Source organism: Crinia signifera, chromosome 2 (assembly GCF_055691185.1).
Source record: "Crinia signifera chromosome 2, ASM5569118v1, whole genome shotgun sequence".
Classification (NCBI taxonomy): Eukaryota; Metazoa; Chordata; class Amphibia; order Anura; family Myobatrachidae; genus Crinia; species Crinia signifera.
This window is the reverse complement of record NC_139218.1, coordinates 323,311,090-323,441,373: the sequence shown is the minus strand read 5'-3', so window position 1 is coordinate 323,441,373 and position 130,284 is coordinate 323,311,090. Positions and strand designations below refer to the sequence as shown.

Below are 130,284 nucleotides of genomic sequence, written 5' to 3'. Positions count from 1 at the left end.
TGAATAGCAGCTAGTTTCAGCTAAGGACTCTATTCTCAGTGTTAAAATCAAGGGGGAAAGCAGGAATCCCTGACAAATGACATTAGCTATTGAAATGCAGTGGCAAGAAGGCCATTTGCAAAAACTCTGAATAGCATGCCTAGAAAGACAAGCCTCCAGGGAGGATCCAGATAAGATTTCTGGGTAATGATAACCTAATGCAGGTCTCCGACATCTGCACCAGTAATGTTTCTGAAGCAGGGCTGGAGACTCTGCCTTGGTGTAGAGACTGTGGAAGTTAGGATAAACATCACAGCCCTGGCCCTCAAGACATCATAAATAACCACCAGAATCTCTGAAAAACCTAAAGAGCTTTTGGCAGACAAAACCCAAAACTGGAAGTGATGAAACCGATTAAAAAAATCTGAAAAGGCATTGGTGATTTTCCCAGATTGGAAGGAATATATAATTATCAACTATTCTATCTGCAGTGCAACTATTCCCTTTATTAATCTTATATAAAAGACATGACTACAGGCGGAAAGCCTGCTGTGTTACAATTGTAGTTGAGCACTTATCTCATGCCACTCGCTTTTACCTTTAGGCCGCCGATGATGCTTTAAGCTGGGCACACATATATACAATCCGTGTTTTCTTGCGACCGTTCGACCGACCGGACACCCGTCGGACCTTCCACAAACAACAGCCGATCACGCGCGTACACAGTTGTACAATTTTACTTGCGACGTCCGATGTACTCCCGTCCAAACAGTCGCAAGAAAAAGATTGTACCACCGTACACACTCTCCCGATTTTGGCTTTTGACACAATATATATAAACATAATTATCATAATGGGCTGGGTTAAGGGCATACCAAAACAAAGGGGCGTGATTACAGAACCTAAACAGAAGTGATTTTCTTTTTTACATCAGTGCTGGCTGTGCAGAGGACACGTACATACGTACGTTCATTCATTCCCTTGTTTTCTACCACTTTCATCATGAGCTTGAGGAAAAGAAAGGCTCGTGCTGGCATTCTTGCTGCTATGGCCACTTCATTGCTGTCTCTAACTAAAAAAAAAAAGAGGAGCAAGAATCGAAGCTGCTGGACAAGAGGCTGGCTACTGAGGTGAGACAAATTCTCTCATATGCTGTTGGTACAGGAGATACGGGAGAAAAACCCAGATGACTTCCGGAATTATCTACGTATGGATGATCCTACCTTCATGGAGCTGCTGGGACTGCTCACCCCTTTAATCGTAAAACAGGACACCTATTTTAGGCGGCCTATTTCAGCGGAGCAGAGACTGGTGGCAACGCTACATTTCCTGGCTACTGGGAGGACCCTTGCGGATCTGAGGTACAGCACCGCTATATCCTCTCAAGCTCTGGGACTAATAATACCTGAGACCTGTGATGCCATCATTCAAGTTCTAAAGGAGCAATACATGAAGGTAAATATATGCTCAGCAGCGGTACACCCGCCCTTGTCCCACTGCACTCCCCCTCCATCGTCGCTGGCACAGGTACTGTGTGGGCATTTATGTACCTGCACTGTGGGGGCATTTATGTATTTGGCACTGTGGGGGGTCAGGGGGGGAGGGGATTTTTGTATCTGATCCATTGTCACTCTGCCGGCTGACTAAAGTGTGGACGCTTACCACCCATATCTGGCCATAGTCACTCTGCCGGCTGACTAAAGTGTAGTCGCTTACCACCTGTACCTGGCCAGAGTCACTCTGCCGGCTGACTAAAGTGTTTGAAGGCGGAGTTCACAATCCTGGACCCCGCAAGGAAGAGATGCACTTTGTTGGAATAACATCTATTAGGGTGGGCCCTTGTTGGCACTTCTGGATTCACTGGATATACTCTTGTTACTCCACTGGATGAATGGCCCCATCTCAGTTCATGCCAATAAACACAAGACAACAGCCCTCCCACACTACCGCAATACACTTTTCCCTGGCTTGTGTGAACCAAAGCAACCTGGCTACTTATTCATATAGAGTCCTAGCTCATCTTACCTGCTAATCACTGCAAACACAATTCTTTTTCCGCAATTAGCATGCTGGTGGCTATGGTGTGCACTGCGAACGCATACATGTTACATACGATTGCATGGGTTTGTTTGCTCGTCACAAGTCACAATCAGGATGTCGCTGCACATGCAACCTATATGCAGGTGAGGACACGCATGAGCTAGGACAAATCTGTACATCAGGGTCCTTACTCTCGATAACCCTGTGAACAACAATAAACCTGGCTCAGTGTAGTGCACTTCCTTAACTCACTACAAGACTTCCCCAAAAATGCATCACCTAAACAATGCAGTGAGAGTTACAGAACAAATAACACACACTAGCAAGCAGGGGCGGATCCATAACAAAATGACAGGGGAGGCATCATGAAAGAAAAGAGTGGGTGTGGCCTCATAACAAGGGGTGTGGCCTCAAAGTGAATGCCATATCTGTATGATGAAGAGCGTGATGCCTTGCTGAGGCAGAGGGTGACAGGAGGGGAGATAAGGGGGGTGTAGGGGAGAGGCTGTTGGCTTCAGAGAAAGAGTAGGAAAAGGAGATGTAGTGGTTGATGTCAGGTAATGGGTCATGCCAGGCAACGGGTGATTTGGATGAAGTGTGTGATGCCAAGAGGAGGCAGTGGGTGACATAGAGGATGACTGGGGTGAGGGAGGTAGTGGTGAGCATGGAGGGGTGAGAAAGGTAGTGCGAAGAGGTAGTAGTGAGTACGTAGGGTCCAGGTAGGTAGGGCAGGGGGGTGGTAGTGAGTATGCAGAGGTCAGGTAGGTGGGTTGAGGAAGGTAGTGCCAAGAGATAGCAGTTTGTACACAGGGGCGAGATAGGTAGTATATAGTGGTAGTGGTAAGTAGGCAGCGGTCAGGGTAGCAGTAGGGGATGTAAGGGTTAAGCATGCAGGTGCATGGGAACTGGAAGACAGGCTGCTAATGGTGATAGCATCCATCATGATGACAGGAGGGGGATCTGATTGCGTAGACTGGGATGGGGCAGTGAAAGGCTTCACAGTGCAAAGATCACTCATTAATACATGTTCTCATCCAGGTGAGGTAAGACTCTCCCTTTCACAATCTTCACTGCAATGAAATAGAACACATATACATCATACTCTGCTCCTCCCTAGGTGTTGTCACATGAGGGGACAACAGTACATGGTAGGGTGCACTATGCTTTAAGGGCACCCTGCTAATTACTTTAGCCCATGTAGTGCTGAGGCACAGTGGTTCGATTTTGATGACCTCGCTGTGATGTCACCTTAATGCAGAGGGTTTGCCTGGACATACCACTGGTGCTTTTCAGCTTTTCTTACAGACTCCCTCCTTCTGCCTGTCTGATGTCCCCACTGGCGGAACCAGTGATAAGGCCCCTTGTTACTACAGTATGTGATGGTGGGGAGCTCAATCAGTGTGTCAGCCTCCCAGGGCTCCGGCTGGGCTGAGCAGGGCTCCCTATCGTCTACGCTGTTGCTGCTTGGCTCAGCTCCACTGCATTGCAGTGCCAATCAGGAATAATATAGGCAGGCTGCTGACAGGGGATGGTTGACAGCAGCTAAATAACAGCTGACAGCCTCCTGGGGGTATCAGGGAATCAGGCTGGCTGGTAGCCAGATATGGGGCCCCAGCACCACACCTAGAGGCCGGTAGGACCCCCCCCCCACCCCAGTAGGCCACACCATCAACTCTCCCCCGACCTCACTGACTGACTCCCCCCCCCCCCGACACCCACGCTGGCTCTCCCTACAGGATAATGGCCTGTTGAGCCTTTCAAGATGGCGCCGCAAATGACTGCCTAGGAACTGTGCACTCAGCCATATGTAACCCCACATCTCCTGTGTGATAACTGTACTGTTTCTGCTGTAACTGTGTTGTCTTTGCTCATACTGTTACCTACCTGGCTGCTGCAATGACCAGTGGCGCCGCTGATGGCTGCCTAGGCACTGTGCAGCTCGGCGGGTATATAATCCCTGTGTGATAACTCTACTGTCTACTGGTACCTGCCTGGCTGATGCAATTCTAGTGGCGCCGCTGATCGCTGCCTAAGCACTGTGCTGCTTGGCAGGTATGTGTTCCCTGCGTCTATATCCCCCAGGGTACTTCTAGCCTATACCTGTATGTGTTCACATATCTGTCACTGTTTAACTGTATCTAACTGGCTGTTGCACAGCAATCCAAGTCAAATTCCTAGTATGCGCAAGTATACATGGCCAATAAAGTTGATTCTGATTCTGATGTAGCCTGTGTGGCTGTAAAATCGAATAAAAAATTGTCAATGACAGGGTGTCCCCCCTCCCTTAATCCACCTACCTTTAAAGTTTAATGGGTACATAGGGGAAGGGGCCCTAAACTGCACACCCTGGACATATGAGGTGCTACCTGCTGAGACATGTAGTGCAGCAAGCAGGAGGAGGAGTTTGCAGGTGCACACTAAATATAAATGCTAGACCTTTTAACCCCTTCCTGACAGAGCCAGTTTTTGCGTTCCTGACAGAGCCCTTTTTTTCAAATCTGACATGTCTCACTTAAGTGGGGATAACTTTTTTTTGCTTTTACTTATCCCCGTGATTTTGAGATTGTTTTTTCGTGACACATTGTACTTCAAATTAGTGGTAAATTTGGGTCGATACAGTCTGTGTTTTTTTGTGAAAAATACCAAAATGTCGTAAAAAAATGGAAAATTTAGCAATTTGCAAAATGTTAAATTTTCTGCTTGTGAGACAAATAATCATACCACTCAAAATAGTTAATAACTAACATAGACCATATGTCTACTTTATGTTTCCATCATTATTTCAACTTCCTTTTAATTTTTTTGGACACTAGGAGGCTTACAATATGAATAGCAAATTCTCAAATTTTCAAGAAAATTTCAAACACTGATTTTTTTAGGGACCAGTTCAGTTCTGATGTGACTTTGAGGGACTTGTATGTGAGACACCCCCATAAATGATACCATTTCAAAAACTGCACCCCTCACAGTATTCAAAACAGCATTTTGGAAGTTTGTTAACCCTTTAGGTGTTTCACAGGAATTAAAACAAAGTGTAGGTGAAATTTCAAAATTTCATTTTTTTTGCAGATTTGCAATTTTAATACATTTTTCTAAGGAACACAGTACATTTTACTAGAGAAATGTGACTAAAAATTGATTCCCCCAATTCTTTTGTTTTCATAAATATCCTATATGTGGCCCTAGTGTGCACGTTGACCAAACCACAGGCTTCATAATAGAAGGAGCACCTACTTGATTTTGGAGCCTCCTTTTTATGAGATTATTTTTTAGGCACCATGTAGGTTTCTAGGCACCATAAGATGCTAAAATTTAGGAACCCCCCCACAAGTGACCCCATTTTGCAAACTACACCCCTCAGGGAATTCATCTAGGGGTATAGTGTACATTTCAAACCCCCAGGGGTTTCACCAATTGTGGTACAACTGGGCAGTGAAAATGAAAAATTAAATTTTTTTACACAAAAATGCAGTTCTGGCTCAAAATTTTTCATTTTCACAAGGAATGAAGGAGACAAAGCACCCCAAAATCTGTGCCCCAATTTCTCCCGAGTACGGCAATGCCTCACATGTGACCAAAAAATACCATTTGGGTGCATGGCAGGACTCAGAAGGGAAGGAGTGATTTTTGGATTTTGCAGCTCAGATTCTGGTGGAATTTTGGTGGGTGCTATGTCGCATTAGCAAGACCCCCCAAGCACCAATACAGTGGAACCCCCCCACAAGTGACCCCATTTTGCAAACTACATCCCTCAGGGAATTCATCTAGGGGTATAGTGTACATTTCAAACCCCCAGGGGTTTCACCAATTTTGATACAACTGGGCTGTGCAAATGCAAAATTACATTTTTTACACAAAAATGCAGTTCTGGCTCAAAATTTTTCATTTTCACAAGGAATGAAGGAGACAAAGCACCCCAAAATCTGTGCCCCAATTTCTCCCGAGTACGGCAATGCCTCACATGTGACCAAAAATACCATTTGGGTGCATGGCAGGACTCAGAAGGGAAGGAGTGATTTTGGGATTTTGCAGCTCAGATTCTGGTGGAATTTTGGTGGGTGCTATGTCGCATTAGCAAGACCCCCCAAGCACCAATACAGTGGAACCCCCCCACAAGTGACCCCATTTTGCAAACTACACCCCTCAGGGAATTCATCTAGGGGTATAGTGTACATTTCAAACCCCCAGGGGTTTCACCAATTTTGATACAACTGGGCTGTGCAAATGCAAATTTACATTTTTTACACAAAAATGCAGTTCTGGCTCAAAATTTTTCATTTTCACAAGGAATGAAGGAGACAAAGCACCCCAAAATCTGTGCCCCAATTTCTCCCGAGTACGGCAATGCCTCACATGTGACCAAAAAATACCATTTGGGTGCATGGCAGGACTCAGAAGGGAAGGAGTGATTTTTGGATTTTGCAGCTCAGATTCTGGTGGAATTTTGGTGGGTGCTATGTCGCATTAGCAAGACCCCCCAAGCACCAATACAGTGGAACCCCCCACAAGTGACCCCATTTTGCAAACTACACCCCTCAGGAAATTCATCTAGGGGTATAGTGTACATTTCAAACCCCCAGGGGTTTCACCAATTTTGATACAACTGGGCTGTGCAAATGCAAAATTACATTTTTTACACAAAAATGCAGTTCTGGCTCAAAATTTTTCATTTTCACAAGGAATGAAGGAGACAAAGCACCCCAAAATCTGTGCCCCAATTTCTCCCGAGTACGGCAATGCCTCACATGTGACCAAAAAATACCATTTGGGTGCATGGCAGGACTCAGAAGGGAAGGAGTGATTTTTGGATTTTGCAGCTCAGATTCTGGTGGAATTTTGGTGGGTGCTATGTCGCATTAGCAAGACCCCCCAAGCACCAATACAGTGGAACCCCCCCACAAGTGACCCCATTTTGCAAACTACACCCCTCAGGGAATTCATCTAGGGGTATAGTGTACATTTCTAACCCCCAGGGGTTTCACCAATTTTGATACAACTGGGCAGTGAAAATGAAAAATTACATTTTTTTACACAAAAATGCAGTTCTGGCTCAAAATTTTTAATTTTCAGAAGGTATGAAGGAGACAAAGCACCCCAAAATCTGTGCCCCAATTTCTCCCGAGTACGGCAATGCCTCACATGTGACCAAAAAATACCATTTGGGTGCATGGCAGGACTCAGAAGGGAAGGAGTGATTTTTGGATTTTGCAGCTCAGATTCTGGTGGAATTTTGGTGGGTGCTATGTCGCATTAGCAAGACCCCCCAAGCACCAATACAGTGGAACCCCCCCACAAGTGACCCCATTTTGCAAACTACACCCCTCAGGGAATTCATCTAGGGGTATAGTGTACATTTCAAACCCCCAGGGGTTTCACCAATTTTGATACAAGTGGGCAGTGAAACTGAAAAATTACATTTTTTTACACAAAAATGCAGTTCTGGCTCAAAATTTTTCATTTTCAGAAGGTATGAAGGAGAAAAAGCACCCCAAAATCTGTGCCCCAATTTCTCCCGAGTACGGCAATGCCTCACATGTGACCAAAAAATACCAGTTGGGTGCATGGCAGGACTCAGAAGGGAAGGAGTGATTTTTGGATTTTGCAGCACAGATTTTGGTGGAATGAATGGTGGGTGCTATGTTGCACCAATACAGTGGAACCCCCCCACAAGTCACCCCATTTTGCAAAGTACACCCCTCAGGGAATTCATCTAGGGGTATAGTGTACATTTCAAACCCCCAGGGGTTTCACCAATTTTGATACAAGTGGGCAGTGAAAATGAAAAATTACATTTTTTTACACAAAAATGCAGTTCTGGCTCAAAATTTTTCATTTTCAGAAGGAATGAAGGAGACAAAGTACCCCAAAATCTGTGCCCCAATTTCTCCCGAGTACGGCAATGCCTCATGTGTGACCAAAAAGTGGCAGGACTCAGAAGGGAAGGAGTGATATTTGGATTTTGCAGCACAAATTCTGGTGGAATGATGGTGGGTGCTATGTCGCATTAGCAAGACCCCCAAAGCACCAATACAGTGGAACCCCCCACAAGTGACCCCATTTTGCAAAGTACACCCCTCAGGAAATTCATCTAGGGGTATAGTGTACATTTCAAACCCCCAGGGGTTTCACCAATTTTGATACAACTGGGCTGTGCAAATGCAAAATTACATTTTTTACTCAAAAATGCAGTTCTGGCTCAAAATTTTTCATTTTCACAAGGAATGAAGGAGACAAAGCACCCCAAAATCTGTGCCCCAATTTCTCCCGAGTACGGCAATGCCTCACATGTGACCAAAAAATACCAGTTGGGTGCATGGCAGGACTCAGAAGGGAAGGAGTGATTTTTGGATTTTGCGGCTCAGATTCTGGTGGAATGAATGGTGGGTGCTATGTGGCATTAGCAAGACCCCCGAAGCACGGTGAAATTATGAACCTAATAATCCATAGATGTGTGGTATATTTTAAAACACTCCTTTATACATAGGCCGGGTTTGTCGGGGCAAGTGTCACACTGGAAAATAGTTTGCTTTCTTATTCCCTTTTTATAGCAAACTTTGCACCTTTTTTGTGTCCTGCCCTTTTTTCCAGTGGAGGGGATTTCATCAGGAAAATGCTGCCCTGGTACAATACGGGGGCCAGTACTAGAAGTACTGGGGCCCTCTGCCTGCTGGTTCCCAAATATTAGGCCCTTTATGACTTCCTCTTGAAAGTGCATAAATGTCCCCCTCTGGCCGGTAGAACGGAATAGCACGTAAGCGTTATACAGTGCCATCTGGATGATATACACGGCCAGCTTCTTGTACCAGATTTTTGTTTTCCGCAGGGCACTGTACGGCTTCAGTACCTGATCTGAAAGATCAACTCCGCCCATGTACCTATTGTAATCCAGGATACAATTAGGTTTTGAGGTGTGGGTACTGGTACCTCGTACAGGGACGGAGGTGGTACTGTCTCCGTGAATTGTTGTCAGTATAAGGACATCCCTCTTGTCCTTATATTTGACCAACAACATATTTTCGGTGCATATTCCCCTGCTTTCACCCCTTCTCATTACTTGGGCAATGTGCGTTTTTGGGAGGCCTCTTTGGTTCTTGCGCACAGTACCGCAAGCTGCTGTACCTCTTGAACCAAGGGCCTTAAACAGGGGGATGCTAGTGTAAAAGTTATCCACATAGAGGTGATAACCTTTATCCAGGAAGGGGTGCACTAAATCCCAGACAATTTTTCCACTAACACCTACGAGGGAGGGGGGGCATTCTGGCGGTTCAATTCTTGAATCCTTCCCTTCATATACCCTAAACCTGTGAGTGTACCCTGAGGTGCTTTCACACAGCTTATACATTTTTATGCCATACCTTGCCCTCTTACTGGGAAGGTACTGGCGGAATTTAACCCTTCCTTTAAAATGTATAAGGGACTCGTCTATGCAAATGAATTTATCTGGGATGTACATGTCTTCAAATTTGGCACTGAAATGATCAATGACCGGCCTGACTTTGAATAGCCGGTCAAAGGTGGGATCATCTCTGGGTGGGCACTGTGCATTATCGTTGTAATGCAAAAATTTAAGGATCGTCTCAAATCGAGCCCGGGGCATGGCCATACGGTAAAATGGGGTGCTGTACAGAACATCTGTACTCCAATATTGCCTAATTTCTGGCTTTTTTACTATGCCCATATGAAACACCAGACCCCAAAACGTCATCATCTCTACTGCATCTACAGGGGTCCACCTAGCAAATGATGACGTGGGGTTTTGAGCAATAAACTGCTGGGCATATAAATTAGTTTGGTCCACCATTAAATTTATAAAATCATCAGAGAAAAATAATTTGAAAAAGTCAATTTCTCTGAGACCTGTGGAATCAAATTGGATTCCTGGCATGGCCAAAAACTCAGGAACCTGGGGCTCAAAATTGTCTGGTGGTGGGGTCCATACGAGATCAATTATTGGGGGGGGGGGTCTCAGCTGCTCTACGGGGGCATCTTTGAGGGGGTCCCTCATCACCAGAGGAGGAAGAGGTGCTTAAGACGAATCCTTCAAATTCCCCGCTTGCCTCACTGGCTGTGTCAGAGTCAGAGGCAAGCATGGCATATGCCTCCTCCGCTGAATACATTCTTCTGGATGACTGGGATGACATTTGGGATGACATTTGGGATGCCATTTTTATTTTTGTGTTACTGGTAGTGAAATGTTTCAACACGTGTATAGTGTAGGGGGGGGTACAAACTTTATTTCAACCCGGGGGGTATGTAGTGTGTAGTGTGTATGTAGTGCAGAAAAAAAAAATACTTTATACAAAAAAAAAAAAAATTGAAGGGGTTAAAAAAAAAAAAATTGAAGGGGTTAAAAAAAAAAAAAAAAAAGGTCCTGCGCCAAAAATTGAGAACAGATGTTGGTCAGTAACGTCCGTCACTGAACAGCGCTCAAAGGCAACAGGAATTTGATCAAAAAAAAAAAAAAATAGATCAACCCTGTTCCGAAAAAGCTGATCAGTGATGTACGTCACTGATCAGCGCACAGTGGCCACAGGACACCCACAAAATCACAGTGTGTGTAAAAAAAAAATTAAAAAAAGACCCCACAGCACCCACAAAAAAAAAAAAGGTGATCAGTGATGCGACACTGATTACCAGTGAGGGGCAGCAGGTGCACAACCTTTGGTGCAACTGACAGTGCAACTGGCAGCAACTGACAGGTATATATATAAAAAAAAAAACCTCTGCACCCCCAAAAAGTTGCTGATCACCTCAGATATAGTGATCAGCACAAAAGGCAGGGGCAGCAGACACAAAATTTAGCACTCTCTATCACTCTCTGTCACTATCTCTCTCTATCTCTCTATCTCTCACTATCTATCACTCTATGACACTGCAGCAGCAGCAGTGACAGGTATATATATATATAAAAAAAAACCTGCGCCCCCAAAAAGTTGCTGATCAGTTAATTTATACTGATCAGCACAAAAGGGGGGGCAGCAGTCAGTTATATAAAAAATATATAGCACAATCTGTCACTATCTCTCTCTATCTCTCTCTATCTCTCTATCTATAACTATCACACTGCAGCAGCACAAAATATAGCACTCTCTGTCACTAGGCCTCTCTATCTCTCTCTATCTCTCTCTCTCTATCTCTCTCTCTCTCTCTCTCTATCTCTCTATCTATAACTATATCACACTGCAGCAGCACAAAATATAGCACTCTCTGACACTATCTCTCTCTATCTCTCTATCTCTCTCTCTCTCTCTCTATCTCTCTCTATCTAACGCTATTACACTGCAGCAGCACAAGTTCACAACACAGGAAGTCACAAGTAACAGGATCCAGGAAGCATCCAGCGCACTACAAGTGATGAAGCAGTGATCAGGCAAGGTATTTGCAAGGATCAGGTAAGTATTTGGCAAGGTTCAGGTCAGTATACTGCGGCAGCTAGGCACGGTGACCGCACTGCACGCAATTCCAGACCGGAATGGCGTCTGCAGTGCAGTCACCGTTAGTTTAAATCCCCCTCCTTGGCTGTGATTGGTCCGTCGGCCCGACGAACCAATCACAGCCTTTGGGGGCGGGCGGGGTGAGGTGGGGTGACACCAGTGTCACCCTTACACCCCGCGGTGATTGGTGCTGTACTTTACAGCACCAATCACCTCCGATCCCGTGTCACCGGCGAACATTATTCGCCGGTGACACAGGAAAACGCTGTGAATGGCTGTTCACACTGAACAGCCAATCACAGCGATCGCTGACGGGGGGGCGGCATCGCAGCCCCCCCTGGGCATGCACGGACATGTCTGCTGTCAGGGACAGCAGACATGTTGAAACTGTCACCGCGTCTATAGACGCGGTGACAGTTACAAGCCATGACGTACATTTACGCCATGTGTCGGGAAGTACTTCCCGACCATGACGTAAATGTACGTCAATTGTCGGGAAGGGTTAATATCATTGCTATATTGCATTTCTGAGGTTATTAGCATAATGATGGCCATTATTATCGGCTTGTCCACCACTTCCAGGTTACCTCAATAGGACAAGTCCCTAACACTACTCTGAGACAGGTCCAGGGCACAGGGCCCCCCGGCCAGCCCAGCAGAACCACCCCATGGCATCACATTAGTGTGAAATTGAATTGATAGTAAAAGGGATAGGGGAAATTATATGTGATAAGACTTACCTAGGTAAGAGGTAATAATAAATGTTGAGGGTGCTACATATATACTAAACAAACTAAAGGGGTGACGGAAAGTGTACGATATGATGCCATGGAGCAGCCCAGCAACTGCAGCCCAAAGAGCCCTGCGCCCCAAACACAGTCCCACAGACTAACACTCAGCATATATGTATAGTAGGACTTACCCTCATAGTGCCAAGCTGAAGTGTGCAGTCTTGAATGTTGGGCTATTGAGGTAACCTGGACGCGGTGGACAAGCCGATAATAATGGTCATCATTATGCTAATAACCTCAGAAATGCAATATAGCAATGATATTAAAAGGTCTAGCATTTATATTTAGTGTGCACCTGCAAACTCCTCCTCCTGCTTGCAAAGTTTAATGGGTGTCTGACTGCAGGGGATTACAATGAAAAGGTGGCAAGATGACCTAATAATGGGGTCCTTCCTAGCAATGCCCATCTAACCAATGGGCCGACAACAATGTTATGTAGGGACTAATGCCATCTCTCATCCCATGCTTAGTGCCTAACGCATGGGATAAAACCACTTTCAAACACTTTAGTCAGCCGGCAGAGTGACTCTGGCCAGACCTGATGCTCATCTGACCAATGGAGCCTCTTCCATAGACTACAATAGAGCATAGTGACTTCTGCCACCTATGCCTATTGCCACTTACCCAATAGTACTTTTGTACATGACTATTTAGGGCATAATGCACACAGCGCCTTGTCTTATTGATGTCTAACCTTGAGGTCTTTTTCTGCTACATTAAGCCTAACTCCCCTATATATCCTCTGGGTTTAGTGCCCACCTACTGAGCTAAAGACAATACCTACAGGCCTGATGTCCTAACCCAGGTGGTCTAGAGTGATATAAACAACTGACTTACCAGTCTCACATTTGGTATTTATTGGAAGTGTGAAATCTGCCACCACCTCCAGGATTTGAGTAGTCTTCACCTGAGGCAGGTCAAGTGTCACCACCTCAGGGCTTTCTTTAGCAGTGGCTGGTGTTAGCTCTTTTGTGTGGCACACTGCCTCCAAGCCATTATCTGTGACTACCACTGTTTCCAGGCATCACCTCTGCTCTGTTACCAAATGAATCTGCAATCCAGGACATCTATATGTAGTAACCTCCATTTCATATTCTGCTGGTCCTTATTAGAACCAGAACAGAGGTTAGTGTTGCCGCACAGTATTTGTCAAGATTATTTGCAATCTGATTGAGAGCTACGGTAATGGGAGAACCAACATAATACAGTTTTTCTGCTTTCGGCTAATATACATGTTAAGTGTGTTGGTAGTGCACCCAAGAGTCAAGTAGATAGGTACATTGTATCAAAAGAGAAAAGTAGACTCTCTGTGTTGGGGCTATCTACTTCCATGATGAGCATTTGATACCCACAACCCTACCCTATGGGATGGGCCCAATTCCGTCTGATTTTGGCAGCAAAAAATAATTGAGGCCCTGACTAGTACCTGAGTGTGTTACCCTCAGGAAATATAAAATCCATTGGTAACTCGATTGATGATCATCATCCATGTTGAATTCTTCTTTTTCCTAGGCTCTCATTGGCACTGTACCTCCTCCTCCTCCTGTCCCCCTGCTATGGTTAAAACTATTAAAAATAATTATAACTGTCTATTAGCCATTCCCCCATTTTCACCTCTCTCACAGGCACTTATTGTCGGGGTATGTTATATGCCATTACTCTTTGAGAGGGACCAAAACTTGTAGATACCGACAACAGCAGACCTGTACTTGTGGCTGTTCCCTTTACACCTGGGCACACTCAACCCACCGTTCACTGCTAAGCACCCGGTGGGATAGCAGATACCCAGGGGAAACCCGTGGTTACTTTTCTCACTATTATATCTGAGTATTTCCTATCACATATTTTGTATATCCTGTGAACCTATAAAAACCCTATTCAGACCATCAGTCCAGGGCGGTGCACATTTCCTATTTAGGGACTGCACCTAGACGACATAGTTCTTCCATAACCCCACACCTTATTTCAGGGTCCTACTATATTCCCCAAAAATTTGCTTTATGCTTATAGTAAACGGATCCTACTTTATGATCCCACCAGCTTGGAATCCAATACCATTTTATGATAAACCGTAACACAGACAGATGAATATTGTGGTTGGCAGGAGCACGTATTCAACTAAATTGTGAATCACACACATATCTGGCTGTTTCATAAAAAACTGTATATACACATATATGTACTTTGAGTTGTATATTTATTAATCTGCGAATAGACCAAAACTTTATTTTTAAACTATTGATTAAAAATTTGAACAAAAGTTTTTACAACAAAAAAAAACATGAGTGCCCCAACACAGAGAGTCTACTTTTCTCTTTTGATACAATGTACCTTATTAGTTCCAGGTTAGGTTATGTTAAAAAAAATTGTAAAAGCTGTTAATTTCCCTCCTACAGTATGTCCCTATAGATTGTAAGCTTGCAGCTGGGCCCGGTTACCTCCACGTATGTCTGTTGTTACCCAGTTTGTCTTATCTCTTTTTACAATTGTAAAGTGCAACGGAATCTCCTGCACTATATAAGAAACTGTAAATAATAATAATCACAAGAGAAAAAAATATTAGCATTGTACTACTGTACCTTTGTGATCTTACTTGTTGCACTACAGCAGCTGAATCTTTTATGCTCTTGAGCCCCACCTAGTGGCAATAGTTGTTTATATTAGTGAACTGTGAACTAAAATTTTTGGATGTAAAAGGTATTTGCAAAATATAGCATTATACATACATTTATATGCATGGAGATACCTATGTCAATTGCTATTTTTTTATTTATTTTTTGGAGCTGGAAAATGCTGACACCACAGAACACAGAAAGGGATCTGAGCTGAATGAAACCTCACACACAGCAAGTGCTTTTGTTCCCGAGGATGCTCGCACAGCGCTTTACAAACAATCCCAATTGCAGATGGGATAATCCCATAGGGGAGCTGTGGATTTAGGATGCCTCTCCCAGACTGACAGGAGCCAGAGAACTGTACACAACGGCAAAACTCAGCTGAGACACAAATTGCCGGTGCAACAAAATACCAGATATGAAGGGTGGGGGGTAGCTCACCCCAAGTTACAATGCATATCATTTCTACAGACACACGTGTATGCATGTGGCTGTAACACTTCAGACGCCCCACTAGCAGACAGCGTTTAAATAGCATCACAACAGTCAGATGACGCAACAACTATGCCTGAAAATTGATTTCTCAATTCTGATTGACAATAATAATACGTTTGTGAGAAGAGAACATAATAAATAATATTGTCTCACGTTGTAATAGTGGCAGCACATAACCCTAGTCCTATTATTTGTACAGGGCACATTTTACCTCCAGCATAATAAAGTCTTGTTCAGCATGTGTTACTGGGGAAAGTTTAAGGAAAACATTTCTTCTTTAGTGCAAATGGTCATTTTATAATGTAAGGAAATCACATACTGTAGAACAGCATGTAATCTATTGTCAGTGAGATAGCTTTTGAGCTGTACATTAAATCAATAGGAATATTCAGTTCTATACTCACATACACACTATCTCTACTTCATCGGAGGGATTACAGCTTACAGTAGAGTATATTACTTACACATGTCTATATTCCAATAAATATTCCCTGCCCCTACTTGATATGAGCTGAGGTCAATACACACATTTTGATGTGGCATGTCATGTTATAGCCTAGGCATTTGGTTAGACACCAGCTGTGAGCAGACATACTGTATCTGTGCAAAACACATTTTTGGACTTATAAATGTGTCACTATTGTACACTACTGAAGAGCAGCAAGTTTCATCTATTATCTGGCCACTACAGTGTTGTGTGTCCTTATATGATGTGCTACCCTGAGGGAGGAGACAGTATACAGGGAAGAGTTAAAGTTTTGTCACTACCCCTCCTGCTAGGGGGTGTGTGTGTATCTGTATAGGGGGATTAAACATGTCACAGCCTCTGCCCCTTATAAATCCCCCCGCCACTCTATAAACAGGTTGGGGGGGAAGTATCCACAGCAGTTGGGAGTTTGGAGCAGTTACTCTGTCCGTGGCTTTTTTCAGTTGTTGTTGTTGTTGTTTTTTTAACGTTTCGTTTTTCTTTGTAAGGTTACATTTTTTTGTTAACCTTTTTTGTTTTGTTTTAAATTTTGAAGTAATACTTTAAAATACAGTTGTCTCCAGTTTTGGGCAGTTTTCCATCAACATTTTGGGGCATCTCCCATTAACTGTGAAAATTTTCACCTGCCACCCGTTCTCTACCCCAAATTTTACACACAGCCCGCAATCATGTGGGAATTCCGCTCTTTCTCCTTCTGGAGAGCAGTTTTTGCGGAGTTCTTTGCTACCATGTTCTACGTTTTCTTTGGCTTGGGTGCATCTCTGAAGTGGGCAGCTGGTCCAGCAAATATATTGCAAATTGCATTAGCATTTGGTCTTGCCCTGGCCACTATGGTCCAATGTGTTGGCCATGTCAGCGGTGCTCATATTAACCCAGCTGTCACCTTTGCCTTCCTCATTGGTTCACAGATGTCCCTTTTTCGTGCCATTTTTTATATCGCAGCACAACTGCTGGGAGCGGTGGCTGGAGCAGCCGTTCTCTATGGTGTCACTCCTGCAGCAATCCGTGGCAACTTGGCTCTTAACACGGTAAATACTATTGTTAAAATTAAAAATTTGCAGTGTTCATTTTTCATAGTTTATCATAATCTGTGCGTTATTTTCTTCCTACATAGTTAAGAACTAGCTAGACGGCATAAAGTGAAAGCACAAGTAGAGGTAGATGTATCAAGTAGTGAAAAGAGTGGATAAGTAGACCAGTGGAGAAATTGGCATAGCAACAAATCAGTGCCTACCAATAATTTTAAAGAATGTAATCGATAAATGCTCCCTCAAAGCTAATTGGTTGACACTGGTCTTCTTCTCCACTCTATTCTCTGCTTGATACATCAACCTATATGAGTAAGATGACATTTCCATGTTTGAAAATGGCAGTTTATCTTCTAACAAATGTGCGCTAATTTGTCCATCGGTCAAACTTCCTTTACTAAGTAAGCAGCATTCCACCACTTGTTGAATATTAATCTTTCTAATGCCTTTACTGCATCCTAAATCTTTACATAACACTTAAGGCCCCCATGTATGACAGATGTATTATGTCAATGTCCCGATCGCCTGACAGCTGGGTCAGAAAATCAGGATTATTGAACATGCTGAAACCTCCTGATTCCCTGATCAGAGGAGTTTTCTGTGGGGATTGGGAAAATCAGGAATTTTTAACATGTTTAATTTACCCGATTCCCCGCTGGATCGCCATTCGGTAGTGGTGAGTTGGGAGATTTCACTGGCTGATGTATGGGAGGCCTTAGCCTGTTTTTCATAAGAGATGCTTTTTAAAAAAATATATAACCTACAAATAACATTCACATATACTATAACTGTTTCCATATATTGACTTAACCTAAGAAGTTTGACACTGTACTTATGTTCTATGCACAATTGACTTATATTTCCTGTCATTAGACACTGTATGCAAAAGGTGGCTGCATTATCCCTCAATTATTTTATTAATAAGATCTGATATGTTCCTGTAACCTGTAAATAAACTGCATATTTGTGAATGTTATAAATATTATACATATATATGGTAATTTATGAGCATTCCAAATGGATGTATTCATTATAGAAAATGTATAATGACAGTAGCTAAACTGTATCTGCTTTATACTGACATGTGCTATTAAAATATATGGTTCACTCATATACTGTATGTGTATAGATACTGCATGTTACTAATGCAACACACAAACAGGCAAAAGCTTACAGCCAGTGTTGTGAATGCCTGATGTGTCTGCATTTCACAATAGGCAGATCTGCATTTGTAGATGATGATGTAGCCTAAAGGTGTGTACACACAGGGCAATTGTAGCCCTATTTCTAGACCCATACACACTAGCCGATATTGTTAACAACATCGCTTTGAAAGGGGCTTCTGGTCGATATTGTTCACAATATCATCTAGTGTGGACACTCAGTATCGTTAATGATGCGCGCTTTTGCGCGTCGTTAACAATAATTGATGTCTTTCAAACATGCAGATCAATATAGCTAAGTGGCCTGCATGTTTAGTGGGCCGTTACTGAATGATACCAGCAGCCGATATCTTTCAATGTGTACGAACAATATCGGTCGCCCGTGGCCAGTATAGTTAACTATGGTTAACTCGGCTCCCATTGGCTAGTGTGCATAGGGTTTAAGTAATCTTAGTAGATTGTTAAGAAATTAAGCACAAATCGCTCTGTGTGTGTATACCCCCCAGAGATGGCAATGTGCGGTCCCGCACATTGCCATCGCCTGCTCAGATCTTGTGTGCATGCAGGCAAAATCTATTTAAATCGCCTGTATGCTGAAAAATGAAGTTGGCACAGATCACTCAGCCCAAACCTAGTCAAAGCCATCTTTCATTACCAGGTTTATGCGTTTGAGTTACCTTTTCATTAATTTTGGGTATACATGCTAGCAAAATAGATTATATAGATTAAACGGTACTCTTTACCTAGAACGGCGCCCGCGATTAGCATCGCGGGCGTCGGGGGTAAAAAATCGCGGGCATCGCGGTCATCGTATGCACATAAAAAATTGGGTGCGACGCGATGCCCGCGATTTTCCCATAGGGATCAATGTTAAAAGTCAGATTGGACGCGATTTTAGTGTTAAATGCCTCAATGGCCGCGATTTTTACATAGGAAACAATGTTAAATGGGCCACAGAGCCCTAATAGTCCCCCTGAAGTCTTAAATGGCCCCCACAATTTTTAACGCCACCCCACGATCAACGTGAACCCGAAGCGTGGCGAGCACAGCGAGCCCGCGAGGGGTGGCGGTATGCGTCCTCCGACCTTTTCATACCCCCACTATCCACGTCGGCGTGGAGTTGAGAATAGAATAGTGTGGCGAGCGCAGCGAGCCACCGAGCCCGAAGCGTGGCGAGCGCAGCGAGCCCCGCGAGGGGACGCGGATACCTGTGAAGCCCGCGAAGGGACGCGTTTACCTGTGAAGGTATCCGCGTCCCCTCGCGGGGCTCGCTGCGCTCGCCACGCTTCGGGTTGACGTTGATCGTGGGGTGGCGTTAACAATTGTGGGGGCCATTTCAGACTTTAGGGTGACTATTTGGGCTCTGTGGCCCATTTAACATTGTTTCCTATGGAAAAATCGCGGGCATTGAGGCATTGAACACTAAAATCGCGTCCAATCTGACTTTTAACATTGATCCCTATGGGAAATCGCGGCCATCGCGGGCATCGCATCGCACCCGTTTTTTAGTGCATACGATGGTCGCGATGGTCGCCGTTCTAGGTAAAGAGTACCAATTAAACATATTATAGAGTAAAATAACCAAAATGCATATCAGACAGCCTGTGTGCCAAGTTTAATATATATTGCCTTCTTTCATCCCTGTACATAGATTCATCCTGGTGTAAGCCTTGGCCAAGCAACAACTGTAGAGATTTTCCTCACCTTGCAGTTTGTGCTGTGTATCTTTGCCACCTATGATGAGAGGAGGAATGGGCGTCTTGGCTCTGTGTCTTTGGCTATTGGATTCTCCCTCACCTTGGGGCACCTCTTTGGGGTAAGTGATTGCAGACGACACAAAATTACTCTAAGCACTTGTCTAATGTAATCAGTATTACACTTTCTTTGTCCAGGAGGCTAACAGGAAAAGTATACAGTTAGTTTAAGACAGTGATTCACAAATTTTTTCAATAGCGGCACTCCTGGGTATCAACAATGTATTTACGGCGCCCCTCGGCCAAAAGTTTCATATTGAGAAAATCAGGAAAAAATATTAAATTAAGTAAATTGTGTTTATATCTCATCCTTAGGGTCAGTTATGTTGTAATGGGCAGGATTCAATTCTGTTTGTCCTCAATTTGCCTATTAAATTGGCCTTAAATAATTTTAATTGGTCATGGACTTCAATATAGGGCACCCCTGCAACTCCTCCAAGGTCCCCCAGGGTGCCACCGAACACAGTTTGGGAACCACTGGTTTAAGAGAAGAAAAACACATACAGATTTATAAAAAAAAAAAAAAATCTTTATATTTCATCTAACTGTTCAGGGAAATCAGTTACAGTATTTATATTGGTATCTATTCCTGCACACATTCTGCTTACATGTCCAATCTACATATAAATTAATCTACAATTCACATGCAGGGGCGAATTTAGGGGTCAGGCCGCCCCTAGGCACAACATTTTTGGTGCCGCCCTGAGGCCCGTGCCTCACGGGCCTAGGCACAAATTCCGGCCCTGTTCACATGGATATTTCATTTTTTTATTATTTAAAGAATATTTAAAGAAGTTTGGCCTCTATCGATTGATGCTAATTTTGTCTTGTAAATATTAATATAGTAACAGTGCACATTGGCCCTCATTCTGGTTGACTCGGTAAGTTGCGAAGCTCGCAGCTTACCGAGTCCCAGAGAGCCCGCCCGCCAGAGATTTCTGCCCAACACGCAAGCTGAGAATGGATGTTTATGCAAAACATCCATTTGCATGCGTGCGGATGCAATCTGCATGCGTGCGGATGCAATCTGCATGCGTGCGGATGCAATCTGCATGCATGCAGCCTGGGGATCTTTGTGCGGGCAGCAGGTGCCGTTTAAGTTTAAATTTGAGCGCTGAAATAGAAATATTAGATGATACAAAGTATAGAAAAGTGAGAAGTGAAGTACCTCTCCTGGAATAAAAATGTATAACAAAATATATAAAAATGGAAATGAAAATAAATGATGATAAATATAGAAATGAAAGAAAAAAAAAGTATATATATATATATATATATATATATATATATATATATATATATAACAAAAATAAAAATAACTTTATGTGACTTAATGTGATACCTGTGGAAGGATAAGTTTACAAATGTATACAGCTCCATGTAGGAGGAAAGCATAGGGTATTGCAGTCCCCAAATCCTCCTTCAAAGAGCTGTATACATTTGTAAACTTTTCTTTCCACAGGTGTCACAACTTAACACAACTAAGCAACTTTTTATTTATATTTTTATTTTCTTTTTATTTATTTTTATATATTTTTTTTTTTCCATCTTTCATTTCTATTTTTATCATCATTTTTTTTCCATTTTTATTTATATTGTGGTACTTGTTTCCTATCTGGGCGCCAGCTAAGTTAATTGCGCACCATGCTATTCTCCGTAGAGAAATCTGATCGCATCGCATCGTACACATACACGATATTGAACGATGCGATGCGATCCGATTCGATTTCCCATAGGAAACAATGTTAAATGGATCAATTTACCCAAATCAGCATAGGGAAGAATGGTAAATGGGCCAGAAACCCCAAAAAAACCCACAGAGCAGTGGAATGTCCCCCCAAAAGTAGTTGACGCCACCCCGCCATCAACGTGAACCCGAAGCGTGGCGAGCGCAGCAAGCCCGCGAGGGGCGGTGGTACGCGTCCTCCGACCTTTTCATGCCCTACTATCCACTAGGGCGTGGAGTGAGAATAGAATAGTGTGGCGAGCGCAGCGAGCCACCGAGCCCGAAGCGTGGCGAGGGGACGCGGATACCTTCACAGGTAAACGCATCCCTTTGCGGGCTTCCCAGGTGTCCGCGTCGCCATGGACACCTGGGAAGCCCGCGAGGGGACGCGTATAACTGTGAAGGTATCCGCGTCCCCTCGCAGGGCTCGCTGCGCTCGCCACGCTTCGGGCTCGGTGGCTCGCTGCGCTCGCCACACTATTCTATTCTCACTCCACGCCCTAGTGGATAGTAGGGCATGAAAAGGTCGGAGGACGCGTACTGCCGCCCCTCGCGGGCTCGCTGCGCTCGCCACGCTTCGGGTTCACGTTGATGGCGGGGTGGCGTCAACTACTTTTGGGGGGACATTTCAATGTTCAGGGGTGTTTTTGGCCCATTTACTATTGTTCCTATGATAATTTGGCTAAATTGAGCCATTTCACATTGTTTCCTATGGGAAATCGAATCGGATCGCATTGCATCGCATCGTTCAATATCGTGTATGTGTACGATGCGATGCGATCAGATTTCATTACGGTGCCGTACGTAGAAAACCTGGGCGCCCAGATAGGAAACAAGTACCTATATTGTTATACATTTTTACTCCTGTCCTGGAGAAAAAATGTATAACAATATATATAAAAATTCACTTCTCACTTTATATACTTCGTATCATCTTATATTTCTATTTCAGCGCTCAAATTTAAACTTAAAAATCAACAAATACAACCCAATAGAGCAGCTCTTTCCTGCCTTTTTTTCTTTCTTATACCCATCTTTTATTAGAGTTCAGCACCATGCTAAAATCCTCTACAGGTTGAGTATCCCTTATCTGAAATGTTCGTTACCACAAGCATTCCGAATAAGGGATTTTTAAGTTTTTTTGAAAAAAATTTTTTTACATACTTACCTGTCCCCTGGTGTGTCCCCGATGGTCCCTCAGCGTCCATGGAGTCCTCCGTCGAAAAAATTCTAACTATTTAAAAAAAAAAACATGGTTTTTGGAATAATTCGGATAACAGATATGCGGATATAGGATACTCAACCTGTATTACTAAGCATGTGGCATTTAGATGACCTGCAAAGCTGTGAATATCACAGCTTTGCAGGTCATTTAATATGAGGGCCACAAACACACACACACACACACACACACACATTTTTTAACTGTTGTTTGTAATAATTTAAAATAGTGTTTCACTGCTAATATAGCAATAGTGCACTCATACATGCTACTACTCTGTCCAATAAGAAATCTTCTTTTCTGTGGCCAATCAACGTCTCCTTATAAGCTGTAATTTGTAACAAGCGTAATGCATATGTTGTGTTTACATCTGAAATCTTTTTGTGTTTCTAGATATATTATACTGGAGCCAGTATGAACCCAGCAAGGTCATTTGCCCCAGCAGTGCTTACCAGAAACTTCACCAATCACTGGGTAAGAAAATGAATATCTGTATTAACAAGTATTATCAGTCTCAGAAAATAATCAGGGGCCACTTTATAAACATTATTTTTACTTTTTACATTACTTCAGATATCACCTAAATGCATTAAAGGGCTTTTGGAGCAGTTTTTTGTAAATAAAAAAACCTTTATGTGAAACATCTACGCTGTTGTAAATAATAGTAAAAGTGTTGGGAGTTTGTACATGCTCTCCATCTATAAAAGACTCACGAGACCTGCGCTTCCTACATAAAAATTGTATCAATGCACAGAATAAAATAAAAAAAACATTAAAAAGACTTCAAATAACAATGATCAAATTATACTATGTTTGTTAAATTTGCCACTCTTTCCCCTTTAACCCTTTAAGTGCCAAAATCTCTATGAGCGATGTGCAAAAATATCTGATAAAAATGCCAGCATCGCTCACATTTGTTATATAAATTCAAATAAAAAATGCTGTGTAAAAAAAGATTATATTTCCTAAGTAATGTAAACATTACAGGTCATTATGATGAGTACAAATGTTTGCTTGGCAATTTTCACACCTATGTTTTACAAATTCACTTGGCACTCAAAGGGTTAAATGATCAGATAATGCAAGATATACCTGATGTTGAAAATCTTGTCAATGGCACATGAGGCTTTGATATTTTTTCCAGCACTATGATGTAAAAGCAGTCAATAATTGAAGGAGTGAATCTGGTTGATACAGATATGCAGAAGATTAGAACAATGGGGGTTATCTAGTCCATTCTTTCTTACAAAATCCTTCTTAGATGGACAAAACCATGTGCACTGCGGGTGGGGCAGATGTAACTTGTACAGAGAGAATTAGATTTGGGTGGGGTTTTTCTTCAAACTGAGATCTATATTGAAGTGTAAAATCATGCAGTCAGTATTTTCCCTGCACAGAAACAAAATAACTCACCCAAATCTAATTCTCTCTGCACATGTTACATCTGCACCCCTGCAGTGCACATGGTTTTGTCCATCTAAGAAGGATTTTGTCAGAAAGAATGAACTAGAATAAACCCCAATGTCCTGCATACAGCTTTATGTGCACATGCAGGAAACTTTTCCAGCCCAGAGGCCGGCACCCCAGCTAACTGGTAAGCTGGATGTGTAAAACAAAAAGTATTAGGATGCTCGCAAATGAATGGATTGATGCTGGAGAATTTCAATGGTAAAAGCAACAAGCTCCTCTTAGTGCCAAATATATGCAGCCAGATAGCACACTGCAGGACGCTAGGTGAGGGATCCAAATACAGTCACATGTGCAGTACCCAGTGCCGCCACGGACGGTGGAACACAAAGAGTGTGGGTGGCTTGTATGGAATGGAGGTGGATCGTACACGTAGTGAATGACAAGGGCAAACGCAGGATTTTCAGAAGGGGGTTTCCAGAGGGGCGGAGCAAAGCACAGAGATGGACACTTAGGTGACCCAGTATATGCCGGGTCATTTAAAGTATTATAGATAGACCAAATGTATATAAATAATAATAAATATATATATATATATATATAAATATATATACATAACAGCAGTGTAGACCCCTGGGCATAGCAATGTATTGGGGCCCCTACCTATCCTCCAGCAGTAGGGGTGGGGGGTGCTATGAGCGGAAGCTTTGATGTCCCGCGGGTGGTAGGGGGTATTATATCAACCGCTCACCATGTAGGGCTCAGTAATTTCCACTAATTACCCCTTTACTGCACAGATGGTGGGAGATGAGGTGGGATAAGGGGGCATTGGGCTGAATGAAGGGGTCCCAATAAATAACTTCCAGGGTGGTAGAGGATGTTTAATACACAGAGGAGGGGTGTATAGTGGAGTGGGCTTATTATTCATAATTTTCTGGTGGGAGGACAGCTTGCTTCACTGCAGATATCTCCAGTTCCCAGAACTAGATTTCTTAGCTTTTAATGGAATTAAGAACTAGAGAATCCCACCTACCAAGTGGTACTGGGGACTAGGGGATCAGAGTTCAGGAGGCAGAGCAATCTGCCAACTAGTATATAAAACTACATACCAGGTGTGTGGAGCTGGAGCAGTAACCAGCTGCTTGAAGGCTGATATCTCTGATTCTGGGCACAGTAGAGACCAGTTTCTAGTGTCCCTCAAAGGTGGAGAGTCCCAGCTTTGGAATATACCCTCAGAAAAACTCTAAGTCAGACAGAAACTGAAATATCTGGCTGGGGAGAGCAATTAACAGGCTTAAATGGGGACCACTGCTTTGAAGTCAGATATCTCCGGTTACCCAGGGCCGATTTTTAAAATTCTTATACCCATGGAAAGAGGGGACCCTCAGCTTTCAGATTAGGGCCCTCAGATTTCAGGGGGGTTTCTGGGTACTCATAAACCCCTGCTGCGTGCGCTACTGAATGAGTCCACTGACAGCGTTGCTGCGTTGTCCCATGGACAGGTGCGTGCCAGAATGCTGCCATGGCATCTGGACTGCTGATGGTTTATAGTTTGTGATTTGAGCTTCAATAACGTCTGATAGCGGCAAAGTTCTGCGGGTCAGTAGGGAAAAGTGGCTGAGAAGTCAAAATGTTTTGTGACGTGTCTCACCAGGACTTTTTTCAAGACTTTCTTGGGAAAGTCCGATTGAGTGACGGAACTAAACTTGTATGTCCGATGGACCCACAAGCTGTTCACGGTGTAAAAAACAAAATCTCCTCCTCAGGGTCCACTGATTGGTGCTCCACTAATGGCTGCCAGTCATTGGGGTTCTGAACTGCTCCTGTGACCCCCTGTGTAGTAAAGTGATGCTGCAAAGCCGCAGTACACTTTACAGCACTAGAGGTCACACAGACAGGGAGCCCTGATGAGCGCTGCAGGTGCTCTGACAGGGGATTGGTAAGTATGATCATTGGAGGAATGGCTGTGGCAATGGTAGTGACGTGATGGCGGCGGCACATGTGCAGCACATTATAATAGTATTTTCTACAAAAAATACCTTGATAATGCTGCGGACACCATCGCAGAGACAGAGCTTTATCGTAAGCTCTGCTCTGCATGCGATAATTGATACATTTGTGTGATGTACTCAATTATCACATTGCAAATTATCACATGACATCTGCATATGAGGATGCGGTTGGTGATAAATTGGCCCCTTAAGCTTGTAATCTTTTATAAATTTTGCTCTATGCCAATCAGTAAATATACTTTGAAATGCACTATCATGTTACAATATAGAAACATAGGTTACTGGTGCATATATCACTGATATTAACAAATCAACATTCAAATCAAGAATGACAATCAAACAAGAATCAATACTCAGCTTATATCTAAAAGTTCTTGGATGTGTCTTTCATATATTCTGTTATCTGGGGAGGATCCATCCTCACTTCTCTGATGCACAGTCAGTCATCGTAGAAATTCTCTGGTGAGATCAAAAGCGATATGACTAGATTTTGACTGCATGCAGTCAAAATCTAGTCAGGTGATGGCAATGCATGGGATAGCACATCGCCGTTGCTGGCGATCCATGCTTAATTTCTAAGTGATCTAGTCAGATCACTTAGAATCAGCCCTGGAATCGCCTCATGTGTATGCCCTTTTAGACAAATCCCATAAAACAAAGGGAACACTCCCTACATCTCTTTTGCTTACAAAGCTATATTTTCTGTTATGGGCTATTCCTCCTGATCTTGGTGTAACTGGTATTTGGACCTAAAGATCAGTGTAACCACTGTGTCTTACAACACCATGACTAAAAGGGCATACACATATTCGCTATGGCTGATTTTGACTTGAATGCATGGAGCTAATGTGGATAGACAAATAGGGTGAGTTTTATTTCAGGTTGATATTTCTAAAATGAGATGTAACTTCACAAGTATACGCGCCCCCTCGCCACGCTTCGGGCTCACTTTATAAAATCAACTCCACGCCGACATGGATAGTGGGGGTATGAAAAGGTCGTAGAACGTGTACCGCTGCGCTCGCCACGCTTCATTTAACATTGTAAGCACCCATTAGGGTGCTTATACAATTTTTAATCGAATAGGGGGCTAAAATCGCATCGCATGCCATCGGGTGTATTGCATGCGATACAATGCGATAAAAACATTGCGCGATCAATATCGGGGGCGCCGTGATAATACACAAGTACCCAAAATTATTATAATTTTTTTCAGAATTAAGGACACTTCACTAGGTGATTCTGCTCAGGAGATCCCAACATATCTGCTATGGGTTTGGGTTTGCTAGGATCCCTTTTTAATATCTTATTATGAACACCTCAGGTCCCAGTGGGGTTGCTAGCATATTAATATATATATATATATCACTCCATTAGTGCAATAGATAGTAGACTTATAGCCAATAAAATAATCAAAGTAGTGGTAGGTCCAGGCTTGTAGATACATTATAGAGAACATCTGAAATACTGAATGATAATGTACAAATACAGAGGCCATTCTGTTGGACAAAGAGACATATATTTGTAAATAATGATGATTAATTTAACTTATTCAAATAATAACATCTTACCTGCAGGTCTACTGGGTTGGTCCTATCATCGGTGGAGCACTTGGAGGTCTGGTGTATGACTTCATCCTCTTTCCAAGGCTGAGAGGGCTGTCCGAGAGACTTTCAATCCTTAAAGGAGCTCGGCCTGTAGAACCTGAAGGCCAGCAAGAAGCAACGGGCGAGCCTATAGAGTTGAAAACACAATCCCTATAAATAAAACCTCAGCACATATTTAGCAACACAGAAGCGCTCACATACACAATTTGGGCCTAGTTAGCATAATATCCGTCATGGGAAGTGTGTTGGGGGTGGGTGGAGGGTTATATTTTGAAAGATGTTTCTTTTCATACCAGGCTGTAGGTATTGTGTTCAAGTAGAAACAGAAGGAACGGTTAATGTGCTTGACTTTCTCATCGAAGTGGAGGTGGAGGCAAAGGAAGTGGGACCATTTGAATGGGCCATACAAATCAGGAGCAGAAACATGCAGATCATATATTCCACAAAAGGATCTTTACTGCATAAATAAAGGGATTAATCCTCCCTGCCAGAGAAACCAACACAGGTGGAAACCAGATTGTAACGCAGCTCCTAAGTGCCTTGTTAATATGCCAGCTATGGGTATCTAAATGACAAACGGGAAGGTCCCCATCAAACTTCCTAGCCTCCCTCCTAACTGCACCTCTGATGCTGCTGTACATCTCAGACACATTATTTTCTTCATGCCGCATTTTACTTTTGCTGGTTTTAAGAAAATGTTTTCTTTTTTTTGTGTTTTTTTTTTTAAGAGGGTGGATCAAAAATATGGGCCAAAAACCCTTTTATTTTACAATGAGCTTCTTTCAAATATTCTGTAGAAATCTTGTAGCAGTGAAGGTGTTTCTCCAATAACTCATATCCCTCTGTGTGGAATTGTTTGCCCTGTACTCTGAGAACTTTAGTACTTTCCGGTCTTAGTGCTGCTCATGGCTTACCACCGTTTTTCCCCTCTTCCTTTATTTCAGGGGCAAATTTGTTTAAGAACATGGGATTTGGCAAAAAAGCAGTTGTATTGCTGGTATGGGCATTTCATGTGGCACAATTATTCACTATTGCTAGCAGTAATCTTTGTTTTATCAAATATCATAATGCAAATAATAAGATGGGAAATGTTTTGTTTATTGTCCCAGTTTCCACAGATCCCTCAGACCTCTCTTTACCAGATAAAGGATCAGATTTACTAATAAGCTTTGTCAAAGTCATCGATGATCGTGGCTTTGTCTGATTGATTTAAAGTAATTTAACATTTATTTCTGTTGTAGCTTAAAATCCATTGGTGAAAGTCACCGATCATCGATGGCTTTGACAAACCATGGGTTATTAATAATAGCCCAAAGTCTATACCAAAGCGTCTTTCCTATGCTGATAAAAAAAAAAAAAAATTACTCACAGCACAGAGAACTAAGCTTTACAGAGACTTTTGGGAGCTATAACTTTTTATCTACACTTGATTAATATGCTTCATTTTTGGTTTGAATATAAACACAATTAAATCTTGGGGTAAGTAGAAGGTGTGTCTTTTAAAACTGAATTTTGAGTTAGGTATATTTCTTTATTGTTAAGTTAGATTATGTTTAGGTCTGATCACTAAATTACCTTTTGTAGCCCAGAATTCTAGTCTGTTTATATATTTCTTCAGATTAAGCACACAAGTCACGTGCCTACATCTATGTACTGTAAGTGACATATATGTTTAGTGCATTTAAACAAACAAATGAAAAAGTGGTACTACAGTATTGTTTTAAAGGTATATGGGATTTGGCATAGTCCAAAAGGTGTTTAATTACATGTTAATGCTTCAGTTACAACATGGCAATAATAATAATAATAATAATAATAATAATAATAATAATAATATTATACAGGGCAATTTTCAGTCAGAACAATTGAAACTTTGTAATCACTGACACTCGCAATATTGACTTAACGCACAACATCAAAATAATAAAAAAATGTTATGCTATTATTCAGATACCTATAATTATGTGTATAATATATATATATATATATATATATATATATATACCCTTTTCATGCTTGAAAAATCTGCAGCTGTTTAATTTAAGCCCTTTTACAACAGGCCTATGTGTAGCCATAAACCGTATGAGATAAGTACAATACTTTAATGTAAAAGCGGCACCTGTGTAATTGCAGGTTTGTCAAGCATTAAATGGGTTTAAATTTATGTGCCACTTACGAATGAAAATCCCTCAAACAATACATAATAATGCAGAAATTTCTCAGGTACGAATGAAGTAAAGCAAGACTTAGGTGAACAAATCTGATAGCATTATCACAGTACAAATACTGTTTTTTTTTTGTTTTTTTGTTTTTTGTTTATGCAAATACATGTTGCATACTGCTGCATGAATAACATACTCGGATTTGGAAAACTGAAGGATAAAAGGCAGAATATTATTTAACAAAACTGTATTTCATTAAGTACGGGCAGAAATGATTATATATGTAATGCTAGCTGCGGTGCTCTCTTCAGTTCAAACATTCACCTGTTCACACTCAATTCAGAACTTAAAAACTGTGCATTGTGGCATATGATTACATCTATCCAATCAAATTGTAATAACGATGTTAGTCTGAGATTAGTGGATGCAGGCCTATTAAATAATAACTAAGAACTTTTACATTAAAACAACATGCCCAAAATAACAATTATGGGGGAAATAAATGGCAATCTAGCAATTACATTTCAACGACACTGATTGAGGCACAAGCCGATAATCGGTAACTTTGAAAATCCACTATATAGTATTGGTATGGTTGAAAGTAGAAACATTACCAGAGAATGGTTTCATCAAGAAAGGATAACTCATTTCGAGACAAGACTGCAAACTTTTATCAAAATATGGCTACACTGGACACCAAAATGCCCAGCAAGTTTTTGTGACACTGGAACTGATTTCAATCACATGGCAACAGATGTACAAGATCTGCAAATGATGAAAACAATTGCAAAGCAGACATTGCATTCTAAAGGTGCCCACACACGGTGCAATGTGCTCCATGCATTTTTTATACTGCATCCCTTCTAGTTCAAAATACATGCGATGCGCTACAACAGCGCGCAATTTGAACTAGATGTGATGCGATCTAGCACAAAAAGTATGTCCTGCACATACTTTTTGTACTTTGCAATGTGATGTCCCCGGGAGCACGCATGGCAAGGCCAAAAGGCACTGTGTGTGGGCACCTTTAATCACAACAACCCAGAATTTCTCTCACTGCTTTGCTGTGGAAAAACGTACTACAATTTATCATAATTTGTTCATGTTAGTTTGCACAATATTTATTTAAGATTTTGTCTGGTCGCTGTTTTTAAGGACGTTCCATATTTCAGTGGCAAAGGGATTAAAACAGAAAAAACATGACTAAAAACATATACATGTGTATTTATAATGAAATATTGATACGTTCAACACAGAAAAACATGCATGCAGTAACACTACCATAATTATCTACATAGCTAAATAATTATTCACCTAAATAGGTATCATTTAACTTCAAGATAAAATGCGATGTTTACAAATTTAAATATGTATATAAGTATAGTTAATTTATGCAATATTTCACTGTCAGTAGTGTGATCATTTGTTCCAAAAAATATGTATTTTCAATAACCTGTCGGTTCTCATTAGAATTCATTTCGACCACCTTATTTCAAGTGAAAGTACTTAAAGACTTAAGAGAAAATAAATTCCTACCTTATTGAAGATAAAAGGAATTCATACTGGATAATGGTCTCTATTGACCACAACAGCATTTACATGTTACTTAAAGCACAATTTGGAAGCAATAAAAGGTATTATATGTATCAGAAGTGATCAAATAAATATAATGACCTTTTGTTCCTTGTGAATACATTATATAAATATGTAAATATAAATACATATGTATATATGAGTGTGTATAACTATATATACATGCACATATATATGTGTATATATATATATATATATATATATATATGCATACATATAGACATATATGCATATTTTATCTGCAACTATGGTAATTAGCTCAGCACAGGACAGAGGGATTTGTCATTGTTCACTTAAAAGAACTGATAATTTCTTTGGAACCTCCATCAATAAACGTTTGAAAAACGACAAAAAAAATGTATCGGCTGTTTATGTTATGTATAATGCGTGTGTTGTTGAACATTAGTAACAGGTTGGAAGAATAGCAGTTGTGTATTATTTTTGAAAGCTCCCCAATTATCCTATATAAAGGACTCCTGGGGAGCTGCTGGCAGGGAGGAGATTCAAAACTGCCATCTAAACGAATGGAGGCCGCTGACTGGCTGAGAGAGTGCTTTCAGCCAATCAGTGGCCCCCATTCTTTTCAATGGCAGTTTTCAAATCTCCTGCCCTCCCACCACAGAACTACTGTACTACACACTACCACAGTGGCGGGGGACTACGAGGTACAAAGCGGGGAGAACGCTTTTACTCTCTGCAGGCTATAGGCGGTTGGCACACACCTACAATTCGGATGCGATACATCGCGGGTGCAAAAAAGCAATCGCAATGTGTCACTGATGCATCTGATCCGTGCTGCCCATATGATCTGTAGGCTCTGATGCAATGCGCACGGGATGAGATGTCAAACACATTCGATTTGGCCTATTTTCATCAGATATATTGGCCCGATTCAATGAAATCAGATGAAAACAGATCAAATTGGACCTGTGTATGGGGGCCTTTAACTTGGTGACACTCCATCTAGGTTAAAGATGCCATAAGACATCACTTAAAAGGGATTCCGGAGATGCTGGGGTGCACCCATAGACTTCCTGCTTCTCAAAAGAGTAGTTATTGCCACCATGAGTATAGTAAAAACCCTTGTTGCTGTCATAAGCTTGACAGGAACTGAGAATGTGGAGTCTGGACTGAACAGATAAATAGGGCACTGAGACACTAACATACTGGAACCTAATAGTAAGCATTCCTTATTTGCATTGACAACTAGAACTCATTCTTCTTCTTGCTATATAGCACTGATTTCAGAGATTCCATCTTGAACCTGTTGAGAAAACCATTGTTTCAAGTTCAAAATGGGATGGAATTTGTTTATGGTTTCTGAATTAAGAAACAATTTGAAGATAAAAATGTTTCCAACATTAAGTTTTATTGAGAACATAAAAGTAAAGCATGGGAATAGAGATAAAACAATGGAAGTAACAAAGAGAGAGCAATAACTCAAAGGAAATGGAGAAGTCAGGACAATTATAGACATCAAGCAAACAGTTAAATAAAAAGTCACATAAAGGGAATGCCACTGCTGCTACCATGGCCACATTGTTCATCCTGTCAACGCATAGAATGATGTGGCCAAATCCAGCATGACGGATCAATTATCTTCCCACGTGCTGATGGGATCAGCAGTTTCGATAAATGACCCACAGGCACATGCATTGGATCATCGTCATGCCCACATAGGTAATTTTTTAAATGATTGGTCATTCTGATCGGTCGTAAATGGCCATATTGTTTCAAAAATATTCTTACAGTGTATGAGGGCACCTAAAGTGTGTTAAAGATCTGACTCCCATTTAAGTTAAATGGAACAGTAAAATCTGGGTATGATAATGAACCATAACAAAAAGGTATAGCACCCTGGGAGGAGGATTTGGAAAGTCTACTTAGACTAAAAAAATTAGTCTGCTGGGGTCCAAAAAGAACAGCAGGATTAAGTGCCAGATGTATCAAGCTTCAAAAGGTGATAAAATGGAGAGGGATCATAGGCGTGCGCACATTGAGTGTTAGGGTTGCACAGGCACCCCCTAATGCTGTGCCCGCCCTTATGAACACCTCCCTGTGGCTAGCAATACCAGCAATACCTTTTACCAAAGATTTTTGCAGAAAGAACTGTATTCCATTAAAATTGCCCATCAATCAGTTATATGTGTTTTGCATTGTTCATTGTCATATCACTACATACCTGTGTCATCCATATATGTTTTTTACTTTATTTGCATGTACTGTTACACGGTGCACCCTCTAATAAAATGTGCTGCATCCAGCCAATCAGCTCCTACTTGTCATTTTTTTCAAAACCATCCTGTAATATGGAAGTTAGGAGCTGATTGGCTGGCTACTTGTCATTTTATCACTTTTTGAAGCTTGATACATCCAGCTCTAATACTCAATGTATCCACCTAGTGCTTAATCTGGAAATAATAAAACCAGGTAAAGGGACCTAAATTAAATTTAGTGCTAAGGAAAGAGGTTAAAAAATTATTTTGGGAAAATAAATCCACTATGTAATTAATACCCAAATGTACCCAATGGTGCAGAAGGGATATTGATAGGAACATCATCAGATTTAGAGGCATTCAATTTATATTATGCAGCAGCACTATAGTCCTGTACACATGGGGCAATTCTAGCCAGTATTGCTGGGGATATGGTCACTGACCGACAATATCTCTGTGCATATGGGGCTACTGTCGCCAGGAGCGTGCTCCTGCAAACAGCCCTGCAATGGTTGCTGGTCACAGGAGCATGTTGTCGGGGAAAATTTACAAAGAACACGACTAAGTTCCATTTGTATTTGCATTTTGGCCAAGGGTGTAACTAGCAGTTTGTGGGCCCCATAGCAAAATTTATAATGGGGCCCTCTGGAAATGTCAATTACACATTATGCAACTGTAATCACCCTTACAGAATATGCGACACACCACAAGGCCCCATACACATTATGCAACACACCGCAATGCCCCTTACACGTTATGCGACACACCGTAATACCCTTACACAATATGTGACACACTGCAAGACCCCATACACATTATGCGACACACCACAATGCCGCTTACACATTATGCGACACACCACAATGCCGCTTACACATTATGCGACACACCGCAATGCCGCTTACATATTATGTGACACACCGCAATGTCCCTTACACAATATGCAACACACCGTAATACTCTTAGACATATGCGACACACTGCAACACCCCATACACATTATTCAGCACACTGTGATGCACATTACAAACTATGCCAATAATCACAGCCTGATAAACACATTAAAAAAGTAAATAAAAACATATTATTATTTTAATATAATCATATTGCATAATGCTGCTGCAACATGTTTATATGCAGTAGCCCCTCTCACCAGCATCAGCAGTAGGGTTACCACCCGTCCGGGATTACTCCGGACAGTCCGGTAATTGACACCGGCGTCAGGAGTCCGGAAGGGTGGCTGTCCCGGACTATACATAGTCCGGGAATTGATCTCCACCCCCCCCCCCCGCCCGGCCGCTGCGCCGGCACCGCAGATTACATTACTGCGGTGCGGGCAGCCATCAGAGACAGTGAGTGACAGACATCGGAAGGGTCCCGAGCCGCGCCATCCCCGCACGCACAGCAGTACTGGGATTGTAGGAGGGGACGCGGTCACACGGCGGCCGCACCAACCAATGGTGGGGAAGTGGCTGCTGCGTGACCGCGTCCCCTCCCACACTCCCAGTAATGCTGTGGGGGGGATGGCGCGGTCATGCTTCAGCGGCGGGCACTGTCTCCTGTCCTGGCTCCCCTCTGGCAGGCTCCGAATCCACCACCAAAGAAGGCTACTCTATTACAAGTAATTTGTTGCTGCAGAGCTATGTACATTATATATATATACACAGGGGTGCCGAGAGGGGGGGGGAGCAGGTACAGTTTACCCGGGCCCAGGCCTGTCAGGGGGGCCCGGGTCTGGACACACATTTTTTTTTTTATTTGGTGGCGAGTGCGCTGGGTCTGAGTGCACCGTAGTCAACTTTTCAGTGGCAGAATTGGGAGTGCGGATGTGGGCCAGCATGGGGGCAGCAGTATCACAGTGGTCCTTCCACTCTCCGACTCCAGGGCCTGCTGAGAGCCCACCATATGATTTGGGAGTTTACACCTGGCAGAGCATATAACCCCTGGGAGAGCATGTAACCCCTGGCAGAGCAGATTAATCCCATGGCAAAGAGCATGTAACTCCGGGCAGAGCATGTAACCCCTGGCAGATAAGGTCAATCTCATGGCAAAGAGCATGTAACTCCGGGCAGAGCATGTAACCCCTGGCAGAGCAGGTTAATCCCATGGCAAAGAGCATGTAACTCCGGGCAGAGCATGTAACCCCTGGCAGAGCAGGTTAATCCCATGGCAAAGAGCATGTAACTCCTGGCAGAGCAGGTTAATCCCATGGCAAAGAGCATGTAACTCCGGGCAGAGCATCTAACTCCAGGCAGAACATGTAACCCCTTGCAGAGCAGGTTAATCCCATGGAAAAGAGCATGTTAACCCCTGACAGAGCATGTAACTCTGGGCAGAGCATGTAACTCCAGGCAGAACATGTAACCCCTTGCAGAGCAGGTTAATCCCATGGAAAAGAGCATATTAACCCCTGACAGAGCATGTAACCCCTGGCAGAGCATGTTAACCCCTGGCAGAGAATGTTAACCCCTGGTAGAGCATATAACTCTGGGCAGAGCATGTTAACCCCTGGAAGAGCATATAACTCCGAGCAGAGCATGTAACCCCTGGCAGAGCAGGTTAAACCCATGGCAAAGAGCATGTTAACCCCTGGCAGAGCATGTTAACCACTGGCAGAGCATGTTAACCCCTGGCAGAGCATGTAATTCCGGGCAGAGCATGTTAACCCCTGGCAGAGTATGTTAACCCCTGGCAGAGCATGTAACTCCGGGCAGAGCATGTTAATCCCTGGCAGAGCATGTTAACCCCTGGGAGAGCATGTAACTCTGGGCAGAGCATGTACAGTAACTCTGGGCAGAGCAGGTTAAACCCATGGCAAAGAGTATGTTAACCCCTGGTAGAGAATGTAAATCCATGGCAATGAGCATGTTAACCCCTGGTAGAGCATGTTAACCCCTGGCATCAAGCATGAAGCCCATAGCAATGCGCATTTAGGTAAATGGAACTTACAAGGGTCAACAGAGTGTGCAGGGAGCTCCGTCCATGGGGGCCCCAGAAAGTTGTTGTACCGGGGCCCAGGATTTCTCTTGGCGGCCCTGTATATACATATGCACATGTGTAACACTGTGTGTGTATATATATATATATATATATATATATATATATACACACACACACACACACACACACACACACACACACACTGTGTGTGTGTGTGTATATATATATATATATATATACATACACACATACATATATATATATATATACACACATACATACATGTGTGTAACACTGTGTGTGTGTATGTATATACATATATACATACACACACACACACACACACACACACTGTAACACTGTGTGTATGTATATATATATATATACACACACATACATACGTGTGTGTAACACTGTGTGTGTATATATATATATATATATATATACGTACACACACACACGGCCCTCGAATATTTACTTGAAGTGTAAAGCGGCCCCCCAGCCGATATAGTTGCCCACCCCTGATCTTGAGTGACACGGTCACTCCGCCGCGGCGCTCGCTTGGAGGAGGAGGGAGGCGGGACCAAGTTGTGTGTGTCACTGTGTGTGACGTGGTGTCCGACTCCTCCTGCGGGCAGCGGCTGCGGCGCTGCCGCGTGACACACGCCCGCCCGCCTGACAGCAGTGACACCACGTGAGACAGAGTGCAGCTGCCTGACGCGACGGACGCGCCGGCTGTGAGCGCTGTGGCATGATGATGATTGCATCCGCAGCCACTGCAGTATATTATTCAGCAGTACCAGTACTGTAAGTTCGCAGTGTGGTGGGTGGGCGGGCAGCGGGCTGTGTGTGGGCACAGGATCAGTATTTATATTGTATATTATTCAGTTCAGTATACTACTGTAAGTTGAGTTTACTTATTTCCCTCTCGTTGTGTTTCTGTGTTGTGAGGGCAGAGGGCCACACTGTCACCATACTGTCACCACAGTCCAGGCAGGCAGTCCCCTGTCCCCGTCTGCGCCGCACCCAAGTCACCTGGGCGATGTTGAGTTGTGCCCGCCGCAACCACCCAGCCAGGCCTGCTCCAGCCAACCTCCCAGCCAGCACTTAGCACAGCCACAGGAGCTACTCTCTCTCTAGATTTACAACTGTGGCCAGATTTACAACTGTGGCTGGCCTGGGCCTGGCCCATTACAATAGTATGTTGTTGTTGTATGATGATGACAATCACTATTTTTCAAGCAAGCTTTTGAAAGCAAATAATAGTGTAGTCACCAGTGTGTCATGTGTAATGGGCATTATGGAATGTGGTATACTATGTAATGGGTGTGTGATGTGTAATCAGCATTACGGTGTCCGTGTTGTCCCTATTTTAGAATAAAATTGAGTCCTGGCATAACAAGTAATAAGCATAATGTGTAATGGGCATCACGCTGTGTGGCATAACGTGTAATAGGCATTATGGCAGGTGGTATACTATGGCATTTTGTACACTATGTAATGGGTGTGTGACGTGTAATCGGCATTATGTTGAAAATTTTGGCCGCGCGCCTTCGGCGCGCACTGTCTGTATTGTTCCTCCTTCCCAAAAAACTTTTTAAATCCTGGCATATCGTGTAATGGGCATTGCGGTGTATGTCGTAACATGTAACTGGCATTATGGTATGCAAAATCAAGAATGAAATTGAAGCAAATGTTAAAAAAAATCAACATAAGGCGGGTCAAAGGGCGGAGCTGGGGGCGGGACATGGGCGGGGCAGTGGGTGTGTCAAAGGGCGGGCCACTGTCCGGGAATCTCTCAACAAAAAGGTGGTAACTCTAATCAGCAGCAGCCAGCAGGACATCTGCCGTATACTTTCTGTAGGGCACACTGAGCTCGCAGTGCGGGTGGATGGCTAGTCAGTCATGCTGGATGCAAGGCGGGCACCAGCAGGCTCCATGCACATCCTGCTTCTCTCCCTGTTCGGCTTCAGTGATGCTGCACCATTTCCCTTCCAGGCTCCTTCTGCAGTGCACAGCGGCAGCGCTAAACCCCACCCGGCTCCTTACGCATGCTGCCACCCCTTGCCTTGCTCCTAATGAATGGTGCTGCCCCCCGCCCAGCTCCTTTCCCACGGAGCAACCCCCACCTGGCTTCTTACTGTGGTGGAGGCACGCTGAAGCAGGCGGCCGCGGCGGCTATATAATAAAACAATGAAACTGAGGGTGCAGGGGACTACTTGCTATCCACGGGCCCCCCGCAGCCACCGGGCCCCATAGCAGCTGCACCCCCTGCACCCTCGGTAGATCCGCCACTGATTCTGGCTATGCCTGTCTACGACTGGCATCGGGTGTGTATTTGTAATGCGTGTGTATGCACTACAGCAACGGTAGGCAACAGGTAGACCGCGGTCCGACTCCGGACCCCAAAGTACAGGAAGCCGAACCTTCTCTAGAATATAGATTAGTGCCGCAGTCAGTGGCGTAACTATAAATTTTGCTCCCCCCTGCCAAAAATAATTGGAGCGCCCCCCCCCCCCCCACCCCTCATCTGAGTGCCAAAACAGGGAAATTTAACAAATGAAATAAAAAATGAAATATAGATATCTATACATTTGAAAAAATGACACCTGGGTTTTGCATAGTTAATGGGATATACACACACACTGTGACACACTTTGTGTGACACTCACCCCCTCTTAAACACCCGTTATGCTCCATGCTAGTGTGCTACAGGCTCCAGAGCGTCCACCCTGTAAGAAAAGTCTCAGAAGTCACGCTGGAAGTAAGGGACAGTCTGCAAACTACTTGCCGCTATACAAGTGTAATCAAGAGTGTATGAATACACTTGTAAAGTGGAAAGTAGTTTACAGACTATCCCTTAATCCAGTGTGTGACTGTGACTGTGTGAGCTCTAGCAGACCTGAGAGGACTCGGGAGGACGGGACTGCATACAGAAGAAATAAATCAGTGCAGCTCCGTGACCCCAGTGCCCTCTCTTATCCTGCACAGCAGCAGAGAACTGAAGGCAAGTCAGGGAGAGCGCCCTGCAGACCCCAGGCTCCTCCAAGCCACTGCGGGGGTTGCTGTATGCTAATTACGCCACTGGCCGCAGTGCTACAGTAGCATAGTAGTCGTGCTGTAATGATGCAGAGAGGCCACAGCATCCATCTTTCTTCTTGTAGTATGTTTCAGCACCAAAATAAAAACTTGTTATTAATTACAATATAAATATTTGATTTTGTGGACCTCGATCAAAATAATTTGAACTATCCGGACTCCATTAAAAACTACTTGCCTACCCCTGCACTACAGCTTCTCGAAGAGCGAGCTAATAACTAACTACACTTCACTGCACTGACAGAAATTCGACTATTACAGTAAAAAGTATGTGAGGTGGTATTACCCTCTCTCCGTCACTAGATGCCGCTGCAGGAGGCGCCGGCGGTGACTGGGTCACGGTGTAGAGAGAGGCGCGGGCGGGAAAGTTTCCCTGCACTGGTTGCGGACTGCTAACAAACATGCTAACCGGAGGCGAGTGATGAGACAGATACATCGGTAAGTGCCGGTGCTGGGTGAACGCTTGCTCATTGCTCTGTTACCCACATCTCCCATAAGTACCATGCAGTGTAAGGGCTCCCGTAAGCCGGTGTGTATGGGGGTGTGCAGTGCGGGAGGGAATGTGACAGCTCGGGGGTTACACAGTTACTGCAGCAGCAGGGACAGGTCTGTGAGCAGTCTGGGGTCTGCAGAGACCGGGCTGAGATGTCCGTGCCCTCAGCAAACTGCTCTACTACCTGTACTGCTACTTCTCCCGTCATCCTCCGCTGCCCACTGTCCGGCTTATACATGGCTGTGTTCTTATCTGTTATATATTACAGATCCTTGTACTCCTACATTTTCGGTGCCCGCTACCAGACTTGTATATGGTACAATCAGGGCCGGATTATAATGGGGGCACAAGGGGTCAGTGCCCCTGGGCCCCCCTCTAGCTAGGGGCCCCCTGTGGTTGGCATGTATTTTTCAAAAAAAAATTATTATTATTTTTTTTTTTTTAGCTAAAGGTTTTGTGCTTGGGAGTGGGGTAGTGCTGCAGCTTCACCTATCTACCAATGTGACAATGATTAATGGTGCTGAGCATTGGGAGCCAAGTGTGCAGTGCATTACTGGGAGTTGACTAAGTCCCATGACACTTTGCACCAGAGGGCAGAGGCTGAGACGTTTGTGCTGAGCTCTGATTGGTGGAGCTCATTACATGCTTCTCAGGCCCATGGTTAACAGCATCAGCAGCAGCCTAGTCATGGGAGGGTTTTTAATTAGAGGCAGCACTGGGACTGTGAGGTCTCCTACAGAGTAAGGTGCAGAGGGACAAACACCGGCTTTTCATGTGGTATGTATGTATGTATGTATGTACAGTATGTACAGTATGTATGTGTGGGTGTGTGTGTGTGTGTGTGTGTATATATGTATATATATATGTATATATATCCCCTGAAGTTACACATTGACCAAGTTTATTCTGCCTTTACTCTGTGTTTTGACAGTGTAATATTCCCCCATGCAGTTTGCGGCCAGTAATGACAAGTGCAAGGGGGCCCCCCTGTCTAAAGTGCCCCGGGCCCCCCGAAGGCTTAATCTGGCACTGGGTACAGTGCTCATTCTGGGGGCTGCAATAACCTATAAAGAACACTCAGATGTTGTAGTACTACTACTGAGGCACATACACACTGGGCGATTTTGAGCTGAATGCAGCTTGTTTTTACTTTTTGAGCAGTGAGTGCTGATGCACACTCCTTCATTATCGATGGCCTCCGACACTCATCTGCTGGTATGACCAGCAGGTGAGTGATGTGGTGGACGGCTTTCCATAGCGTTCTGCTCAGGAAAGTTGTTCACCCCTATCCAGGCCAGGGGAATTTTTCAGCCCTGCGATTTACACATCATCGCTGTCCATACCAGCTTGGTAAATTGCCCAGTGTGTATAGGCCTAAAGAGTTAAATGTTTGAGTCACAAGAATTATATAAAGCATTTCCCAATCTATTAAATATACTAAATAAATGACATGCAGGTGTTGGCCCTAATAGATACAGTAGCTAAGTGGTAAATGCATTTCCATAATAACACCTTTGACAATGTCACTACCAGATTTCACTGTTTGTATGCGATACTCTACCATAGTCTCTTTTCTGGCTAAATGTTGCTGTGTTAAGTAAATTTGATGCATATATATAATATTATACACACCGTGGTTCCCGAGACACTGCCCCTAGTCATCCTGGGGTGCCTTGCACATTTGCAGGGTTGCCTCAAGTTGGAGGTCCAAGACCAACTCAAATTATTTATGATCAGTGTAATTGGCACAACCAGAAACATATCCTGTTTCCCACCATGTAACTGAGTCTAAGCATTTTGCAGCATCAAGCGGCTCTATTAAAGGGGATAAAGCTGCTTGATGCATTAAAATGCTATAGTGATACTGCACCATGATCCTGACCTTGGGATTTGTCCAAATAAGACCTGGACTCTATATTGTGCGTTGGACCCTAGAGTTTTGGAGATTTATTTATTAACAGTTTCTTATATAGCGCATACATATTCCACAGCGCTTTACAGAGCATAGTTATTAGCAAAAACACATAACGAATTACAGCACAAGACAGTTTAGGACAAGTACATGGTTAATATGGATAGTTGCATCGGTGGACAGGACTCTGAAGCAAGCATTAGGGTGGCAGAGGTGGATTCGGGATCCCGGCGTTCAAAATCCCGACGCCGGAATCCCGAACGCCGAAATCCCGACAAGGGGGGGGGGGACGTGGATTGCCCCCCCTTGCGGGCTCGGTGCCTCGCTACGCTCGGCACACTAATTTATTCTCCCTCCGAGGGTGTCGTGGACACCCACGGGGGGAGAAAGTGTCGGGATTTCGGCGTTCGGGATTTTAAACGCCGGGATCCCGACCGCCGGGATTTAAACTGCATCCCGCAGAGGTTTATATATTCTAAGAAAGGCACATGAGGAGAGAGGGCCCTGCTCGTGAGAGCTTACATTCTAAAAAGGGAGGGTTAGACAGACAGGGGTGACACAGAAGGGAAAGATTGAGGGTACATGCCGAGTAACGCGTTTGGCTAAAAGCAGAAATCATGTTTACAGTACCTCAATGACCTCCCACGGTGGTCTGGACTTGCATCACCGCAGCCAGCACTGCATACCACAGTAAAGGAGAGACGGAGAACTCTGTATTCATTTCTACAAATGGCATACGGTAATTATATCGCCATATAAACTTGGTTCATCTGATCCATACGATCTTGAGTTTGAGTAATGATACGAGTTGGGTATCATAGGAACGGACAATCCACAGTTTTTTTTGTTAAAGGAGAACACCATCTTTATGCAGCAGTGTTTTTTTGACATTTGTAATATTTACCAGTTTTAGTCATTTGTGTTTATTAAAATGTATGTAAAGTCAATCCACTCCTTTATCTATCCTATCTATCTATCCTATCTATCTATCTATCTATCTATCTATCTATTGTATAGAAAGGATCCATAGTGCAGAATGCCCATTGAATCAAATATACATTTATTGATGATAGTGATACAAAGGTCTGGATCACGTACCAGAGTTGGCAGTTCCAATCACAGCAGTTAGATGGCATGGATGGCGGTGTAAAAACACCTATTTGTTGGAGCCAGTTACACTCAACGTGTCCCCGATAATCTTGTTTGAAGAAACGATGCTAGGCCACGCCCCTATTAGTTTTCGTCACAAAGACTTTATCAGAAGTGAAAAGGTCGACGTGAGGCCGACATGCAGTATTTCATGCCCTACCATCCACTATGGCCCGAAGCATAGTGACCCATACGAGGGGATGTGGTACAAGTAGACTGTCTCCATGTTGACATTCCAGACAATAATACGTGAAAACTCATATTGACCTTTTGACTCTTGACCTTCCCATTGACGACCTAATGCTTGTAAATAGAAGGTTATAGTTAAGGTGCCCCCACATACCAGGGATCAGAGCGCTATAACCAACAACCTATCAATACTGACCTAATGCTTGTGTCAACCTTCTGATTCTGTCGACCTTGGCCATGTTGAACTTATTTAGGTGTCGACCTATGTATGTCAACCTTCATGTATATAGATGTGAGTATTTAGAGACCTATGAACATGCAGCACGTGGTTCCACAGGCATAGAAAGGGGTATTCCCCATGGTAAAGGCTGAAGCAATATGTAACCGTTGTGTAATGAATCCCTTTTAGATGGTACTAATGCGGGGGAAGAATCAGGAAAACACACTTTACAAAGCTGCTAAATGCAATAATCATTACAAAGCCAATATTTTGCAAAAGATTGGAAAATTATATTACCATGGTAAATTGGCCCTGGTGATGCCCACAAGCTGGATGGACACACATCTAGTCACAAATTTTAAAGCGTGGTCCAGAAAAATCTGATTAAATAATTTACAAATACAAAGATAAATATACACAGCAGCTGAAATGGAGAGAATGGACACAGGAAATCTACTCTCTTCGCTATATACTGTTGGCAATAGCACCCTTCCTTTTATGCTATTGGAAGGATCTGTTCTCTGACTGTTCAGTTTGACAGTGAAAAACCAGTAGCTCTGCTCTGTCAGTACAGTGTGACTTTCGGCAGGGCCACCGTGGTGATGGAATTTTGTGAGTGGTCCATCTGCCAAAATCAAAGTGGGTAGAACCAAAGCATGAAATGTGGATCATCAAAGTGTGTAGGTCTATCTGGTATGACAAGAGTGAAGAATCTATAATATTTTGGTCCGAATTCCAGGGCTTGACAAATCTCTTTAAAATCTAGGAGCCAGGATGAAAATGTAGGAGCCAGATAAACTAATAATGACAGTGTGCATCATAATGCCATTACATATACCACACGCCGTAATGTCCATTATACCATATGTTCATTACATATAATACCACATGCCGTAATTACATATTATGCCACATAAGTTCCGCTTACCTACATACTCATTGCTATGGGTTTCATGCTTGATGCCAGAGGTTAATACTTATTGCTCTGGGGATAACATGCTCTGCCAGGGGTACATACCCTCCAACATGACCCATTCCATTAGGTACAAAATGGTCTGTTGCTGGACTTCCCTGAGAGTGGCAGTTGCAGATGTGAGGCTGCAGCACAGTCCAATATTCAAAAAGGGGAGCCTCACCTACTGCCACCCCAAACATCTCTGTACTGGACTCACTGACAGTTGATATGACCCCCCTCTTTGAATTTTGGACTGAGCTGGAGCCCCACCGGTGTAACTGCCACTGGTAAGGAAGTCCAGGAACAGACCATTTTGTACCTAATGGAATGGGTCAAGTTGGAGGGTATGGGGGTAAATGCTTGTTGCTATGCGGTTACCATGGTCTGCCAGGGGTTAACCTACTCATTGCCAAGGTGTTTAAAATGGTATACTAATAGTATTGAGGCGCATGGTTCCTTATGCGGGAGAGAGGGGATGCGGGCTTCCCTAATCTGCACATTTGGGGGCATATAGGGTAGCTGGAATTCCCTGATCAGTACATTGGGGATACATAGGGTAGCTGGGATCCCCTGCTTGGTACATTGGGGACACATAGGGTAGCTGGGATCCCCTGATCTGCACATGGTTACTAGTCTACTGACAGCTGTCCCCCATCCTGTGCATCTCTGCGGGTGCCGGATCCCCCCAGGCCTGCACAGTCCCATGACACGTCTGGTCTACTCCAGAGAGGGTCCCCCGATGATTAGCAGGGGGCCAGGGAGCTGCTCTGCTGGCTAGGTAACTGATTATGGCCCTCTGTGGAGCGAGATCTCCTCCTCTGCAGCCAGGGATCCTCACTTCCCCCGTGGGTCTCAGCACAGGCTGAAGGTGAAACGCTCACAGAGCACTTTCTGTTTCTGCAGATGCTGCCAGGCAGGCGGCTCCCACTAGGGGGGATCCGGATCGCCGAGATATGCAGAGGACATGTGACACTTAACACGGCTGCTCCCGGCGTAGATAGGAACTTGTACACACTGCGCTGCAGCGTGCTATCTCCTCAGCAAACGGCAGGCCACTCCCCTCAGAATCTAGTCGCCAGACAGGAAATTCTGGTTGCCGTGGCGACCTGTCGCCCGGGGTTTGTCAAGCCCTGCCGTATTCTATTGTCATATTGCGCCCGACCACCCATGTAAAGCAACAGGTGGTGTAAGGGCGATATGCAATTGATTGCTTGTTTTTTCAAGCTGATCGTGCTCGTTTTGGTCGGGTTTAGCAGTGCATACAGACTAAACCTGACCAAACTAATGGGCTCTCCACTTCCAGTTTGAGCACTCAAGCAGATAACTTTACAGATGTCATGTCGCCTTCCCCAGCCAAAACATTTGAATATATGTTTATCTATTAAACTGTGCCGAAAATATTTAAAGGCCCACACACACTGGGCGACTTTTAGCTCAAACTGTTGCGCGCTCCCATATAATCGCCAGGAAAGCCGCTCATCTGCTGCTTTGAGGACGGCTTTGCAAAGCACTGCTCTATGCAAAGCCCCTTGCTGTCGGCGCCGGGCAGGGAGAAAGCTTTCCCCCCCAGCGATGATAGCGATTATCGCTGTCTATACACGCTATGAATAATCGCCCAGTGTGATTTAAAAAAATGTAAAATGTCATGCATTTAGTCCCTCTGCTTAGGACAATGTGCCAGATGTATCAAGCTTCAAAAAGTGATAAAATGCAGAGGGAGAAAGAACCGGCCAATCAGCTCCTACCTGTAATTTTTCAAACCCAGCCTGTAACATGGCAGTTAAATGCTGATTGGCTGGCTGTTTATCACTCCAATTTATCACTTTTTGAAGCTTGATACATCTGGCCCAATGTCATGGTGAGAGGTACTTGTTAAAAAGTTATTGTCCTGGGAATATTTTAGGTTGTGAACTATGTACCGATATTTCTGTGGATACTGTACTGCATGTTATTAATCGCATTATTGTTACTCTCTTGTTGGCTATTTCAATAAAACATACGTTAAAAAAAAAAAAAAAAAAAAGTTATTGTCCTCGGTAATAATAACAATGTACTGATGTTTAATGTTATCTTGCTGATTTGCAGGACTGCTTAGTATCCAAGGATGTTTCATAGGAAGCCGGAAATGTATTAAGTGAGGTAAGATCGAGTTTGACTGTACACTTTTGCTGGCTATAAATAGTTGCTTTGGCAATAACCTAGTCATTAATTATTTCTAATGACTAAATTTGTATATCTGCAAAATAGGTGTAAACCTCCTGTTATTTCTCAAAGTGGCCAGACGTTTATGGACTTGTACATGATGAATTGTGAGTTATTAGCAACCTGCAGTGCCTTGGGGTACCTAGAGGGGGACACTTACCACAAAGAACCTGATTGCTTTGGTAAGTACTCACATGCAAGTGAAGTCCTGTGTCGCCTTGTTAACTTCAATTTGTTGATTTGAAATAAAAGTGGGGGTTTAGGATATTAACTTATACAGTAGTTTAATTTAAAGAATAAACTGAAGAACTCAAATGTGTGACCCTAACAATATATAGCAAAAATAACATGTCTTTATATTATATATCATCAGTTAACAACAGTTAATGCCTAATACCCCTTTTACACCAGAGCCTTGACCGGGTTTTTACCAAGCCACTCTGGGCTTGGTGTAAATTGGGCCCCCCAAAATATCCCTGGGTTATCCGACCCAGGACTCCTATCCCGAGCCCATACCGTATTGAGGTACTTGGACACCTACCTATATTATAACTCATTCAATATACCTGATTATTATTTTTTTATCTCAATAGTCCTCAATTTTATTCATAACAATGTTTTTATTCTGTTTGTCATTTATTAAATGTGATTTCATTTTAATACTGGTGTTTTAGAGCTGTTACCCACTATTGTCTTTTCCATGTTTTTGACTGGGGGAGTTATTACCCCCAGTAATTTGTAATAGTAGCTACTTGGCAAACCAGCACAGTGCGGAGCGCCCTCTCCATATTACTTGATCTATATATACACCCTTTCCTGGGTGCTGGGCTTGCCCCCAGCATGTCGGTTGTCATCGCAGCGGTCCCGGCTGGCGGATTTCTTAGCATTTGGTGATGTCATCTCCAAGTGCTGTCTCAGGGCCCGCCTTTGCCAGAGTCACCAACCGGCATTATCCCGATGGGGACATGGTGTAAAAGGGGACAACTTCCGGGTTGGAGCCGAGTCCAAAAACCCTGGTGCGACCCAGCAATTTTGGTGTAAAAGTGGTAGCAAGTGGTGGTCACAAGTACAAACAAACTACAAAGACCTAAGCACTGATCTGAATCTTTTAATCAATTAAAATAATTGCTGATTGTATTGCAGCTTCCAATGTTGAGGCAATTGTGGACATCTAAAACAATAGAGACCAGAAAGAAGCGCTGCCCAATCATAATTTTAATAAAGATAACCATCAAAAAATGAATTACTATTAAAAGAATGGGTACTTGTTTCCTAGAACGGCCACAACGATTTAGATCGTTGTGGTCGTAAGATAAAAAATCGGATCGATCGCATCGCATGCGATTTGGTCGCATACGATGCGACCGATCCGATCGACCGATTTTTCACCCGATTTTTTTTTTTTTTCAACAGATTTGTTTAAATTGCCCCCCCAAATGTTAATAAGTGTGGTAGACCCCACGATAGACGTGAACCCGAAGCGTGGCGAGCGCAGCGAGCCCGCGAGGGGCGGCGGTGCACGTCCTCCGACCTTTTCATTCCCCTACTATCCACTAGGGCGTGGAGTGAGAATATAATAGTGTGGCGAGCGCAGCGAGCCACCGAGCCCGAAGCGTGGCGAGCGGACGCGTCTAACTTCACAGGTATACGCGTCCCCTCGCGTCCCCTCGCGGGGCTCGCTGCGCTCGCCACGCTTCGGGCTCGGTGGCTCGCTGCGCTCGCCACACTATTATATTCTCACTCCACGCCCTAGTGGATAGTAGGGGAATGAAAAGGTCGGAGGACGCGCACCGCCGCCCCTCGCGGGCTCGCTGCGCTCGCCACGCTTCGGGTTCACGTCTATCGTGGGGTCATGGCGGGCACATAAAAAATGTGAAATGGGTCATATTGGCCCATTTCACCTTTTTTATCATTTTTCCCTATGTGAGATGGACTTAATCAAGTCCATCTCATCTTGTGCCATTATAATGGCACAAGACCGACCGATTTCAATGTTAAAAGATTTTTTAACATTGAAGTCTATGGAAAAATCGGGTCAATCGGTCGGTCGCATCGCGGCCGATTTTAATTGGTCGCGACCGACCGATTGACCCGATTTCTGTCAATCAAATGAAAAAAATTGTAAAAAATCGGCCACATCGTGAGGATCGTGTCCCTTAATTAAGAGCCACGATCACTCACGATTGTGGCCGTTCTAGGAAACAAGTACCAAAGAATGAAAACAATATTAAGACCCTCATTCTATAACTTTATAATCAATGAGGCAGGATGATAGTTCTTAAGGAGCCCATACATGCTGCGGTGCGTGCTTTGAGGTGCACGCTCCCGCGGCACCTCATCGCACAGTACAAAAAGTATGTGCTTGCACATACTTTTTGTACTTAGTTTTCATCGCATCGCATGCACAGGGCATGCAATGCGATTTGATGCGTGCTAGTTAAGCTCGGAACGCACGCCCGTATCGGGACGTGTATGGGCGGCATTATATATGAGTTAGAGTTCTTTTCTTAGTTCAATTAGTGTCCATGCCCCAACTCCCCCCGCATAACCAAGCGGGCATCTCCAAAACAACTTACAATTTTGGGGTGGCAGGGGTGCACCGGGAGAAGATCTGACATGCCATTCTCAGTAGAGACCATCAGCATGTCAACGCGGTGGGGAGGGGGGGATGTGGCTAACGGAGCTTACACACTGCTCTGAGTTTAGCAGCGTGTCAGCTCTTCCAGCCACTTTCACCCCCCGCCGTGCTGAGAGCCCGCTCACCTCCTCCTGATAAGAGCATCTGTCAGCTCAGTTCTTCCACTTAGAGGAAACACTATCAATGTTGGATAAACACCCATTAATCTCTATTTAGTAGATTTTGTATGAGTGTCTGAGGGGCAGATTTATTAAGCTTGGAGAAGAGATAAACTGGAGATAAAGCGGAGAAACGGTAAAAGGAGATAAAGCACCAGCCAATCAGCTGTGTTTGAAAAAGACAGTTGGGAGTTGATTGGCTGTGCTTTATCTCCTTTTACCTTTTCTCCGCTTTATCTCCAGTTTATCTCTTCTCCAAGCTTAATAAATCTGCCCCTGTGTTCTTAATCCGGGAGGTACCCCAGCAGGAATCTGTGTGACTACACATATTGGGAATCCAGCAGTCCTGATGAACATGTGCCGCACTATGGTGGGAAGCTGACAGGACACCTGGAACCAGGTCTTGTTAATCAGTGCACTGATTGAGAACTCAGACACCCAGACAATATATGGGTAAATATTTGCAAGCTCCATGTTTATCCAATACTAAATTACGGAAAATAAATTGTCATAAGTCACTCCATTTTCCTCAAAATATAAGAACTATTATGCTGCCTTATTGATTATAAAGTCATCAAATTAGTCTCTTAATATTTGCATTTTTTTTAATAATAATTTTAATGGAATGTGGATTTGATTATCTTTAATAAGAGACAAATACACTCGAGAGATTTGTTTAAATTAGCAATCTATCTGCTGTGTTCACAAGTACAGTTTATCGTCTTACTTAGTTTTTTATGTGATTTGTGAAAGCATTTAGGATAATATCTACATTTTAGAGGTCACGTTCTACATAATCAGTTCATTATTATAAATACATGAGTTTTGCTATATAGATATATAATCGTATGTATGTAATATTATACATACAAGAAAAACTAAGAAGGCAAGAAGTCCGCTGTCCTTCCCATTGATTTAGAGGATGAGAGCTGGGCAAAAATATTTCAGACTACATTTGCTAGATCTTCCAGCTACTCAGTGATTCAAACTCAGTTCAAGGTACTTTCACGTTGGTATAGATGCCCACTTACAATAGCAAAGATGTTCCCCGGGGTACCTGACACATGCTGGAGGTGTAATGAAGAGATACTGTAGGCTCCCCTTTACATATATGGTGGGGATGCCGGCTACTCCGCCCCTTTTGGGATCAAGTACTGTCTATTGCTAAGTCCATAGTTGGTAACGAAGTTCCTACTGCTCCTTAATCTGTACCCTGGACCAATACAGACCTATAAAAAAATCTTTACTGAAATTCCTCAATAGTCATCCCAGTACGCTGGCGATCCACGATAAAAGAATGGTTTGCTCGAATAGATATGTATAATGTCAATGGAAGACTTGAGGGTGGCACCGTAACGGATTCAGGACCTTACAGCTACGTGGTATCCGTGGTTGGAAGCTAAACTAAATGGCTGAGGCCCCAACCGTACTCCCTCCCTATATTCCCTTACCCCACTTTCCTCTCCCTTCTTCTGTTTGTCTTTTGTGTGTTATACACTCCAGATGTGCAATTTGTTTCTGGACAGGATTATATGAACTTTGCTGATTTGTTAATGTAATAGTTAAATAACCGGCTTCTGTTACATCTGTTCTATATTTTCTGATTTGCTGTCCACGTTGCCAAATGTTGTACTTCAGGGGTCCTCAAACTTTTTCGCTCTGGGACCCCATCAAACAATAAAAATGACAGGATACCACCAAGTTACTGCAGAAGGTCATCACATCACATGTGTAGTCAGCAGACAGCACATACATGGCAGCATTGTGGAGGCACAACATGATGGGAGGAGTCTAAAATAACAGACAACTCTGCAGATTTAACAGACTCCTTGAATCACTGACTGAGATTAGAAAAGTCATCAGCCTGATGGTCAGCAGCTTGGAGTCACGACCCCATGATGAGAAGGTCAGGACCCACAGTTTGAGAACCGCTGTTGTACTTTATACATTTAAAAAAATTCAATAAACAAATTAAAAAAAAAAGGCAAGAAGTCCACTATATGCATCAGCTGGTGGCTAGGTATATAACTGATTTCATTTATTTCTCTCTTTTCTAGAAAGTGTCAAAGACTTAATCCGTTACCTGCGACATGAAGATGAAACCAGAGATATTCGGCAACAACTGGGGGCTGCTCAGATCCTGCAGAATGATCTGGTGCATTTAGTCATTCAGCACAGCAATGATAAGCAGCTCTTTGATGCCATTATCAGGTAATCTGAACTGTGAGGTTCTAGTCATTATTATTTACATTATACAAATATTTACGTAAAATGAGTCAAGTTGTTATGTAAAGATGTGTTCTACACATACGGTGTATACATTTTGTTTTTGTGTAATATCTGCTTCACCTCATATTTATAGGTTAATGGTGAATTTAACTCAACCAGCACTTCTATGCTTTGGGAAAGTTCCAGACGACCCCACGTTTCGCCACCATTACTTGCAGGTCGTGTCCTACCTACAAGCTTATAAAGAGGTGAGCTCGCATGCTATATCTGTCCGCATCTACGAGCATTTCAAACAATATGCGGTATTGAGATGAACACCATGGAAGATGCACATGGAGTTGTAAGTTTTCACGTACACTATACTAAGTAGTCTAGCTTTTGTTTCAGTTTAAGGGGGTTTATCCAATTAGATGTGATCATTTAATTTAGGATGGAATCGTAGCTAAGTGATGCTCATCTTCTCAGTAAACTGCTAATTTTATGCTGTCTTCTGTTCACAAGGAGCTAGATTTCACTTTTTGGTCCCGAAAAGTCCAGCATCATTAATAAGTGGCCTACCATGTAGTACAAGACAATAAATGCCTGTGCTAGAACATGTGTTTTAAAATGTAATAAGAAAATGTATTCATCCTAAAACTATTATTGGAAAAACACTTTTTAAGAAAATAACAAAAATGGTTTCCTTTCCTACTACCAGAATACAGATGTAGCGGGATTCATCTTTGCAGGGGATGGCGATGGCGTCGCCATCGCCTGCCCCGCCGCCATCTGTATGCCGGAACGCGCGCGTCCCCTTCCGACGGTGCTGCCCTCACTCGCCCGGTGCCCACACCGGGCAACCGCACCCCCCCACAGTGGCCAGAGGTCCCCCCCAGCCCTGTCGAGCGGGAGGCGGACAGTATTGCGTCCGCCCCGCCGCCCGGATACTGAGACGCGCGTGCGTGGGGGACGCACGCGCGTCTCAGTCAGATAGAGGCACCGTGTTGCTGGCGATCCGCCAGCAGCATGCTGCTGACGGATCGCCAGCAAGGATAAGACCTGTTACATCTGTATGTCGCTTCCTCCTTGGGGGTTTTTATCTTGGAGACGTATGTAAAATGACATCAGCTCTGTTATTGCCAAGATAACACAGATGGGTCAGTGGCACTGACAGTTGTGACATCTACTGCTGTCGTTGCCACTGGCTGCTGGGCCATATGGGAGATCTAAACATGCTTGAAAGATCTCACACATGCTCAGTGGAGCCGGCCAAGCAGTGAGACACCACGCATCAGCTTTAGGTTGATGTCCTTAGGGCTGTGACAGGGATCACTGGAGAGGGGGAGGTTTTCACTCCTTTACTTCAGCAGCCGAGATGTTAATACAACTCGGTGTCCAAATTGGATATGTTTTGACATCCCCTCTGACCCGATGCGCAGTCCTGTGCGCATCGGGTCAGAGTGGGGAGGTCGAACATGCTGCACATTAAATCTATCGAGTCGGTCCACCAGTGGCAAATTGTGGGTGCTTTTTAACACCCGCGATTTGTCGTTCCGATCCATAGGTGTGTGCCAGTGGTGAAGCTGTCCGGTCAGCGGTGTCGTGGCAGCTGGGAGCTTGCAGTGTTATTTGCCAGGCAACAGGGTGGGAAGCACTGCTGAATTTGAAAAAAATATTTTGGAAAGACTGGCTGGATGCTGATTGGCTGAATTCTCTCAGCCAATCAGCGTCCGACCAGTCTTTTCAAAATATGTTTTCAAATTTAGCAGTGCTTCCTGCCCCGCCATCTGGCAAATACAGCTACAAACACCCATCTGCCGCTGCTTATTTTTTACACTCCAATACAGATGTCAGCTAGGACGCACCCCCTTCCAAATATAAATCTTTGTACGTTTTAAATGGACCTAAAGTGAGCATATTCTTCTCGTTTCTTAAGGTGTGATTAAATCCTTGGAGCACCAGCAGTAGTATAATTGAAGGACCTACCTGTTTTATAAATATACACTGTTCTCTTAGAGTGATGTAGTAACAGAAACTTGTAAGCATTTTTAGGTTTAATAAATCCTATATGATTAAATGCTAATAATGCTCCTTACCTCAAGGGGGGGGGGGGAGGAAGGAGGAGGGGGGGGAGTCAATTGTGTTGCAGGTTTGCCCAGTTAGATGGCGCCTGACAGCAGTTCAATTGTTGTGCATGCACTGCGGCTGATGCTGACATTACTGTGTCATGTTGTGCTGTCATTTTGATGGGCTGTTGACAATAATATAAAATAAAAACTGAGTAAAATGTGTACTTATCATAGGTACTTTTTGTTATTCACTTGTGAGTATTTGTCATTTACCACAGCAGATGTTCTGCTTGGCTTCTGTGGATGACACATCTCCCTTTTTTCAGCTCTCTGGATGAGTAAGAAACATTGAGATGTAGGCTCTGGCATCTAGTGTACACTGTAGTGTTCTGTATCTGGATTAGTGACTAATTAGTCTAAAAGGGTGAGATGAGCCACCCCTGGCCTCACTCCTGAGCGTCTGTCCTTCCAGCTTTTTGGTGTTGATAAAAAGGAGAGCTAACAGCGGTTCATGATGCCAAGTTTGATTAAAAGCACATAGCTCTTAGTATTAAAATGTAGGGTGATATTGTGTCGTTTTTGTTATTGACCTTAAACTAAATGCTGGTCAATGCAAATCATAAACCATAACATTGAGCCTTGGTGTGACTAGTCATTTGAATGGTTTTACATTAGAAACCATATTTAACGGCGTAAGCATCACAGCGAATATAAAATAATTATTTATTATAGCTTATCATCTGTTTTCCTCAGTGCTTTAGAACAGTTGTGTTTGTAACTGAGACACCTTTAAAAACAAACTAGCTGTGAGCTTAAAGGTCCATACACACTGGGCGACTACGCCCAGCGTTTATGGACAGCGATGATCACTATCATTGCTGCGGGGAAAGCCGCTCAGTGCATACACACTGAGCGGCTTTCCCTCTGCCCGGTGCCGACGGAGGAGGGGAGGGCGACGTTGCATAGCGGAGCGTCCTGCACAGGGGCACAGCCAGCTTCTCCATCACCTGAGCACCACCAGTACCTGTGCACCTCCTGACACAACAAGAAACTGTACGAGTCTAGAAGGAGAGATCCCCAGGCTTGCCTAGTCAATGCCCTCTCAGCCCCTTGGCCATTTCAGAAGGTTTATGCCTTCCCTCAGTTACCACTCCTCCAGCTTCTTCTCCGACACCTCAAGCGGGAATGAGTGAGCATGATGGTTGCCCCAAATTAAGAGAATGTTGTGGTACCCTGACCTTTTACAGCTGTCCCGGCTCCTCAGTTTCCCCTGCCCCTTTGTCCTGACCTCATACCTCAAGGCCCCTGCTGCCCCCCAGACCTAGGCAGGCTAGCTTTGATGGGATGTGTATTGAGTGGTCGGTCTTGAGGAAAGGGTTTTTACCCTCAGTCATCAAGAATATGCTGGCAGCTAGAAAACGGTCTTCAGCGCGGGTTTACTATCGTATTTGACAAAAATACCTAAGAAATGTAACCCTAGAACATACAGGTTGTCTAGAGTTGTCCTTTTTGCAATCTGGCCTTAAGCTGGGTCTTAGCCACGCTTCATTGAAGGTTCAGGTGTCGTCTCTCTCTGTTCTCTTTCAACGGAAGATAGTCACTTCATCTACAATTCACACCTGCTTACAAGGAGCTCTACACTTCCAACCTCCAATTTGCTCACATGCAAACCCTTGGGACCTTTCAATGGTTCTAAGTTGTTTGACTAAGCCTCCTTTTGGAGTCTGTAAGGTTTTCTTAGTTTACAATTAAAACACTTATCGTAATGGCAATAGCTTCAGTGCATAGGGTCTTGGATCTCTCGTGCAGATCACCTTCATTGATATTTCATGAAGATAGAGCAGTTCTGTGTACCAGACACTACTGTATTCCGAAGGTGGTCTCCAGGTTCCAAGTTAACCAAGAAATTGTGGTCCCAGTTTATTCAACAACTCTTCCCTCTACTTCTGAAACAGACTACACATTGAGTGTTGTCCGGGCCTTACAACTTTACATTTCCAGAATGGAGACAATTAAAAAATCTGACTCCTTTTTTGTCCTATTTGTAGCAGAAAACTTGGTTGGCCTGCTTCCAAATGTAGTTTAGCCCGTTGGCTGAGGTTCACAATACAACAAACGTACCTGTTGGCGGGGTAGCCTCATTCAGTCCGGGCGCAATACAAGAGGTCCGTGGGGACTTCTTGGGCCCTGTGTGCGGTCTTCTCGGCAGAGAGCATTTGTTGGGCAGCTACGTGGTCTTTTGCTAACACATTTATCAAATTCTATCGTTTTGACACTTTCACTTCAGCCCATACGCTCCAGCTTAGCATTTATATTAGTTAATGGTTCCAGTTTATACACTGTTGTAAGGTTCTTTTTCTGTTGAGTGGTTCTTCTCTCCCATTCCTAATCCTCGGCTTGTTAAAACTGGTCTCTGAGGACTGGAAGGGATATTAGGTGGGCGGAGCTACGCGCTGCACTGTCCCAAAGCAGTTTTAACTCCTTGGTGCCCGGTCCTACAGCCCTGGAATACCCACTATCCCAGCATCCACCTTGGTCTACAAAAAAAGTATTTTACAGATAAGAACCCAAAAAACGCTTATATATTCCATTTGTGAAATTCTGTTTTTCTTTTTTTTAGGCATTTGCAAATGAGAGACTCTTTGTAGTCTTGAGTGAAAAGCTGTATGATTTACTACAGATGGTAAGTGGTGGTTTTATTTTTATGCTAAAGGTATAATAGATGTTATAATAGTGTATGTATGTGTGTATAATATATATTGTAGTGCGCAGGCACACAACCCGTGATTTCACTTGCCGGGGTTCACATAACAATATATAAACCGCCAAAGGTGCTGCACTCGCCGGACTCTGTTCAGCATTCAAATCCTCAGACAAACGCTTTTAAAGTTAGCAACGTTTCAGGAGTTTATTTCCCGTCCTCAGGCTTTTTGTCTAGCCTGAGGATAGGAAATAAACTCCTGAAACAGTTTGTCTGATGATTTGAATGCTGAACAGAGTCCGGCAAGTGCACCATCTTTGGCAGTTTTTGAATCAGCGGAACTCTGAAGACATAAATAACCAACTTTATGTGCAAATAATTAATACCCCACAATCCAATGTTTCCTCTTTATCAAGGATATATATGTCTGCGTGTGTGTATATCTATCTAAAAAATGGACGCACTGTCAAGTTTTTTTAAATGCAATTTAAAATCAGCTGTGTATTCAATAATGATTATACATTGGAAGAAAAATAGTTGTGATACTCAACGTTTCCATCCACTTGGGACCTTCATCAGGAGGTAAACATCAATTCCAACATAAGGCACAGCTTAGACCACACAGTAGGTTCCTACCAGACACGTTTCGTCTCATTACGAGACTTCATCAGGGGTATGCATTTGTTATATAAATCTTCAATGATATATTTTTTTGTATATATTTTTCTCATTTCACTTCACCAACTTAGACTATTTTGTGCAGATCCATTACATGAAATTCAGATTACAAACTATTTAATTTTTTTTTTTTAATGTAACAAAATAAGTAAAAAGACAAAGGGGTGTAAATAGTTTTGCAAGGCACTGTGTCTGTGTGTTATATTATATTATCATGTAGACCGGTACTCCATTCTGCAGTCCCCTATTTAGGGGACACGTTGCTAGCCGAGGTGCCCACCTGTATGTAGTAAATAGTGTACAGCTGTTTCCTAGTAGAAACGCAGGCTGGCACTTAAGTTGATGACAATCAAAAATGTATTGTGACATTGGTGTAATCAACGTTTCAAAGCCTGGGTGGCTTTTTCATCAGGATACACAATTGTGTACGAAAGAAGGGTTTTGGGGGGTCAGTCGCACAAGTCCATAGTATGTCATAATTGAGGGAGGCCCCCTGCTAAGTATAGTATAGAAAAATACAGTAGGGTATACGGGCAGGGGTGTGCTACCACGGACAAAAAAATCAATTGAGAAAAATAGGGAAAGAAAAACTTTACTCACTTTGTCTTTGTTATGTTTCATACAAGTTTGCCATATTTCGCTGCCTTCTAATATATATCCTAATAAAAGATACATTTGAAGTGTCCATTTTCTTCTCTTAGATGCACAACACCTGTGACAAACCTTTTTGTTTCCCTATTTTTATCTACACAATTGTGTATCCTGATGAAAAAGCCATTCCATACATATACCATACACCATATGTGCTTATAATTATCAGCAAGCACTACCATCACAAAGGAGTACTTTGTACTTTTGTCTGCATTTGTGTGAACACGCCTTCATTGTTTACGTGAGAATGCCTGGTCACAGCCCAGTTCTACCTACTCAGTCTCTCGAGTGTAGATGCAATTGAAATGTGTATGATGCTGCTTCGTCCATATTTGTGTGCGCCCGTGTTCTGAGTACTGTATATACTCGAGTATAAGCCGAGTTTTTCAGCCCTTTTTTTTTTGGCTGAAAAAAACCTACTCGGTTTATACTCGAGTGTGGGTCTGGGGCAGTAGTGTGTTACCTATTAGCACCCCAGCGCTGCACAGCGGCATCCTCTGTGCCCAGTGGGAGGCTCAGCGCATATGAAATCTAAGACCTGACACTGCCCAGCGTGTGGTGACCGTCGCTTCCCTGGCTGCCGGGACAATATTAGCTTCTAGTAGGTGGCACACCACAGGCAGCAGCTCAGTGTAAGGGGGAAGAGACACGTACCTGCTAACATACAGCAGCAGAACCCATCAGAGATATTTTTTCACATAAAAAAAGGTTTGTCTGGTTATGAGCACATTAATTAAATAAATCATGTAACATGCAGGGGATACGTAGAGCAGCCTGTGTTAGGGCTCTTAATATACATGCTGCGTGTATGCACTGTTACTGCAAGTGTATCGTTTGCATTTCCCATACATATGCGGTAATGCTGCGTATGCGGTTTACTAGTAGCTGCCGCATTTCCCACCCTAGGCTTATACTCGAGTCAATACATTTTCCCAGTTTCTTGTGGTAAAATTAGGTGCCTCGGCTTATATTTGGGTCGACTTATACTCGAGTATATACTTGTGCAAATTCAGGCAGGTTATGTGCTAGAAACAGCCATATGTTCGAGCAACATTGTATACAGTGAATACATTTTTCGGTTTCATTGCTGTTCTTATTTTCATGTACTGTAGGACTGGGAGCAGCGTGAAGAGGAACATAACTTATTAATTGAAAGGATTCTTTTATTAGTACGCAATATTCTTCATGTGCCTGCTGATCCTGATGAAGAGAAGGTACACAATGCACTTGGCTACTACGATTACTTATACAATGAGTTCAGAGCCTGTGGAATGGTGACACAGTACACACTGTTTTTGCAAGCTGCAGATCTATAGTTTAACACAATCATTCCAAGCTGCTGGGCAGCAAAGAGATTGTGCTGCTGGGTCCCTATGCATGATGCAGAATAAATGTAACTGCAAAACTCACTGGGGGCGCATTTGGACTGGAGTTTAGGCAATTTATAGATATTTAAATAGTGCTTATTCCTCCTCATTTTTTACTTCTCTAAACTACGGATGACCCATGTTATCTTTTAAAAGGCTAATACTGCTCATCACCTCCTATAGTGGGAATTCAAGTGTTTAGTGCTTCAGTAACTACTATATGGCGCCCGGCAGAATAATTAGTGTCACCCCATTCGGCTGCTGGTGCTGACATTACTGTTATGTTTTTCGTCGTTTTGACATGCTGCCTACTAGTTATTTAAATAAAAAAAAGGTTTTCTCATGGGTTGGTAAATGAAGTTGAGCTTGAAAAAAAATTGAAATTAAATAAAGTAGAAAATCTTTTGACTTTATGTAACTTCTTTTCTTCTGCTTTTTACCTCTTCCAGAGTGTAGATGATGACGCTAGTACTCATGACAGAGTCCTCTGGGCAATACATATGAGTGGGATGGATGACCTAGTGAAGTTCTTGGCCAGCTCTGAAACGGAGCAGCAGTGGAGCATGCACGTTCTGGAGACGGTCTCTCTCATGTTTCGAGATCAGGTAAGACATTTGCAAGATCACAATCTTAACTCTAAAAAGGAAAAACCTGTCCAATTAGACTTTTAACTGCTTTATTAAGTACTTCTTGCAGTTAAAATTACCTAGGATCTTGCAGCTAGAGCAGGTGCAGTTTCTGTAACGGTTTTCATTTTTTTAATGGTCTGCACAAGGTCTTTAATCCTTTCTTGGGCAGCTCTAGTTCCCATTATGAGAGCAGAGCATGTGTATGTAGAGTACATGCTACCCTATCAATTTGTTTTCCTGAGTCTGGCTAGTCAAGCATGTCAGAGATTTTTCTATCAACCATAACATTAAAACCAAAAGGCAGAGTGAGGTGGGAAAACATAAAAGGTTGGCCCAGATGCAATTCCCTGGCGCTGTTTATAGAAATATATATGTAATAATTATACCTAAAAGTAATAAAGCCTAGATGCTGCAAGTGAATAGAAGCTTGCCAAGGCTCATAAATAAAAAATAAAATAAAAATAAAAATAAAAAAAATATGTAACTGCTCTCCAAGCCTAAAGGTGCCCATGTGTGAGCTTAAGATTTCCCTTGAACTCCCCGACAGTCCTGGACAAACGATTTCGTGCAAAGAGTAAATTTTTACTAAGATTTCAGAAAAATGTTAACCCCTGGCTGTAAATTTTCCTTCTGAGCTGCTGGACGCATCCACTAACATGTAGGTGTGCACCGTCGTCGCTCCCCCACACACACACATTGCTCACCCCGTCTACTGCACGCTTTCAAACGCAGTTGAGCTACTGAGCACCACAACTTCAAAATACCCAAAAGCATGAATTCTGAGGTTCCACTAATCTTTAGCTGCACCTTCTGATCTTCCTTGCAGCAGGTAAGATTACGATTGCGAACGATTTGCAGTAATAATTAGCCAGAAAATAGTGTGTGGGCACCTTAAATTATAAAATTAAACTACAAACAAACATGCAATTTCAACATGGAAAACACCGGCTGTCTTCCTAAGTATTATGTCGTTTGTAAATGGTTCGGCGCCACTCTCAGTTTTAATAACCAGATATACACTTTACATATGGATTTCTACGGTTCGATTTCTATATTACAAAAAAGTCATCCAGAATGATTCCTATTTTTTTTATTTTTTTATTTAAAGGTCTCATTTATTTGCTTTAGGGCAGACTTGTTGCTTTTCCTAGTATCAGAATATATTAGGACACCTTCCTCCTCGGTTACACACTAAAAGATTTAGGGGGGTATTCAATGTGAGGGTCACGGCAGTCGAGCTTGCTCGACCGCTGTGACCCAGTCCCGTTCTCGCGGTCAGCTCGACCTAGAACATGCAGGCGGGATTCAAAGTCCCGCCTGCCGGGGAGCGAAAAGGGGGCGTGGCCACGAGTTGCGGCTGGGAAGTGAAGAGCTGTGGCCAAGATCTCGTCACTTCCTGGCCGTTTTCGGCAGAACAAGCCCGACAGATTGTGATGTTGGGCTGGTTCTGCCGAGATACCCTGCTCAATGCTGTCGGGGAAGACCGCATTGAATAGGGCCCGGCGGGCATTTCCCCGACGGGAGATGCTCGCCGTTGATCGAATATCCCCCTTAAAGTGCCCGGCTTCATTATTCACCAAGGGATTTATCAGTAAGCACCAAAATCCTGTTTTTGTCTGAATATATTTGACCTCCACTTGTACTTACAGTTCCTACTGTACACCACCATAAGCTTTGCAAATACAAAGATCCCACTTTAGTTAAGTTGTTATGGTATAAATGATTAGAATATTGGAATCCCTTTTTTTTTGTAAACCCCAATGGAAAATATACCGTAACACAACTTTTTCCTGCAGAATGCTGAACATCTGGCAGCAACTGGTGCCGCCCGCTCCTCTGTAGAAAGAGTGACCGATATGAAAGATTTGGAGATGCTTCGTCAAAGAGAAATGGCAGAGAGGAAGAGCAGAGTGTTTCAGCGTGGTACACGGTGAGTTCTCTAAACATAGCATCCCAAGAAGGAGAGAGTATGCATATGTACAGATGCTCTAATAGCAGGTGCGTGATATCAATGCCATACTGCTTCCTTTTGGATCATTTTTATAATTATATAGTTAGTTTTACTTTAGAGGTTGCTTTAGAGCTACTGTAATGTTGTAAGACCTTCTGGTGTTTTTTTTTTTTTTTGTTATCATCACTGCATTAAAACCATAATGCCCAATGATGCATTTACTTTAGCTTTCTATCTAATACTAGACAGTGATGTTTGTTGTGCATTGATGGCAAATTATCTTTAATACTCCTATTGTCCTGGTGGATGGCCATAATTGCCGGGAATTGAATCCCAGGGGTTGGAGTTTCCAATCCTAGGATTTCGGGATTAGACTGCACATGGGCAGTGTAGTGCTGGGCAACATCTGAGCTCTTACCCAGATGCTACGAGGCTGCTCCAGTACCAACTGTACACAGCGTGACCTGGTTAGAGGTCACGCTGCGCAACCCCGCACTGCGGCTCTCATTTCTGGGTCTGCCCTCACCACCGAGGGGTGTTCTCGTCCGCTTTGCCACTCCCTGTCGCAACGCCCGCTTAAGTAAATGGACGAGGCAGGCTGTTATATGTTCACAATACCCATTATAGAATTGTAGACTTATAGGCATTTGATGATTGCAGTACATAATGTGGATATGGCAGATACAGCCTGTGTATACCTACAGATGTTGCATGCAGTGCTTCGCATATGAGCCTCTCAACTCTCCAGCCTCACTCTGATCTCATAGCTGCTATACCTCTTGCAATCATGGTAGTTTTGCCACTGCGTAGAGATCATGGGGATTGCTGTTGGTGTTGTAATCAGGCATTACTGCCTAACAGCACTGAGGTCTTCTCAGTGAGGTTCAACTCCCACTAAGGCCATATCTGTGTGGTATTTGTATGTTCCTTCAATATTTGTTTGGTTTATCTTTGGCTGCTCCACCACAATAGATATAGGGTTCGACCCCCCCCTTTTTTTTTTTTTATCCATGAAAATGTGTTTTGTCTTTTTTTATCTTTTCTAATGGTATACATATAAATACCAACAGGCAGATAGGACAGTTTCTATGTTCCTTATAAATATATGGGATTTAGAACATATCAGCACTGGAGCAATAAGGCGATTAACCCCTTCCTTTTCCGGTGAGTATATTTATTAGGGAGCTCTCCCCACTGGGTGAGTTTCTTTCCGGGAAGCTCTACCTAAAAAAAAAACCCCACCGCTACACCTGGGTCCAGGCAGCGCCTCTGAACTGTATCAGCCGCTGCCCAGCCCTGCCCCTTGCAACCCAGCTGTGTGCGGTGTGATGTTATAAAGTCACGCCGCACACAGCCGGGGAGGGAGGCACTGATCTCAGCGGCGCTGCCCGGCAAGAGGGAGCGCAGACAGTGGCACTCCCGAGAATTTTCTGGTTTTGCCAGTCTGCGCACTAGAGCAAACCCCAGAAAATTCTTGGGAGTGCCACTGAAGGGGTTAATACCCCTTTCAGACATATGTAAAAATCCTGGGATTTTTCACATGAACATGCAGCAGGTTGCTAGCATATGTCTGAATGGGTCTTCCTGGGATTTCACTCCCGGATACTCAGCACCTGCAATTGACCCAGGTCACTAAAATCCTAGGATCTTACCGGGTTTCAAATTCCAGGTAGTATGTCTGAAAGGGGTATAATTGTAATTTTAATTTTTTTTTCATTCTTGTCTCAGAGGCCTCAAAGGTGCTGGTTAAGAAATTTTCCATTTCTCGCAAGCTTGCTCCACCCTTTCAGCAGGTTGTGTCCAAGTGGGAATTGTCTCCCAAAGTTGATGCTACTGTGACGTGTACCTAAACACATTGCTCTTCTTATTCAAAGTTCGGTGTCCTTTAAGGATCCTGTAGATCAGGGGTGGCAAACCGGTCAGAGGTAAAGAGCCGAAAGATATCGGTAGTCAAGCTAAAGAGCCGACATCATGTGCGCGCCGAAGGCGCATGCGCCAAAAAAAGGGGTGTAGTCTATTTTGACCCCTTGGGTGGGTGTGATACAAATATGCCTCCAATAGTGCAGTGCCATATATACATATGCCCCCAATAGTGCCAGATACACATATGCCCCCCACGGTGCCAGGTATGCACCACACGGTGCCGGGTATGCCCCCACAGTGCCACAAACTGCTATGCCCCCACAGTGCCACAAACTGCTATGCCCCCACAGTGCCACAAACTGCTATGCCCCCACAGTGCCACAAACTGCTATGCCCCCACAGTGCCACAAACTGCTATGCCCCCACAGTGCCACAAACTGCTATGCCCCCACAGTGCCACAAACTGCTATGCCCCCACAGTGCCACAAACTGCTATGCCCCCACAGTGCCACAAACTGCTATGCCCCCACAGTGCCACAAACTGCTATGCCCCCACAGTGCAAATTTCCCAGCAGCAGCACTCACCGTTGTTTCATCTGCTGCCGGGCGGGGAGAGGACAGTCTGGCGTCCCCCTGCAGTCCGACTCCTGTCATGTCACCGAGGGGAGGGGAGGAGAGCACACAAGCACAGCACAGCGCACGTCTCCTTCCCCCCTCACTTCCCTGTGACTGGTCCGTCCACCAATCAAAGCTCGCTGGCCGGCTCCTGATTGGCTGCTGGCCAAGGCCCAGTCACAAGGATGCACAGTAAGGGGTAGGAGAGATGCGCAATGCGTGCTCTCCTCCCCTCAGAAGGAGAAGGGATTCAGGGAACCGGGAGCAGTGTGGACTGGGACGGACGGTGGGCGGCGGGCAGCAGAGGGAGCATGAGCCGCACTTTACAAGGGGGAGAGCCACATGAGGCTCAAGAGCCTCGGGTTGGCCACCACTGCTGTAGATGATAAAAGTACACTGGGGTTTTGTCAGAAAAAGAAACTGACAAAGAAGGAAAAAATGCTTTTTGGGCGCACTCCTTTGTTAATGATTTAATTGAGTAATTTAATACATAACTTTTATTAAAGACTTTTTAAAATTGGGTGGCACAAATATTTGGGTCATTTAGATTAAAAATGTAGTGTGATCCTTGAACTGGTTTAGTTCAAGGAATATTCATGGATTTGTCACACATTAATTTATAATTTGATCACTGTTTATCAGAGGTAGAATTACCAGTGATATACATAAGCAGTGAAATGATTCAATTCCCCCAGATGCGTGCAATAATATGCTTGGTCGCACAAAATAATACACCTAAATTGGTTGCATGGGAAAGAAAAGTATCACAGCCTCTAAGATGGATAAATATTACTCTTTAATAGACACTCACTCTGGCAGTCATTAATAGAGGTATTATTTGATACGGCAGCTCCTACCCCCTGGTCTTATATTGCCACACCTGGACTTCCACAGGGGTCTCCCACCTGAGTACTGTCCTGGCCCTCCACTGCTTGGCTTCCACGTTCGGAGAGGGTTTGGGCAGTCCAGTGGGGTATGGTGGCAATATGACAGGGTTTTGTGTCTCAATCAAAAAATCGCCTGTTGGGCTGCAAGTAGGAATGGCGCAGCAAGTGTAGCGGGTGGGTCTCACAGTTACTTTAGATGAAATATTAGGGCTGTACTTGATGGGAATAATATGGTTTAGTGGCCCTTTTTATAAGGTGGGGCTGGTTGCACTTATGGTGTCTATTGTACCAGGGTCAGGTGGTCAAAGCGTCACGCTCACCAGCGAGCACCGGCTCCGGCATTGAGCGTACCCGGCTTCCCGCAGCCGCATACTCCAACAGTCAAACCTGACTGCAACACACGGCATCCGGCGGCTCCGTATCTCCCTCCCGGCATTGGCGGCTCCAGCACTCAATATTCTCATCACCTGGACTCTCCCAGTCAGCCGCTAACATAGGCAGCGGCAGCAGGTAGACAAACGCCTCCTCACTGCTGCTAGCAGCCGGGAAGCGCTCCACAGTTGGTGTGTGTTGTCTCCAGTCCCCTGTCACCCCTATTCTTGTGGCACACTATGAATATAATGCCTTAAACGATGCATACGGTATTAGCAATTGTATCCCTAAAGTTACAATCACAAAGTGTGTAAATGTTATACAAGGTTGCAAGACACATGTTACTAGCAAATGTATCTAATGGAACCCTAAATACAGTATGAGTTTTGTTTATTCCTTGATTATAGCCTTTGAGATACTTAGTAACAAGAATCTGTACATCAAGAGATTGCTAAAAGAAAATGCAACCAAGTGCGAGGACCCCATGGTGTCAAAAGACATTTAAATAACCAGGATAAGCAGGCACTGTTACCTCAGTCAGAGGACATTAGTCTCACTGTGTTATTGCATTTCAGGATCGTACTATGGCAATCAGTATGCATAGAAGTCAAGACTAACATGGCAAGATATCATATCAACCTTAATTAATTGTCTGAATTCTCTGCTTCTTTTGATTTAATTTTTTGCCTGATCAGCAGATCCTGGTGTTGAAAACCATAAAACCGGTGAGCCACTAAAAATCCATCTCCACATCTTGTGTGCCGCTTTGACCACCTGACCCTGGTACAATAGACACCATAAGTGCAACCAGCCCCACCTTATAAAAAGGGCCACTAAACCATATCATTCCCATCAAGTACAGCCCTAATATTTCATCTAAAGTAACTGTGAGACCCACCCGCTACACTTGCTGCGCCATTCCTACTTGCAGCCCAACAGGCGATTTTTTTGATTGAGACACAAAACCCTGTCATATTGCCACCATACCCCACTGGACTGCCCAAACCCTCTCCGAACTTGGAAGCCAAGCAGTGGAGGGCCAGGACAGTACTCAGGTGGGAGACCCCTGTGGAAGTCCAGGTGTGGCAATATAAGACCAGGGGGTAGGAGCTGCCGTATCAAATAATACCTCTATTAATGACTGCCAGAGTGAGTGTCTATTAAAGAGTAATATTTATCCATCTTAGAGGCTGTGATACTTTTCTTTCCCATGCAACCAATTTAGGTGTATTATTTTGTGCGACCAAGCATATTATTGCACGCATCTGGGGGAATTGAATCATTTCACTGCTTATGTATATCACTGGTAATTGTACCTCTGATAAACAGTGCTCAAATAATAAATTAATGTGTGACAAATCCATGAATATTCCTTGAACTAAACCAGTTCAAGGATCACACTACATTTTTAATCTAAATGACCCAAATATTTGTGCCAACCAATTTTAAAAAGTCTTTAATAAAAGTTATGTATTAAATTACTCAATTAAATCATTAACACAGGAGTGCGCCCAAAAAGCGTTTTTTTTCTTTCTTTGTCAGTTTCTTTTTCTGACAACCCCAGTGTATAACCATTGATTTTAAATGCTGGGCGCACCGCCAACAAATCAACTACCATAATTGATCAAGTCCTGTAGTTCATAAAGTTGGTTCAAAAACACCACAGATTGTGAGTCTGTGCAGATCTTTAGCTCTCCCTTTTTGAAGATTATAAAAGTAGAATGTATTTAGTATGTTTTCATACGTTTTGTGGTTATCTGACCTTTACCAGCCTCCCCATTGTTTGTTTGAGCTATTGCGACTTGGGCTTCACAGTATTTTGGCCATGGATGCCCTACTTGACTTTGCCGTAGCAGCTTTGTGGTGCATCTCCATATGTGTGTGAATCCGTGCACCGGGTGAATTACAGGGTTTTCCCTAAAATTTTCTCTGTTCGGAGGGCTTTTTGACTCCGTGCATAAAATGTACATTCACACTCTTGTTTGGTGGTCCCTGTAGTCTAATTCCGAGATTAGAAACTCCAATTCCAGGGTTGAAATCCCAACGATTTTAGGGCCTTCGGTATCGGGATCGGCCACCCGTATTCCAGTGGCTTCCTTTTTAAAGAATGGTGTCTAATTTATTTTATTTTTCTTTCATTTTGCTAGGAGGCGGCCTCAACAGTTTAGTCTGCCAAAAGTAACTTCTTCCCTGGCAGTTTTTTCCATTCTAGTACGAACTAGAGCTCAGGGGCCAGGGCTCCAAGGAAGCCTAGTGCTTGCCATGGTCTCTCTCCATCCAGTGTAGTTGATTGTCCAAAAGTGGTTGCTCCAATACAGGGACCTTTTGGGTGGAAATCATCTTCAGACACTTGTTTGCTGGATATTTTTTCCAGTGGTTATGTTATTGACATCATGGATACGCTGCTGTTTTTTTTTCTTCTGCCAGCGCTCTTTCCAGTGATCATACTTACTGAAAAAAATTGGTTGGCTTTGAGGAAAGTGTGTGGAAAAGAGAGAGGAGAGGGAAAGAGCTTAATGGAATAAGAGGGAATGACAAAGTGAGAAAAAGGGTGTCCAATAGAGAGGGGGATGAGTAAGAGAGGGAGGGGTGCGTGCAGAAGGAGGAGAGAAAGATAGGAGTGAGTGTCCGGGAGAAAAAGTAGGGGGGAGAGAGAGGACGAGTGAGTGTCAGGGATTGAAAGGGATTAGACGTAGGGGGGCAGATGTTTTAAGCCAAGTGAAAAGATAAAGTGGAGATAAAGTAGAAGGTGATAATACACCAGCCAAACTAGCTAGGTTTGGAAAATGACAGTTTGGAGTATATTGGCTGGTGCGTTATCATCTTCCGCTTATCTCTTCACCAGGCTTAATATGTCTGCCCCAGGAGAAAGCTGGGGAGACAGCACCAGGCAGAGGGAGAGGGGTGATGAAAAAGAGCAAGAGAGAGACTGTCTGAGAGAGGAAAGAGAGAGAGGGTAATCGTGGGAAGGAGAGAACGGAGAAAGACTAGGGGTAGAGAAATAAAGGGGGTATGCAATCCCGGATGACGGCTGTTGATCCCTCCCGACCGCTGTGATCCGACAGCAAATCGGCAGGCGGGATTCAATGTCCCACCTGCCGATCAGCAAAAAGGAAAAACGGCCATGGATTGTCAATCCGCGGCTGGGATTGGGACAATCCACGGCCGTTATCGGCAGAAAGGGCCTGACAGCTTGTAGAGTCAGGCTCGTTCTGCCCTGATCCCTCTTCAGTGCTGTAAAGACAGCATTGAATAGGGCCCCGCCGCCATTTTCCCCTTTGGAAATAGTGGTGGAGGATTGCACACCCCCCAAAGAAGGCTAGATGGAGGGGGACTGAGAGATGGTTGAAAGAAAGGGGGCAGGGGAGAGAGAAAAGAGCATATGGGATAGGAGAGGGAAAAGGGGACTGAGAGAATTTTGATTGGCTCCCGGACGATGCCGGCGTGTGTACATCTTTGTGGGCACTGGGGGTTGTCATGTGTACAGAGGCCAGTGTGTGTGTAAGTCACTATGGGTACAGTGGTCGGCATGTGTATGAGACGCTGTGTTAGATGTGTGTGTAATTTGTGGTACAGTAACACAGGTGTATTATACACAATAACAGTCCCACAGAACATTATTACAGACCTAGGCAGCCCCTAACAGTGAGCCTCTGTGTCCCCACAGTGCACAGTAAAAGGAGCAAAGTATTCTGATACATATGATACACATACTACATGCATACTACATATGAGGCACACTCAGAAGATAGACCTGGGCCAGTGATAAGACTCCTCGCCCCCAAGCAGTGCTTCAGGGGTCTTCTCCAAACGTTGGCCATGAGGTAGTAGAATGCAACCACCGCCAGCTTGGCCAGTCTGAACCAGGCCTCCAGGAACCGGAAACGGTCATCTGTCAGACCACACTTAGGTCGACAGTCATTAGGTCGACTGGCCCCAAGGTCGACATTAGTTTTTCACTGTTTTTTGAGCCGACAGGTGGTATTTCATGCCCTACCATCCACTAGGGCGTGGTGGGAGAATAAAATAGTGTGCCCGAAGCATAGCGAGCGGCTGCGGTTCAACTCCAACTGTGTCGAGATTCGGGTAAAAAAACAGTGAAAAACTGTCGACCTAATGATACACAGAGCTAGCCGGGGCGGGGTTACCACGTCAAGAAGTCTCAACTTCAACCCACCCAACGGTTGTTATTCCTGAGGATGTTAATGGACATGGTCCAGATGAAGATCTTTTGGCCGGACGAAAAGATCCTATCTCTGCAGACCTTGGTCCGGGCGATTTTAAAGACCAAATGGGAGATGGTACATCTCTTCACCAGACTGCTCGGAAAAATGGTGGCATCCTTCAAGGCAGTACAGTACAGGTGCTTTCGCTATCTCGACCTCTTCAGCTCTGCCTTCTGAGTCAAGGGTCAGGATCCCATCTGTGTCTCCACCACAGGGTGATTCTATCACCCAGGGCTCGCCTCTCCCTCTTGTGGTGGCTCCACACAGCGACTTTGCAAAGAGGGAAGGAGTTGCGGGATTTGGAACTGGACGGATTCTCCTCTGGGCCCAGGACAAAGCTCAAACCATTTCCGCAGTCTTCCTCCCAGGGGTCGAAAACTGGGAGGCAGACTTCCTGAGCCGACAAGACATGCACCCCGGAGAGTGGTGCCTGCATCCTCAGGTGTTCAGGCAACTGGTGAGGAGGTGGGGTCTCCCTCAAGTAGACCTGATGGCTTCTTGACACAATCACCAGTTGCCCCTATATGGAGCCCGGACTCGAGATCCAGGGGCACTAGGAGTAGATGCCCTGACAATGCCTTGGCCTTGCCGGTTTTTATATCTGTTTCCTCCATTCCCTCTGCTTATGCGACTCTTACAGCGCATTCGGAGGGAAACGGCCACGGCTCTTCTGATAGCACCGGATTGGCCGCATAGGTCTTGGTACACAAACCTCACGTCCATGCTTGTCGACGAGCCATGGCCATTGCCTCTACAGGAGGACCTGCTCAGTCAAGGCCCTTTCTACCATGAAGGCCTGGAACGTCTTCATTTGACAGCGTGGCTACTGAGCGGTCCATACCGAGGAAGGCAGGAATCCCTGCTACAGTTATCCCTACGATGTTGATGGCCAGGAAAGAGGTGACATCTCTCCATTATTACCGTATCTGGAGAGCTTACATCAATTGGCGCAAAGGGCGGGGGTGTCTCACCTAAGGTTTTCAAAAAGGCGAGACTCCTCTTCTTCTTACAGGCGGGTCTGTCCTCAGGCTTGAGGCTGGGCTCCCTCAAGGTACAGGTGTCGGCCTTGTCTGTATATTTCCAGAGCCATCTGGCTTTACTTCCGGAGGTAAGGCCCCAACTGCACCATAGGATTTGTATTTGGTTTTAAGCTTTCTCCAATCATCTTTGTTCGAATCTCTAGAAGCGGTGGAACTAAAATATCTTACTTGGAAGACTGTGCTCCTTTTGGCCTTGGCCTCCGCAAGGAGGGTCTCTGACCTAGGGGCGCTTTCCTGTAAACTACCGTTCCTGATCTTTCATCCGGACCTACAAGACTTTCCTGCCAAAAGTGGTTACAGCATTTCACATAAACCAGCCCATTGTAGTCCCGGCCTTTACGGGGAATTCTCCGGCTGACAGGTTTTTGGATGTGGTGTGGGCCCTCGGTATCTATGTAGAAAGGACGACCTCCTTTAGAAAGACGGATGCTTTGTTCGTGGTCTACGATCTGGCAAAAAGAGGTTGGCCTGCAACCAAACAGACGTTATCTCGCTGGATTCGTCTGACCATCAGACAGGCGTACATTGCGGAGGCTCGTCCTCCTTCAGCTATATCGGCGCACTCTACGCGCTTGGTAGGTCCCTCTTGGGCGGTTGCCCGAGTGGTTTCCATTCAGCAGCAATTCTTAAAGTGCCCATGCTCCCTGCAGTTGCCCTTCTATTCTCCACTGTTACTCCAGTGTCACCTGTGGAATCAAAGAAAAGGATTTAACGGTAAGTACAAAATCCCATTTTTTTAAAGAGTGCCCCATAAAGAGTTGTCTTTTCCCCTCCTTTTCTAATTTTGTTTTGGACTCAGGGGAGCACCACCAACCAGATACCTGACCCTAATAGGGCTTCAATATTGACATAGTTGGTTCAGGCAACACACCCCATACCCATGTCTATTTCACTCTGCATCAAAACCTGGTGAGGTATTCAGAACCTAGTGCGGAATTTCAAAATCTCTACATTCCAGTTTAATACTCTACTAGATGTAGTTTGAGTACTGCAGCTTTACTTGTATAAGTCTTTTGTCTGCCACATGTATAATATGCCTGTTCTTTTATGATGAACAATTTGGGCTGCAAAGCTAATCCTTGCGTGTTGAATTCACGTCGTCATCACTCGATCATCTTCTAGTGCATTCCACAAGGGCGGTGGTGACTTCCTGGGCATTGTGACGCAGGTCTTTGGTAGAACACATCTGATTTGCAGCTACCTGGGTGATCCACTGTCCATACGTTTAGGTTATTATTGGGTTGCCCCTTGCTGGCCACGCCATTTCCCCTCCCTGTCCTTCTTTTTCTGGCACTAGTCTGCATCTGGATTTAGTCCATCTGACCTTAACAGGGTGGATCTCCTGGATCTTGTCTTTCTTACAAACTGGACTGTACTTGGGGCTGTGCTTTTCTTCCTTGAAGGTACAAGTGTCTGCTATTTTGATCTTATGCCAGTGTAAGGATAGAGAGCCTGTGCTGGCATCAAATGTAAACTATTTGGTGTCCAGACTCCTCCAGCTCAACTATACCCCTTGTTTTCAGTGTCCCCCATGGACTCTAAGAAAAGGATTGGATAGTCAAGAACCAAAATTCAATTTTATCTGACTCAGAGGCTACCAGTATGTGTTAACTCTAGACATGCAATTCTCAGATCTTCAATTGCTTCCGTTCTCATTGGAAAATCATAAAAGTACACTATAGAACCTTTTGTACACAGTTGCTAATGTTGAATGACATACATTTATGTAACTTTTTTTTTTTTTTTTCCATCCAGGCATTCCAGGTTTGGAGGTTCTTACATCATTCAGGGTTTAAAGTCTATTGGAGATAAAGATATTGTTTACCATAAGGGGCTTCATAATGTAAGTATTTTATGTATTCTATATAATCAATTATGCAATTATTTTGTGTGATACTCCAGCTATGTGAATTATGTGCTATATAATGAGAGGATAGCAATAAATGAAGGCTAGGGCACGGTTTTTAACATAATGTATTTTTAGCCTTTTTTTTTTTTTACCTTAATAAATGGAAGTTTGGTTGTATGGTTTAGTATAATTTGATGGTTTGTAATGTGATAATGTGCTTCTAACCAGTGATATGTGTCTGTATTCCAAACTCTAAGACCTATTTTTTCCCCAGGAGGTACTTCTACAACCTAAGTATTAAGACTATTCTAGAGCTTCATTAAAAATCTTTCCATTCTTTCTTGTGAACACTGCTACCATGGGGTTAGGTTGGGGAGCAGGAGCTGGGTAGTTAAAAGGCTGAATTCATTCTTTCTTTGCTTAAGTCCTCCCCTCATCAACCCATGTGCAGTTCAAATGCAGGCACTGGACACATTTTAATTTTGAAGGGATTTATTACTATTTACGTTGGTGTTCTTATTTACAAAAAAATCTGAGGATATTGTTAGCGGAATGCAGCATGCACCCCTACCTTTGCGGCCAACATCGAAATAAATAGTTGACAAACACCAGTGGACAACGCTGTTTTAAAACCCCTCTTTATTTTCTTTCATTTTAATCTTTTTTTTTTCCACTTTGAGCGTGTTTTAATTTTACTGCATAATATATATTTCTAATTAAAAGAAATAGAATGTATTTTTTGATTGCCTTTCCAGAAAGTTTTTGTGCAGCAAGATTTTTTTTTTTAGATATTAATTATCCTGATGCTTGAACTTGTAACAGAAGTAAACCTTTTCATTCTGAAGACTTGATTTAATTAACAGTTTAAGAATTATACTCCTGATCTTGGCAAAGAAGTAAAGAGAGTCCCAAAAAGAAAGCAACAAGCAAAGGATACAGAGACCCGCCGTCGATCTGCCCTCAATGTCCGTCTGTTCCTGAAGGAGTTTTGCATTGATTTCCTGGAGAGCTGCTACAACCGGCTTATGTACATTGTAAAGGTGAGATTTAGTCACATTGAAAGTTCCTGTTCTCCAGCTAGTTTGATCAGATATATTTTCCTTTCAGCCTATTGTGGATGCTGGGACTATGGGTATGCTGGTCTGAAAGACCTGGGCAACAAGGACATAACTTCTTCTGAAAGTGCGGCCCATGGCTCCTCCTCCTTCATACTCTCCCCAGGAACCAATTTTTTCTTGGTGTCTGAGGTCAGACCCTCTCACCGACCACCTCCCGGCAGTTGGAGGGTGCTGCAGTTGGTGTCAGAGGAGCCGGTAAGCGGGTCTTCATCCGTGGATCCCCGGCAATGCTGCTCAGACTGCCGTTGCTTTTGAGTCAGCACCAGCGGACCTGGCAGTGGTGCTCATTCGTTTCTAAACAACCTCTGGACCACTAGGGCATTTTCAGGCTGCTTACAGAGCTATTATGCTGGAATCCCAGGAGGTGGTGGCACAGTCTATGTACCACCCTGTCCCCTTAGCCGCATCCTCCCTTTTCTGAGCTCAGGGGCCATCTTGTGATCTCCTTACAGCTCAGCAGAAAAATGACCTCTTGCCTCCACTGTAATAGTGTCATGTTTAGACTACCCTCACCTCACTCTTTTTGTTCTGGTATTGGTTCCAAAGTGCCTACCTTTATTTATACTAGGATCTGTACTTGGTTCTGCTGTTATTATTTTTCATATATCACTGTGTGCTTGCTGCCTAAACGTTTATTATTCGCAACGTATTAGTAACTTAGAAGTTCTGACAGTCTGCTGTATTAGACACTTAAATTAGTGATTAGATATACTGTTTGTAAATTTTGTATACTGCTTAGTTTATTGGCTCCTCCTGTAGAAACCTTCTAGGTTGTTTATTTTTCTGTACACAGCCTGTTTAGTTTAACATTGTTAGCTTCTCTGTTCATTTTCAGTTGAAGCTTATAGGCCCTACATATGCCGGTGTGTTCATAGTGCTTTCTAGCTATGCTAGGTCGGCTAAACTACAGCGCTGTTGCACAGCACTGACAGCCCACACACAGCGTGAGCTGTCAGCGTTGTGTGCTGAGCGAGCCGACAACACTGACTATCGGTGAGATTTGTGCTCACTGACCAAAAATCTCGGCCAGCGATAGCCCCTACACACACTAACAAACACACACACACACACACACACACACACACAGCTTTGTAGGGGCATATTCTAAGCATCTTTGCCAAACTAAGCAAAGTCGCTTAATAATTGCCTTGGCATGTGTGTAGGGGGCAATACTGTGCCTATTGCAGTCACATAGCAGTACCATAATGTTCATTCTAGCACCCGCTATCTTTGAAACCCATGCAGTTCCTCTTCCCTTCCTTAGGTGTCACTGTCTGCTGTAGTGCTTCTAGCACAGTGTGGTCTGTATATCAGCACTGGTATGCAAACCAGACCTGTGCTAGAAACACCACAGCAGACAGTGACACCCCAGGCAGGGAAGAGAAACTGCATGGGTTTTCAAAGATAGTGGGTAATGGGGCCTGTTCCTGATCTGCTTGCTACATTCAAGAAGACTTTCTCATGCTGCACCACGGGGGCTTCCACTGTGTCGGCTGCTAGTGAGGAGGCCATCCATGAACCCAGAGGGGCCCACCTTTTTATCCTCCGCCATGAGAGAGCCAGCTTCTAGGCTTACTGCCTCATGCACCTCTGCCCTCCCTGCACACTGCTACCATAACCAACTCTTGGGTGTTAGAAATTGTGTCAGAGTGCTACGTCCTTTCCTTTTGGAAGCTTCCCCCAACACAAAGATACTGACCTCAAATCTGCCAGTGTGTCTATTTTGCAGTCGTAAGTGATTCCCCCAGTTCCTACCTCACAAAGAGGACAGGGTTTTTATTCCAACCTGTTCTTGATTCGGAAGCCCAACAGATCCTTCCAACCCATTCTCAAAGTAAAAACAGCACAACCTGTTTCTAAATGTAACCAGAATCAGAATGGAGTCTCTCCCATCCATTCTTCAGTCCTTAGAACCTGGAGATTTCATAGTTACATAGTAGGTAAGGCTGAATAAAGACTTGCGTCCATCGTGTTCAACCTAGTTATGCTAATTCAACCTAGTTGTGCTTATTGCACCTATGTTTCTTATAAATACCCCTGGATGTTTTTAGCCAATAAGTGTTTGTCCAACCTTGTTTTGAACGCATTTATTGTTGAAGCCGACGCCACCTCCCCAGGAAGAGTTCCAGAGTTTGACTGCTCTCACTGTAAAGAATTTTTTTCTTCCAACCGTATGAAATCTTTTTTTCTTCTAATCTATACTCGTACCCCCGCGTCCTTGATTCCTTTCTAGTAACAAACAGGGTCTGTGGTAATTCCTTGTATTGTCCCCTGATATATTTGTACATGTTAAGCATGTCTCCCCTCAGCCTTCTCTTTTCTAATGTAAATAGTCCCAATTTCAATAATCTCTCCTCATAAATTTTCCATTCCCCTTATAAGCTTTGTTGTTCTTCTTTGGATTTTTTCTAGTTCTGTGATGTCCTTTTTATAGTGTGGGGCCCAGAACTGTACTCCAGATTTGAGGCGAGGTCTAACCAAAGATTTATAGAGTGGCATAATCACATTTGAGTCCCTAGTTTCCATGCCCCTTTTTATGCATGCAAGAATTTTGTTGGCCTTTTTTACTGCTTCGTTACATTGGGCGCTACATCCCAAGTTACTATCTACTAGGACTCCTAGATCCTTTTCGTGTACTGACTTACCCAGTACCACACCGTTAAGATTATAGCTTGCACAGTGATTGTGTCTCCCAAGGTGCATGACCGTCCACATTGAACTTCATCTTCCATTTTTTTAGCCCATTCCTCAATATTTGCAAGGTCCTTTTGAAGCGTGGTGACATCTTCCATTGATTTAAATAACTTTACTTAGTTTTGTGTCGTCAGCAAAGGTGGATACATTGCTGAGCAATCCCACCCCAATATCGTTGATAAAAATATTAAACAAGATGGGTAACAAAACCGAACCCTGAGGCACTCCACTTAGTACCGGTATTGTCTCTGATGCGGCTCCATTTACAACCACTCTTTGCTCCCTATTACGCAGCCAGTTCCCTACCCATCTGCAAATATTTTCACCCAATCCCATGTCCCTCATTTTACTTATCAACCTATTGTGTGTCACCGTATCAAAGGCCTTAGCAAAATCTAGGAAAATCACATCCACAGCATTTCCGTCATCAAGATTTCTGTTTACCTCCTCATAGAAACCTACTAGATTAGTTTGGCATGAACGATTTTTCAACAACCCATGCTGGTTCCTACTGAGTAAACGATGATGCTCTAAATATTCTATTCCATCCCTTAAAAAACCTTCAAATAGTTTACCAACTACCAATGTTAAACTTACAGGTCTGTGATACCCCTTTCAGACATACGGCAAAATACCGGGATTTTTCACGCGCACAATCCCGGGACTAGGGTATGTGTGAAAGGCTCTACCAGGGATTTTAGTCCTCTAAAATCCCAGGTCCTGCGTACCTGCAATGGACCCGGGATTTATAAAAACCCCGGGTTTGAACCGGGTCTAAAATCCCGGGTAGTATGTCTGAAAGGGGTATAATTTGTGGGATCCTCCTTTTTTTCCTTTCTTGAATATTGTCTTCATGGTGTCTTTGAATATTATCCTATCTCAACGTTCCTATTCGAAATGACCATCAGAGATTTCTTCACTTTGCGATCAGACAGTTATGAAACGTAGTTGCAGCTGCCCCCCTATACCTTCACTGTTTGGTGTCAGGTTAAACTATCCCTCATCTCATTTCTTTGTGTTGGAGCTTCCTGTATTTTGACTTATTGTTCTATATTATATACTGCACTATTTATTTTTCTTTGATTATTATTTTATTCTGTACTCTGGAGCTGTGTTTCCTTTTTAAATACTGGTGCACAGTTGCATTCTGCTGACAGTGTTTTCTCTGTTAGTGTTGATCTGTACAGTGCTTTACCACACGATCATCTATTGTGTGTGCTTTTCACCTAACAAGTGTTGTGCTAAGTCAGCAAGATGTCCTTTGAAAGGTTCATCTGCACGGCCCAATGCAAGGAGGGGGAATGCATCGGCGTTGCACACTTACACTTGCACGTCCTGCAAAGACATTTTTTCATGTTTAGAGCGGGAACACTGGTGTCAGTGACCGCTGCTTCTCGGGTCCTCCGTTCTTTAAGGCACCTCCCTCCCGTGAACTGGAGTAGGCTGTCTGTCTTCTGCAATGAAGGAACTGGTTTCTTAGCTGGCAGCAACTTGCTCACTGACTCCCCTCCCAGTACGATTTTGTTTGCAGCCCAGCAAGCCCTCTGGTTGAGGTCCTGGAATGCTGATGCTAAATCTAAAAAAGCTCTGACTTTCTCGGGCACTGTGCTTTTTTTCTAGAATTAGACAAAATTGTCGCCACTATTACGGCGCCTAAATCAGCTTTCCTTCTTTTAGGGACCTCTAAGCCTAGGCAGAACTATTTTCGGTCCTTTCGGCCTCCGAGTAAAATGAGAGCTCAGTCCTCTCAGCTAGTTCAGTTATTTCCAAAGGCCCAAAAATCCATGTACCAACAGAATTGGTCTGGTAGAAGCCAGGACACTAATCAGTCTGAGAAACCTGCAGCCTGACAGCCACCTTTGGAGGTATCCAGCGTGGGCAGTCGTCTGCTTCAGTACGCTGGTGTTTGGCTCAACTCAACATCAGGCTCTTGGGTTTTAGGGGTTGTGTTGCAAGGTTATTGTTTTCCACAAGTCTACCTGCAGACATAGGCAAGGCTTTTGTCCCCCCAAACCTCCATTACTGCTCTGTTGAAGTCTCAGTTGATCACACGCAACTCTCATGCAGAGGTATATGGACACCTCTTCTTGGTCAGCAAACTGGATGGATCATTCCATCCAATTCTCAACCTGAAGAGACTGAACTTGTTTCTTCACACTTCCAAATTCAGCATGGAGTTTCTAAAGTCCGTTTGACAGTTTCTGGAACCTAGACACCTTATGGTGTCCTTGGATATCAAAAACGCATATCTGCACATTCCGATTTAAATAGATCAGTGCTTTTTTCGCTTTGCGGTGCTGGATCGTCACTTTCCGTTGCATATGCTTCCATTCTACTGTCTAGCTCCACGTGTTTTTGCAAAAGTGTTGGTGGCTCAGCTTCACCTTCAGGTAGTGCGTATCCTTCCTTATCTGGATTACCTCCTACTTATGGCTCAGTCCAGCAAGGTTTTACTAACTCCCCTCCAGCTGACCGTTGACTTGTTGCAGTCTCACGGCTGGCTCATCAACTGGAGGAAGTCCAGTTGGATTCCCTGCACTGCCATATTTCATCTAGAAGTGCACCAGGACACCGTTTCCCAGTGTGTTTACCTACCAAAGGACAAGTGTTGCAGAGTGTCAATGCATCTCTAAGTGAAAGTCTTAGGAAAACTGGTCTGCTGTTTTCCCATGGTGGAGTTTGGCAAGTTCTACTCCAGGCCTCTTCAGCACTTCTCATTCGCTGGAATCTTCATCTTAGAAACACAGAAACATAGAATTGTTCTACTGTATTTGCCTCTACCACCTCTGATGGTAGGCTATTCCACTTATCTACTACTCTTTCTATGAAGTAATTCTTCCTCAAATTTCCCCTGAATCTTCCTCCCTCTGGTTTCAGTGCATGTCCTCGTGTTCTGTTGCTCCTCTTCCTGTGAAGAATGTCTCCCACTTGTACAGATGTGTCCACATCTTGGTTTTACTGCGCCATGTATGGCACAATGTGGCACACATTGGACTCTGCAAAAGTCACGCTTTGTGATTTTTCTAAACATTTCCACCTCTAATCTATTACTTTATACAAATTCTACTGCTGCAAACCATTTTCAGAATCCACCCACTTGCTACATTTAGAAAGACAGCCAAGATGTATGTGGACACATCTGTATCTTCCTCTTGCTTTCTTAGGAAGTGCGTCTCTCCTTTCTGTGGTCATTCTGAAAATGGATGCCAGCCTCCATGTATGGAGAGTGGTGGTGGAAAATCGCTCCTACCGGGGACGCTATTCATGGCAAAAAGCCAGTCTTCCTATCAATATGCTGAAGTTGAGGGCCATCTGTTGTGCGCTGTCAGGCAGGACAACATCTCCACGGCTGGCCTATAAAGGTACGGGCCGACAACGGGACCACTGTTGTTTACATAAATCATCAGGGCGGCAACAAAAGTTGGATGGCCAAGTGGGAAGTCACATCTATCGTACAGTGGGCCGAACATTTTCTTCTGCCCTGACGGCAGTCTATATCCTGGGTGTATTGAACTGGGAGGCCGATTTCTAAGCCACCAGGAGATTAATTTAGTGGAGTGGTCCCTTCATCCCAAGGTGTTGTCCCTTCTCTCAGATTGATGGGGTCAACCTCAAGTGGTTTTGTTGGCCTCGTGCCACAACACACTCCCACGGTATGGATCTAGGATGAAGAATCTGTTGGCGTGTCTCGTGGATGCCCTCTCGGCGCCTTGGCTATTTAGAAAGTTATATGGGATTCCTCCCGTGGCTGCTCCTCCACGACTTCTGTGGAAGACGCCACGGAGGAGCAATGGGCATCCTGAGAAGGTCTGCTTACCAGATACACATGGTCCATTTGGGAGCTACCAGACGGACTATTACTGCTTCCCTTTTCAGCCTTAGTCCTCCGACAACTCCGCTGTTCTCCCTTTGAGTCTTTGGAGTCCATTAACTCATGGACAGTGGTGTTTCTTTTGGTGATCGGCTCATTGAGTCTTTGCACTCTCCTGCCTGCAGTTTTCCAGGAATCCAGGGCTGTGTTCTGTAACTGATTAGACTATATTCTGTTACTGTTACTCAGGGTATTATTTGGTTTTTATTTGTTTTGTGTGGCATTCTTCACTCCTATCCCTCAGCTTGTAAAGCTTAAACAGGTTTCTGAGGACAGGGGAGGGGGGTATAGAGGAGGAGGAGCCAAGGACACCAACTCTTTGGTACCCTGGGTCCTTCAGTCCCCATCATACCCACAGGTTCCAGTATTCACAATGGCTTATGAAAACGGGATTTTACATGTAAGAACCAAAAATACCCTTTTTCTGAAGCCATGGTGCATGCTGGGCGCCTGCCTCCTTGCTCCCGTTGGTGCGTGGATCTGTTATGCAGACACAGAGTGCATAGTTACAGCATCCTCCATGGCTTCAGGAAAAAAAGATTTTACAGGTAAGCAAAAAATCCATTTATCCTTACTACCTCAGCTGGCATGTCTTATATTCCCAGAGAATGGCCTTTAATTTCAAAAGTTGAGAGATCGTCAGACAGTTAACAAAATTGTACCATCTCAATTGAACTAATAATTGGAGCGATTCTGCTCAATGTCCAGGTATTTGCAGTTCCATAGTACAATTTTATCTGTTCTGCTCATAAAGGTAAAGGTGGTATTGCCTCTGCTTTGGTGCTTCTCAGTACTTAGTACAGACTAGACTGTGCAAGGAGCACTAAGCAGCGAGTGACACCCTGGGCAGGAAAGAAGAACTGAACAGATTAGAAAGGTGCAGGGTGCTAGAATGAACATTAGCTATTTTTTGTACTTCACTTCGGTTTTAACGTATTATTGAAAGTTACGTTTTATTGTCTAAACCTTTTAAAACCCCTTAATCCAACATTGGAGATCCATTAGTAATGGATGCAAATATTTTAGGAAAGTATTTCTCTCTCAATTTAAGGATCACCTGATTCGTGAGAAGGCGCAGCAGCATGATGAAACCTACTACCTCTGGTCTATGGCTTTTTTCATGGCCTTCAATCGTCTCTATCGTTTTCAACCAGAGCTTGTATCGGAAACTGTTAGTATAAGGACTTTCCACTTCATAGAGCAAAACCTCACCAACTACTACGAGATGATGCTGACAGACAAGAAAGAGGCATTTTCCTGGGCCCGTAGGTGAGTAGTATGCTATGGTTGGGTCTATGGGGTCAATCCTGTTCGGTGCGAATCATCACGTCACCGGGCGCACTTTACGGTGGGCTGAATTCCTCCGTAGGGGTGCGAGCAATATTAAGTGAATTTGGGCCAGCGAAAGGTGCAAGATCGGCTTAATTCGGGTGCCTGTTTTCAGAGTTTGAATGCATGAAAATGGCACCCCGAATGGCACCTGGCACCCTTCGGGCCTAATAGAATTGACCCCCTATAAGTAAATTAAAAAATACAGTGCATCAATGTCTTGCAAATTAGGGAAACGTTTTACCAGCTGTTTGTTTGCATTGTTGGTTATTTTTGTACATAAATTATCTATGCAAATATACTTTCGTTAATATAGAATGCACCTTGCCCTAAAAGCCTATCAAGAGCTTCTCACTACTGTGAATGAAATGGATCACTCAAAAAATGAGTCCGTGCGAGAAAGCAGCAAAGTCATTAAAAGTAAGTTGTGTGCTTGCCTTTCTTTTCTTACATTACCTACATCAGTGCTTCTTAACTCTAGCTGTATCTGGTGTGTATATGCAGACTCTTATCTTTGTCCACAACATCACGTAAGGGATTATATTGAATATATTTACATTTTTACAGATAATATATTTTATTTGATGGAGTATCGGGAGCTATTTTTGGCACTTTTTCGAAAGTTTGATGAGACGAAGCAACCACGTTCATTCTTAAAAGATTTGGTGGAGACAACCCATTTGTTCCTTAGGATGCTGGAACGGTTTTGCAAAGGGAAGAGGACTATTGTAGTTCAGGTACAAAACAGGGCACAGTGAAATTTCTTGTACTTTGTCCTGAATTTCCCATTAACCATCCCTTGTTTAGGAATATTCCTTGCAAAAATCGTTATTGGCTTTTTGTGTAGTTTACTCGAAGCGTAATTTTGTGTATTCATTTTAACTCCTTTTGAGTAATGTATCAGGTTAGTTAAGTGGAGTGTAGATTGTGCATGCAGATGAACTAATCTTACTGCGCATAACTGCAATTCTATTATACTACTTTCCTCTAGCATCCATCTGGGAAACACTGCATTTAGCCATGTAGGTTAGAGGAGGCCATACGGTCAGGTAATGGCAGCTACAGGCTACCCTAGTAGCACTGTGTTGCGACCCTTTTCATTATTGGGCCTGGTAAACTGTGCCATATAATCCTGTGACTGAGTCTCTTTGCTGCATCCACTGTGCACTGTACTGCAGCTGCTATGCTTTTTAAAGGCCATTACTACCAAGGAGGATCTGTGCCAGTCGAAAAACACATTTTCAGACACTGCTCCCAGCTCTGGTAAGGCACGGCAGTTTCTGAGGGTTTCCTAGTGCTTTTTCCAATATGTTATGCAGTTTTTGTTTTTATTGGGCTATTATATTGTATCACCTGATTTAAAAAGACGAGACACAGGTTGAGTAAAACCTAAATTTTTTCTCAAAGCCGCTGCCCATTGTCTCCGAATATCCCTGATTAGCTGAGATTTTCAGATATTGACCTTACGGTTAACTTGCTTTATACATTTGCTTTTATTTATCATATTCTACTATATGTGTATAATTTGGTCTGTGACTGTAATTTGGTGTTTTGTGGGATTACGGTATATTGGCCTTTTCTGTTGATAGCCTACATTATCTTGTATATTGGGGTTAAAAGTGGAAAGATTTCATAATCTACAATCTAACCCACGTGCAGTGACTAAAGCAGTGTTCGCCAGATGTATTTTGAGCTAGGTATTTTAAGATGAGTCTAAAATCCAATTATTACGTACCTTGGAAACCTTTTCTAGAACTTCTGTTGCATGTGGATTAAAAGGTTCTAATTTAAACGTTATCTGTTAGATATTTTGGAGAGATATAATTTTTGTTACTTCAGATTAACTTCTAGCATAATGATGTAAAAGTGCAAAACATAACAATGTAAAAACAAAATGCCAAGTTTGGGGAACTACATGATACCGCAGATAGCATAGATTCCTGTCTGACAGGGTTTTCTGGGTAAAAAAATATGCACAGTACTTCCGTATGTTATTAAATAATCAGTTTTAAATTCTGATTGTTTTTTTTCATGACCAGAATAACAGGGTGAAAAGAAAGAAAAAGAAGAAGCCCAGTCGCCTTGAGAATCAGTCTAAAAGTTCAGAAGAACTGGAGGAAATCTGGAAGACCATTTCTAAAAAGCTCAGGAGCTTTGTCATGGTAATATACTGTGTGTTCCTATTCCAGAATGACTGCATTGGTGACTAGTGTTCTCATTACATTGTTCACCTGTGCCAGGGCTCAGAAAGTCTGCCTGATGATATAGTTCCCTTTGATGCTGCCTCTGAAATTCCTATTGAAGAGCAAAGGACTGAAGCTTTAGTGAAAATACAGGATGGCCTTTTAACTGACCAGGCAGCGGACTCGCTTGTTCTACTCCGTTCTGCCAGGTAAATTTTGCTCATTGTTCATGTAATATCCTAATTTTATCCAGAATACTTACCATTTGCAACTCTTGCAGAGAAGTCTGGCCAGAGGGGGATGTGTTTGGATCTAGTGAATCGAGTCCCGATGATGAGGTTGAACTTCTTAAACAAATTCTGTTTGCTGATCTTCCTAGTAAGTACTAGACAAGAACTCATTAAATCTACTTCCACATGATTCGGATAAAGCATATGCATTTGGTATACAATGAGAACCTATTAAGCTTGCAATTTATTTAGCACTTAAGAGGACAAGAGCAATAGGATTTGTATTTTTATATGGTCCATAAAATGTGGTGTTATGTATGACACTAGGGACATATTACTGATGGTTGTGTTTATTTCATTCAGGATCCACACAGGTGGAAGATGATCTTGAAGGAGAGGAGGAGGAAGAGGAACTGGAAGAGGAGGAGCTCACTTCAGTACAAGTGTCTGAAAAAGAATTTAATTTCTTAGATTACATGAAGCGGTAAGTTTGGCTTTCATTGGGGATCCATAATCTCATTTTTAAAGGAAAAGTACGAATGTGAATAAAATATTACAGAAAAACGTTCAACTTCAAATTGACAGAAATATATTGAGGTGCAATTGCTTTTATAAAACACAACATGCGTAAAGAAATATATTTTTAGGTACGCTGACTGACCGATATTTCAGGTTAGGCTCTTTTGGGTAATATGTTTTTTTTTGTTTTTTTCAATTCAAAATGTAAAATTTTGCTCAAGAATTTATGGGATGTTGTTACTCACAGCATCAGTTTACTAAATACTTAATCTTATTGGAAACCTTTTTGTATTAGAATAGGTTAATTGTTGAACTGGTGTGTACCTTTTTAAATTAAATTTCTTTTTGTCCCTTCAATGATTTCTCTCCTTCTCCAGGTTTGCTAGCTCCAATGTTGTGAAGACGTATGTACTGCTGCTAAAGAACTATCAGCAGAACAGTGCTCACACTAATCACTGCGTTGTGAAAATGCTACACCGTATTGCTTATGATCTGAAAATGGACGCACTTCTCTTTCAGCTTTCCATTTTCTGCCTCTTCAATCGTATCTTTAATGACCCTGCAGCTAGTGTCTACAAGGTAAGGGAAATCTGTCCTTCTGAATGCGCTATTGCCTGGATTCCATACTAAACTATATTGTGGCAAGAATTAAGTGAATTATCTACCTTAAATACTTATTTTAAATACTAGGCTCCATCTCAATCTTTGTCACTAAAAGTTTATAAATTGCTTTTTTTGTTAAACAAGTTCTTTAACTAGCTCCGTTATTCTCAACCCTCAAATATCCCCAACATACAGATGTAGCGCCTGTCATTCAGCCGAGGACTGGTGATAGAATCGCCAGCCCCTACCATCAGCCGTAAAGGGGCGTGCACGATCTCTCCGCCACCTCCCCGTCGGTATCCACTGGTCCCCTCAGCTTCCCTGCACACACCCCCCCCCTTAACCCTGCCACCCACTGGTCCCCACCGCCGAGTGACGGGGACACGTGTGGGGCACTTGCGCCCCTGCCAGCGGAGGGAATCTGGCAAGAGCTGGCGCTTAATGACAGGCGCTCCATCTAGATCATGTTTTTTAGATTTCTCTCTGTGGAAGTAGGGATTAGCACATGTGTTTCTTCATGTGTTCCTGATCTAGAAGTCCACAAAATATGGCTGGAGTACTTGAATCGAGAAACTCTGAACTAGATAGCTACTTATGGGTTCTCAAACACCATATACAACTTGCACAATTTATTGTTGTGTACCTAAAAGTGATATTTGCATTGTTTATTACTATAGGTCATAATGGTACTTGTTTAGTTTCACAGCGGCAGATATCGCATACGATTTGCATGTGATTTGATGTGAGATGCGATTTAGTGCCTGTTCATTACCCTACTATCCACTACGGCATGGAGTTGATTTTATATAGTGTGTAATCTGCGTCCTCTCGCTGCGCTCGCCACACTATATAAACTCAACTCCATGCCCTAGTGGATAGTGGGGTTATGAACAGGTTCTAAATCGCATCGCACATCAAATCTTATGCAAATCGCATGCGATTTATCTGCCGCCGTGAAACTAAACAAGTACCGTCATACTTTATTGCAACATTAATTTATTTTAAAGTATTGTCTCTTCAGGAGCTGGTAGCATTTGCGAAATACATACTGGGTAAATTCTTTGCACTCTCAGCTACAAATAACAAGGCCTATGTTGAGCTTCTGTTCTGGAAAAACACCGGCGTAATTAGAGAAATGACTGAGGGTTACAGAAAGCCTGGGGAAGAAGAAAGGTGAGACACTACTTAAGTAATTGGTTAGCATACAAGTGGGAACACATTATAGTACAGTAGATCATCTTGCTAATGGTAATCATATTTTTGAAAACAGTGAAAACAATCGTAAGCGTATAAAATGGACTCCACAGGAAGAAGAGGAGCTTCGAGGTCTATACTTGCAGTATAAAGAGGTTGAAGGTAAGTATTCCAAAGATAACTTTTTGTTTTAATTCAGCTTTTATTACATTTACATATCTTTTTAAGAATGTATTTGGTTAAGACAGCTGTTTTGAATGATTCTTAGAAAAAGAAAACCAACATGTTACTTACTATTTTCTTTTCTCATGAGTTGTATTGAATCACAAAGAAATAGTGGAGTTTGTCCCTTTTCCAAGTTATAAACAGTCCTTTTTTTCTCCTCCTATATTAAACAAAACAGGCAGATACCATGGTGTAGATAAACGTTTCAACTTCAAGAGGAAATTTACATTAGAATAAATATACAGTGTTATATATATTATAATATATATGTGTGTGTGGCATGACTTTGGATTCTATGCACTTTGGCTCTTATTCTGGTTCACTTGCAAAGGCAAATTCAGAATCAGGATAACCCCCTAAGACTTGGTGGGAGTTCAAGTTGATAAGATAAAGTACCAACCAAATGATTGTATTTTGTTATATACAACCTGTAACATGGCTAGTACGTAACTCATTGGCTGGTACCTTATCTCTGCCCACTTTATCTCTCCAAGGCTTAGTAAATAAACCCCTACATTCTGTGTCCCACTGCAGTTGCATCTGCATACAAAATTATACGTTAGAGTTTTCCTAATCAACTTTCAGGCCTACTTTGCAGACAAGCTTGTTTCCTCTGCTAGGGTAGTGAGTGGTAAAGCATGAGGCCTCTGCCAAGCGATTGATATGCGGCCAACATGCCATCGTTCAGGATGCCGGCATTTAATATACCGCCACTGGCATCCACCACTGTCGGAAGACCGGTGCTAGATCTTCGTAAGAGTCAGGATGCCAACACTGGCATACCAACAGCCAGCATTCTTATTGGTAAATATGCAGGCAGCTGGGGATGGTGGGTTTTAGGCTTAGCCACTACTGGGGGGATTTAGGGTTACACAGTGCATGCACCAGTTAGGTGAAGGCCTGCAAAGTTTAGTTGGGGCTAGGTTTAAGCACCAAGAATGGTAGGTTTAGGCAGCTGGGGGGCTTAGTTTTAGGTGGTGGGGTGCGGGGCTTAGGGTAAGGCACTAGCGGGGAGGGTTAGGGAGTCAGTTTCAACAGTTTAAGAGACTGTTAACTGTGTTACAGTAGCGTAAAACCATGCACTGATGGCAAAATCTCCTGAACATTCTGTAAATGCTAATAAACAAAGTAGGAAAAATCGCAGTGTGGTGCGCAGGTAATGATGATAAGAACTCCTGCTGGGGATTGTACTGGTCCTCCAATGATCTGGACAAAATGGCTGTAAATGCTAGAGTTTCAAAGGTCATCCACAGATGCTGTGTGTTCATTTCTTTTTCAGCAGTGGATTTATTGCAGCATAACTAGAAATGCCTATATCCCATATACGTGTTGGTCTTGCCCATAGATTACTTCCTTTCTCTATTGTGTTCTAGAAAATGATAGAAAGGATTGTTGGCTATGAGCAATACCACCTCTTGTGTCTTGATTAGAAGCTATACTAAATCTCCCCTAGAGTCCAGGTACCTGCTGTATTTTCATGTGTCTTCCAAAGCTTTACATGAGAAATTGAGTGCAATAATAGGATATTTACTCATTGTAAATATTTTCCTCCGAGGCCATCAGGGGTATGCTGAGCCGTTGCCTCTGGGGTTAGTGGAGGTGGATTTTGGAGTCTGGTGCTAAAATAGTCCATCTGTTTTACTTCAGGCTTCTTTCCGTACATAACCCCTCCCCCGTCAGCTGCACCTCATTCTACATTTTGCAAAGCCACACAGTGGAAGTGCAAAAAAATAAAAAAAACTTACTAGAAACCAAACAATAGTGGGAGGGATCTTGGCATACCCCAGATAGACTGAGAGGTAAAGATTTTTAGTGAGTCAAATTCCTTTTTCCTCTTCTATCCATCTGGGGTATGCTGACCCATTACCTCTGGGGATTTCTCAAAGCAAGCCATTAAAGGAGGGAGAGCATTTATGGTGGCCGCTCTCAAAATGTTCTAGCCAACACTTTAGCCCTTCACTTCAAAAGTATGGAAGCGCTGCTATTTAGTAAAGGTGTGTACTACTCTACATCGGTGGAGCAGCTGTACAGCCCAGGAAGCTTCAAATGCCCCAGTTAAATGGGCCCGCAGAGGAGCTGGAATAGGCAGATCAGAAGACCTATATGCCTGTATAATGGAAATAATCCAACAAGTAATAGTGCTCCTACAGACTCCATATGCCTAAGCGCTGCTGTATGGTCAAGGTAAATAGTAAAGCGTAGACCACCTCCAATAGATCCAATGAAAATTATTTTTTTTTTTATGCCTCCAAAACCAAATTTACTTAAAATTAAGTCCCATGGGGGGGAACAAAGGGAGGTTGATTACAAATAACAGATTTTAAAAAAGGTTTATGCTCCAGCACAGTTGTTATCTCTGGAAAATAATTGAATGCCGAAAACTGCTTTTTGGAATACGAAAGTCACAGAACTTTAGACAGACGATCAAGTAGAGATAAGATGTGGCACCTGGAAAATCTCTGCCGAGAAGCCACGATGTTCACAATAAGAAATATAATTCTTCCAAACACGATGGTGAATCCAAGAAGTAACTTGTTTTCAGACCTGAATCATGGTGTCAACCACTGACTTTGAAAACCCTTTTGTTCTTCGGATTCTGGTCTCAAGACCAAAGCCATTGAAGGAATTGAGACGAATCTGGGTGGAGACATGGACCTTGATGAAGTGGATCTGGCTAAAGAGGAAGCGATACGGGATCATCGACCAACATGTCCCCTAGAGTGCACAACTGATGACTGATAAGGATGACTGGCAGAGCCTATCGCCTAATCCGCTGTAAGACCCTCGGGAGTATTGAGAGGCTGGAACAAATAACCAGGCCGGAAGTTCCAAGGCAATATCATGGCATCCACTAAAACTGGCTGAGGATCCCTTGATGGAGCTCCGTATTGCAGGAGTTTCCTGTTTTCACAAGATGCCATGAGGTCAATGTCTGGAGTTCCGCACCTGGATTTCAGCTCTGTTCATCAAGGCGAGTCTCTGCTTCACTCAGAGGTGTTTGCAGTGTTGTGGCTGAGGAAATCTGCTTCCCAATTGTCTGCTCCCAGAATATGGACTGCTGAAATCAAAAATTCTTACTCAGGATCTCCAAACTATGGCCCTCCAGTTGTTGTGAAACTACAAGTACCATCATGCCTTGCCACAGTGTTGCTATTAGGGAATGCTAATACTATGGCAAGGTATGCTGGGGTGTGTAGTTTTACAACAGCTGGAGGGCCACAGTTTGGACATGCCTGCTCTAACTTAACTAGGAGATTTTACAAAAGTGCATTACTCCAAGGCACCAAAAACTAGACTGAGGTGCTGCTGAAAATTATTTTAGTGCTAGACTCCAGAAGCCACCTACACGAACATCAGAAGTAATGGCTCAGCGTACCCCCGATGGATGGAAGAGAAAATATAATTTTTCATTCACATAGAAATGCACACACTTTAATTGTATTGGGAGAATGCTTTTAATATTTTGGTTGTGTTTTTATAGATGCTGATGTTGTGGACAGTATTTTGGCAAACTTGAGGCCTGGATCCCGAACTCGGAAGCAAATTATTAACCATCTTGTGCAGATGGGACTTGCTGAAAGTTTGAAAGATTTCAAAAAAGAGATGTAAGTGGGTTTGTTTTGTTTTTTAACTGATCCTGGTCCTAGTCTTTTACCTTGCAGAGAAAGCGTCTTTTACCTTTTTACATGATATACTGTGGGTAGTTTGTTAGCTTGTTTACTATAGTCTGGAGAAGTCCCAGAAAAAAGATGTGACAGGAGACTGGGAGCCAGTAACTGTATTTGCTGTGAGGCGGGGTGGGGAGCGGCTGGTGAATTTGAAAATAATATTTTGAAAAGGTTGCCTGAGAGAATCAGCGCCTGGCCAATGTTTTTAAAAATATCTTTTCAAATTCACCAGCTGCTTCCCGCTCTGCTTTCAGGCAAATGCAAATCAGCTTCCGGCCAATCTTTTCAAAATATTTTTCCAAATTCACCAGCCACTTCCCGTTTTGCCTCCTGGCAAATGCCTCTACTAATGAACCCCCTGCCGCTGCACATAAGCGTCACCGCTGGCACACACCTAGGGTGCTTAAAATGCGCCAGCAATGGGCCAAATGGGTCTGATCCGATAAATTGAATGTGCAGCCTGTCCAACCTCTCCAGTCCGATCCGATGCGCACTGTACCATGCATCGGGCCAAAGGGGATGTCAAACACATCCGATTTGGACCGATTTCTCGTCCCATCCCAATTTTCTCGGAGAGACCTTGAGGGCATTATGCTGTCTCCGTATTCAGTTGAACACTGACAGGACGAGCTGTGACCGCGAGCAGGCAGTCCTGCTCGCTGTCACAGCTCGCCCCCGGCATTGAATATACCCCTTACAGTTAGCAGTACATTGCACTTCTGTTACTCTGCCCAAATTCTACATTTACTTATCCTGCAAGGAAATCCTTTCCAGTTTTTAGGGCAGGACCAGGCAGGGCTCTGTGAAGGCTGCTCTACACCAGAACTCGATGGGACTGCCGTGGAGGTCGCGACTTACTGTGAGCTGGAGTGGGCAGCCTCATTTTCGGCAGCCACAAGGGACCTGACGACGCAACTTGCTGCCTCTCGCCTTCCTACTTCCCCGACGCCTACTTTAGTTACACAAGTTACTCTGCAAGCAGTGGAACTACCCTGAATACAGGGTTTATCTATCAGTTTACAGACAAGTACAAATGTCTAGTTCCCTGCCACAGGCTTTGGGTGCCATTGACTCACAAACTTCTGAGGCGTGAAGTTTCCACCTCCTCTTACATGGAAGACTCTCACAATCAAACTTGTATTGAGTCTTCGTCTGACACTTGGGAGCATGCCACACACCCCTCACAGGAGGATCACATGACACAAGCTAGAGTTGAAAGTCTCCTTAAATCAATTAAACTGGTCTTAGAACTAAAAGATGTAGATCCGCAGCCTGCTGCTGAGGTAACTCTTTAAACGTAAGAAGGACCCTGCCGTGTTTCCACAATCTTTTGTTACAGCGTTTATTTACAGATGCCTGGTCTCGCCCAAACACGAAGTTCTTGGTATCACGCAGTTTTAGGATGAGTGTTTGTTGCCCAGTTCGTGAAATCCATTGGAAAGCGGAATCCAAACCTAAAAAGGGCGTTTTTGTTTTTTTTTGCACAGAACTGGATAAAATTGTTGCCACTATTGCACCTTCAAAGACCGCTTTCCTGCCTTCGGGTACCTTGAAGCCTAAGCAGGAGTCTTTTTGGCTACCCCTGTTTTGGGGCTGTGGTCCGAAAAACCTGCAGCCTAAAGCCAGGATACAATCCCAAGGGATGGTTGGAGTAAGCAGTTGCCTACTTCAGTTTGAAAAGTGTGGAGGAACTCCACATTGGACTCTTGGGTAATTATGAATTGTCTCGAATGGGGTCAAGTAATTTGTCTTGTTCCTCCATCTCAGAGGGCACAGAGATTTTACTTCAATCTTTTTCTGGTGGGAAAGCCGGACGGTTCTTTCTGGCCTAGTCTAAATCTAAAGAGATTGAACCTTTTTTTTGCGTGTACCCAGTTTCAAGATGGCGTCTATCCGGTCAATCCTCCCCACTTTAGATCCTGTGGACTTCATGGCATCCTTGGATATTCAGTATGACCACCTATCAAAAAAGACCATCGATGTTTGCACCGTTTCAAGCTCTTCCATTTGGACTGTTAGCGGCTCCATGTCTTCACCAAAGTGATGGCAGCCAAGCTTCACCTGAAGAATATACGTTTACTTCTTCTTTTGGCAGTCTCATTTTCAGACTGCCATTCAGATGTTACAAACTCACGATTGGCTCATTACTGGAGAAAGTCTGCTTTGACTCTGTCCACATCCATGTCACACCTGGGGCCCTGTTGGACACTTCCAGTCAGAGGGTTTATCTTCCTGATGACCAGCTGAGGGCCCTGTAAAAGATACTTCAAAGTGTCATGAAGTAACGTAGGGTCTCTGTATATTTATATCTTTGCATGAAAGTTCTAGGAAAATTGGTTTCTTGCTTCCCAATGGTATGGTCAATTCCACTGCAGGCTGCTTCAGTTGAAATGGGAGTCCCCTTCACTTGAAGTTTCAGATCCTGATTGAAATGTACGGCTCTCCCTTCCTTCTGTGGGGGCTTCAGTCACCTCCCCTCTCTGTTGGCCGATCATTTGTTTATAACAATTGGGTAATCCTCACTATGGATGCCAGTAAACAGGGCTGGGGAGCCATGGTGGAAAGACTCATTTTGGTGGGCACCCAAAGAATCCGTACTTTCAATCGATATCTTGGAGCTGAGGGCCATTTATCATGCCTTTTGCCAATCTGGGACCTTACTGCATGGCAGGCCAGTCCAGATCCAAATGGACAACGCGACTGCGGTGGCATATGTGAACCACCGGGGCGGTACGAGGAGTCATGTAACAATGCGTGAGGCCACTCAGATTCTTAAGTGGGACGAGCGATTACTCATGTTTTTCTGCGGTTTTCATTCCCAATGTACTGAACTGTGAGACAGACTTCCTCAGTCGGCAAGAGATTCTTCCTGGAGAATGGTCCCTGCATCCAGAAGTATTCTCCATTCTGGTTGATTGCTGGGACTGGCCACAAGTGGCCTTCATGGGCTCACGCTGCAACCACAAACTTCTGACTTAAGGATCTAGGACTTTCGATCCTGAGGCGTTCCTGGTGAGTGCCCTGTCAGCACCCTGGCTGTTCCTCCACCTCTACTGTATGTGTTTTGACCCATGGCACTTCTTCCCTGATTGCTTCGCTGGTTGAAAGAGACCAAAGTGGCCAATCTAGTTGAGTCAAATTGGCCGTGACAAACCTGGTATCCAGACCTTCCCAGGATGTCTATCGACTCTCCATGGTCTCTTTCTCTACGACCAGACCTCAAGGCTCATACTTACACCCCAATCTTCAACAACTGGCTTTGATGGGGTAGCTATTGAGTGGTCAATTATAAGAGCCAGAGGATTTTCATAGCGAGTGATTTGGACTTTCCTTGCAGCCCGTAAACCATCTTTTGCCATAAATTACCACCATATCCGGCATAAGCACTTTCTATGGGGTGCTACTTTTGAATCCACGGGTCTATAAGCCTTCTTGGATTCTGGCATTCCTTCAGGCTGGTTTAGGTCATGCCTCCTTAAGTGTAGATCCTCTGCACTCTTATTAAAGTGGTGACATCTACCACTGTTCACACATTTTTACAAGGTGTGTTGCATCTTCAGCCCCCGGTAGTGCCTCCTGTTATTTCCTGGGATTATCTATGGTAGTGCATAGGTTTCAACAGCCTCCCTTTGAGCCGTTGGAAAATTTAATATTCATTGGCTATCCTGAAAGACAGTATTCCTGTTGGCAATTGCTTCTGCTAGACGGGTTTCAGATCTGAGGGCTCTTTTTTGTCACCTCCCTTTCTAGTTTTTCACGAAGATAGGGCAGTACTGTGAACTCAGCTGGATTATCTCTAGGTTCCATATCATTTAGGAGATTGTTTTACAGGCTTTTGTTCCTTCCCCCTATGTTCCTTCCATCAGACCCTATGGCATCATTGGATGTAGTTAGAGCCTTTTCGTAAGACGGGTTAACCTTTTGTCCTTTACAAGGCACATAAACGTGGATGACCGGCTTCCAAAAGAACCATTGCTTGTTGGTTGCAGGTTGCAATCCGTTGGGCCTACTTCTTTCCTAGACAGCCTGTTCTGAGGTTGTGAGGGTCCACTCCATGCTACTCACTCAGTCAGGTCTTCATGGGCGGCAAAGATATGGTCTTTGGCCCGTGTTTTTTGAGTTCAGCTCTGGAGTGTTCCCACCCTTAAAGGGACTGCTCTAGAACGTCCAACAGTCCCAGTATCCACCATTGGCTGTGAGAAAAAAGGAGATTTTTGGTCTTACATTGTGAAATCCATCTTTCATAAGCTATAGTGAATACTCGGCACCTGCCCTTTCGCTTGGATCAGTTGAATGTTTCCACCTCTTGACTGTTGTCAGACATGTTTTGACGTTCTTGTTGCGTGATTTTTTGTATGAGTGTGGTGTCTTCTCTATTACCCCTATTACTTGGCGTGTTACGGATAACTGGTTCCTGAGGTCAGGGCGGGGTATAGGGTAGGAGGAGCCACAGGCTGCACTTCTTAGAAGAAGTTTATCTCCTTGGTGCCTGCATATCTCCAGACAACCTGATACCCACAATTCCTTACAAAAAGGATTTTATAAGGTAAGACCAAAAATCCCTTTTATAAAGACTTGTTGCTTCTGAGTTAACTGGACACTTTCAGTTCACAAATGTTTAACGATCATTTAAACGTGTTGGTTTCAGTTTGGACAAGTAGGATTCAAGATTTAGATTAAAATTTTGTATTTAATTGCTGCGCCGATCACTTACTTTAAATGTTTTTTTTTGTTATGTATATTGTAGTAAAGGAACTCGAATTGTGCTCTGGACTGAAGAACAAGAAATGGAACTTCAGCGCCTTTATGAGGAGTTTCAAGATACAGATGGTAAATCCTAAGTGCTTGCAATTTTATAAATTTAGTTAGTGGGGGTATGAACAAGTCAGGAGGACGCAGAAAATCGCTCAGTGCATACACATTAAGTGATTTTTGTGGGGAGGGACGGCATTCCATAGCAGGATGCTTTGTAAAGCCGTCCACTCTGTCGCTCATCTGCTGGTAATACCAGCAGATCAGCGGCCAGCGATAATGTGGGTGCGCTCATCACCGGGCCATACACACTGGGTGGCTTTTGAGCTGAAAGCAGCTCAAATGACAAAACTGAAGCTGCTTTCAGCTCAAAACTGCTGAGTGTGTAGTATGGGCCTTAAGTTTCATTACCACCATATTTTTTTTCTTCCTTAATGCAATAATGTTTATTAATAATGTTTAGAAGTTTCAAATAGACATACAAAATAAAACTTATTTCTATGCAAGTCTAATAAAAACACACACAAAAAGAACTACTTGAACAGAAACATATGGACTTCCATTAATATGCATACATCCAAACACAATAATTGAATAGTCAACAAATCAATATATAAGGAAAATTGTTGGAAAAATCAAGGGGTAGCAAAAGTATATTACACTTACAGAATATACCTCTACTAAGTCCCTCTCAGCCAGAACTACCAGTGTTGATTTAGATGGAACTAATCTTATCTGTACCTAGAGCACCATAAGCTGGGTACACATATATACAATCCAACCGTTTGGCCGACTGTACTCCCGTCGGACCGTCCACAAACAACAGCCGATCACGCGCGTACACACCTGTACAATTTTACTTGCGACGTCCGAACAGTCGCAAGAAAAAGATTGTACCACCATACACACTCTCTTGATTTGGGCTTTTGACACGATATATATGAGCAAAATTATCATAATGGGCTGGGTTAAGGGCATACCAAAACAAAGAGGCGTGAGTACGGAACCTAAACAAAAGTGACGGGGTACGCGTCTACTAAACTTCAGTATAGAAATGCCGGTCTGGTCCCGCAGTTAAATTTGAGAGGCACAAGCAGACAGACAATAGCCCTTAAAATGGCCAAGGATAATACAAGGCACAGTTGCTAATATTTCAATATGCATTACATAATGTGACACACACGGAGCACCAAACTTCTATAAAGCCGGGTATGCGAGTATAGTCAGTTTGCGGTAGTCACCCTGTAGTCGCATACCCGGCTTTATAGCAGTTTGGCAGGGTGACTACCGCAAACTGACAAGTCGCATACCCGGCTTTATAGAAATAATGAACTACAATAGTTACACTATAATAAGTACATAGATTGCATTCATGAAGTTGTAATGGCTGGACGAACATGCATATTAGATGTAAATGTGTAGCAGCAAATGATATCAGAAATAAAAAGGGGAGATTTATGAGGTGAATATACTGAACACCGTTTATTTAATCAGTAATAGTGCAATGTTACAATGTTGTCAAAACAAGTCTAGATGGTAACAATTGGAAGCAACACATGTAACAATGTTAGATAAAAGGGTATGTGCACATATAATGTCTGAAAATGGTGAATGTTAATGTGGCTATTACAAAACAATATGCATTACATAATGTGACACACAAGGAGCATCAAACTGCTATAAAGCCGGGTATGCGACTACAGGGTGACTACCGCAAACTGACTATACTCGCATACCCGGCTTTATAGAAGTTTGGTGCTCCGTGTGTGTCACATTATGTAATGCATATTGAAATATTAGCAACTGTGCCTTGTATTATCCTTAGCCATTTTAAGGGCTATTGTCTGTCTGCTTGTGCACATTATATGTGCACATACCCTTTTATCTAACATTGTTACATGTGTTGCTTCCAATTGTTACCATCTAGACTTGTTTTGACAACATTGTAACATTGCACTATTACTGATTAAATAAACTGTGTTCAGTATATTCACCTCATAAATCTCCCCTTTTTATTTCTGATATCATTTGCTGCTACACATTTACATCTAATATGCATGTTCGTCCAGCCATTACAACTTCATGAATGCAATCTATGTACTTATTATAGTGTAACTATTGTAGTTCATTATTTCTATAAAGCCGGGTATGCGACTTGTCAGTTTGCGGTAGTCACCCTGCCCAAACTGCTATAAAGCCGGGTATGCGACTACAGGGTGACTACCGCAAACTGACTATACTCGCATACCCGGCTTTATAGAAGTTTGGCAGGGTGACTACCGCAAACTGACTAGTCGCATACCCGGCTTTATAGAAGTTTGGTGCTCCGTGTGTGTCACATTATGTAATGCATATTGAAATATTAGCAACTGTGCCTTGTATTATCCTTCATTTTAAGGGCTATTGTCGGTCTGCTTGTGCCTCTCAAATTCCTTTATGTTGTGACAGCCTGATATATCATGAGCAGCGGAGCCGCAGCTCCGTGAACTACATTAACCCTGTCACCTCCACACATGATTTATTCATGTGTGCGTTCTGAATGCAATGTACTTATTATATTGTAACTATATCTGTAGGAGAGATTATGCAGCTATGGAACGCCCACATGGGCTTTGGCAGTATAGTCGCAAGGACGGCAGCATATCGGTCGGACTTGCGTACACACTGCACTTTTGTTCCGATATGAGGCCGTCCTGTCGGATGAAAATTAAACTGCAAAGAACCATCGACCGACCGAGTATGGACGGACAAGACAGTTTTTTGCCGTTTATCGCTCGTACGGGACAGCGTACACACATATACAATTGAACGGCTGTCCGACCCAGAACGGAAGAACGGCCCGACGATTGTATATATGTGTACCCAGCTATACTGTTTTGGACACTGACCCCCATAAATGTTTGATTCATTCTTACCAAGCTGATTATCAAGTGTTGGGTTACATTATTTAGCCTTTCAAAATTATGGAAATGCTGGGAGCCAGGTGTATGTGTGTGTGCCTGAATGGAACAACACTTTAAAAAATGAATGTAAAATTTTCATTAAAAAATTATTGTAGAATTTTATTTTTTAATACTTTTCTCTGGAGGAACAGTAAATACTATAATCCTTACCAAGGCCCTTATTCAGAATCGTGCGGTACGGCCCGCGTGCGGCCGTACCGCCGATGTTTTTTGTCTGCACATGCGCAGAGGTCATTCTGCGCATGTGCAGCCCCCTTCGCCGCAGACGGATTTCGTCCGCCGCAAAGGGGGCGTATAGGGGCGTGAGGGGCTTCAGCCCCTCATTTCCCTATGTGTACGCCCCGCGTTTCATGGGCGTTCCCATGCAAACGCGGGGCGTGTGCATGGTAATGAGGGCATGACGCCCTCATTACCATGACATGGGGGCGGAAAGCTGACGTCGCCGGATGTCAGCTTTCAGCCCCCTTACAAGCTCCCACACGGACGATTGTCCGTGTGGTCTGAGCTTGCGGGAGCTGCCGCGGCGTGCGGGCCTGCCTTCGATGGTCGTCGACCATCGAAGGCAGGGGGCAGCTCCCACCATGGTGGAGGCGTAGCCTCCACCATTTTTGTGCGGATCGCCAGCCGTCCGTGTATGGACGGCCGTGGCGATCCGTCCGGTGGGCGGCCCTTGGTTTGTGCGGTCGGAGCCCCGTGTGCGGCTCTGACCGCACCAACCAGAATAAGGGCCCAAATATGGATGCCCCTACACAAGAATTTCTAAAAATATGCTTTAACCATCTTAAATGCTGTTTTGTTAAAGGTTGGTTCAGACAGAACATGCAAAGCCTACCTTCTGTCTAGTTTTGTTGCAGATGGGGCATCTCTTAACATACCTGGGTTGATAGATTATAGTGGTGCTTATCGCAGGAAGGGACATAGACAGAAGTATTAACATCTTGTCTGCCAAAGCAGGAGAGTGTAACCCCCCCTCCAGTGATGTCTCCTGGAGCAGACAGCGCATCAGCTGACATGCTGTCTCCTTCCCCCTGGCCAGCTGTAGTGGGCATGCGCAAGATCTCACTAACGCGAGATCACCTGCGCAGCCCGGATGCAGCAACAGGGACAAATTTAAGAGTTTATTAATATGTTAAAAACAGCATTGTCAAGAAACTTTTTGAACTTTTTAAAACATGTCTAAAAGGGCTGGGTTGATCCTAAGTGACAAATCTGAGGAATCTTATTTGGAGGAGACATTCGGGGGTGGGGATCAGACAAATAAAGATGTCAGAGGAAGAATAAGTACTAACCCAAACAGAGGTGGATTTTAACCCTGATTTAGTGAATAACTTACTGAAACTTCATTGATCATTAAACATTGAAGAGTCACAAAATGAGATAGTTTCAAGCTTTGTTGTTTAAAGAAACCAGGAAAGGGATAAAGTTTTTCCCCTTTCGCCTTAAGGATCTGGCTATTAAAGGAAACATCCTTAAAAAAGTGTTGGTTCCCAGTAGGATAAGTAGAATGTATCCCTTTCAGCAGGAGGATATAAAAAGTAGGAGGAGCCTCAAAGAGTTGATGCGGCAATAGCAAGGATCTCCAGGAAGACCACACTTCCATTGGGGGATGTGAATATTTTCAGAGATCCAATGGAGAAGCGTATAGAGATAGGTCTTAGAAAAAAAAATCTCTATATTGGATGCAACACTGAAGCCAGCAACAGCAATAATCCTCTAGGGTTCTGAGAGGTTGGGGCCACAGCTTGTAGGCCAATGTGATTGATTGGGATCAAGAGAACGGAGTTACTGAAAGCAGTACAGAACATACAGCTGGCAGTATAGTTCATTTGTGACGCCTCCATGGACTCAGTCAAGCTACTGTAGCAGCATGGACATTGTCACCAGAAGGACATTATGGTTAAGATCATGGATGGCGGACGCACATTCACAGAGCAAGCTGCTTTCTTCACTGTTCCAATGAGAAATACCTATTTGGCTAGTAAATGGATATCCATAAAATATCAGGGGGCAAGTCAATGTGGTTACTTCAAGATAAAGCAGTCAGGTGAAGTTTCGTTAATAAAGCTGCGAGGACACCGTCCAAAGAGTATAGGGATTCAAGAGCATACAGATCAGGACGAGGCTCCACAAAACGTCAATGGGCCTCCTCCAGCTCTAATTTTTGAGGCCATAGACCAAAGGTCAACAAGTCCTCTTTTTACCAGTTTCCCAGTGATGTCTGTTACAACAGCATGGAAGCAGTAGGTGGAAGGCTTTCAGGATTCAAAGAGAAATTGGAAAATTCCACCAAAGATTAATGGGTGCTGGAGGTAATCGACTCCAGGGGAGCAACACCAGCGGGAGGAACTGATGTCAAGTCTGCAGGCTGTGATAAAGCAGCAAGTAGTAGTAAAAGTTCCATCATCCCATGTAGATAGATAGATATAAATAGATCTATATATATCTTGTGTAAATACTTTGTTTGACTTTTTGTTGCCCACCCAGTGACTTAAACTTCTTGGGTATAACCCAGAAATCAATGCTACCATAGGTGGCAGCAAATGAATTACAGATTAGCTGTTAATATGCTTTCCTTTACTCCTCCATGGCAGAACATCTATTCCCACCCTGTTTATTGTTATTAGTGTTTGTACTAACGGAATCTGGTTTATTTGGTAAAGGCACTGGAGACAGGTAGAGTGGCAGTTTTTATATGCTACCAGTGTCTTTTCTCTTTCCTGTCTACTGCCCAGGTGGGAGGAACATAGCCAGATGTCAGTGCTGCCGAAGAGGAGTAAAGGAAATCCATATTTACAGATAAATTTTGTAATTTCATACTTCTGCCCCAATGTTAGTTATAACCTCGGCCAGTTAGGCATTTTTTTACTTGGTTATAACAACTATCCGTCCGTTATATTTGAGATCAGCTGATAAATATAATTTTCAAACAGTGTTGGAGTTTGGAAAACCGGTAGGCAAAAAATGTAGGGGTTCTTTCAAGCTTTATGGCAATGCAAGTAATCTTCTATGCCGGGTCTATTTTCTTGTCACATGGTGGACAGAGCAATCGAGGACAGTGTTGGTCTGGAATGAGACAGACTTCTCCATAATAGTGGTCACTTAGGGCTTGGAAAAGGAGTGACTGCTCTTCCATCCAACAACTGACTGCCCTTCACTGTTGCACTCCTCAAGTACTAAAAAATTACACAGATACACACATTTTCTTTTCATCTGATACACAGAATTACAGATACACACATTTTCTTTACATTTTCTTCACATCAAGTACCAAAAAATTACAGATACACACATTTTCTTTACATCAAACACTTTAGGTATACCTAAAATTACCGGGTTAATATAAACATTTATTATCATAACTCTTCTGTGTGATTGTCTGTCTTTATGTAAACAATAACTGATGCAGTGAATTTAATTCATAATATAGACTGCCTAGTACTGTGTGTGCTGGCTATCGTACATGGCTAATAGTATATGTGTATTATATTTTTATGAATTTCCTTTGTAGATATATTGGGAAATATAATGAAGAATATTACAGCAAAACGCTCTAAAGCTAGGATTACAGATAAACTAATAAGCATGGGTCTGGTGTCCGAGCGGAAGGAGCTTTATAAGAAGAGGAGGAGAAAAGGAAAATCGTCTGGTATAGTACGTATAATTCATTCTTTTAGGGGTTTTTCCTTTGCCTTCCATTCTGGAACATGCTGCTAACTGTGGGTTAAAGGGCTGGCACACGAAGAGGCACTAAAAGGTTAACTGTCCCATCTAACCCACACCTCCACCTCACCTCAGTCTTTGCTTTTGGTGCCTTGGTGTAAAGCTGGGTACACACTACACTGTGTAACATACAACGCAATGGTCATTCCCATTTCACTAATTCCCAAATCATGAAATGGATTGTACACATTATACAATCTTCTGAATGATGGCAAGCTATATAGGACTTGATTCAGACCTGATTGCAGGACAAAATGGGGGAAACCATGTGCACTGCAGGTGGGGCAGAAGTAACCTGTGCAAAGTCATATTTGGGTAGGGTGTGTTCAAACTGAAATCTAAATTGCAGTGTAAGAATAAAGCATTTATTAAGCATTTGTAAAGTATTTACCTTGCACAGAAAAAAAATAACTCACCCAAATTGAACTCCCTCTGCACATGTTACATCTGCTCCACCTGCAGTGCACATGGTTTTCCCATTTTGAGAACAAATTTTTCTTGTGTTCAGGTCTGAATTAGGCCCATAGCATTGTAGTCCCTTATAAGTGTGCTCGCTACACTCGGAACACTATTACATTCTCTACTCTGCCCACTTGGATAGTATGAGAGTGTGGAACTCTCCTCCAGAAGAAGTGTTGTCGGCAGACACAATAAATAAGGTTGTACAAGCATTAATCGGAGAAAAACATCCCGGGGTGCAACTGATAAACATTAGTTAACATCTAGACCATCTCGATGGCAGTGGTTCTCAACCTCGGTCCTCAGGTTGCATGTTTTGCAGGTCTCCACACAGAATCACAAGTGAAATAATTAGCTCCTCCTGTGGAACTTTGTGGCCGTGAGTAATGAGTACACCTGTGCACATGCTGGGTGACCTAGAAAACATGAACTGTGTGGGGGTCTTAAGGACTGAGGTTGAGAATCACTGCTCTATGGGGGTCCTGTAAAAGGTTGAACTTCATGGACGGAAGTCTTCTTTCAACCTTAACTATTATGTTACTCTGAAAAAAACACATTTGTTAAAAAAAAAATAATAATAACTTTCAACATAATGCTTATAGACCTAGTGACCCCTTCCTTTCTTTTTCTAAGCAGTACGTAAAAGCTGCCTGGGACATTTTTAGAATCTCTCTGGAGAATAAACAATTATTAATGTGTTTAATTGCTTTGTTTTATGAAATAGTAAAATTATGCAAGTAATAATGCCATCACTTTTCAGGAGGAATAAAGAACTGCTTTAATGGGCTGTAAGGGTACCAACAAATGTGTCCACTTATATTCTCTCTCACTACTTGTCACTGGTTATTACTGAGCACATGATATTATGGGGCGGACTTAACAAGTGATATATTCTTGTTCTAACGTGTTCTACATCTTAAATCATTCTTCAACTAAACAGCTCCCAATGGTCAGTACTTTGTTATTTTGTGTATTATAAATTATTTATATAGATAGATAGTTTTATGATCGAATTTTGCCAAATTGGAAAAATGGGCAGCATAGGTTTTCTGCTTTCAGTCTGAAGAAGATTTTCTACATGATCTTGGGGTTGATGGAATAGATGAGGCCGAAGATGAAGCAGAAAAAGACTTTGAAAGTGAGGAGGAGGAGTCGGAGCACACTAATCTTGAACAGATGGCTAAAGAAAAACCGGGCAGGAAAAGTGAATTTTTTGTGGATAAGAATATACAAAATATTGTTCAGAGTTTACATCAGGAAGGTGAGTGCTTTTAATGTCTGAGTTTTCACTTAAGCCCCATATACATAAGCGTATCCCAGCCAATACCGATATTGGTGGCCGCGGTGTGCCGGCGGCGGCAAGTGTATACACACTTGCTGGTGGGGAGGGGAGCGAGGACAGCATGGCTGTGGTTAATGAAGAACTCCCTTATCTGTACATGTTGAGACTAGGGAGAGGGTTGTTAAGGATGCATGGGAGAACACATCGTTAATGATATTCAGTGTACATAGTAGGCGATATAGAACGGCCCTTCTGAGCAATATCTTTTACCTATATTGCATAGTGTGTATGGGCCTTTAAAGATGTGGCAAGCAAAAATGTTTTGTGGCATTGATCGTGCCCAGATGACATTTGAAAAACTACTTTTGGGTGGCCTCTAGTGGTATGCACTTAAGTGAATCGCTCCCAAAATGCTTTACATTTTCATTTACAACATAGGAACTAAAGGGACATTAGTGAAATGCTTGACTAAACTGGAATGATTTCAGTCTGTTTTTGAAATGGTCTAAAGTATAGGCCTATCAAACTGTGCAGGGCAGAGTGTTCCACATAGACATTTACCTTTCTGCACACCAGTCGTTTGTCCTTTTAGCCCTTGCCCACTATGCCAGAGATTGTTCTTTCTAATCCACAGGTCTGTGTAGTCCTGTGGTGTGGCTTCAGAATTGTCTGAATCGGACCGCAGATGACCGAGAAGAGGACGGTATGTTATTTATTAACTTATTATTGTCGATATTATGCTATGGGTCAGAATTTGCCAAAAATCATCAATGATGTTGCTTTACCTTTTCCCAAATCCAGTAATTTCTCTGAGTATTGAATTACTGATGAAAATGGGTTAGTATGGGTACAACCCAGGACAATTTGGGCTCCAATCACCCGATTTCAGCCCTTCGTACGATTGGTTGTATGTAAAAAGATCAGAATCTTTAACTACGGATCTGTTATGCCCCGCCGGTCGTCTGTTCGATTTAGATTTTACCTACTGCAGTAAAGTTTTGTCAATCTACATTAGATTGGGTACCGTTAATGCGTGTTTGTACACCCCGATCTACAGTATTGTGAGACCATTGTGCGATTTTAAAGAAAATAGTTTCATGATCATGGTTGTCCTGGTGCGTACCCAGCCTAAGTCCGTATTCTATTTTCACCCTCAAAATTCTTATCAACGCATTTTAAAAATATTTCCTATTGTGCTTTCTCCTTTATTATCATAATAGGGTTTTGGGGCACACTTATGTAATCACTAATTACGGTACATAAGTGTGCCCCAAAACCCTATTGTGTTCTGCTTTTTTCTTAGACTTACCCCTATTTTCAGATGACTTGCTGAACTATTTTGGGAGCACCGCCAACCCAGTACCACTATAGAATGTTAGACTAATTTTGGTCTTATGTTGGTCCTATTTTAATTAATTTTTTATTTATTTAATTTACCTATATCTGTATCATGAAATGTTAGTGAACAAAGTTCAGAATTATTGGCTGTACACACAAGCCGTCTGCTGTAGACCAGCCTACATGAGCAGCCAGCTTTATTTATATTTATATATATATATATATATATATATATATATTACCACAATAGTGTCAGGCGCCCTGTATTACAATGATTATTTCTGTCTTTCCATACACACAATACTATTCCATAAGAACCATACATATATTTACGTGTATAAAAATGCTGTTTATTAAAACATGAATTGCTTAAAATCAGGTTCTTATTATCATAGGAGTACACTCTTTGTTTTTACAGATGAAACCCAACGCGTTTCGTCTTTTAACAAGACTTCATCAGGGGTATATATATATATATATATATATATATATAATGTTAGTACACAAAAAACTGGTTTTGAAGCTGTCCTCCAGAACTCAAATAGTTCATGTTTCTTCATCTGTCCACTAGAGGGCACAAGAGAACAGGTCTCCACACAGAAATACAAGTGAAATAATTACCTCCACCTGTGAATCTTTTACATTTAGATTCTAAATGTCCTATAGATACAATCCAGCACTGTGAAGGAGGAAGAGGGCTCTCTTCAGTCACTAGGATTTGTTAGGACTTTATATTTCTAGGTCAATAAGATATGTGCGTTTAGGTACACCCACAATCTCTTGGTCCCTCTGTGATGCCTACAAAGGAGTTTGGCCTCACTCACAACAAGACTGCTAGATAGATCAGTTAAGTAATTTAAAAAAAGCTTACTTGGGTTAGGAAGAATGTTTCTTGCAGTGTAAAGGAACATATTCAGCAAGATCAGTTAGCACATGTGGGTTGCACAAAACAGCATTGATCAGCTGCCGGACAGTCGTATGGGCATAAAAAAGGTTACAAAATATTGGTTTATTATTTAGTGGACCACGATGGCTGTTTTTATATCAGAACTTTACGAATGCATCCACCTGAAGGAGTAGTTGTGGCACATGCCCAGAATCCAGTGCCAGATAGGTTAAAAATAAATCTGACAGCATTTGTCTTCTGTCATTTATTGATTGACCTACAGTATGGTCACTGCACGTTCAGGTCAGATTATTTTCCTTACTTGTATAAGCAAACAAAAACTGTGAACTCCATTTCATCTTAGCAAGCTGAAAATGCATATAATAAAAAAAACTTTTTCTACATGTACTATATAGGGAATCCATGAAATTGAAACATCTGAAATTCTTCTGTTTGTCAGGTTCCTCTCAGTCAGTGCCTCTGGTACCCTTAACTGAAGACAATGAGGATGCCATGGAAAACAAAATATTTCAAAAATTATTAAAAAAGGTGGGAATCCGTCCTCCAGCTAACGAGCAGGTAAGTGTCTAAGCATTATAATTTGTGTTGTCAGTGGTTTGATAGAGATATATATATATATATATATATATATATATATATATATACACACACATACAGAGTACCACAACACTCGCCATCCCTGCGAATGGGGTGCAAACAGCACTCGCCATTCCCAGGTTGGGGTGAAGTGGCCTGTGTCCACATGCTCTAATAAATACAAATACAGGGACTCAACACTCTCCATCTTAGTATACAATTAATCAAATAAATAATGGGGTTTTAGTTCATGAATTGATCAATGCATTTAAGCTTGCAGCCCATCGCCAAGGGACCCCATTTCACTGCAAGTCCTACAATATATATATACACACACACACACACACACACACACACACACACACACACACATATACACACATACACACATACATAAGGGTAGCTGACAAAAATTAATTCAGATTATTCAATTCACTGGTTGACACCTATGACCCCGTAGATACAGAAGCTCCTTGACCTCCCATTTTATTGCTGCCCTTTTAAGCCTGAGGTATGCTACATGGCCTCTGTTTTGTCACCATCCAGGGTGGAGTTATAATATATTGTATGAATTGAGTTTTTCTCGCGATAGCTGAGAACACATCCTGGTGGTATGCTACTAAATCTACAACGTTTCATGGCCATTAAAGAGTGTTGCCATTAAAGAGTGTTGCCTGGTTCTTCTTTTTAGTGTTTTAGTAAATTCACATGCTAGTTTTGAGTTTCCTTCCTTCTACCCTCTTGCCAAACCATATAATTCACAAGGTCCTCTGCCTATATGACATCATAAGGGCCTTGCCACTGGGCATACAATTTTCTTTCAGTGGTGTGTACGAGAACCAATGCCTTCTCTCCTGGGGTGGAAGGACTGGTTAATGGCAGTAACGTTATAACTTTGTTTTTGATGCTGTTGAGCCCTGTTTATTTGCTTGTTTAGAAGTGTCTGGTTACAAGTTGCAGCATAATGTTCCATGTTCTGACAATATTGGTATAAACTCCAAATGCTCCTTACGTAATCCCAGATCTCCAGCCTATCACTTGGCTGGCCTATCCATCATCAGGAGTATTATCAACTTGGCTGCAGTTCATTCCTGACCTTACCAAAACCCTGGACTGGACCATAATCAACTGCTGCTATAGTCTTAAACAGGGAGATTTTGCCGTCCCTGCCACACTGAATAAATTGACAGCTGGAAGATGTAGAGAGAACACACAATGTCTCCCATAGACTTGCCTTTAGAAATGTAGGATTCTTTGGCTTCCCTCATTTTTCTTGAGATGTTCCTATTTATATTTGCCACAAATATGAAAGTCATACATGGGTATTGTGTTTTATTTGCTGTTGAAAAAGTGTATATTAATTCTTCAGGTTATTAAAATATATAGTAGTATAAAAATGCTTAAGCAGACCGGCTTTGTCATTTCTGTACCAAAAACGATTAGTACTATATTGGTAGCAAGCCCAAATACATATATGCATGTATTCACTCATGGGATCAGTATACCAGTAAGACATATAGCAGTTGTAATAGTTTTTTTCCCAGAAGGCCTGCACCCATGGGCACAGACAAAGCAGATGCCAGAAACCAGCAGCTGAAGCACAGCATTTCGGGCATGCATCAGATGTCGAGTCTTCAAATGTAGATAATCCACAAGGAGTTCAGTAGACCCTATGTAAGATATACAGCTGTATCTGCCGGAATGTAGCACATGCCATGGCCGCACCCGGGTAGGCCAGAATATGATCCTACTCTTTATCATCTATTGTGGCCAGATCTATTGCCCCTCTAGCACGAACAGGACCTAGCATGCCATACCCAGAGGAGGAGGAAGGAGGAGAGCACAGAAACCATTCCACAAGAGAGCAGCATATGAATCCTAGTGTGAACAGGGGGGGATTCAGAGAGTTGTGGTACCGAACTGCCATTTCGCAGATAGTGCATGATGAAGGGTGGATGATTAATTTGGTCGTCAGTTTCCCACCCAAAAAATAAATTCTTGGGCATGATCATAGATAAAGTACTTCAAAAGATGTTACTTCCTGAGAGCAAGCCACAGGCCATTCAAGGTCCTAAAACCGAGGTTGGTGTCAGATCATCTTTCCATATGGTAGCTAGGAAAGATGGTTGTGCCCTTTTGAGTCTTTGCAATTTGGAAGGTTCCATTTCAGACCATTCCAGCTGGATCTTCTATCCGAATAGACAGGGTCACATCTGCATCTACATCACCTGGTCATATTGTCCCCTCAGGCTTGACTTTCTCTTTTGTTGTGGCTAGAGGCAAATCTGGTGGAAGGTCGTCGGTTCGGACCCAGACAGTGAGTTCTCTTAACAACAAACACCAGTCAACATGGATTAGACCACTTTGCAGAGTCTTTGGACTCCTCAAGAAGCGGTCCTCTCCATTAATGTGTTGGAATTGAAGGCAGTGTACCGAGCTTTGTGTCAGGCCTCACCTCGTCTCAAAGGAGCAGCCATACGAGTACAGTGCGACAACACCAGAAGCAAAACAGCCATAAAGGAAGTAATACCGATTCTTCTTTGGGCCGAAAGGATTGCAGAGGCATTCACATTTGTGTTCATACCAGGGGTAGAGAACAGGGAAACTGATTACTTCAGCAGACACATAATCCATACAGGAGAGCGGGTCCTTCATCCCAGCTTTTTCAGCCAGGTAATAAACCAGTGGGGGATGCCGGAAGTGGATTTCATGGCATCTCAAAACCACAGAAAGGCTCAGATTTTACTATTCCTGATCTCGGGATCCAGGAGCACTGGCAGTGGATGCATTAACGGCTCCATACCATTCCAGCTGGTATATGCTATCCCGCTGATTTCTCTTCTGCCAAGTTTTCTCACAAGGGTAAAGCGAGAGCACGTGACAGTCATTCTCATTGCCTCAGGTTGGCCATGCAGGTCCTGGTATGCCAGTATACAACTTATTCTTGCAGACAGCCCCTGGACTCTGCCCTTTTCACACAGTCTTACTTCAAAAAGGGTCCATTTTACAATCAAGACTTAATTCCAAACATTATTATTGTATTTGGAAAACGTATATCTTATGGTGTGAAAGACCGTTATCAACCGTTATTTTTCCATTAGGCTACATTCTATGGTTTCTCCAAACAGGGTTGGAAACGGGGCTTCAGCTCAGTTCCCTAAAAGTCCAAGTCTCTGCACTTTCTATTTTCTTAAAAAAAATAAAAAAAAAAATCTTGCTTCCCTTCCAGAAAGTCAAACTTTTCTACAGTGCCTATTAAGACTTCAGCTGCCTTTTGTACTGCCCATTGCTCCGTGGTACCTTAATCTGGTATTGCAGTTCCTGCAGTCTCCCATGTTTGAGCCACTTGAGCCTGTAGATCTAAAATATATTTTTCAGAAAACAGCTTTGTTACTTGCTCTCGCATCATCCAGGCAAGTATTTGAATTGGGAGCCCTGTTGTGTCGTTCTCTTATTTTTCTAGAAGATAGGGCGGAGCTTCAAACTAGTCAAGATTTTCTGCCTAAAGTGGTTTCAGCATTCCACATGAATTGGCCTGTTGTAGTTCCGGTGTTACCAGATGTTGTAAGGGCTCTTCGCATATTTGTTTAAAGGACAGCTTCTTTCCATACGACAGATGCACTTTTTGTTCATTAGCACTGTGATGCTAATAAACAAGATTGGCTGGCATCAAAACAGACCAGGTCTAGATGGATACGCCTTAGAGTAAGTCAAGTGTACACTACAGCTGTTCAGTGGGTCCCTCATTAAAAAAAATTAAGTACCTGTCGCTGCTTATCGCCCGTCTATACCCCATCGTAAGGATAACTGCAGCGTCCCCTATGGAATCAGAGAAAGGAATTTATTGGTAAGTACCGCAATCCTGTTATTTATGGGTGCTGAATGTTGGTAAATGTGTCTAGTTCCTTTTGAGTTCTAGCTTTGGATCAGTACTGCAATATGGAATGCATATTGTGGACTCTGTATTCAATAAAGGCCAATTTTTAATTGCCTATTCTAGAATTGTGCCACTGAATCACTATGGTATATTACACGTTACAGTGAAATGCCATTTACGAGACTACAAAAACTGCTGCCATTTTTTTGCAGGAATCATTTTGGCGTATCCCAGGAAAACTGAGTCCTGAGCATCTCCGCAAGTTAGCTACATCTCTTGTTGAGTCCTCTCCAGATGAAGCCAGTGATCAGCTCATGGATTCCGATGACCAGAGTCCAAATGTAGAACAGCGATCGGAGGCATTGCGCGCACTCTTACTTACTCGTAAAAAGAAAACATCAAGAACAATCGCTCAAGGTAATACAATACAGATTTACAGGTCTTAACTCAGTATTCAGATCAAATTAATTCAGTTTAAACTCTGGTTTAAATAATGCTCTTTTTGATTTGACAGAGCAGCTTTCTTCCAAGTGTCCAATAGTGTTTGTGCTTTGTGTTGCTTTAAAGGGATTAAATCAATACAGAACTCAAACTTGCAGTATGTATTCGAGGTAACTTTGGAGCCATTGCTTATGAAGGGGGCCTTTATTTTTCAGTCAATGGGGCAGATGTACTAAGCCTGGTGAAGAGATAAACTGGAGATAAAGTGGAAGGAGAACGCACCAGCCAATCAACTCCTAACTGTCATATTTCAAACACAGCTAATTGGCTGTGCGTTATCTCCTTCCACTTTATCTCTTCTCCAGGCTTAATACATCTGCCCCAATATATGGAGTTTAAGGTATCAACAGTATGTAAATATGTTTACTGTCTACACTTGGCAGAACACATCCTTCTCCAGGGAGTGATTGATTTATATTAATTATGCTACCATATGGGTTGTTTGCCCATTCTCAAATATTAGTTAACCTATGATTTGAGTGGCACCTGTCAAACTGAAGGATTTTTCTTTATGAATGATTGCCTTTTACATGGCAGCAAATGCATTGGAATTTGGGGAAATTAAAAATAATGCAGCAGCTCTATGTATTCTATGGGACACCTTCAAGGATCTTCTCTCCACAGTAAAGCTAATCACAAAGGGTTATTAAACCCTTTGAGTGCCAAATTAATTTGTCAAAATTGGTGTGAAAATTGCCATGCAAACCTCATAATGACCTGTAATGCTTACCTTTATATAGGAAATATAATATTTATATTTATTTTTTTTTACACGTTTTTTTATTTGAATTCATATAACAAATGTGCGTGATGCTTACATTTTTAGCGGATACCTTGCAAATCTTTCACAGATGACTGTTTTGTTCAAGAGAGAACAGGAGAAGAAAAGAAAACTCTGTTTGGGGGCACCCTTATGTCCCAAAATATATTGAAAGTACAATGACTAATTTTAATACATAACTTTTATTATCATTTCATTAAAATTTTGGACCACCTCTTGTTATTTGTTACACACTGCGAAAATATTCTTAATTCGTCATATGTTTAGAAGGTGTAAATAAATGTATAGAGAAAGGAATTATGAAAATTGAAAAATGACCATCATATATCCATCCACTTGTTACCCATAAGTTTGGGTCAGTTATGTGGTTAAATCATCGGTCATTAGTTATCACATTCCGTCTCAATACACATGAGTTTTGTTAGTATCTTCCCAAAATCGAGGAAAAAAGAAGTCAGCCCAATTGGGACTCTGTCACCTCTGCTGTTCACCCTTCATAACACAAGGCAGAGGGAGAAAAGCAGAAGTGGAGTCTTGCTGACAGGGAAGACCACTGCTACATGTTTAATTAAATTTTCTCCTTTCTTATGTCAGTGTTTCATAGCAAACCTAATAGTTGGTTGTGAACCACTGGGAATACCCTGCAATGCCAGATATGGTAACAGGGTTGCCAGGGGAAATCACGCTGGCCTAATGGTTAGCTATCTTATCTACCTCAGTCATAACCCCGGGACAGTACACTCTCTCATTCCCCTTCCTCTGCCTTGTGTTATGAAGGGTGAACAGCAGAGGTGACAGAGTCCCAATTGGGCTGACTTCTTTTTTCCTCGATTTTGGGAAGATACTAACAAAACTCATGTGTATTGAGACGGAATGTGATAACTAATGACCGATGATTTAACCACATAACTGACCCAAACTTATGGGTAACAAGTGGATGGATATATGATGGTCATTTTTCAATTTTCATAATTCCTTTCTCTATACATTTATTTACACCTTCTAAACATATGACGAATTAAGAATATTTTCGCAGTGTGTAACAAATAACAAGAGGTGGTCCAAAATTTTAATGAAATGATAATAAAAGTTATGTATTAAAATTAGTCATTGTACTTTCAATATATTTTGGGACATAAGGGTGCCCCCAAACAGAGTTTTCTTTTCTTCTCCTGTTCTCTCTTGAACAAAACAGTCATATATGACCAACTTTAAAACTCGGGGTGCACCACTGACAGTCACATTTAACCCAAAGAATATATCTAAGGGCGTGGTGACTAATTGGAGAAATTACTCCGAATGTCAGTAGTCCCATCATATTTAAAATATTTAAGACAGTAGAGATCACAATAATTAATCAACATATAGTGCTTGATAAGACTGGTGCGATCCCCATCCCAATTCCCCTTTCCCCCCCCCTTGCAAATCTTTCACAGATGTTGACACTCAAAGGGTTAATCTCCTGACATCAGGCATTGGGCTATTTGCTGTAGGGGTACATACCTCCCATAATATTGGAGTGTGAGTGAAGCAATTATGAGTAATGCATATTATCTAACATACTATGTGTCTCATGGCTGTGTTGCATACAATTTAAGGTCTATAGGTAACTTCCAGGCTTTAAATTTGCAGTAGAAGTCCAGTATGTTTACTGTAGATTGTGATTACTGCAGTGTTATCTGGCCCTTTTTTACTTGATATAGAAATATATCTGTTATATAGATATATATAAATAAATAAAAGTGCTGCAACGCAACAGAACGATTCCATAAGTGGATATTCGCCACATGTGGAGATGTTGACCAATGCTATCTGGATAGCTTCCCACAGCTCCCTGACATTTGTAGGTGCGGAAGGACCTCTTATTCAACACCATTAGTTGGAACTGTTCCAAATGTTCTTCGAACCAATTCTGGAGAACTTGGATCCGATGATGCAATGCATTTTCCTGCTGGAAATTTTCCATGGTTTATGGGATGCATAAACTGATTCAAATAGTCATCAAGCAATGCAATGTAATGTAATTTTCTGGCCAACAGCGTACGTATAATATGGGATACTGTTAAAAGAAACCTATATACCATGTTTGTGGTCACAAAAGATTTGTGGCCTTCCTATTGAGATTTTTTGGGCAGCTGTGAACGGACAAATGTTGTAATGCTTCTTTGTTAGGGAAATTCTTACCACAAAATGATTGCCTAAATCACAGGTCTTCAACCTGTGGCCCTCCAGATGTTGTGGAACTACATGTCCCAGCATGCCCTGACAGTTTTGGCATGCTCTTATAGGTAAAATGTGGCAATGCATGTTGGAACATGTAGTTTCACAACATCTGGAGGGCCATAGGTTGAAGACCCATGGCCTAAATACTCTATTTTCTGTCTTACAGTAAGTTTATATATCTATAATGAAATATTTGCTACAGATGTATTAATGTTTATCATCACACCCATTAATAGGCAATTTAATGGATCATGGATGCAATTATACACAATCGATCGCACCCTCAATGAATATAGCTAGATTTGTATTTAGGTCTTAGGATCTTAAATAGATTATAGGCTTACTTCAAGAAACTAAAGTAAAAAGATGCGTAAAAAATAGTGACCATCTTTGTGGTCAGACAACTAAATAAGATGTTTTACTATCAAGTCTGGTAGCAACAAATGTGCACTTAATCATGCTAACATCTTTTTGGATCCATGTTGTGGCATCGCAGCACCTGGCTCTGAGAACAACTGTTTCTATTGGTCAGTTTTGAGTTGAAAAAAAAAATCTCCCTTTCTCTTAGCTGTAACTTTTTGTTATAAATGTAATTCATTCTGGTTAACTGCATTATATTGAGTATTACATATTTCCAGTGAGAGATACTGTACCTTCATAGGATTTTCTTTAAAAAGTAACACAGAAATCATGCAATTAAACCCTAAAAACACATTTTCCAAAAAAGTTCCACAAAATTGTCCAATAGTGTAGCTTTGGTGGCAGCTGGAGTCCAAATCAGCTCTTCTAAGTAAAAAAATCTAAAACCATTCATATCATATACTGGACATCAGCTGCTTGGTTTCTTATAGTAAAGTAAATTGCTAATGCAATGAGAAAAAAGTTTTGTTGGTAGTTTGACGCTTATGGAGAGATGTTTAATAACTACTTATAACAAGATTATTGAAGAGTAAGGTGAGGCTGGTCATTGTGGTGCACTGGGGAAAATGAGTGCAACATAACTTGGTACTTATGTAGTACCCGAGCGCCCAATTAACATACGTATGGTTGCACAAGGAAATCGCATGTCCCGTTTTAGTGCAATACGATCTCAGTAGTTTGTATGGATAGAGTACTGATAGATGTTTGTCCGTTTACCTTAGCTATGCTTTCTGAATAAGCTTAAGCTACGGAAATAGTGTAGTCAGTCAGAACTTGCGTAAGTGCTCCCGGTCACTCATCCTGAGGTGATTAGCGGTCAGTGATGGATGCTTCACAGAGTTCTGAGAGTGTGACAGAAGTGACCGGCGTGGCAGGTGAACAACTGACCATGTTCACCTTGCCTACATCTGAGGAGGAGGCTGTGGTGTTTTTCCAGCAACACCACTTGCTGCCCGTTACGCAGAATTGGGTGAACGGCCATCCAGTGAGGCTGTCTGTGATGGAAGGGACGTGACGCTGCCACATAAAATCATGTAGGAATGGTGGTCCGTGTTCGAGCGGCCCACTGGTTCCTGGGGTGCCGATTACCCTTCCTGACGCTGGTCTGTTTCGTCTACTCATGGGCACAGGAGATGACCAGTGTGCTGTACTGCGAGAGGGAGCTGCACATGTCGATAAAAACAACAGTGCAGTACAACAGTCTTATGAGGGAGGCATGAGCCATGGATCTGCTTTCCCAGCTGCAGAGGCAAATTGGAGGCCCTGGCATGGTGGTGGAGGTTGACGAGAGCCTGTTTGTCAAGCTGAAATACCATGTTGGGAGGATGCTGCCCCAGCAATGGGTTTTTGGCGGAATCTGCATGGAGACAGGCGCCTGTTTTCTAACCACTGTAGAAAGGAGAGACTCCACTACCCTGATGGCTGCTGTAAACACACGTCGCTCCCGGATCTGTGATATACTCTGATTGCTGGAGGGCATATAATACCGACCAACTTCAGCAGGCAGGGTATGAACATGCCAGGGTCAATCATAGGTACAATTTTGTTGACCCTGAGTCAGGGGTCCACACCCAAAACTGAGCGGTTATGGGGGGCCTGCAAATGGAGGAATAAACGTCACAGAGGAACCTTAAGGCACCACTTTGAGTCATACCTCCAAGAATTCATGTGGAGGAAGAGTTTGGGCGCTGACCATCCCTTTGGCAGAATTCTCTGCGCTCTGACACTCCTGCCAAAGGCTAATTCATTGCCTTCACAGTGACTGTTTTTTTCCTTCTTTCCTCATCCTTCATTATCCTTATTATTGTTCATTATCTTTATTATTGTTCATATTATTGTTAATTATCTTTATTATTATTATTCATATATCTAATTAATTATTGTCTTTCATTGATGAATCATTACTAAGTAAATTCACAGTTCAACATTAACACATGTCCACATTACTGTGTCAGATGTATTGTATGGCTGGTGTGAATGTGTTCCTAAAACCCCTCCACTATCCACGCCACCCCGAAGCGTGGCGGAACGCGTCCTCCCGATCTTTTCATACCCCCACTATCCATGTTGGCGTGGAGTTGATTGTATAAAGTGTGGCGAGCCCGAAGCGTGGCGAGCGCAGCGGAAAACATGGAAAGTAATCCGCGTCCCCTCGCAGGGCTCGCCAAGCTTCGGGCTCCATGGCTTGCTGCGCTCGCCACACTATATACTGTAATATCAACTCTACACTGACGTGGATAGTGGGGGTATGAAAAGTTCGGGAGGACGCGTTCCGCCACCCCTTGCGGGGCTCACCACGCTGTGGCGTGAATAGTGGGGAATCGCTGCGCTCGCAACGTTTGAGGTGGTGTGGATAGTGGGGTGGTGTCTACAAATTAGCACACGGCAAAAGAGCAGTGAATAAATTACTTAGTAAGATCGCATCGCGCGCATTGTATGGCACTAAAACGGGTCATGCAATGCGATCTTCTTACGCAGAATAGCCCACTAAGCAAAGTGCTTAGTGGGCGCCCGGGTACTACAGAAGTACCCATAACTTTATTATGATATGAATGACGCAATGTGAATCTAATAAGTTATAGCTCATACTCTTTCCTCAGTGCACCACAATATCACAATCCTAGATGTCCCATGTTTACTACTGTATGTACTTTTTTTTTTTTCTTTGGTAGAATTTCCACTGTACGAAATATATAGAGGATATTGATCCTCAGTTATTTGAATCTTGTAACAATGAAGAAAGTCCCCTTTTCTATAACCATTTTGCTAATGACTGTCCAGTACAGACAGCCAACTGTTTTGGCCTCGGAACCAGAATGTGTCTGCTCATATTGATTGATCAATTAATAACTTTTTTTTTAGGAGAGAATAACCATGTCTGGTTAACAGTTGAAATTCCTATACATTTTTAAGCACTATTGTAAGATTGTACTTTATTGTAAGAATTCTTCTGCTTAAAGTATGCGGCATGCCTAGATTTTGTGTGCGACTGTAAAATCTGTAAATTAAATTTCTTATGTGGATACTACTGCAATCCCGTACAGAATATAAGTATGCTGCATATTATTTTAAACGTCAGAAGCTGTTTTTGTATCCTATTTCTCTGTTTTGTGCGTAATATGCATTTTAATGGACAAAGTCACATGCAAAGAAGCTTGTTTCTACCGAGTCGCACACAGCTCGCTGGTTCTGTGTAATGTCTTTTAACACAAGACAACTTCCCAGACAACTTTGCTAACATCACTCCTATTTTTGTGTGATCAGAAGTAGAAATAAAAAGAGTGCTGCTGTTGTAGTTAATATATCTGACCTGTACTGTATCCTCATTCGTCTTTGCTGCAATCATGCCAAAAAAGCCCCTCTTGGCACGCCAGGTCACACTATTCGCTGGGCTTAATGAAAATTTTAGCTTTGCCACGAAGAGCAACTCACAAACATTCATATTCTTCCCTCTACTGTAATTAATGCCTTTCTATATAATTTCCCTCCGAGTTGGTTCTTATAATGTACCAAATGATGATGTGGTGTACCTATAAGTAGTAAATACACTCACTGCTGGTGTCGCTTGAGACACTTGTGAACATACATAATAAAAATGTTTTGTAATCCTTGCGTTCTTTGTACTTCAAAATTACAGAGCCAGATAAGGAGCCAGTGTCAGTCGATCAACAAACAGTTGCTGAAAAGCAAAGTAAAAGGTAATGAAGTCTGGGAAACTCTCCTAAATGTGTTTTGGTACTTGTTTCCTAGCACGGCCACAACGATCTTAATCGTGGTCATCGGGGGCATCGCGGCCACTAAAAAAATCTGGTGCGATGGGCCAGACACGATGCCCGCGATTTTCCCATAGAGAACAATGTTAAATGGCTCAATTTACCCGCGATGACCACGATTTCCCATAGGAAACAATGTGAAATGGATCAATTTACCCAAATTATCATAGGGAACAATGGGAAATGGGGCAAAAACCCCCCTGAACATAAAAATGTCCCCCCAAAAGTAGTTGACGCCACACCGCCATCAACGTGAATCCGAAGCGTGGCGAGCGCAGCGAGCCCGCGAGGGGCGGCGGTACGCGTCCTCCGACCTTTTCATGCCCTACTATCCACTACGGCGTGGAGTGAGAATAGAATAGTGTGGCGAGCGCAGCGCGCCACCGAGGCCCGAAGCGTGGCGAGCGCACGCGGATACCTTCACAGGTAAACGCGTCCCTTCGCGGGCTTCCCAGGTGTCCGCTTGTCCATGGACACCTGGGAAGCCCGCGAGGGGACGCGTATACCTGTGAAGGTATCCGCGTCCCCTCGCGGGGCTCACTGCGCTCGCCACGCTTCGGGCCTCGGTGGCTCGCTGCGCTCGCCACACTATTCTATTCTCACTCCACGCCCTAGTGGATAGTAGGGCATGAAAAGGTCGGAGGACGCGTACCGCCGCGGGCTCGCCACGCTTCGGGTTCATGTTGATCGCGGGGTGGCGTCAACTACTTTTGGGGGAACATTACACTGTTTCTGGCCCATTTACCATTGTTCCCTATGCTGATTTGGGTAAATTGAGCCATTTAACATTGTTCCCTATGGGGAAATCGGGGGCATCGCGTCTGGACCATTTAAGCATTTTTAGGTGCACACGACGCGACCGACCCGATTTTTCACTGTTTTCAATGCATTTCAATGGAAAAATCGGGGGCATCGCGTCGGTCGCGTCGCAGGCCACTCAAATTTACCCCCGTTGCCCAAGATTGTGGCCGTGCTAGGAAACAAGTACCTGTGTTTTTTTTTTGTGTTTTTTTTAGAGGGTTTTTTTCTGTTATTTTCTAGAGGAAAATGCATTGTACCAAAGCCAACACATTTTAGATCCCGCCATACCGCAGCTCCAGTATCACTTAAAGTTGGAAGTGTGCTTGAAAAACTTTAGAACTCCCTTTTATTAATCACAAGCAATGACTGATACATCTCTTATATACTTGGCTACATCTGTCACATCTGTTACTCAGTGTGTGAGTGTGTCTGTAACGCTGGGTGGAGCCTCTGACACATTACTGACTCACATGACAGAGAACCAGCCCAGTGAGCCCACAGTGCCAGACACCCTCTGCCTCCCCATGTTGCCCAGGAACCTACTCCACAGCCACCAGGTGAGCGCCGCCCGCCCACACTTTTTATTTTCTATATTATTATTTCCGGTATTGTTTCTATTGTTATCCGGTTGAAATGTATAATCCGGTTGATAATGTATCCTGAATATGTATGTGTATAACATACCGGTACATTTTACTGTGCGACAATATTCATTGTAATCTACACTACTTATGTCATATGCAAATTTGATTGTAGGTTTTTAATTTGTCTTTGCTGCATTTGGTGCTAAAATAAAAATATTTTGAAAAATAATTGGTGTTCCATTTATTCATAAATTACTGCAAGGTGTCTCCTCTATAGCAGTTTTATGCAACTTTAGTGTTGATTTGTTTGTTTTTCAGCAAAGCAAAATTGACTAAAAAAGGCTGGCTTATGGATAGCGACGATGAAGGTCAAGAGGACGCAGGTGCAGGTCTGTAGCCCATCACTGGCATTATTGTGATGTTTTCTGTCACTGTGCACAAAGTAGAATCATGCAAGGCATAATCTCCAAGGCATAGTGTTTATTCCTTGTTTAATCTACTAACAATGCTGTGATAAGTGCATTAGATTCAATTGTATCTACAAAGATCGGTACTTGTGTATTATCACAGCGTCCACTAAGCAATTAGCTTAGAGGGCTATTCTGAGTAGGAAAATCGCATTGCATGTGGTTTTTTGAGTGTGATGCGATTTTCCTATGTAATTTATTCACTGCTCTCACCTCGCGCAAAAGTGCATGCAATTTTATAGCTTGAGATGACATTTACTGTACTATACACGTCTATGTGATGCAATGGGATTTAGCCCCCCGACCTTTTCATACCCCCACTATCCACGTCGGTGTGGAGTTGATTTTATATAGTGTGGTGAGCGCACCGAGCCCGAACCGTGGCGAGGGGATGCGGAATACGTGTAACATAATCCGTGTCCAATCGTGGGGCTCACCGCGATTGCCATGCTTCAGGCGATGCGATTTTCCTTCTATGCCGTACGTATGCAAATTGGACGCCGTGCTACTACACAAGTACCCAAAGATCTAAACCTGGCTGGCATTTAATGCTGGATCTTGGTGGAATTCCACTGTGAATTAATGGGGTACTTGTGAGTTATCTGGGCGTCCGATTTTGGATCCGATATCGTATGCGATATCGTATGCGATATCGCATGCAAATCGCATGCAAATCGTAAGTACAAAATCGGGAGCCTCACAAGTACCGATTTGCTATTCATTTCATTACCCCACTATCCCCAAAGTGTGTCTATCAACGTGAACCCGAAGCGTGGCGAGCGCAGCGAGCCCGCGAGGGGCGGCGGTACGCGTCCTCCGACCTTTTCATGCCCTACTATCCACTAGGGCGTGGAGTGAGAATAGAATAGTGTGGCGAGCGCAGCGAGCCACCGAGCCCGAAGCGTGGCGAGCGCAGCGAGCCCCGCGAGGGGACGCGGACACCTTCACAGGTATACGCGTGCCCTTGCGGGCTTCACAGGTGTCCGCGTCCCCTCGCGGGGCTCGCCACGCTTCGGGCTCGCTGCGCTCGCCACACTATTCTATTCTCACTCCACGCCCTAGTGGATAGTAGGGCATGAAAAGGTCGGAGGACGCGTACCGCCGCCCCTCGCGGGCTCGCTGCGCTCGCCACGCTTCGGGTTCACGTTGATAGACACACTTTGGGGATAGTGGGGTAATGAAATGAATAGCAAATCTTATGCAAATCGCATGCTAAATCGCATGTAAATCGCATGTAAATCGCAAATCGCATCCGATATCGGATGCGATATCGGATGCGATATCGCATGCAAATCGCATGCAAATCGTAAGTACAAAATCGGACGCCCGGATAACTCACAAGTACCATTAATGGTCTTAAACTGCTGTATGTAGGCTGCTGACATTTTTGTTTCACATTTTAGCTATTGAGGAACCTCAACAGCTGCAGGACACTCCATCTGGAACAAGCATTGCTAAAAGGTAAAAATAGATTTAGTTCATATTCAAGTAATTAACATGCCCCCCCTCCTGCGATTCACGGCACCCCTTCCCACGATTCACGGACCCCCACAACCCCCCTCCCGCAATTTGCATTTGCGGACCCCCGCAACCCCCCCTTTCCATGAATCACGTGCCTGCCCCCCACCCCTATCACTACCCAGCTTCCTGCTCTCCTGAACCGTAACTTCCACCACTAGGGAGTCGCTGACGCTGTGTTGCCCACATACCCCTATCATGCCTCATAGCCCAGCCTCCTGCTCTCATGCACCCTATCTCCCACACAGTAGGAGGAGACACTGACTCAGGGCCACCGTCCTGTGCTGCCACGCTGGACCCTCACCCACTGGCAGAAGCTGCACAGTGTCCCCCACCCTCCTCTTTAGTCCCCCTTATGCCCACACACCCCTATCACTTCCCAGCCTGTGTCGTGACCTCCGCCAGTGGGGAGCCGCTGACTCAAAAACACACTACTATACTATTGCACACCCACACCCACAAATGTCACTGTACCCTCCACACTATCAATGTAAATCTTACTCTGTAACCGCTTTTTAAGTAAACAAAACAATACACACCCCCTTCCACATCATATGCTCTCTATTTAACACATTTCACCTATAACTCAAGTTGCAATACAGGCCATCTTTCATACAATTCTAACCATATTTTACACAATACAAAAGTTCACAAATTAAGGGGGCGCAGCCCCTTATGACGGAGTGAAGAGCTCCCGTAGGGCGCGATGAATCGCCTAGTTGGGAATATTTGACTGGGTTATAGAGGCTCTTTAGGGAGGAATGAAGATCTTAATCAATATTTTATGTGTCTTTATTCCTCCATTCTCTGTTTGCTCTGCAGTGATCTCGTGTGCTTTTTTGAGTTTGCTGCCCACATAATGGGGTGCCTTTATTTGCAGAGCTGTATTCTCATATATTTTTTTATGTCTCGCGCCCCCCCCCCCCCCCCCCCCCCCCCCCCACACACACACACACACACACACACACACACACACACACACACACTTTTATTTATTTAAATTCACTGCTGGGGAGGGCATTCCTTGGAGCAGGTGCTGGGAGGGATCGTAATAGATAGAAGCCCATAAGCTTCTATTGGGCAACGCCATCTGAAGATATCCTCTGCGGTTTAACGTTAGACTAGCTTCTCTTCTACTGTGAAGTGTGACCAAGATGCAACATTTAAAGAAACCTATTCAGAATATTACTCCTCTTTGACTGTCTCAGTTGGGCTGGGCATATCCCACTTTAACCGTTTATGAAAATTGCGTGGTTCATGTGTATCGCAGTGATGACACGGGTAAAGTAGACAAATGAGGACCTAAGCAACCCAAAACATGTTTGGGTCATTTTGTTTTAGTACATAAAGCATTGTAAATCGAACACCAAAACATTGCGATTCATTCTATTTTGATACTCTACCTACCTACCTGAAAATTTTCAGTGTTTTTGTACATAAATGGACATTTGGATTTAAAAGACAACAGTCCTCACAGTATATTCTATGCAATACCTTTTTTAATAATATAAATTTAAATAGACAAGGGGTCATAAAGGGATAAGAGTGAGAGTTTGCACTTGTGCCTGCTCCTAGAACAGTTTGTTTAATCACTGTTGTTTCCAATTGTAAAGCACAACAGAATATGGTGCACTATATAAGAAACTGTAAATAAATATATATATATATATATATATATATATATATATATATATATATCACTTAGTTGATTTACAAGCTTACTTATTGGGGCAGGGAAATTTGTTTCTTACTATCCAAAGACCCATTTTACAGATAAGCAAGCATTTGCTTTGGCTGAGTGCTTATCGGCAAATCACAAGGTTTTAAATTCATGCAAAATGTGTCCCTCCTATATGTAATGATTCCCCATTGCCACTGATTGTGTTTATCTATATTCATAAGATCAGTTGTCAAAATTCATATGTAGTGCTTGAACTGAATCAGAAGAAAAATAAAGTACTATGTATCAATGTTTAGACCAGTGGTAGCCAACCCTAGCCCTCGAGAGCTACCAACAGTTCACATTTTACAGACAACCTAGCTGCTGCACTCATTAATCACAGACACATTTTAAAAGATACACAGATGGAGCTAATTAGCTCACTTGTGATTCTGTGAGGAGACCTGCAAAACATGCACTGTTGGTAGCTCTCGAGGACTAGGGTTGGCTACCCAAGGTTTAGACCATAACACATATACTGTGCATAATTGTTTGTTTTTTAAAAGATTTTTACCTTTCTCTTTCCTGATAGGCCAAAGGCAGCCATAAAAAGAAGTCGGTTTGTAGACAGCGATGATGAGGAGCCAGTTAATAGAGACCAAGGTTTGATACTGTTTATCCATTTTCACAATTTGCATGTTTTTATTGGAAGTCACGTCCACTTGTTAAGTAACATTTTATGTATTTTAACTCCTCCAGAAGAAGAGGCGACGGGGTCTGGGCAAACAAGATCACACTCTGATTCAGAGAATGAAGACTTTCAGCCAACTAGGAAAAAACGTCTGCGCATTGAAGATGATGATGATGATTAACCACATCTACTACAGATGTTCCAGAATGGTTCGCCCACTCCATTTCAGTAAAATAATGGAATGAGACACCTCTCTTGTTAGTGGTTACACTGGTTGTATGGGCTCCTTTCTCATTTTACAGGGAACATGGACATTTTCCAACACTGTATGAGCCATTACCTTGGTTAAATTAGTGTTCAGTTTTTGAAGAGGCCTACATTTTGCTTTGTTTTATAATGGACATTTTTGAAATAAGTAAAATGTTTAGTAAATATAAAGAAAATAACTATGTATATGATTGCACATACTGTATATATCAATCATTTATTAATTTTGAGACATATGCAAAGTTTAAATTGCATAGTTTCTTAAACCGTATGCACAGTACAGTAGTTATTATTCTTGTATGGCCATGCCCAAATGAGTTTATAGCTTAAGAAGTGTTGGAAACGCATTACGGTATTTTTGGCAAGCATGGTAAGAATACATTTTCAAACTTTAGAGTTAATAAATCATCTGTTTTCAAACAAATTGGGCATGAGCTTGTGTTTTTGTTTCTTTTCTTGCATTATGAAATAAAACCTCAAAAACACATATATAACAGCATATTAAAAGCTATGGGGTACACAAACAGAAATTACGAGCACAATATGGGAAAATGTTCATCATAAGACACAATAACAACCAATAAATCTAGGGATTACAGTAAATGAGACATGAATAATCATAAATAGTGAATCCAGATGGCAATGGTTATCAAACTTTTTTTTTTTTGTTTTTTTTCTTCATACTACCATCCATGTGACTCCAATTGGTGAAGTGCACCTGGCCTGAAGCATGAGGAGCAAAGTGGTACATTAATATGAGAGTCCTTGACACAAATAGATGTGAAATGTCAACCATTTTTATTTTTTTTGTAGAACTTGTATACAAAAAACAGGTGGGTCCTAGTGTTATCCCGTGTCACGGTGGATATTGAAGTTGCAAGTATAGTCAGAAAAATGAAGGGGAAACATTTACAGAGGAGAAAGTCCTAACATAACTCTCAAAAGTGGATAAATCAATGGAGCCAGATAGGATACATCCAATGATACTAAATGAGCTTAACAAGGAGCTGGTAAAACCATTAACAGAATTATTCACTAGCTACTGGAAAAATCCCAGGGGACTGAAAAACAGCGAATATGCTCCCACTGCACAAAAGTGGAAGAGGTAAGCAACTATCGACCAGTGATCTACATCAGTAGTAGGGAAATTGATGGAAACACTCTTAAAACCAAAAGTTGTAGAATATCTCAAAAGCAGCAACTTACAGGATCAGAAACAGCATGGGTTTACTGGGGGAAGATCATATCAAACAAATCAAGATGGGGCTCTAGATGTAAAACAGAGTTTTGGTAAACGGAGTACAGACAAAGAAGGGAAAGGTTACAAGTGGAGTACCCCAGGGATCTGTACTTGGACCAGTGCTTTTTAATATCTTTATTGGTGATATTGCAAATGTAAAATGTGCCTTTTTTTGCAGCTGGCACAAAGGTATGCAACAGGGTAGACACCAGGAGGGGTAAAACAAATTATTGATGATCTAGGTAGAGTAGAGGAATGTTCAAGAGCATGGGTCTTCAAACTGTGGCCCTCCAGATGTTGTGGAACTACATGTCCCAGCATGCCCTGACAGTTTTGGCATGCTCTTATAGGAAAGAATGTGGCAATGCATGTTGGAACATGTAGTTTCACAACATCTGGAGGGCCGCAGTTTGAAGACCCATGTTCAAGAGCATGCCAACTACAGTTTAATGCCCCAAAAAAAGACTAAATATAGTATAAATGGCACTATAATGGAAACTACTGGGGAAGAGAGGGATCTAGCTGTCACTATTTCAGGGGACTTAAAGGCAGGTAGGCGATGAATTGGCAACAGAGCTATACCCCCCCCCAACCCTGCTTGTCTCCCTGAAGCGGGCAGGGTCCCGGCGCCCAACCGGCGAGAGACTGTGATGCGCGTGCGTCCCAGTTTAATGGAGTCCCTGTCTGCCGGCGCTCGCCAGAGGGGAGAAAGGTTCATACATAGAGGTTGCGTCTGGGTAAAAAAAAGTGGCTACTCACGCACCGTGGATCTGGTGATGTTTCGTTTGATTTGGACCTTTTCACAATGTCTTGCGCCTGTCTAGCTTTTGGAGTTGAGAAATCTTGGTGTGGTACTGGATGGTGGATTGACACTTAAACATCAGATAGCAGCCACAATCAAATCCTCATTCTTTCATCTGAGGAACATAGCCAGAATCAAACACTTAATCCCACCTGAAGATCTGCCAAAAGTCATACATGCATTTGTATCCTCTCTTTTGGATTACTGCAATGCCCTCTACCGTGGTCTCCCAGCAAAAGAACTGCACCGATTACAACTGGTACAAAGCACAGCTGCCAGGCTGTTAACTAACCAGCCACATTACTCCCATTCTCTACTCCCTTCACTGGCTTCCAATAAAATGGCAAATCATTTTCAAGATCAATCTACTGCGTTTCAAAGCCCTACATGACCAAGGCCCCTGAAGCAGCTTCTGATTCCATACTTTCCCACCAGATTACTGCGATCTGTAGATGAAGGACTTTTAGCAGTACATAGGATCTCCCGTAATTCATCTAGGGGTCGAGCATTCAGCTCCGATTTTATGGAACTCACTTCCCCGCACAGTTCGAGAGACTCCAGACTTTCCTATTTACTCAAGCGTTTCCTTCAGTTCCTTAAGTATTGTTCATGAAAAGCTTTTATGTACTTCATTTTTTTTGTGCTGTATTATATTCATTCTATTTGTTAAGCGCCTTGAATCCTATTGGAGAAAGAGCACTATATAAATACAATTATTATTATATACTACACCCCACAAACCATATTTTAAGAGATGAATAGTCGATACAGTGCCAGAAATGTGTGAGTATTATACAGATACCTTAAAAAACACAGTGGGGACGTGGCCTGGGAGCATAAGGGAGTGGATGTACCAGGGTGATCTCCCGCAATACGGGCAGTTTTTGGCTGGTTCCAGCAGGCATATTGGACCCCAGGGTCCCCACACTGCCTTCCAGTGACCTCTGGAGAAAGACGCTTGGTGCTGCGGTCCCGGGAGTCGCCCTCCTGACGTCCGACGCGGCCTACCGCGAGTGGGAAGCTGGGGCCTAAATTTAGTGCCGCAGCCGCCATGGGAGCTCCGGACATCGATCTGCAGCGTTAAGGCAGCTGGAAGCTGCACAGGACACTGGACCGGCAGTCCTGGGTAAGCGGACACTCGTCCAGACCCTGGGATCCCTGGTCTTCGTACTTTAAAGGTCACTTCTGCATCCTGGGTGTACTTCTTCCCCCACACTGTGAGTCAGCAGCGGCCATATTGCCTGCCCTGCTGACACTTCTCTCAAGCACAGCTGCACTGACAGAAAGGAACCTGCTTAAGTGTCTGTTATAAGGTTCATGGGTGCTCCCTGCATCCTGAGATCTGTTGAACATTATTTTTGGTCTCCCAGTACAATATTTTTTATTATGACTGTTCCAGCTGTACTTCTTAAATATATATCCTTAAGGTAGCCTACTCTGAGCACACAGCGCCAACGCCTCTGTTGTTCACCATCCATCTCTACTCAGTCTCCCCTGGTTTGCTTTCTGATTAAAGTGTGCCTACGAAACGCTGCAAAACACCCAAACCGCTCTCTCAGGTAGCCTTCTTTAAGCCTTCCCCCTGCAAGACCTAAGAAAGTAGTTGCGATAGGGGAGCAACTATCAAAAAAGAACCCTCCTGGCCCCACGAGGCCAGCTACCTGGAAGTATCAGCTACAGATGCTAGCGCTCTGGATGATAGCCAAGCTCTTACTGTGGATACCATGAAACTCCTTCTGTCACAATCTAAAAAAGATGTATCCGAGGAATTTAAAGCTACGCTACAAGATCGTCAGAAATCAATTGATGATCTCGGTGAGCGCACGGACCATATTGAAACCAAAATGGGAGAATGATCTAATTTCATCCCACGACCTACTGCAAGCTGAAGTTACTGCCTTGCGCGATAAAATTGCAAACTTGGAAGACCGAGCTAGACATAACAACTTTAAACTACGCGGTGTCCCGGAAATTGTTTCCAACAGCAGTCTGAATGATTATGCTAATAACATCTTTCAGAAGCTTCTACCCAATAGTTCATTATTATTCATTTTACTCTCGTTCATGGCACTTATTCAAGAATTGACCTTGTTCTCTCAGACAAATGGTCCCTAGATTCCTTCCATAAGGTCATTATCCTTCCCTGGTCCTGGTTGGATCACTCCCCGGTGTTTCTACAGTGGGTCATAACTAATAGAAAAACTTTCTCGGGTCCGTGGCGCTTAGGTAGGCAGTCTCGTTTAGCCGGAGGCCTTGCAAGGCGATTCACTCATCAATAGCGCTTTATCTACAGGAGAACTCCAAAGATACTTCTATATTTAACCATTGGTGCGCACTTAAGGCAGTTGTTCGAGGTTCGGCAATCCAATTGCCTCCAAACTCAAAAAAAAAGAATATACAGTAAGAATTCCTTGGCGCAAGCAGAATGTGAGCTTGCTTCATTTGAGGCTGCTCACAAGACCAACCCGGCCGACAAATCCCTTTAAGCTATTAAATGATGCTATGGATAAAGTCAATGGTCATTAGCTAGCAGTAGTCCAATGGAACATTGCTAAGCTGAACCAAAAGTTCTATCAACTCGTTAAGCGCGCAGGTAGGCTTCTGACTAGGAAGCTGAGGGGTAAGTGAGCCAAAGAGAAAATTCATATGATATACTCTGCCCATGGTGCGAAGGTATATGCCCTGAACGAGATAGCCAACGTCTTCTTTGAGTATTACTCCAAACTCTGTAACTTAAGAGGATCCTTCCACTCATCAACCTGATATAGAGAAATTTAACTATTTTTTGGATAGACTCAACCTTCCAGCATTGTCCTCAGAGATTTGTTTGTCTCTTAACGCACCTTGGTCATTAGAGGAAGATTAATGTGGTATTGATTCCCTACCTAATGACAAAGCACCTGGGCCAGATGGCTTCCCTTTCAATTTCTATAAGTCCTTTAAACTCCAATTATCCCCAGTGCTTCTGAGTCTTTAACGAAGCCTCCCAGACCAAACCATTCCCATTAGAAATGCTAGAATCCCCATTCAGGGTCTGGTAATTGGCAACTCACCCCATAAAATCAGTCTTTTTGCTGATGATGTCTTGTTATGTATCCTAGATCCTGTAAAATCTCTTCCTGCTCTGCACGGAGTATTACAAGAATACTCAGAAGCCTCATACTATAAATTGAACACTATCAAAACGAAGGCCCTCCCTGTAGATTTCCCCCCTAGTACTGTCACTGAGTTTTAAAAAAATCATATAACTATTCATGGCAGGCCAGCTCTCTAAGATACTTAGGGATTAACTTGGCGCCAGAAAAACACATTATTGAATGTAACTAAAATCCCCTTTTGAGGGCTTTTGCGGAGCTCACTGGAGACTGGATGTTACATGATGTCTCTTGGCTGGGGAGAATCGTAGCGGCTAAAATGGTCCTTTTACCCAAATGAATGTATTTATTTCGATCCATCCCAAAGTCCTCCCCAGACTTATAAGGAATAAATTCAATCAACTCTTGGCTAAATACATATGGAAGGGGCCAAACCTAGGATTGCAAAAAACTTCTAATTCGCTCTAAGGTAGAGGGGGGTGTTGCATATCCAGACATCGAAACCTACTATTATTCCTGTTTACTGAATCAGGCTAGAGATTGGTTCACTGCTAAAGACCCCAAACCGTGGGTGACTCTAGAAAGCACTTACACCAGGCATGTCCAAACTGTGGCCCTCCAGCTGTTGTGAAACTACACATCCCAGCATGCTTTGCCATAGTTTTAGCATTCCCTAATAGCAAAACTGTGGCAAGGCACGATGGGACTTGTAGTTTCACAACAGCTGGAGGGACATAGTTTGGACATGCCTGACTTATACCCTTCCTATTGCAGACTTACTGTGGCTGCCGCCATCTGTAACGCGAAAATATGCAGTCCACTGCAAGTCCATCAAATTTACTCTTGACAGTTGGCATAAAATGATAACCTCTGTAGAGAATGCAGCTTTACCAGCTCATTTCTTATCACTACAGGCCTTGAAGTTTTTAATCCCCAATTTACCAGTGGATAGATGGATCAAGCAAGGAATAACGTCAGTTGGGGATTTATGTTGAAGAGAATTTAGTGTCATTTACATATCTACAAGACCAATCAAATCTCTAGGCAAGACTTTTTCATTTATTTACAGATAAGAAGTTGGTTTCATTCTCACTTCCCTTTACCTACTAATAAACATACCTTTCCTGCCTTCCTTAAAGCTAAGGCGACCGCCTCATCTCA

The 130,284-nt window shown here is 43.1% G+C and overlaps 2 protein-coding genes, 1 long non-coding RNA gene and 2 pseudogenes across 5 annotated transcripts; 3 read left to right on the top strand and 2 right to left on the bottom strand.

Annotated features, from left to right (window-relative positions):
• Positions 1–13,086: 13,086 nt before the first annotated feature.
• Positions 13,087–27,878, bottom strand: LOC146059097 (uncharacterized). The gene is made up of 4 exons (XR_014470148.1): positions 27,725–27,878; positions 19,737–19,928; positions 14,824–14,882; positions 13,087–13,348 (listed from the first exon to the last, which is right to left on the bottom strand). It is a non-coding gene; the product is annotated as an uncharacterized LOC146059097 (long non-coding RNA).
• MIP (major intrinsic protein of lens fiber) lies at positions 16,510–27,916 on the top strand. Its single transcript, XM_083171219.1, has 4 exons — positions 16,510–16,869; positions 19,684–19,848; positions 23,128–23,208; positions 27,731–27,916. Exons 1-4 carry the CDS (start codon positions 16,510–16,512, stop codon positions 27,914–27,916), a joined length of 792 nt encoding a protein of 263 aa, XP_083027345.1.
• Positions 27,917–40,015: 12,099 nt separating this feature from the next.
• Positions 40,016–124,410, top strand: TIMELESS (timeless circadian regulator). Of its 3 annotated transcripts, XM_083169223.1 has the most exons (34): positions 40,024–40,208; positions 42,803–42,914; positions 46,774–46,827; positions 46,936–47,072; positions 51,744–51,897; positions 52,049–52,163; positions 56,584–56,646; positions 59,106–59,207; positions 59,810–59,965; positions 61,786–61,919; positions 72,699–72,786; positions 73,656–73,832; positions 81,527–81,744; positions 82,121–82,224; positions 82,372–82,541; positions 83,844–83,966; positions 84,045–84,196; positions 84,268–84,365; positions 84,581–84,701; positions 85,114–85,315; positions 86,361–86,512; positions 86,610–86,695; positions 90,240–90,363; positions 95,174–95,256; positions 101,650–101,792; positions 103,380–103,581; positions 104,237–104,305; positions 106,287–106,405; positions 110,513–110,717; positions 117,863–117,923; positions 119,702–119,772; positions 121,254–121,311; positions 123,621–123,691; positions 123,788–124,409. In XM_083169223.1, exons 4-34 carry the CDS (start codon positions 46,976–46,978, stop codon positions 123,898–123,900), a joined length of 3,831 nt encoding a protein of 1,276 aa, XP_083025349.1. In that variant the 5' UTR covers positions 40,024–40,208; positions 42,803–42,914; positions 46,774–46,827; positions 46,936–46,975; the 3' UTR covers positions 123,901–124,409. The 3 variants fall into 3 exon arrangements, with proteins under 3 accessions (XP_083025350.1, XP_083025349.1, XP_083025348.1); XM_083169224.1 differs by lacking the exon at positions 42,803–42,914 and having other exon boundaries at positions 40,016–40,208; positions 123,791–124,410; XM_083169222.1 differs by lacking the exon at positions 42,803–42,914 and having other exon boundaries at positions 40,026–40,208.
• LOC146061887 (5S ribosomal RNA) lies at positions 65,287–65,405 on the bottom strand (annotated as a pseudogene).
• LOC146060833 (5S ribosomal RNA) lies at positions 66,651–66,769 on the top strand (annotated as a pseudogene).
• Positions 124,411–130,284: the final 5,874 nt, after the last annotated feature.

What these genes read in the sequence shown, in the direction of transcription:
- MIP (XM_083171219.1), top strand. Translation starts at nt 16,510, where the DNA reads ATGTGGGAATTCCGCTCTTTCTCCTTCTGGAGAGCAGTTTTTGCGGAG. An exon ending in GCAACTTGGCTCTTAACACG is followed by an intron (nt 16,870 to 19,683) that starts GTAAATACTATT and finishes CCCTGTACATAG; the next exon opens with ATTCATCCTGGTGTAAGCCT. An exon ending in CCTTGGGGCACCTCTTTGGG is followed by an intron (nt 19,849 to 23,127) that starts GTAAGTGATTGC and finishes TTGTGTTTCTAG; the next exon opens with ATATATTATACTGGAGCCAG.
- TIMELESS (XM_083169223.1), top strand. Translation starts at nt 46,976, where the DNA reads ATGGACTTGTACATGATGAATTGTGAGTTATTAGCAACCTGCAGTGCC. An exon ending in GTCCTCCAGCTAACGAGCAG is followed by an intron (nt 106,406 to 110,512) that starts GTAAGTGTCTAA and finishes ATTTTTTTGCAG; the next exon opens with GAATCATTTTGGCGTATCCC. An exon ending in GGAACAAGCATTGCTAAAAG is followed by an intron (nt 121,312 to 123,620) that starts GTAAAAATAGAT and finishes CTTTCCTGATAG; the next exon opens with GCCAAAGGCAGCCATAAAAA.